Source organism: Heloderma suspectum, chromosome 2 (assembly GCF_057233095.1).
Source record: "Heloderma suspectum isolate Gila_16-S chromosome 2, 16-S_ref, whole genome shotgun sequence".
Classification (NCBI taxonomy): Eukaryota; Metazoa; Chordata; class Lepidosauria; order Squamata; family Helodermatidae; genus Heloderma; species Heloderma suspectum.
The window spans coordinates 285,672,379-285,796,089 of record NC_139459.1 but is presented as its reverse complement, the minus strand read 5'-3'; the positions used below and the strand labels follow the sequence as shown (position 1 = coordinate 285,796,089).

The window sequence follows — 123,711 nt, the reverse complement described above, 5'->3', positions numbered from 1 at the left end:
CTCCCCTACACAATGGCCCTGGCCCAAGCTAAGAACATAAGAGGAACCATGATGGATCAGACCGAGGGTCCACCTAATCTAGCATTCTGTTCACACAGTGACCAACCAGCTGCCTGTGGGAAACCCACAAGGAGGACATGAGTGCAATAGCACCCTTCCATTCAAGGGAGCCTCCCCATGGCTGCTTTTAGAAAAGGGAAGACGTTGGGAGAGCCAGTTAGGATATTGGCATTAGAATGTTGTGGGAGGACATTTCAGTGTCCCAGAACACTCCGCAGTTGACCTCAAAGTCACCATACTACTGTTTCATTCAAAAGGAGATTCTACTGTAAAATTGTTGAATCAGAAGTTACCCGCAAGTTAGGTTCTATTACTTTAGGACTAAATCAAGACCAGGATTTTCTTCCCACTACAGGTGTTAAATGAGTATAGCAAAGCTAAGAAGATTGTGTTGTCGCAATTAGTGCTATTGTGAATGGTCACTCTGCTTACCTTGTATAAATTTGACCTTTGCATAGAAAAGTCAGAGTGTAGTTCTTCCATTCGCAGCCTGGTGATCCCTGGTTTGGTTTTGTTTTCCTCTGCACCAATGTGTATCTATTAGATTTGCCAACTGAGGAAAGCACTGATTTTTCTGTTGAAGTAAGCGCTAGCCCAGGTATGGGGAATGTGTGGCCCTCCAGATGTTTTTGGACTGCAAATCCCATCAGCCCTAGCCAGTTGATGGGAGTTGCAGTCCAACAACATCTGGAGGGCCACACATTCCCCATCCCTGTTCATCCATGAAAACATTTACCACAATAAATCTGTTGGTCTTTAAGGTGCCACAAGACTCTTTTGTTTTTGCTGTAGCAGTTTAAACTGGCTACTCTTCTAGAATAGGATTCAAATAGCAGGGGCTTTCCAGTGCTGCAGGAGCAGAAGGCAAGCTTGTGTATCAGATCTTTCTTTTCCCATCCTCCTCCACAGGGCCTCCCGAGGGTAAGGGGAACCTACCAGACATTATGGGGTGTGCCTTATTGGGCTGCAGTGGGATGGAGAATTCACCAAAATCGTGAACCTTGTGTGAGTCTTATCGGGCTGCAGTGGGAGGGGAGAACCCATTTAGGCAATTCCCCTCTCCCGCTGCAACCCCATAAGACAATACCCACAATGTTTGGTAGCCCCACCCCCTGGAGAGGCTTTTCAGGGGTGCAGGGAGCAGCAGGGGGGAGGAGGAAAGGGAAACTTCAATTGCACAAGCTCCCCTCCTGCTCCCACAATGTTAGATTGCACCCAGTGTACTGAATATGTCTATACATCTATTTAAGTAGCTGAAATAAGTATGTGATAGTGAACTATTTAAGGTTCTGTAGTATTGACTTTGTAACCAGAGGAGGTGAGGAACCGGTGGCAGGAGGTAAGTTGTAACTGCTCATGAGACTAAGGACGCAATCCTATGCATGTTTAGACAGAAAAAAAGTCCTATAACTCCCAGCATTCTCCAGCCAGTATGACTGGCTGGGGAATGCTGGCAATTTTAGGACTTTTTCTGTCTAAATCTGGATAGGATTGCACCATTAAAGCAGCTTTTTCTTCTATCAGGTGTGTAAACTGAATGTAAAACTTAAATAAACCAAAATGTTCATTTGCATTACAAATGCTCCACCTCTGCTTTCACTTCCACATTAGCAAAGTTCTGCAGTGAATGTAAACAGTATCCTGTGGGAGAGGTTCAAAAGCAATTTAAGCCTTGAAAAGGAAAAGGAGACATAAAGTAACCTCTATTAAGATAAAATGAAAAGTATTGACAGTTATACGCATCCTGATCCTGTGCAGAAGTAAATCTCACTTCTGCAGTATCAATAGGGCTTATTTACTCTCAGTTATGGGATTACAGTCTCAGTTTATTTTGCCCTGTTTATTTTTACCCTTCTTGTCAGTTCAGGGAGTGTGTTTTTCTCTGTGCTGATAGTTTCACTTCCTAGTTCTGCCTCTCAACTGTTATTTTAGGATTAGAACATTGAAGTGGTAGCCACCTTGTCGGTTCCACAGATGCAGAGGCATATAGATTCAGTGAGATAACCTACTTTATTGGGCCAACCAGTAATTTAAAGATTATGGAAGTTTTAAAATTGCACCAAGCCCTTCGTCAAATAAACTTGGCATTCACAGCCATCAAAAATAAAGAAAGAGAAAATAAGTCTGTACATGTCTATCACGCAACTCTGTGCAGAGTCCAGACTCATTTAGGGATTAGATGGTGCTACAGCCTGAAACAAACATTAAAAAACAAAGTAAAAGTTTCTCACCAAATCAAATCCCTAAGCAAACATGACAGAAAAACTCAAACTCCACCTGATTTCAGCGTGTGGGAATTCAGTAAAAAAGGAGTCCTGTCTCTGTGAGTGAGTGAGAGAGAGAGAGAAAGAAAGAAAGGGGACAAAGGGGTAAAAGAGAGCTGGGAGGCTTTTATGCCCCCATCCCACACCCTATAAACTTTCATTATCAGAGAACATAATGTAGACCCAGGCATGTACAGGTGGTTGAGCTGACAAAATATTTTTTGAACCGGCTATCCCAAATTGTTTTTGACTTATCAAAGAGGTTGTTATAGAATCTCATATATTATTAATGCAATGGTATTGATCATAATTTCACATAGTGAGCAGTGCAGCTGTGTCCCTAAAGGCATACAGTCAGGGCCAGAAAGATTGGAACAAGGATAACTGTTTTGGCAGTTGGCCTCTGTATGCCACCACACTGAAGTTGAAAGGAAACACACCCAGATGGGAGCGAAGTCAGGACTTCCAGCTGTAATTCAAGGGGTTTGACAAAAGTGAGGCATTAACCATTCAGGAAGGACAGCCAGTGGCACACACACACGCACACCCATCATTGGTGGCTCATAAGTAATGGAACAAACCAACATCATTTCAAACTGAAGGATTGCCTTTAATACCTGGATGAAAAGCCTTTGCATTCAATGACTGCCTGAAGTCTGGAACCCATGGACACGACCAAATGCTAAGTTTCCTCCCTCGAGATGCTTTGCCAGGCCTTTACTGCAGCTGCCTTCAGCTGCTGCTTGTTTGTGGATCTTTCTGCCTTCAGTCTTGTCTTCAGTAAGTGAAAAGCATGCTCTATTGGGTTGAGATCAGGTGACTGACTTGGCCATTGAAGAACATCCCACTTCTTTGCCTGGAGAAACTCTGGGGTAGCTTTTGCTGTAGGTTTTGGGTCATTATCCATCCGCAATATGAAGCGGCGTCCTATCAGTTTGGCAGCATTCAGCTGAATCTGAGCAGAAAGTATAGCCCTATACACTTCAGAATTCATCTTGCTGCTTTTCTCAGCAGTCAGGTCATCAACAAGCACCAGTGACCCGGCTCCATTGGCAGCCATACATGCCCATGACGTAACACTGCCTCCACCATGCTTGACAGATGATGTGCTGTGCTTTGGATCATGAGCTCTTCCTTTCCTTCTCCATACTTTTCTCTTCCCATCATTCGGGTACAAGTTAATCTTGGTTTCATCAGTCCAAAGAATCTTATTCCCGAACTGGGCAGGCTTTTTAGGTGTTTGCTGGCAAAGGCTAATCTGGCCTGTCTGTTCTTGAGCATTACCAGTGGTTTGCACTTTGTTGTGAAGCCTCTGTATTTACATTCATGAAGACGTCTCTTGACTGTTGATGTTGACAATGACATGCCTACGTCCGCAACAGCATTCTTGACTTGGCTAGATGTTGTGAAAGGGTTCCTCTTCACCATGAGCAGAATTCTGCGGTCATCCCCTTTAGTTGTCTTCCGTGGTCTTCCAGGCCTTTTGCTGTTGCTGAGCTTGTCAGTTAATTCCTTCTTTTTCAGGATGTTCCAAACTGTTGTGTTGGCCACTCCCAATGTTTTTGCCATCTCTCTGATGGGTTTGTTTTCTCAGCCTAATGATGGCCTCCTTCACTTACATGGACACCTCTCTGGACCTCACGTTGGGAGTTCCAATGAACAGCTACTAAATGCAAATGTAACACTCAGAACCATCTCCAGGCCTTTGATCTGCTTGATTGGTCATGGGGTACCCAGGAAACAGGCCACACCTGGCCATGCAGCTGCTTGTCAGCCATTCATTCCATTACTTATGAGCCACCAATGATGGGTATGTGGGCATGCCACTGGCTGTTCTTCCTGAATGGTTAGTGCCCCACTTTTGTCAACCCCCTCGAATTACAGCTGAAAGTCCTGACTTTGCTCCTATCGGGGTGTTTTTCCTTTCAACTTCAATGTGGTGGTGTACAGAGGCCAACTGCCAAAACAGTTATCCTTGTTCCAATATTTCTGGCCCTGACTGTATATTCTTGGTTCAGATAGAAAGCTGGTTGTGGAGTTGGCTCCAGTCACTTTGGTTTGTAGTAGTAGTAGTAGTAATAATACCCTGAGCCTCTTGATATTAATTAGTATTGTAGGAGGCTAAGCACCTGGAAAGGAACTTGAAGGAAATGGGATAGTACACAGGCCTTCAAGAAGATAATCAACTGCAGAGTCATGCCCAGGTTTTCACTATGCTTAGTTATGAAAGAGCACATCTAGCAGTAGCAAGTATCCAGCCTGAAATGAATGAGCATTTGTGACACATGGCACTAGTGCAAAATCCATTGTGCATCAGGAAATTTGCTGGTAAGGCACTGATCATCTCCTTTGCCTGGCAAGGCAAAGGAGATGAGCAGCCAAGCAGGATGTCTTAAGTCTTTCTATGGCAGCCCTCTTGGTCTCTCCTGCACTAAGGTTGCCAGCTGTTCATAGTTACTAGGAACGCTATTGAATAGAATGGGACTCCCTTCTGAATAAACATGCACAGAATTGTACTGTAAATTGTTCTATAGTATCCCTTTCACTTTTAACTACTTTAAGAGATGGCAGGAAAAAATAAATGGATAACATTGATACTTATTGGAGAGGAGGCAGGAGAAACACTGAGGGAAATGTTCACATTGGAATAATAACTGTAGTAAAATCCTTGTGCTGTACCAGCTGTTTGCTATTCTATAATTTGTTTCTTTTATATGAAATTATTGCTTGATCTGCATCTTTAAACTACTTTCTCTGAACTCTGTTTCTCTCTGCAAACACACAAAGCTTCACTTCTAGATTTATCACTAATCAGTAGTTCTGCCTAGATTACTGTGAAAAGCCCCGATCATGTCATTTGCATCTTGAGTCATTGTTGCCCTGGGACCAGTTGATTAGTGTTTACTAATCTACCCTGTGCATTGTGAGCTCACTTACTCCTGCACAATTGATGTGCATGCAGTAAACTTCCTTTCTGCTTTGCATTAAAAACTCCAGGCCACAGCAGTTGCGTCAAGGCATCCTTACTTGAAGGGCATCTTTCTTTTTTCCCCTGTACTTCTGCAGAACAAAAAATGGAAATCAGGTGATTCATGGAGGGCGGATAATTCAATTTCCATGTGGGGACAATACAGAATGTTTGCGTAATTATTTATTTAAAATCTATGTCCCATCTTGCAATACATCAGGCTCCATAAAAGGTAATATAAAAATAACAAATAAATAACAATAAAACAGCAAGAAGCAGCAATAAAATGGAATTATTAAGGGAAATAACTAATTACTCCAGATGCCCTCAGATATAGTAGCCTTTTAATTTGAACCCAGCAAAGAGGGAGCCGGGTGTCCCACGCACCTCAAATTGGGAGAGAGTTCCACAGTCTGGAGCTCGTAACTAAGAAGGTGCACTGCATACCCACCCACTACACTTCAGATGGTGGGGAGACATGGAGTAGGATCAGTAGTGTAGTGGCAAATTCAAAAGTACAGGGTCCCTTCGTGACAGTCACAGTCACGCCCCCTTCTAAGATTGTACAATCTTGTAAGATATACAACCTTCAACTGGGATCCAAAAACAGTGCAGCTGAGAGTAAGGCAATGATATTTCAACTGGACATCTGAGAAAAAATGCAGGGGTGTTAAAATCTTTTTCACTCACTCACTCATGAACATTTGAGGTTTTCAAAATATGACACTCTGTGGAAGCTGCACCTCTCAACTCAGCCCTCATGGACAGATCCCTTCTCACTTAAGCAGCACCCTTGCACACTCCCTTAGTACCACATTACCCACTAGCCTTCCCTAAGCTCCTTCATTATATCTCCCCCCCTCCCGCCACTCCAACAGAAACATCCACACAGCCAGCTGGATTGAACCACACACACACACACACACACACACACACCCCTTCTGTCTCACCTCCCTGCAACTGATTTTTTTTCCTGTTTCCTTCCCCTCCACCAAGGTTTGTTTGCCCAGGTACATGCCAGCCTTGTACCAAAAAGTGTAGCTGACAGAGCAGGTTGCATTTGGCAATTCCGTTTAGTGTAGAAATTAATATTCAAGAATTAACAGTGCAATCCAATGTGTGTTTATTTTGAATTAAATTTGCAGATATCTTGGGAAGGAAGCTAAGGCCGCAATCCTATGCATGCTTACCTGGGAGAAAGCTCAATTGGCAATTGAACATAGTGGGACTGACTTCCGAGTAAACACACATAGGATTGTGTGATAAATCCTAAAAACTGGCACAAACCAACTCTTACAATGAATATTAATAATTCAATAGCTGAACAAGACATCATCTTGCTTCTCATTTGCACCACCCATCTGCCTCCCTCTTTTTCATGTCCATTAAGATGTGAAAGAAACTTTTCCACAACATTTGTCCAGTCCCCCCCACCATTGTAAAGCACAAAAAGGCACCAATCCTAAACACACTTACTAAGGGAGCTGGTGTATTGCTGTGGCCCTATTCTCCTTTCCTGCCCTGGGACTGTGGGAGTGGGATAGGATGGTGCTCTGGCTGCTGGTACTGGGGTATAGTTTGGAGAACTGCCAAGAACAAGTTTAAGCATCAGGAGTTTTAAGGGTGATGCAGTAATGAGGTCCCCCACCATAAACAAACCTCAGTTAAGGATATGTAAATCAACTGTGTGTGTGTGTGTGTGTGTGTGTGTGTGTGTGTGTGTGTTTAATAAAAGGTACAAAGCAACGGGAGCATATTTTCAAGAGGAGGACAAAGGTCCAGGCCATTCACATCTCCACACCCTTACTTCCTAATGGCACATTCTACCTAAATGGTATGGGGAAAAAGGAGAACATAATAACGATGATAATGATAATAGCTTGTATAATCAAAAATTAAGGTTCAAACAGCTATGTAACTTTAGATTACAAATTAAATTTAGATTTAGATTCTAAGCTTCTAAGAGCATAGACCTGACTTTTTTTATGATTCTCTGTAAAGTACCACATATATTGTAAACACCATGGTCTGTGCATCTTCTGGAAGCAGCTGAAGACATGTTTTATTCAAACTGCCTTAGTGACCAGCAACAAGGAAAGATAAAGCAGATTGATTAGCATATTGTTATCAGCCCTGAGCCTTTGGGATGAAGTAGACTATACATCCAATCAATTAAATAAATAAATAATACATCAGATATGGACAACAGTGATGATGTATTTTCTTCTACCTCAGATAAAATAGTGACCCCATCATATGGATAGAATAAAGCCTCATGGCCATGGGGCTTACTCTCAAGTAAGCGCAAAGCAAATATATGGAGGAAATGTGTGTGTGTGTAGAGGGAGGACAAGAGAAAAGCTACTTTACTTAACAAATTTATTTAAAGACCATGCTGGTAATGTGCACTTTAAGCCCTCACCCTCTGCAGGAACAGCCAAGAAGAAATGCAGCAGGCTGCAGCCTTGCCCAAATTGGTGCCCTCCAGATTTGCAGGACAACAACTCCCACTGGGTCAAGGCAGCATATTGGCTATGCTGGCTGGGAGGGGGGAAGATAGGATTTGCAGTCCAACACATCTAGAGGGCGCTAGGTTGGGAAAGGCTGGGTGAGAGATGCGATGGAGAAGTTCTGTGGCCCTGACCAGAGCTGTGCGGAGGCAGGCAAGGTGGCCACTGCGTCGGGGCTCCCAATATCCACATACATGTCTTCTCAGAAGTAAGCATATAGATTTCAATGGGGTTTATTCCCAGGTATTTATTTTAATTTTAAAAATTTCATTTATTTTTCACTCGTATAGACTTCCTCCTTCTTCTCTCTGCCCTCCCCATGCCCAACCTGCTGTCTTTTTTGGCTGCTGCCACCACCCAACAAACTGAGCTGACCTATCTGAGTCTGATGTTGGCCAGCGTGTTCTCGGGCACGTTGTGTCTGCATGCTGGGTTGCCAACGCTCTACAACTGGCTGGGCTTGCTGGGGGCACAGGACTGACGATCAGGATCAGTGTCTCCAGCAAGCAACCTAGCCTGGCCCACATGCTCCTGACCTTCCCTGAAACTGGATGGCCACGGCGCAGTCTCAGGTGCAGGCGTGGTGGCAGCTCCTCCATCTCTCCCTCTTGGAGCAGGAGAAGGCGGGCTGTAAGAGAGGGTAAATTAACCCTTTGCCAGGTGAGGCTGCCTTGCCCATGCGGCCTCTCAGGACAGGGGAGGGGGGAATTCGCCCTTCTTCCTGCCCCATGCCTGGAGCTTTGGGGAGAGTAGCTGCTATAGCAGCAGCAGCACCCGCTCACAACAGCATCTCAGGCTCTTCCAGCCGCCTGCCCCACAGCAGTAGGCTGGGAGTGGGAGGGACCCGGCTGAGACCCAGCTCTAAAAAAAGTCCCACCACTGCTGCACCCCTGAGTAGGATGATGACCTGATTGAACAAGCAGGTTTCTGTGGGAAGAGACAGTCCTTGGTATACCCTGGCCCCAGACTATTTAGGGCTTTAAAGGTCAAAACCAGCACTTTGAATTGGAAACCAGCAGGGAACCAACTACATCTGTCTGTCTGTCTATCATTGATCATCTAAAATTAAATTAATTCTAGGCTGCCTTTAAGGGTGGAACCTTCTCAAGGCAGTCTTGTTGGACCAGACCTTGTTGGACCAGGCATAAGAGCTGCCAAGGCCCATCTAATGCAGTATTGCCTCCAAATGTAGCCACCCAGACACCTTCGAAAACTCAAAAGCCAGGCAAGATGGTGATAATCACCCTGGCTTTGACCACACCATCTAGTCTTCAGAGGTACACAGATCATGGAACTGACCAGATGGTAAGCAACTTTGGACTGAATTCTAAGTGGTGGCAAGGACCTGGTGTGAGACTTGTGTTGTTGTACAGCGACCACGGTGTTGTAAAATTCAATTTATATGTAAATGGACAATTGCCAAGAAAGTCCAACCCAGACACATTTTACTTCAAAAGAGGAGACTTCTAAAAAATGAGTGGATTGGTAGAAAGGAAGTTGGGAGGGAAAGTGGAGAAGTCAGAGTTCTCCAGGGCCCCGTCTACTTGAGCCATTTGCCCTGGTGCTGCTTCAAAGGGAAGATCTTTGAGACAGATGACGCAGTCCCCACTTCGCAGCCCAATCATGGTTTTCATGGAGAAATCTGGGTTTTCTCAGAGACCATTTGCTGCAAAGTTTTCACTTGCTTTGGGTTCACTGCAGGGGGTTGAGCTGTCTGTCCCTTCCTCGGATTGACATCGCAGTGTTGTTACTGATGCCCCTCCCCATTCCTCCTTCGCAGCTCCGCGGTTACAGAGGCATGAAGAAGCGGGCTGGTGGAAGCCACACCAATTGGTAGAAGGGAAAGTAGGCGGGGCGGGGGGAGAGCAGAGGGGCAAACATCATGCCTACCAGGAAGTAACTCACTGCCTTCAGTTCCATGTTGCTGCCACTCTCACTTAAGTATCGAGCTTGAGAGTGGAGATGTTCAGCTACAAAGGAACATAGCTGAGAAACGCTGGGTGCCTGTGGATTCACAGCTGTGCAGCTGAGAAAGGGTGGGTGCCCGGGCGGATGATTTTCATAAACATGTACTCAGAAGCACTTCATTGAGCCTATGTTTGTGTGTGTGTGGGGGGGGCTGTTGACGGGCAATTAATGGACTATGTGCTACTCGCTTTCTCCTCTTCCTAAGCTCCGCGCTCTCTGCTCTCAGTGTAGGCTCAATCTCCCAAGGCAGTGGAATGAACAATGAAATCAGTGCCATGTAAATGCGGCCCAGAATGCTAGGAGATTATTCAAAACCAGAATAACAGACACCCTGTAGAATGTATACCACAAATCAGGAGAAGTACCACCAAGTCCAAAAGGATGTCAGCAAGGTTAAGAGGCGGAGTCAAGGAAGCTATCAGATCAGAGGAAAGATGGTTTCCTTCAGAAAATGGAAATCTTGCCCAAATGAGGGGAATAAAAGGGAGCATGAAGGGAATAAAATGAGGGGAATAAAAAGGAACATAAACTTTGGCAAAAGAAATGTAAGCAGACAAAAAGGATGCAAAAAACAATTTGAGAAACATATCATTAAAAATGTTAAGACAAATAAACAAATTTTAAAATAGAAGCAGGTAAGCAGACAGCCAGCTAGCTAGGGAAACAATTGACTGGACTATTGGATGACAAGAAAGTTAAAAATGTGCTAAAGAAGGATGAGATTGCAGAGAAGCTGAATAGAATGCTTCTGTCTTTACTGCAGAAGATGAATATACAAGAGAGGGCCTTTTCAGCAGTGGCCCCACACCTCTGGAATAAGTTATCAGGGGTCCACCAGGCCTCATCACTGCAGGCTTTTAAGAAGGCCCAGAAGACTTTTTTTTTTTTTTTACTCTGGCCTTCCCCTGATTATGTTTTATCAGATTGGGTTACAGCTACAATTACGTTGTCGCTTCTGTCTTATGCTGATGTTTGTTGTTTTGTGGAACTTTTGCTCCTTTTATTATGACATCACTTTATTTTGAATTTTATTATATGCATCTTAATGTTGTATGCTGCCTTGGGAGGGCTCCTGCCCTGAAAGGCAGCCTATATATATATATATATAGAGAGAGAGAGAGAGAGAGAGAGAGATTGCAAAGAACACAAAAACTGGGGGAATAGGCATTAAATGCAGTTCAATGTAAGTGTAAAGGGATGAGTATTAGGGCAAAAAATCCTAACTTCCCATTTATACTGATGAGATCTGAGTTCTTGGTGACTGGACAGGAAAAGGAACTTGGGGTCATGGTGGATAGCTCAATGAAAATGTTGTCACTGTGCCACAACTATGAAATAGGCAAATTTGGAAAATAGGCAAGGGGGGGGCGGGGGAATGTCAGTTGTATATAAAAGTAAGTATGGTATGGTGGAAGTGGATAGAGAATTTTCCTCCCTCTCATAGTACTATAACCTGGGGTCATTTCATGAAGCTGAACGGTGGGAAATTCAGGACAGACAAAAGGAAATACTTCCTTACATAGTGAAACTATCAAATTTGCTACCACAACATGTAGCGATGGATACATATTTTCGCTGCTTTAAAGGCAGATAAGAAGCATGCCTTAGAATGCCAGTTGCTGGGGAACACTGTTTGTAATCCACCCAAAGAATATTACTTATTGGGTGGATTAGAAATGTAATAAATACGAGTAGGAGGCTGCTATTGCCCTCACACCCTGCTTGTAGGCTTCCCGGGGCATGTGGTTGGCTGCTATGAGAAATAGGGTGCTAGGCTGGGTAGGACTGATCCAGCGGGGCTGATCTTACCTGTCCAGCAACCAGTGGTGTAGTTAGGTGCCCTGCTACGTTTGGGGGCCTGCCTGCTCATTCTGCTGCATAGGCCCCTGGATTTCTGCCCCAAAGTCCTCTCCTGACGGCACCACTGACAACAACAGAGGAACAGTGAGCTGGTCAGCAATGTGCTCCTGAGGAACATGAGGTCTGAAACGGACGCCCTGATCTCTCTAAATCAGCCTTCCCATACCTGGTGCCCTCTAGATGTTTTGGACTCCTGCATTGAGCAGGGGGTTGGACTCTATGGCCTTGTAGGCACCTTCCAACCCTACTATTCTATGGTCCTATGGACTACAACTCCCAGCCTTGCTGGCTGGGGCCGATGGGAGTTGAGGCCCAAAACGTCTGGAGGCCGCCAGGTTGCGCAAGGCGGCCCCAGGTAGCGGTTTTAGGAGCTCCCGAGTTCCGCCTCCCTTTACAAAGGCAGGCGCGCCTGCCGGCACGGAGCTTAAAGAGAAGCAGCCCCGACAACCGTGAGCAACGTCGTGCATTGCCAGCGCTTGCGTAGCGGCCCCTTCCGGCCTGCAGTGGCGCAACCGGCTTGCAGCGCGCTCGTGAGTTACCCGCGCCGAGGCCTCGGCGCCGGCGCCTCGCGCTCCCACTTCCCCTCCCCTCCCCTCCCCTCCCCTCCCGCCGCAGCGCTGTCTCCGGGCTGCTCGGGTGCTCGGCTCTGCAGTTGCCGGGAGGCAGGACGGGGAGCGGGCGGAGGGGCGGCTGCTGTGGTGGCCCTCAGGGACTCTGTTTCATGTCTTCGGACTGGTTTAAGAGGCGCTTCTTGAGCAGCGGGAGGCGAGGCGAAGACGCTCCGCAGCAGCAGCTGCAAGGAGGCGAGGGGGGGGTTCAGAACCTGCCGCAGCAGCCCCCCCTCTTGTACAGACGGCCCAAATTCCTGCGTGGAGCTTCTGGCACCGAGGAGAGGCAGCCTGGCAAGCGGCCCGTCTGTTGTCCGTCCCGAGACAGGCCTCTCCAGTGGAACACGGGCTATGCCGAGTGAGTAAGGGCCCACCTGCCGCGGGTGGCCAAGGGAAAAGGCTCGTTGGAAACAAGCCGCCGGTGGCGGTCGGGGGGCGTCCGAATTAGGAGCCTTATTCCGGCTGCCTCACTGCTTGGTGGCTCCTCTTGGATAGCAGCTGCTTTCTTTTCTTTTCTATCCCTTCAAAACAAAACACCCCTTGAGGGATGTAGTTCCACTTCGTTAGTGGCTAGAGATCAAGCCTGGCGGTAAAGCGAAAACAACAAGGGGTGTTTCCTAGCGCTACCGAGGGTGCTTCCCTCCCGTGTTTTCCCACAGCGGTTCTGTCATTCTCCGCAGATAATCCGTTAAAGAAAAGGGAATAGCTGGAAACACCAGTCAGTGATGGCATGATAAAAGCCCTGTCTGTAAGCACCCCCAAAAGCCTTGTTGTGTCTTAAAATACTAACACAATATTATTATAGCAGCCTACCCCAAACTTGGTACCCCCCAGATGTTTTGGACTACAACTTCCAGGATTCCTCACCACTGGCTATGCTGGCTGGGGCTTATGGGAGTTGAAGTGGAAAACATCTGGAGGTCACAGGATGGAAAAGGCTGTATTACGGCATAACCCTCCTTGTTTTTTTGCAGCAAAACAAACGAACATGGCTACCACTTTACAAATTGTTACCATGGGGGTAAGTTTAGTGAGGCTCTGCTGGGGGTATTGCAGTCTACCCCTGGTATAGTTTAGCTCATTTATACAAATTACATGTGGACAGCAAGCCCAAGCACACTGACTTAAGAGTAAGGCCTGGTCCGCACATGCGTGTCTGATTGCAATATCAAGGGATGATTGGTGTCTTGAAATTTTAAAATATTTTTACTAGTGCTAGATCTGGGACACCTGGTTCAAGTTGACTCACTGGCTGGTGGTTGGCTGGCTTTGGTTAAATCACAATTTCTCATCAGTTTGCTGCAACATTAAAATATGAATGTTATTATGAAGTATTGCTTGTAAATGACATCACACATTATATTGCGCTGTTAAAGATATTGGTGATAGGAAAATATAGCAACTACCCCAGAATAACATTCATTTGTCCTGCAGTAAATGCTACCAAAAATATTTTTAAATGCACAAGTGGTTAGAAAGATACTGTAACCACAATGCCATTATGACAGCAACTGTCATAATAATGCTGGCATAGCTTTGGTGTTAAAAACTGCTCTTAGGCATTACGGGGGAACACACCACGGCAGTTATTGCCGGTGGTACAGCGTAGGACTGCTCAATATATATTGTCTTAGACACAAAACTATTACGGGGAGAATTTCCTAGATGTCAGTTGTGGGGAAAGGGGATTTCATAGCAACTACTTATGAAAATGACTGCTAACTCTTCCAGATCATGTTAGTACTATCAGTAATGTTTCCTGACAGTGTGTTTGGGATTGCTTACTTCTGCACTGAGAGAACATGTGTGCTTTTAATAGCTGCGCTGATGAGAACATGTGTGGCTTCCCTTGCCACAGTGGTGCTGTGATGACAGGAGCTATGTCCTTCCTGTCACACAGCTTTCAAGACTATGCATTGCCAACCCTCAGTCTGCTGTGGGTTTCTCACCTGCAGAGTGGAGGCAAATATGAGAACTGGTAAAAAGGCAGCCAAGTGGGAAATGAGAGTCTCCACTTCCTTCTTTTTATTCATATATATTAATACCACAATCCACAATAGGGAGAAGAAACCTAAAAGGCATGACTAAGAGTATACAAGCATCTATCATCCTTACTTTAATTCTTGAACTTTAGGGGTATTATCCAGCCAAAGTTAAGTGCTTGAGAGTCTGTTGATTTGAGTAGAAGAGAATTAAGCACCCACTTAACTCCCTATTGAAATCAATTGGACATAAGTTTGCTTAATTTTGGTTGTATCATCCTCTGTGTTTTACGGTGTAGTTTGTCCTGAGTGCTGGCTAAGTCAGTCTGTTTCTATTTCTTGAATACTTAGCAAACTTAGGGAGCGATCCTATTGAGATAGGTGGGCACCTCCGAACTTGGAGGCGACTGCCTTTCCAAAGCAGGGCAGGAGCAGCACAGAGGGGATCGTTCCCTCCGCGCTCTTCCTGCCCCGCTTTTTTGGCTAGACAGCCGATTGTGGCTGCCGCAGGAGCACGGAGCAGGGAAGGAGGCTGCTGTACGACACATAGGATGTGTCATACAGGCAGCTACGCTCTCCCGCCCCGAAACATCTCCAGCCACGCCCCTTTCCGGCTGCTCTGCACTCCTCTTGTGAGCGCAGAAGACGGGGCTGTTCCATACTGCCTTCGAGGCAGTGCAGAAGTTGGGGGAAGTCAGTTCCCGAAAAACACCATATTCTATGGCCATCTAGCCGCTGTCTAGCATCCATAGGATTGCTCCCTCTGAGGTGAAACATTGCTGGTCAGTGTTTTTTTTATGACAGTGCTTACACACTGCAGGTGAAACAGGAGTAGGCCCAGTAAGGAGCATACATACAACTAGTCAGATTTATTTACTGCTGGTAATAACTATTGCAGTGACAGTTTTTAATGAACACTGCTAGCTATGATTTATGAAAGAATAGCAGTTTAGAGTATAATCTGCCAAGAAAACTTAAAAGTTCATGATATTTAATTATGTTTAGCACCCATGATAATTGAGTTCTTTTCATAGTGTAACAATTTATAATTGTTAATATTTCTTTTCTAGCTGTGGTATGTAAACACCATTGGTTATGGAAATGGTCTTCCATGCAGCACAGGAATAGTTAGCTCACCTTCACTTGTTGTGCTGCTTGTGTAGATTCCCAACAGGAGTTGTTAACAACAGTGGTATGCCAGTAGTGCTATAACAACTCTCCAGAACTGTAACAATTTCCAGAGGGTAGCTGGGTTAGTATATTGCAGCAAAAAACAACAGAGTCTTGTGGCACCTTAAAAGATGAACCCATTCATTCCGGTATACGTTTTGGTGGACTAATAGCCTACTTCGTCAGATACAAGGAGTGTTATAGAGAGTTTCAGGTTTATGTACGTATTACTTGTCTAGGACCTAAAGACTAATCTTTCTGTCTTCCCTGACTAAACAGTAGCGAAGACTAAGCAATTGCAAATGTCAAGCAAACCCCCTATTCCTTGTAGCTTCTTCCCTGTTGATAAAATAAGATCAACAGGAGGATATAGACTTTTTAAAGTGATAGTATTAAATATGTTTAAGCTTGCAAACAACCTTGGGTGCTTTTTTGAGGACCAAAAGGCAGTATATAAATATTTTTATAAATAAATAAAGATGGGTTGGGGGACCCACCGGATGAGATTTGGAGGTTGTGCCTGGTGGTGGTTGTGGAGGGGGCTGTAGGGGAAGGAGGAGAGGACACAGAAGCCCGGTTCTGCCGGTAGTAGTCTTCCACACGTGTTGTGAGGTTTCTGAATCCAGCACACTAACTTCAAAAGACCAAGGGAAATGTAATTTCACTGGGCTCCAGCAAACTTGATGAACTTCTGTAAAAGAACTCCAAGTTGGGTATCATGATGCCAATAACACTTGGGATAGTCAGGGTCTGCCACCATCAAACTGTAAGATGCTTGTCATTGATAGCAAAAGTGCTTTGGATAGTCTCCATAGAGACATTGTGTCAGATTGATGTGTGGAAAGAAACTGAAGTCACAATGCAGGAATTTGGTTTTGACACAATAAATTAAATTAAGAAATTCCTGAAAGCTTGCAATACCCGGATAGCATCTGATACACAGAGCTCAGTGGAGATAGGTTTATGGAACCATTTTTGTTGTTTTAACTTTGAGTTTAGGATGTTAATATGGGGAATTGGTAAATTTTTAAGTATTAAGCATCGATTCTTGCACTGTCATCTTCTACAATAAGCAGATCCCCTGTTTGTAGTTTATATTTAATATAAAATACAAATCAGTAATAATGTAATGAAACAAATGATGACAAAATGAGACTCACAGAAAAACATATCCTTATTGAAGATAATTTTAGAATAGCACTTAGCAACTCCTATTGCTAAATAAAGCAAATTCAAATAGTATTATTCAAAGAATCCCTTTTAATAATTAAAAAATAACATCTGTAGCAGTATCAAATTGCATCCCTCCAAATTTCCTTTTGAAAAGGGAGACCATTTAATACTAAAGACTTGTGACCTGTTTTGACATTTTCATTCTTTCATACCTTTTTTTTCAAAACCATGGTAAACAATTACCTTTCAAGTGTTTAACAACCTAGCTACAGTTAGTAATGAATCCAGATATATATCAGGCAAAATAAGCAACATAAGTAATAAAGTGTTCAAATATGTATGGGCATTCCTCTTAAAATCAGGAACTCTAGAGGAGGTGGGGTATAGTTTTACTGCCCACCATGCTATAAAACTATATAGTATTCTGTTGCATATGTAGAATTTTGTATTCACAATGATCAAACTCTTTCCCCAGAGATTTTATCAAGGGTGGCAAATTTGAGAGAGTGCCATGTTTTACTTTACTTTTCTTTTATTAGGCCTATTATGTAATTCTGCTTTCTAATTTGGCAAAGCATCAGCAATTACATCATAAAAATGAAGCACTATTGCTGAGGGAAACAAACTTCAAAGATCTTTGAGGGGGGTGAGATTAAAAAATACTTATTAAAACGGCAGAAGTGGAGGAGTACTTTTAACTTCTCATGCCCTTTTAACAAGAACAAATCATAAAATGTGCTGCACGATTTTCATTATTGTGCTTGTGAGCTGTGTTTTGGAACAGAAGGGGAAGAACTTAACCTTTCAGTGGAGGAAGAGGAGGGACCAGATTTTCTCTGATGGCTCCTAGGGCTAACAATCAAAAGGCACTGTGCAGCTATTCCGTCTTTCCTTCCTAAGTGGATTTTATCTGGTAAGAAAAAAAGACAAAAGAAGCAGTGGGAAAACACAGGAAGGCTGCACATTGAAGACGATATCATCTGGACTCCCCATAAAATTCCATTAATCAGGTAGTGAGATTGTATAACAAAAGCCTGCAAACACCCCTAGCTAAGGGATGGCTTTGCATAATCTGAAGTGCAACATTCTGTAGCAAGACAAATGTTCTGTACTGCTATAAGGCTTCACAAAATTCCATTCGTGTTTTGTTATGCACTCATAGAACTGCCTCTGAGGTCTCCATCCAAAGGTCTCCACTCATAGAACTGCCTTTGAGGTCTCCATTATCTAGGCAGGCCAGTTGTTAACTGATCTAGTTTTGGTTTCTTGAACAAGGGCCTCACCTCTGCTTCTTTCAAAGCCGAGGTATCCTCACCATCCCTCAAGGAGGTAATAATCACCTTGGAGGTCCCGGTACTCAGCCCAGCTCTGGCAGATTTCACAAACTAGGATGCACAAGGATCTAAAGAACAAGTAGTAGGCCTCGGTACTCCAAGCAGATTGTCCATGCTGTCAGGTTGCACAAGCCAAAAGATAGTCATAACATGACTAGATGGTGCACTAGCCACATCCATCTCAGACTTTATCAAAACAGTGGCATCTAAGCTAAAACAAATACGAGCCACTTTATCAGTAAAATATCTAGCAAATTGTTCACAGCAGGCCTCTGAGGGTTTGAGTTGTTGTGTTCTGAGGCCTACACCCAAGAGGCCTTTAACCACCTGAGAAGGTTCCACTGGACAACACTGAGCAGATGCAATGGTGGCGGAGAAGTAAGATTTCTTCGTCGCCATCACTGCCACAGAATAAGATTGCAAGTGGATTTTTACATATGGAATAAAGGTGATTCCACGACACTATTCTTTAAAATCATAGCGTAGTGGAATCAAACTTTATTTGAAGTTTGCATCTTGCCGCTACTTTAAAACATGGTTAGGGGGATACATCAGTTTAGCAGGATGGTAGTTCTGGAGTTGTATGGGGAAGTCTTCTCAGGGATCAGATCACGTATACAGGCATAGCAACATCAGATTAGCACATTTTATACACTACCATTCTTCTATTCACTGCAGAGTGTTTTTGAACACATACATTCCTTTGCCATGATCTTGCGCAGGTGGAAACGTACACTGAAGTTCTGCCTGAAACTGGAAATTTCGCCATTGTATCAAGTGCCACTTTCCTTACCCTTTGTCTTGATGCTTTGTTTGCATTACAGGAAATCTATTTTTACCCTGTGGAAGTCTTAAACCTGCCCTCAACCTGAACTCTTCAGATCAGTAACATTCAATGAGGTCAATGAGTCCTGAAAACAAGCCAAAGGGATCAGCCATGCTAACCCCATGAATATAAACTTTTTGAGAAAAATAAATAAGCCATGCCATGTGACAGCCAAAAGTTGCTTTACAGCAAAAGAAAGAAGGCAAATTGAGAATGTCAAGCTTAGTATAGTGCATCAGGCCCTCTAAAGCCTTAAGCTAGACAGCTGGCTCACTTGTGCGAATAAGACTGTGATATGGGAGCAAATCAGCCAATTGTATAAAGAGGACAGAAGTGAAGAGAACAGAAGCAGACAGATTCCAAAGATGACAAGTTTGACAGCACTCACCATCCATCCTATCTTGCTAGTTCTCCATTTCTCCTGTTGTTGCTTGTTCACAGAGTGAACATAAAACTCCTTTTTGCTATCTGTTGGGAGTCCGCCATTGTCATCCCACCAGAAGACAGGCAACCAATGGTTGGGAAAAGCCCCCCAGTAACCACAAACAAACCTCCTTTGCTTCCGTAGGCCAACAACAGTGTCTAGCAGTGAGCAGAGGGTTTGGCCAGAAATGGCCAAGCCAGGAAGAGACAAAGCGGGAAGTAACAAGCGGTTGCTGAGGTGATGGGGATGCTAACTCCCCGCGGAGCAGGCTCTAGCTGCCTTGCTCAACTTGGGAGATGGACTAGATTCCAGAGTTGCGAGGAGCTATTTAAAATGTGGGGTGGGTGTATAGAGGGCCAAGGAGGCTACTTTCCTAGTGCCCAGGGAGATTAAGGATGAGTGCAGGAGAGAGGAAGAGGAATATGGGTTAAGAACCCCTTCCCCTCTTTGTCTGGGCCTTGGAGGGTAAGGTGGATGCTGATCTGAGGGTTTCAGCATCTTGACCTGCTACACTATCACTTGTGAAGGAAACAATCTTAAATGAGTCAGCAAATAGGATGCAGAATTGGAAGTTCTGGAATCTATTTTCTTCTCCAGCCAAAGATCACCTAGGTCTAAGCCTTAAAAATTATGGCTCATTTTGTGATCCCCCCTACAAGTCCCATGATCCCTCACCATTGGCTATGCTGGCTAGGACTGATAGAAGTTGTAGGCCAAATCAGCTGGAGGGCAATTTGCCCATGCTTATAGGGGCTTGGCATCAGACTTGGTACTTCTTCTTGAGGAACATCCACCAGAGTGTTTGGTTTCTGGTATGTTCAGTGATTTTCTTTGAAATGCCATTCCTTGGGTCCTTTGTTATTTCCCCTTTTTGTTCCACGGAAATGACGATTAACAGCACAATCCTATGCGTGTCTGTTCAGAAGTAAGTCCCCTTGAGTTCACTGGGACTTACTCCCAGGTAAGGGTGGGTAGGATTGCAGCCTAAGAGGTGGCTAATGTTTGTAAGGCACATGAGGATGACAGATGTTTCAGCATTCTATACAGTGCTTATAGCATGTAACAGTGAGTCAGTATATTATGGATCAGCGTTCATGAGTTACCCTTTATGCAAATTCATTGGACCTAGTAAAATGGAAAGTGCTTGTTCTATCCTTGTGATTATTTCTAACTAGACTTATCTGTGCCATCAGAACCATCAATGCAGAAAAATCAGAATTCAATGAAGACCAAGCTACATGCTGTCAGATCTCCATCAGGAAGCGGGAATATGGCAAAGAGGAGGATCAGGAATGGCTGATTTTGTGCTCTGCTGAGGTAAGTTCAAATATGATGCCTTGATCTATCGATAGCAGGGATTAATTACAGCCATGACTTCCCCACGTATCCAGTTTTCATCGGATATTGGGGTGTTGCCATGTGTTTATTATAGATATTTTTATATATTTAAAAAAATCACAGAGCAGTTTATGTAAGAATAAAATACAAAAAAAATTAGAATACAAATCTGTCAAGAATAAAATACAAGAGATAAAGGGCAGCAAGATCTCAAAAGCCAGATAAAAACAATTGTTGTTGTTGTTGTTCAGTCGTGTCCGACTCTTCGTGACCCCATGGACCATAGCACGCCAGGCCTTCCTGTCCTGCGCTCTCTCCCGGACTAAAATTAGGTCTCAAAGGCCTGGGACAATAGAATGGTCTTTGGCTGGTGCTGAAAGGACAACAAAGTAGGTTCCAGGCAGGACTCACTGAGGACCATGTTTTATAATCAGGGTGCCAGTACTGAGGACATCTCCCACTTTGCTCGGATGCTGAAGATGCCTGCAGAAGGCTCCCTGCTGAAGATCTTAATGTCCATATGTGCATATGGAGAGGCTTCTTTTCGTCTGCCCCCCTCCCACTGTCGGCACTGGGGTGGTCAGTTGCTTGGCTGATGTTCCTCCTTCCCTTCTTCCCCAGGACAGCCAGTTCTTTCACTGGCCAAGAGAAAAGGGGGAGCAGCCAAATGCAGCAGCCATGACTAGTTGTGACTTTGAATACCGAGCTCCCAAGATCCTTTCCTTACATGGCTTTCACTAACTATTTTGCAAGGCTCAAATTCCCACTTACCACTGCCAGGCTTCTTTTCAATGGGCTGTTCATTTCTGCGTTGTAATCACATGGAGGTGGGAGAGCATTCATGCTCGATACAGGCTAACCACACATCTCTCTAAACAGTGCTTCTTCATCCTTCTTTTGTGGCCTAGTTTCATATATCAAATATGAATGGCTTGGATTGTGCTTAAGCTTGCTAGTAAAAAATGCCGAATGTCCCATGAAAGGCATGAGCTGGAGATTTATATTGGTCTGGTGAATCTCTTGTACGTAGAGGAAAATAAAGCAACAATGCTCAGAAGAAAACTTGAAGCATGGGGGAAGTTTGTATGTCAGAGGGCGGGCAGCGGATGCCTTTGTGAAGCCAACAGAGCCCCCAGTATTGGATTCTGTGGTATGCTCTGGATTATTTTGGCAGTTTACTGTAAAGGAGAGAATGCCTGTCCTTGTTGTGTGAATTAATTGATGTCAAAAGTGCCTAACAACCATGTGTGAGGTTTTCTGTATGACTGCACAGCACAGAGGCAGAGACAACTGCTGCCCCTCCAGGATCTCCTCATCACTGCTTTTGTCTTTGTCTGTTCACACCTTTGCCAAAAGGTATATGCTGAATACAGAGTGGGAGTTGGGATTCCTCACACTGAGTCCATCTTTACTTTCCTATGTTTGATGTGTAACTGGCCTGTGCTTGCTATATGCAAAAGACTGCCCATGTTGGGTGCCGATGGGTAGTGGGGATGCACATGTGGATGCTCCTAGGCTTTGGGACTCCCTGCCACACTTTCAGAGTACAAAGTGCTTTACAGTTCTAATCCTCACAACAATGCGGTGAAGTAAGGTGAGGCTGAGAGATTAGTGACCTGCCCAAGACCACCTATTGAGCTTCATGCCTAAATAGAAATTTGAGTTGGGGCTCCCACACACAAATCAAACATGCAGTTTGCTGCACTCCAAAATGTCCTTGCGGTAACATGAAAGAAGGTTCCCTAAGGTGGTAACTCTCACAATGCTTTGGCTTTCAGTATCTGATGGGCTATTACTGGGCTCTGTTTGATGGTCATGGTGGCCCAGAAGCATCAATTATGGCCTCCAACTACCTGCATTATTGCATCAAGCAGAAACTAGAGGATGTGGTAGAAGGCATTACTGAAAACAGTCCCCCGATGCACCTCAATGGACAGTGTGTTTGCCAAAGTGATCCACAGTTTGTACAAGAAAAGCAAATTCGGCAAGAAGATGTGGTGATCGGAGCATTGGAGAATGCCTTCCAGGAATGTGTGAGTGACTTTGCTTTCCCCTTCAGTGTTCCCCAAATAATTGTGATGTTGCTTATGTCCTGTTGTTGTTTTCAGCCTGGCAAGACAGCTTTCTAGGTCCTTGCTCTTTGTAGGTCCTTGTTAGGTCTTTTGTAGGTCCTTGTTCATGCAACTCTCTGCCAGGGGTATGTTTGTTGTATGATTCAGTGCCAACTGCTGTGCCAGTCTAGAATTTGGTGTCAGGTGCAGATTTAGTATTTTGAGCATTTCTGTTTATGTTTTTCTGTTTTTTATATATATATATATATATAAAATATATATTTAGTGTGATGTGTCTGTCCGCACGTAAGCTACCAATTCACACTAACATTTCTTGAAAATGACCATGTACATGAAAATAATTGCATGAAAAAATAAAAATAAGTGGCACTTCTTTGTTTGAACTGACCTTCAGTGGGTGCCCAGGTGATTGAGACCTAACTATGGTGATGACGTTAGGCATGAGCCTTGGCTGGGAAATCTGAAACATGCCTTGTATAATCAAATAATGTTTTTCCAACAGGATGAGGTGATTGGTCAAGAGATGGAAAGTGCCAGCCAGTCAGGAGGTTGCACTGCACTAGCCGCACTTTATCTGCAGGGAAAGCTCTATGTGGCAAATGCAGGCGATAGTAGGTGAGTTCAGGTCTCAGTACAACCTAGGATGGGATCCATCACTGCCCTCTTAAGAGTGGTATAGCAGGATTCTTAGTGTCTCTTGGGTTAAAACACAAGTAAGGCACTCAGTTACAAGAAAAGGCAGCTGCATGGGGCCCTGATCTAGATTGGGAACATGGCATGTGGGAAGGAGGGATTAGCCCTTTCTTCCCTGTCTTAGTTTCCTGCTGAAAATCCTCCCTCCCTAGCTGCTGATTGCAGTAAAAGGCACCTTCAGGGCAAGTAGCAGTGGGGGATGGGAAACCGGTGTGGGGAGTAAAGGGTTAAACTCTTCCTTCCTGCAGTCCCAATCTGGATGGGGGCTCTGCATGGCTGCTTTTGTTTGAAAAAGAAAGTCCTTGAAAAATCAAGGACGCTTTTTTTTTTTTTTTAAAGCATGCTTAATATAATGTGTAGTTGGACTCTTAGTTCACCTTCATCAGTAGAATCTTAGGCCTCAGGTAGTATACATATAGCTGTGCCACAGATTAACATCTTGTCACTCTTAGCGCATTGCATGTGGACAGATGTTCTTTTTGATTGGGGTTGGCAACTTGTGGCTCTCCAGATGTTTTTGCCTACAACTCCCATCAGCCCTCACCATTAGTTATGCTGGCTAGGACTGATAGGAGTTGTAGGCCAAATCATCTGGAGAGCCACAAGTCGCCCACCGGTATTTTTGATGCTGTCTTTCTTTGAATATTCATAGAAAGAGGTGCTTGAAATGTACCCTTGTATGTAAGATGGGGAGCAACATGCATGCTACAGACCAGCACAGTGACACATACGTCTGAAGACAACTTGTCTTTTGAGCTGACTTAGTTCTTAGACTGGCCAAAAAAGGGTCTTCTCTATTTGAGAAGCCAGTTTTGGGTAGTACAAATAAGTATATTGTATTATCATAGACATTTAACATTTATGGCTCTTATTCCCATGTCTCAAAAAAGTAATAAAACAAACCCACTTGAAAGTGATAAGAACCTTGGTTCTTTTTTATTCAGAGCGCTCCTTGTTAGAAGACAAAGCATTGTTCCCTTGAGTACTGAATTCACCCCTGAGTCAGAAAGGCAGAGAATTCAGCACCTGGTAAGGAAAGTCTTTTTTGGAAAAATACCTAGATTTTTCTGCATATTTTGTAATGGTAACATGCTTGTGCTTTGCATTGTCCATTCTTAATGAGTATTTGGGTGTCTCTGAACACTACAGAGTAGATCCATTCTGTAATATTACTACTTCTCTTGCATTATACTTTAGTGCTAGTCTAAAAAGAGTGCTGAGAGGTTCTGAAGTACTAATTCCTATGTATCTACATTCTGCCACTCAGAATATTCTGCCACCAATATCAAGTTGGTTGCATTGCCCAGATGACTTATTGGAATTATATCCCCATCCAGTGAGGAGCAATCTGTATAAGGAAATGGGGTTTATTATTTATTTATGGTGCAATTTATGGTTGCTATTCAGCCATAGGATAGGTCTGTTCCCCGAGAACCGACGTCCACCCCCTCCCATGCTGTCTCATAGGCACTCTGTGCTTGGAAGAGCAGTACGGAGCAGCGAAAACATTCCTGGGGACAGGCCAGGGCAGGGAGGGCAGAAGTGCCTTTCCAACATTTCCTATGCATCGTCTGGGGTCCACCCCCCGCTCTGACTTCCTGCGGCTAGATAGCTGAAATCGGCTGTCTAGCTGCAAATGCAAGGCGGCTGAAGCACGGAGGAGAAGATCCCCTCTGTGCTGCTCCTGCCCTGCATTGGATAGGCGGCTGCCTATCCTGAACAGATTGCATCCTTAAGCTACTTACATACTGCTTGACATCATAAGATTTCTAATCGGTTTACATAAGATCCCCACGAAGACTGCACACTCAAGGGGCAGTGCTTGATGGTCTATGGATTGGAATCCTTGTTTTCATTTTTGAAATTAGAGTTCTGATTTATGATGATTTTAAGGATTTTCGTTCTCCACCCAATTCTGTCCCCAGCTCCTACTGCAGAGGGCCCACCACCATCCTCTGAAAATGATTCTTCCATTTTGAATCTTTCTGAATGTTCATTTTCTTCCTCAGGCTTTCATTTACCCAAAGCTCCTAGCAGGTGAATTCACACGGTTTGAGTTTCCCAGGAGATTGAAAGGCGATGATGTGGGCCAGAAGGTCTTATACCGGGATTACTCGATGGAAGGCTGGTGAGTCACTCAGGCCTATTGACTGGGTATGAGGACGCCCTAGATCTTTTGACACAGTCCCCATTTGGTGAAGCGGCCTCTCCTTGCCTTTCTAGTTGTCCTACATTCCTTCTCAACAGTCCTCTCCAAAGTATGGTTTAGATCCTCTGTGCCCCACATGCAACCTTTTTGCTCTTCTCCTCCATTAGGCAGCTACCATCTTTACCCATTTTTGCCCTTTTCTTGGACTGGGAAAAATCAAAGTAGCAGGACTGCAGTTGCTTATCAGCTGCAGCCATGTTATTTCCCCAGCTTGGCAAGATGGCTGACGCTGGAGTGAAAAAGTCATCTTGGCTTCAGGAAGAGTTAACAGCAAAGGCTGAGGTACACAGTAGTTGGCCGTTTGCTCTATTCCCCCCCACAGATAAATATGACATGCAGAGCAAAAGCCCATATATCAGTCTAATCCTTCTTCCAAGGACTCACAGGTAGTGCATTTCTTTAACTGTTTCTGCAAAAAAGAATGTGAGACTGAGAACTGTCTTCTAGCCTTCTTTTGATTTATATTGGGCCAAGCTGCTCAGTTGTGGTGTTAACAGTGGTGTAATTGGAGATGATGGAAGGACAATGAGAGAGGCCTCATAATAAAATACTAAGAACTGGAAATCTGAGCCACAGTTCTGAGTCCACCCACTCAGGAGACCTGTTGACTAAAATGACTTTAGAACTGCCACCCTGATCACATTTTTAGGTGTGCTACATGTCCTTGTGTAGGTAATGTTCTCTTTGTAAATGGCTGTTACCCATTACACAGAGAAGTGAATAGGACTCTGCTTTAAAGGGGCATTATATAAATTCTCTGTAAGACACTAGCCACAGTCCAACACAGAATTAGGTGTGTTTTGTGAATCCATTGAAATCAGTTGGTTTAAGCGTGCTTAGCTCTATGTTGTCTTGTAACCAGTGTTGTAGAAAGGCCACCAGAGTTAAGACTTGCATGTCTTGTTTGCTTTAGGGGATACAAGACAGTGGTGAAAGATGACCTCAAGTACCCCCTTATCCACGGACATGGAAAACAGGTATGTTTGCAGCTTCCTTGCAAGCATGGAAGAGCATGCCCTGCATTATGTATAATAATTTCCATAGCGGTAGAATCTCCTTTCTTGTCTGTCCTCCAGAACACTTTCCTAGTTGGAGTTGCCCAAAAATACACACCCCTTCCCCACCCATGAAGTGCAAGGCTCTCACAAATCCAATACATTTGTACTGACTGGTGGGAGGTAATGACCTTACCAACCTGGTGATGTGAACATTTGTGTTTAAAACTGACTCTTGTACTTTTGCCCTTGCTCAGGCCTGCTCCTTTATGCTTGTCATGACCTATTCTTAGAGCTCCCTACACTAGGCATGCATTTTGCACTTGTTATTCCTCAGTCATGGTTGTTCATGGGTTCTGTAGACAATGTTGTGACCTTCCAGTTTTTAAGAGCACTTTTGTGGTGGGTTTTAGAGTAGAGAAAATACAGTATTGTGAAAGTGAAACAAAACACATTTCCCCAGTTGTTCAATTGTTATACCACATCACTACCTAGAGATTATGTAGCAGGAAAGGAAAAGCTCTTTCTGCAAAGAAACTGAAAGTAGATACAGCAGATTAACAGCCTTGTGTAGAAAAGCTCCCAGTCTCAAACTGCATCAGAAGGCTAATTTTTTGAAGAGCTTCAGTCTTAGAATTTCATTTTTATTACAAATTTGATGGAAAAAATAACCCCAATCCACAAGCAGCAGCATAGTGTTATTTACTACACAGGCAACAACCAGGTTAGATTACTTTAATGTGCTATTCAAGGGGCTGCCTTTGAAGACTTTTGCAAGATGGTTTGATTGGTACATCTGAAACTGTACATATCTTCCCAGTACTTAAAAAGAGCTTCACTGACTACGAGCTTGTTTCTGAGCACAATGAAAAGTTCTGGTTTTAACTTTAATTTTAGGCTGCCGTCTTATATGAGCTTACCTGGGAATAAACTCTACTGAACTCCGTGGGACATATAAGTCTGTATGTAGGTGTGCACTGTCAAAGCCCGAAATGGCTTAGAAGTAGGGTAGCAGAAGGACTACTTGCTCCTATTAAGTGCCTGCCCACTCATTATCACAGGGCTGATGCTAGGTATCCCCACCTGCTCAGGTGGGATGGTTGGCTGTTGGGATAGGGGCTACCTTGGTAGTGGCACCTCAGTTATGGAACTAACCCTCCACATTCATCAGTTTACCTGGTGCCAGATGTTTAGGGGCCAGAGAAAAGCAATCTTGTTTTCCCAGGCTCTTGGTGTTTATTTAATGGCTATTAGCTGGGTCTGGAGGCATGTGCTTCCAGAAAATACGTCTCTTTTATCTATTTAATGGTATTGTTGGTTGAGTTTAAACATATGTTATAAGCTGCTGTGATAATTTAAATACTTGAAATTGCAGTTGGTGACACTGTGCCCATCAACATCATATGCTGCTGGCACATCCTTGACACAAGGCTTTCCTCATCTCTTTCAGGCTCGCTTGCTTGGCACCCTGGCTGTGTCTCGAGGCCTGGGGGATCATCAGTTAAAAGTAATTGAAACAGATGTTGAAGTCAAGCCTTTCCTCTCCTGCATTCCAAAGGTAGGAAAGTGATACAATACAGCAGTTGCAGCCACCTTAGATGTATTGTAGTTCAGTTTCCTTCTCCTTCCTGGATCCCTTGCGTATCTCCTCTGACTCAGCATTTAGCCTAGACACTATTCTAACAAGTTGGCCCTGATTCAGATAAACTGAGAAGACTTGCTGCAATCCTAAACACACTTACTAGAGAGCTTCCATACAGAGGATTTCTAGTGCTACCAATCAAAAGACACTGTGCAACTATTCCATCTTTTCCTCCTTAACCAATTAATAAAAAGATGGAAGTGCTTGGAAAACATGGGAAGGCTATATGTGGGAGTGATGCTGTCTGTCCCCGACCCCTGTAAAATTCCACGACTGAGGCAGGGTGATTGCATGATAAAAGCCTTGTCCTGAAGCACGCCAGGCCTCCAGGAACACAATTGGACTTAGTTCTGAGTAGGTGTGCTTCACATTGGTCTGTTACTAGGATCATAGTGCATGTCTGTGCTGCTGATTTTGAGGTTCTGTTGATTTGTCAACTAGAGAAAAGGGGGGTTGTTGCCTTCATACCCCGTGTGTAAGTTTCTCAGAAGCTTAGGGTGACCCTGTTAGGAAAAGAATGATGAGCCTTTGGTCTGATCTAGCAGGGCTTGTAGGCTATGTCCTATTGTGCCAATAAGTATGTGAACTCTGCTCAGGAAGCTATAAACATCTAGATAAGTGGGAAGAGCAATTAAGAAACCTTGCATCTTTTCATTAATTCTTACTAGGTGGAAGTATATGACTTAACCACACAAAATATTAAGGAAGATGATGTCCTCATCATGGCAACTGACGGACTTTGGGATGTTATGTCCAACGAAGATGTGGCCCGGATTGTCAGGAATTTTTTCCAGGACAAGGCAGCTGACCCATACAGGTACAGTTAGCAGTTCCAGCCAAATGGAGTCTTCATCTCTTTAAGGAAGGTGCTTACTAGTAGTAGTTCATATCATGTAGTAGTAGGAATAGTCCCCAAGTTCTATTTTCTACAGATGTCTAATTTCTAACATCTTGGTAGCTTGCACTCTGCCTGCTGGTGCCAATTCTAATCACATTTTCTTACCATTAACAATACCAATTCTGTAGAAATCCCAAGAATCTCAAATTTAAAAAGGCTTAATGCTAAAAGAAATGTCTGTTGTGTAGTTACAGTCCTGCCCTTGCTTATGGTAGGTGTTCTAGCATGTAAAACCTATTCCTTAAAACCAGCAACACTATGCTGCAATGGCACCTTGCAAGGGAAAACAGTTGCTGCCCTTTCCACCTTTGCAGTGCTCATGGAGCCACTGCAACACCAGTCAGCATACTTGCAGTGGCTGAAGTCCAGTGGCATAGAGGAAGGCACAGAATTCTCTTTGCCTGGGCTTAGTGTCTGAATGCATCTTAAGGGGACCATGAGGCCGAGTGTCAAAATTGCCCCCTCTTGTGTGGCAACTTATGCATCATCATCTCATCACAGAGCAGCTTAATCATCTATCAGGTGGAGAATGTGTGGGCCTTCAGATGTTGTTGGACTGCAACTCCCATCAGCCCTACCCAGCATAGCCAGTGGTGAGGTATGATGGGAGTTGCTGCAGTCCAAGAGCAGCTGAAGGGCCACATATTTCCCATCCCTGATCTATATCATCCCATCAAACAGTGGAGGATTTTTATAAGACATCAAGGTCCAGTTGTGTGGTAGAGTGGCCCCCTGTATGTACTTAGCCTGTACTTCTCCCATACCTTACTAATTCTTGGAACTAGTGCACAACTATCTTTTCCCCCCAAGGATTCCTGCTTTTGCTTCCATCAGGATTCCTTATATTGGCCTACCCCAGCATGGTGTCCTCCAGATGTGTTGGACTACAACTCCCACCATCCCCAGCCAGCATGGCTGCCTTATTCTAAGAAATGTAATGCTGGCTGCTATTTTGAATGTTGAAGCAGACGTTCTTGGGGCAAAGGCAACTTTCAGCATGAAAAAGCTCCCCCCGCCCCCTCAAGATAGCACTTAAACATATGCTTGCTTTCCGTTCATGCTTCCTTCGAGAGAATATAGAAAAGGGATTAACCTACAAGGGCTTTTGGCAGTGCTCTGGGCCATGTGTGGTGCAGCCACATCAAACAAGCTGAAGGTGTTAGCTTTCTTAGGAGTATGTAGGGAGGCTGCACCTGAACACGGGACTAAACTTCCAAGACTTCGCCTAGTACCTAACCTATTGAGTCTATCTTATGTTTCCTTCTTTAGAATTGCTAATCATGGGTGTGTAGGAAGACAAAGTAACACTTTCTTTCTATAGGTTTTCAGAACTAGCCAAATGCCTGGTGCAGAAAGCAAGGGGGAAGAAGGATGGATACTATTGGACTATGGACAGTAACATTCCTGCTTCCTATGATGATATTTCTGTGTTTGCAATTCCACTGTACAACAAGGAGTACTAAGTGTTCTCTTATTACTAAGCAGTGTGGACATTGTTTTACATCTTCATCCTTTGAAAGCAACCTCAGAAAAGGCAGTATCTGGTACCCTTACTTTAGACCAGCTGCATGTGCCCATTGCATAAACACTCATCTAGAAGAAGGTTCTGGTCTAAAATGGCATACCAATCGCACTTACGCAAGCAGTCTATATGCTCTGGACTTAAGTCTTTGCAATATTTAATATTAAAGGAATGGCACAGAGCCAGTAATATGAATTGCATGTGGGGTATTCATTTTAGTTTTATGGTTGGGATTAACATTTCAGCAGCTCATATTTTATAAGTTTAGTTTTGCATCTTGGCTGAAGCCAAGAAACTAAAAGTAAAATGACAAGAGATGCTATACAGACACTTCTAGATTATTTTTATACAATTGAACAGGCCTAATTTACAGGAAACTTGTAGTTACTGGAGGAAACTGGTGTAATATTTTGTAATGTTGGTACCTTGGCTGTAAAATATCAAGCTGAATCTGCCAATGCAAGTGTAATGCCTAATAGAGTGGGTGACATTTGATATTTGTACTTTTGAAAATATTTTATCTCATCTTTGTACTATAATATATGTATTACTTGTTTGTATATTAAATTGTTGTGGCTTATGCATGGTCATGATTACAGAAAACCAGGAAGATGATTAAGGTTACTACTGTGACTTAAAATATATACCTTTATTGAAGACAAAGATATATCCTGCAGTAAAGCTCCCATTAGTATAGCAGAACCAACTACTCTGCAAATGTCTAATCATAGTACGTACTTTTGAATTCTGTTTTAGCTGTGCATCCATTATCAGAACCAGCACCTGTCTCATGCTGTAGCCAGACAACCACTATTCCACCTTTTCATAGAATCATAGAATAGTAGGGCTAGAAGGGGCCTACAAGGCCATCGAGTCAACCCCCTGCTCTTTTGCCTCTATTCAAAACAGGCATACCTTCAGAAACAGCCCAACACAAAGCAGCCAGAACTAATCAGGGTTATATAACAGTGTTTCTTCTAAAAGTATCCCCACTATTAAAAGGGGGCCCACACTTCAATAGCAACATGTTTTGAGGCACACTGGGAACCCAATACAAACACTTTAGGTGCAGTTTCTACTTGTTCCCTCATATCAAGTTCAGGTGATTGTCTGATGAAAGTACTGGAACTAATATGGAGCCACTGAGAAACTTCAGCATGCTTAGATGAATCTCAAAGCATACAGCTGTATAACATTTCTTTAAGAAAGTCCAGCACAAGCCAGTGAGGACTGAACATGATTAGTAGTTTTGAGGACCAAGAATGCCGAGTACCAACAGTTAGAAAATGGGGGTGGAGGGAAAAAATAGTCTACTTGAGCCTGTTAAAGTATCTGGGAAGAGGGCATGGCACACCATCTGAATAGGGGCGCTCCTTGTGTTAGGGGGTGAGAATTGGAACATTTTGTTTCAGCCTGTTACTTACATCATTAAATTGGAATACATTTTGCAGCGCTTGTTCTTTGATACAAAGGATCACTTCAAGAAAACTTACTCTAATCTCCTACCCGCAACATACCATCACTCCCTGCAAACAGCATACAGGGTTTTAACACTATCAAAACAGTCTACAAAATATTTTATTTACATGTACAACTACAATACTTAGCTTTCCATATGCCATGACAACTTGACAATTCATTTTCAAGCAAGGGGAGCCACCAGCTTTCAGCCCAATCTTACGGGCATTTACTCAGCAGCAAGTCTCAGTGCGCTTAATGGAACTTGCTCCCATGACAGTGTGCATAAGACAACAGCCTTGAGCCACACTCCCAATGAAGTTCTGTCTCTGAGGATGTATTGGCAATTATAGTTTTCATGGTTAACCTCTTTTTCAAATGGCCAAAACAAACTTAAGTGCCTCACACAGTTATGGCCCTGGGAGTTATTAAAGTGCAATTTGTCATTAACAATATGGGCCTTTTCCCTTGGGGCTGCTTCTGCTCTAGGATACCTAAAATTAACTAACCAAGGTCAGAGGTGAGAATAAGCAGGCAGCTATACATGTCATTAAAAGTGAACACAAGCTTTTATAGGATGAGTGCACATGCAAAAGTCTGAAAACAGATTAATATTTATTTTTATACATTAAAAGCAGAAAAGCCAATGTTAGTCCAATATTGTTTGACCCAACTCTGCCCCAATTTCTCTAATGACTATTTAAAAACACTTAGGGTCTAAAAAATTTTATGTCCACAAATGTTAGATACAAGAGATAACACATGCTAGCCTAAAGATGGCACTGTGTTTCCAACATCCAAATGTTATAAATTTGCAGCCCAGATCTTTATAAAAACATTTGTTAATCTTTCTGTCTAGCAACTACTTCAGAGACCACATCTATTTTTGCTCCTTAAACAGTGGGAAAATAGAGAACTAGTCCACTTTGATGGAAGACTATGCCCAAGAGTGAATACAATCACAGCATAAAATCCAGTATGTGGGGACAATACACTATAAATTTTGTTCAAGACAGCAGTACTGCCTTCCATCTAATACTGTAATTTATTCTTAAGTATTTGAAAGGTAATGTTCCAGCTGAAATACATGTTTACAACTTAGAATGCATAATACTCCTTTAAGAAATCTGAGTACATTTGCAAGCAATGCATTTCTAAAGAAATTGTTTCATCAAAACCGGCTCCCAGCAAAATGGTAAATGGAGAGCATAAATTTATTGTTTATGGAGAACCAGCTCTCAGTAAGTCTACTGTCAGTCTACTAAAGGTAAAAAATAAAGCTTCCATTGACTCCTCATTTAGAAAAGAAGCTAAAACCAGAAACAGCCACAAACATAGCAAAGTGATAAAGAGACTTGCATTGAAAAAAATGAAATGAGGTGAATAGAAAAGGACAGCTTGGTGCAGCACCATATAATGCAATATTGCTAAGAATGCAACTAATATAACAACCCTGCCCAGGGTCTCAATGTTGTACCCAACTAGCTTGTCACTGCTGCTGTTCTGTGAATTAGTACAGCAGAAGCTAGGTGGTGGGATGTTGATGTAATTGAGACAAGTCCCTGAGCTGGACAGAAACTTCGGGACATAAACACAAAAACCGTTTTAAGGATGAGTACAATATAGTTAGCATAGAGGCAGCTAGGAAGTGTCTCTCCCTCCACCCTGCCTGATTCTGACCAACCCAAACTTACAATATTACATTCCTCAGTCTGGCTCATTCACAGTAGCTCTTTGGAAGTGCAGAGAACACTTGTACTTTCAGAGTAGTACAACATGTACTAATAATGCAGAGAAAGTATCCCTATAGCATTAGATTAATGCTAAGCAAAGCCAGGACAAAGCTGGGCACCTTATCAAAATGGCTTGGTGGCTGAAGACAGAAGAATTGTGGGGTTAAAGTGGGGGGCGAAAACTACTGGACCATGAAGCACTGAAACTGCTCACTTGAAATGTGAAGGCTGTCAGTACAAGGTGTTCAGCAGAGAAGATTAAGAAGCAGGAGAGCCAAGTAGTTCACACGGTGCCTTCATAAGCAGTGGAAACGTGGCATCAGTATCAAGACCTCCAAGGCTATCAAATGCAGCTAGAGAACTGCTGAGTTTAGTTACATTTCCTGTTGCTCTGAAATGGATGCCAGAGGACATGTTTACTACAGGCCCTGTCAATTCTTCTGCAAGAGGCCTATCAGGTCAAGAAAGAAAATAAGCACATCAACTGGAAATTCTACAGTTCCATCAAGTTGGCTGAGAAAAAAATCAAGATAACTAAATCTGTACTTACCAGAAGGACACAATACATAATGGATAACAACTGTGCATGGGAGTGGAGGGGTGGAGAGAGATGTACAACCGTTATCTAGTACCTTGGAAAAATGCAATGGAATTTGGAATGTTGTTTGAAAGGCAAGTACATGACCAAGACTCATTCCACAATACTGCATTGGTCCAAGTGTTGGTTTTTAATATCTAATAGTAAAAAAATACAATGCCCTTTCCAACCCCACCCCCAGCTATTTACACAATCAACTAGGATTACACTGAAGGAAGGTGTACAGGGAGCGCATTTCCATCCAGTCCGTTTGAGAGCCTTTTCCAACTGAAAAACTCCTGTATTGCTTAGGATTTCTTATCAGAACACTCCCAAGTACCTGCATGTCCCAGATGCTGTCCATATATGGCACAATATTGTATATAGCACAAAGAAACATTTGCCTAAGAGTGCACAGCATAGATACGTTTGATATTTCTGACTGGAAAGAAGAACATGCTGGAAAGTTCATTTTTAAACAAGCCCAGCATCCCAGGTGTTTTACAAGTGATTACTCTTTGTTACAAGCAAAAGGGACTGAAGTATCAATATGGATTAGATGTGGCAAAATTGAGCCAGAATATACTCCAGAGCAAAGCTGTTAACTTGAGCTCAGCTAGAATGAGTTCTGGAACTGTTGAGATGCTGGAAGATCTTCTTCTCAAGTTCCCAGACCAGGTACTGCACAGTCAAATGAAGAAATCCTTTTGAGGAAACGCAGCAAAGAGTCTGCAGCAAAACATACATAGGATGTGCTGGATGGGAACATTCAGTCGGAGTGATGCAATCCCAATACTTTCAGTGTGGACTTCTCAAGTCACACTGCTGTCAATACAGCATGAAAACTGGCCAATGGAAATGATGAATCCAGAACTAGTCATCTATAGTTGGTAACCAAAAGGCCTGAAAGAAAGAAAGAAAGAAAGAAAGACAGAGAAAGAAAGAAAGATGCATACGATGTGTATTAGCTGCTGATTTGCAACAATGATTAGTCTTGAGAGAATGGCAAAAATCTACTAGTCCCAGCACTTTAGAAATCCGACAGGCTCAGGAGGCTTATCTCAATGTCTTTTGATAGAGGTGATCAGACTAAAGAGAAATGCAAGAAGTTCACACCTTGTACCCAGTCTTTTAGACTGGCAGATACACAGCACATTCCAGGTAAGTGCTAATCTTCATTAGCAGTCCAGTTTTATTCATGACTTTGTTGTGACCCCCACCACTTCAAATAGTATTATGAATGAGCCCATCTTAATCCCAACTACCCCTTTATTTCTCCATCTGCCACCATTTCAGCAAGGCAGAGGATAGCTTGATGAAGTTGGATAGCTCGACCCAGTACAAGATGGCACCATTAATCAATACAGTGCAGGCTCTTGGGCCATATCAATTCAAATTAACAGGAGGGAAGATTTAATTCACTAGTTTAAATTGACTTAAGTTCGTTCTAAGTCTTCTAACAAGGTGCATACTAATGGGATGATTCTAGCATTAGAACATGCCATTTCATTACTTGAGAATTTGCACTACCTGTTCATGCATCCCATGTGTTTTGAAATACATTGTTCAGTGTGTCTAGAAATGGGGGTAGTCCACTGCAAGATTAACAGATTTCCATTTGACTCTCTGTACTTATGGCAAGGACACAAGAACTTATATGTAAGAGAAACTGTATTTTCCTTGAAAATACATGGATGTGGGTATTCAATACTTTCCTGTCTACCGTAGCCACTCCAACCCACTTATACATCAGCATTCAGGAAGTGATGGTTATCCTTCTCTTGCAAAATACGGATTCAAGCCCTCCCCAGCCTGGCTCATAGGAGGTTTACATATACTCTTCTGTTTCCATCCTCTATCACCTATATAGTGACAGCATTTCAGAAGTGTGATGTAAGCTGGGGGGCCTGTAGGAACTCAGCTTCTCCCCTGGAAAGGTGTGAAGGGGAGGAAAGTAGCGTTGGCTTCCAACCTGAATGTACAGCAAAGGGAGGTGTGATTTAAACTTCCCCCTCACACTACATTGCCAGTCCCAAACCTCAATGCTATAGATAAGTAGCACTATGGAGTAAGTCGTTAAATCCCTCCCCTACACTGTTAACAGAGTGCTATAGATCAGTAGTTTTGGGTCTGGCTACACCAAGGGTAGGCAACCTGGCACGCTCCAGATGTTTTGGGCTACAGCTCCCATCAGCACTAGCGAGAATGGCCAATAGTCAGGGATTATCAGTGTTGTAGTCCAAAATTTCTGAAGAGCACTGTGTTGCCTACCTCTGGGATCCACAGCCAGCCTCAAATCTGAGCAATACAGCAGGAAGAAGTGGTTAGATTACTGCAATGCATCCTATGTGGGGCTGCCCTTGAAGACGATTCAGCAACTGCAACTGTTACAGAACGCAGCAGCTAGAAAATGCCGCTTTTGTATCATTTACATTGGCTGCCTGTTAGTTTCCAGGTTTTAGCCTTGAAAGCCCTAAATCAGGGGTGCAAAAAGTGTGGCCAGTGTGCTGCATGTACCCTCAAAGGCTTTTTGGGCAACCCCACACAACCCTCTACTGTAAAAAACAACAACCCCAGAGTGCGGACATTTTTTTAAAAAATGAACAAGCTAACCATATCAGAGAGTTTTGCCACTTAAAACAGACTTTCTCTCCCCCACTCCACTGCTGTCACTAATAAAACTGTTTCTGCATTTATTAGGCATATTCTTATGTTCTCTGGAGCTCAGAGAATACTTCCTTATTTGTACTTTATTTACTTCTGGCAGCACTCTGGAATAACAGGGTTTCTATGGCAGGAACCACAGAGCCCTGGAGTAGCGTCTGCCAGTGTCACCTTGCAGCCTGTAAGTTAGATAGCTTGAATTCAGTACTCCTCCTGCTGCTTTCTCCAGGAAAAGTAAGCTGATGCTTTGAAGGGGAAACATTATAAGGAGGAAGGTATATTATACGAAGGAAGGGATGGGATAAACTGAATAAAAGGGGGTAACAGAAAATAAAATACATGAGACAAATTATATGGGATGTAATAGGGGGAGGATACATTATAAGAAGGATGGGATTAAATACCCCACTGAATAAAATGGGGTAACAGAAAACAATATACATATGTGTGCAAGCATGTGCATGAGTGAGTGTGTGTGGCATATGTGGCCCCCTGGCGCCACATGATGCAGCGCACAGGTCAAAAAGGTTGTGCACCCCTGCTCTAAATGATTTGGGATCACATTATTTGAAGGACTGCTTACATCTATATGAGCCTGCCCAAGCATTAAGATCAGTGTCAGAGGCCTTATGCTTTGGCCTACCAGCAACAGCCATTAGGCTGGTGGCTGCTAGCGACAGAGCTCTCTCAGTGGTGGCTCCACAGGGAGATACCTATGGCTTCATCACTGCTGACTTTAAAAAACAACAACCCGAAGATTCATTTTTTCCAGTCTGCACTGGTGTTTAAAAACCATTAGCTGCTAGTGGTGGTGTGTGTCTGTGTTTAATTGTAAGTTCATGTTTTTGTAGTATTACAGTCAGGGCCAGAAATATTGGAACAAGGATAACTGTTTTGGCAGTTGGCATCTGTACACCACCACACTGAAGTTGAAAGGAAACACACCCAGATGGGAGCAAAGTCAGGACTTTCAGCTGTAATTCAAGGGGCTGGACAAAAGTGGGGCGCTAACCATTCAGGAAGCATAGCCAGTGGCATACACACACGCCCATCGTTGGTGGCTCATAAGTAATGGAACAAACCAACATCATTTCAAACTTAAGGATCGCCTTTAATACCTGGATGAAAATCCTTTGCAGTCAATGACTGCCTGAAGTCTGGAACCCATGGACATGACCAAATGCTGAGTTTCCTCCCTCGAGATGCTTTGCCAGGCCTTTACTGTAGCTGCCTTCAGCTGCTGCTTGTTTTGTGGGTCTTTCTGCCTTCAGTCTTGTCTTCAGTAAGTGAGAAGCATGCTCTATTGGGTTGAGATCAGGTGACTGACTTGGCCATTGAAGAAAATCCCACTTCTTTGCCTGGAGAAACACTTGGGTAGCTTTTGCTGTATGTTTTGGGTCATTATCCATCTGCAATATGAAGCGGCGTCTATCATACTGGCAGCATTTGGCTGAATCTGAGCAGAAAGTATAGCCCTGTACACTTCAGAATTCATCCTGCTGCTTTTCTCAGCAGTCAGGTCATCAACAAGCACCAGTGACCCGGTTCCACTGGCAGCCATACATGCCCATGCCATAACACTGCCTCCACCATGTTTGACAGATGATGTGGTATGCTTTGGATCATGAGCTGTTCCTTTCCTTCTCCATACTTTTCTCTACCCATCATTCTGGTACAAGTTAATCTTGGTCTCATCAGTCCAAAGAATCTTATTCCAGAACTGGGCAGGCTTTTTTAGGTGTTTGCTGGCAAAGGCTAATCTGGCCTTTCTGTTCTTGAGCGTTACCAGTGGTTTGCACCTCATTGTGAAGCCTCTGTATTTACATTCATACAGCCGTCTCTTGACTGTAGATGTTGACAATGACATGCCTACCTCCATAAGAGCGTTCTTGACCTGGCTAGATGTTGTGAAAGGGTTCCTCTTCACCATGAGCAGAATTCTGCGGTCATCCCCTTTAGTTGTCTTCCATGGTCTTCCAGGCCTTTTGCTGTTGCTGAGCTTGCCAGTTAATTCCTTCCTTTTCAGGATGTTCCAAACTGTTGTGTTGGCCACTCCCACTGTTTTTGCTATCTCTCTGATGGGTTTATTTTGTTTTCTCAGCCTAATGATGGCCTCCTTCACTCGCATGGACACCTCTTTGGACCTCATGTTGGGAGTTCCAGTGAACAGAGACCAAATGCAAATGTAACACTCAGAACCACCTCCAGGCCTTTGATCTGCTTGATTGGTCATGGGGCACCCAGAAACAGGCCACACCTGGCCATGCAGCTGCTTGCCATTCGTTCCATTACTTATGAGCCACCAATGACGGGTGTGTGTGCATGCCACTGGCTGTACTTCCTGAATGGGTAGTGCCCCACTTTTGTCAAACCCCTTGAATTACAGCTGGAAGTCCTGACTTCGCTCCCACCTGGGTGTGTTTCCTTTCAACTTCAATGTGGTGTACAGAGGCCAACTGCCAAAACAGTTATCCTTGTTCCACTATTTCTGGCCCTGACTGTATATGCCACCCTGTGAGGCAGTGCACCCTGAAAGGAACAACAACAACGGTCCCGTCTCTCCCACTGCCCCATAACTGGTCTGGGAGAGAACTTTTTCCTTGTTGAAGGGGAGGGCCAAAGATATTTCAAAATTTTCCTGGATCATGTACAAACCCGCCTGAAGTTCAAAAACTTTGTAAGCAGTTGCTGCTTTCCATACTTTTCACTGGCTAATTGACAGCGCAAGTATATGCCCTTGCCTGCTCTTTTCAGGCTGTTCTCCCCAATTAGGTAATCCAACAGACTGCTCCTCTCTCTCCTCCCCTCAGAACAGAAGGGCTCTTCAGCAGCCCAGTGGTGGGGAGGGAGGCAGCACCTCAAATGTGACCATCAGGTGCTGGATAAGACAGTTCATCAGGCTCTTCCTGTCTTCTCCCTCCTTGCCTATCCTCAGGGCAAGATGGTTCTTCAGCAGCCTTCTTTCCATAATGATAGAGCTTATAACCATTTCTAAGGGAGGGCTTTGCATATGTACAGCCCCCATCAAGAAGGGGCTAATCTATTTTTTGTTTCTTACTCTCTTCTAATCAGCAACTTGCTTTTTGGCAAACCTAAGGCCTTGGCTGTGCCTATTTCCCTGCTTACAGGATGGCACAGGCCCATCAAGTTTACTTTTAGAAGCAGTGCTAGTATATAATCTATCATGTCATGTTATTAGTTGTCTGAACTCAAAAGGTAGGTATTTTTCTCATTGCTTCTTTTAAAAAAGGAACAGTACCCTTTAGCTCAGGGTATAGATGTTCATAAGTGGAGTCTTAAAGAAACTGTGGATGGACTTTAACATGGTTTTATTCAAAATAATTTATAGGCCCATTTTCCAACCATAATAAATGCAGATAGTACTTTACACCAGGTTTTTTTTAAGTACTATATTTTAAATATATTTAAAGTAAAATTTAAAAATCTTAATTTAAGAAAAAAGCTCACATATTTTTAAATAGGAAAGCGAAAACAGAAGACAAACCCCAGTCTTGTAATACTAGAAGCTGGGGTCATCCAGGGCTCTTCCTATGTTCTTTTATGCCTGTAGGCAGAGAGGTACACAACTACTTAGCCTGCAGTCTGTCCATTTAATAGGGGTAACTTTGAGAGTTAAAAAGGACTGAATCCTTGTCATTGCCTGAGAATGAAGATTATTATTTGAAACTAATGACAACCCTTGACCTCTTTTCAACTAAAGGATAGCCAACCAATGAAGGATGCAATTTGCCTAGAATTCTGCAAACGCACAGGTCTCCTTACCATATTAGAGCATGCACTGGCAAAGGTCATAAACTTGGGGTTGAATTGCAAACAGGTAATGGGGCCTGTGTGTTTCCCATCCAGCACTGCTACCTTCATTCCAGTCTCTCCATTCCAGACATGGATCTTCCCATCTTCTGATCCTGCAAGTTGGATTATGCAATATCAGTATCAACTACCATCAGAAGACCATCAAGCAACCCAGGTAAACTGCAGTGACTGGACACCAAACAGATCATCACACAAAATCAAGCAGGCACACCCAAGAAGGGCAGAAATCTTTTCAGGGCCAGAGGTTTTATGGAAGTGACCGTGAAATTGCTTTACAAAATTGGTGTCCGGCAGTTATACAGAGAGGAAAACTGGCTTTCTTACCAATCATTATAAACTGGGAATCTGGGGTGAATGAAGCCTCCAGTGTGACAGCTTTACTGTTGTTATATCCCTGAAAAAGGAGTAAGATTGGTGGCTATAATGAAGCGAGAACAGAAAAGTCAAATCATGCCACAAGCTGAGACAGGGATCCCCTAGAGCATGGGAAGGCAACCTTGGACCTTCCAGATGTTTTGGACTACAACTCCCATCAGCCCCAGCCAGATTACTTGGAATTGTAGTCCAAAATATCTGGAAGGCACCAGGTAGCCTGCTCCTGCCCTAGAGCACACGTGGGCATCTTGCAGCCTGCTGTATAGCAAAGACTGCAGCTGACGACCTAAGAGCAGCACGGGGGCAGCAAGCTTGTTTGCATCAGGAGTGCTGGGTGAGGGGGGTTAAAGCTACCCCTGTTGGGATGGAGATGGTGCTGCCCTTCTTCACCCTAGTATGGAGAGCCTCTGAAAGCCAGGATCGCGCTGGCTGTCACCAGCATGATTCCCGTTTTCAAAAGGATCTCCGCTTACAGGGAGGGGAGGTTTAAACCCCCCCATTCCAGCGGGGGCGGGGGGGGAGTGTGTGTGTGTGTGTGTGTGTTTGTGCATGGCTGGGGGTGGAGGAAAAGTCCATGTCTGGATGTGTTCTGAAGTGAGGGGAAGGCTGTGCGTGTGAGCCCCCAACACGTTGCACATCACCAAAGGGTCCTCAGTCGCAAAAAGGCTACCCACCGTAGCCCTACAGTATGGTGCACGTGAAATCTTTGGTGAAAAGGGGAGGTATATAAAGGGCAATTAGACAAACACTGTATATATTTGAAGTGCACTTGAAATGAAACGAACTGTTGTGCTCTCAATCGAGCCCTGTCAGACCCAGAGATCTACTGGGTTCAACAAACCCTGGTTTTGGCCATGATGGACAACAACAGCTTGGCTCTACATAAGCTTCATCATACAGAGAAGCTGCATATGTGGAACCTTGAGCCCATAAGGGCATGGGGAAGGCATAATTTGGCGGCTCAGCAGATGAAGCCAGAACAAGGCAGAGAAAAATGCTGAGATGGCATTACAGGGACATCCATTTTTCCCCTGGGAAAAACTGGGTAAACAAAGAGGGTGGAAAAATTCTGATCAATTTAAAAACCCAAGGAGGAGAGGAATAGGGCAGTGTTGCTTTCTCTCCCTCTCTCGACAGATGAAGGAGGAAGTACCTCTGGACAAATTGGTGGTCCCTCTTACTGTTTCAGCCTTACCCACTGGGGTGCAATGCCAAACTCTAATTTTCACCCAATACTAAGAGGTTAGCAGAAGTGGCATCTGGTCGCCTTAATGCCCTCAACATTTTCACAGGGCAAGAGGGAGAATAAACATAGAAAGATGAACAACTGAGAAAGCTTCCTCTAAAACAGTACTAGCTGATCTGGGTCACACATCTCACCCTAATCCTGAGGGAAGTCCAAAGCAAAGAGCTCCCAGGAAAGTAAGGAAAGCAGCCCTCACCGTAAATGTATGAAGAACAGCTCCTTTAAAAGCATCAATGAGTCGGATGAACCCTCCATTGGTTGATATAAGAACAAGTTTACCATCATTGCTGAACTTCAAACCAGTCCACTCACAGGTTCGGTCATACTGCATCTTAAAGGTAGCAAATGGACCCTTCAAGAAAGGAAGCCAAATGAGGGCATGTAGCAGAACTATCCCAGTCATTCTGCTTATGGAAGTCAGCATGAATCTGCACAAAATACTCATGGTTTGAATTAACTATGTTTTTCCAAGAAGATTTAGCTTATCTAAGCCAGGAGTGAGCATAAGGTAAGTTGTAGTCTACTGGTGAACCAGCTAGTGCCCACTGGTTGCTATGATTCTTGCAAAGAAAAGTGGTCTAGTTGGACCTTGTCTGATCCAGCAAGGCACTTTTCACTTTAAGCAAGAGGGCACACTCTAGATCATTTAACAAAAATTAGTTATGCCTTAACTTGTAAGAGACCCTGACCATGACTTTTTGCTTTATACATTTAAATACACAATCAGTGAACCACAGATTCTACTCCTGGTACAGTCATCATGTTTAGAATTCTCTTTTGGGAATCTATGTAACCCAAGAGCCACCTGAGCATTACATACCTTATCAAAAGAGCGAAGATCATAAAGTTTCACCATTTCAGAATTGACGCCAGCTGCAAAAATCAACCCCTCTGGATCAAACGAACACACAGGCTTCCCTTGAGGATGCATCAAACCCTAGAATGGGGGGGGGGGAGAGTTCAAAGGAATGATTCCACATACTTGTTTTCAGAAAACAAGGTGCTACTTTTATCACTATCAATGTACCTTCATAATTCAACATCCTTAGTTAGGCATGAGACACATATAGGGTGTTTTTTGTGTGCATTTCTACTACTATATTTTAGTGGAATTAAGGACTACATTTATAATTTATTCCACATTTGAAACAGTCCTCTAGCATACCTTACAAGGACTATCTGATATTTTACCTGGCAATTTGGAGACCGAAGATCCCAAAGCCTGATGGTCTTATCAAGCGACCCAGAAATAAAGGTATCATCCAGTGGAGACATAGATAGAGCAACAACTCTGAAACAAAGAAACAGAAATAAAACACACAAAGCAATTTGCACCATATTTAATCTTTCATTCTTGCAAGTTTAAGAAAACATGGAACATTTAGGCAAGAGAGGTAAAGATTCAAAAAATCTTCTGTGGCTTAACTTTATTAACCATTCCTTTGTTTTGTAGTTGTTTCCACACCACAAAGATCATAACCTCTGCACTACTCTTCTTACCTCTTGTTGTGTCCTGGGAAGTATCTGATGTATTTATTGTCATGCAGAGAGAGATATCTGATTGTATCTGCAAGAAAACATCAACAAAGCAAATATTATACAGCAACCCTGCAACACCTGGTGTAGTAATAACTTATTTCAATAAAACAAACACACACATAAATCTGAGACAAACTGCTAGGCTCTCTAAGTAGAAAAAGTAGGTAGGAAGCATCTTCTTTTAGCTGATAATGCTCTGCCCCAGGCAAGGCAGTGGCCTGTACAGTTATCTCCTGTACCGGGTGGTATCATAGACCCTCAAACTGTACAAACTACTACCTCAGCCTGGAATCAGGCAGTGTATGGGTAGGTGGAATCAGGCTTGAAACTTGTGAAGAATTCTTCATAAAGGAATACATCTGCAGAGTTCACTCAAGCAGCAAATCAGGAGAAACTTAACATTAATTCATACACACCCATTGTGGCAAGTGTCCTGGAGGAAAAAGAAAATTGATTCACTTGTCTAGCTCTGAAACTCTCATTCTGAATGATGCCAAATATCTCAACATCTTATTTCAGGTTATGACTGTTGAATTTGGCAAAAGCTTTACTACTACAAAGAGACAAAGCACAAATAGGTATGAAATGAATTCTTTGTACAGCTTAAACTGACAGGACTTAAACAGCCAGATTTAGAAGAGCAAGTTAGAAAACCAACTGACAAATTTAGGGAGCAATCCTATGGCCGCTAATCAGCGGCTAGACGGCCATAGGATATGTGGTTTTCCAGGAACCGCCCCCCGCCCCCCCCCCCGTTGCCTCATAGGCAGTGTGGAACGGCCCCGTGCTCCGTGCTCACAAGAGGAGTGTGGAGCAGCCAAAACAGGGCATTCCAGGCGGAAATGCCAGTACAACATATCCTACGTGTTGTCCGGCAGCCTCCTCTCCCGCTCCGCTTTCCTATGGCTAGACAGCCAAAATTGGCTGTCTAGCTGCAAATGCAAGGCAAGAGAAGTGCAGAGGGAACAATCCGCTCCGTGCTTCCCCTGCCCTGCATTGGATAGGTGGTGGCCTCCGAGTTCAGAGGCAGCCACCTATCTCCATAGGATTGCACCCTAAATCTCTTAGCCAAGCCTAGGTTAGTCAAATACTTTCGTCAGCCTTCTGCAACCTGGTGCCCTTCAGATGTGTTGGATTACAACTGCCACCATCCCCAGCCAGAATGGCCTAGAGACATGTCCTTATATTAGAACTGCACAGATCAGAAACTGATTATTCCCACCAGACAGATGGCAGATGAAAAAGTTCAGCTGAGCAAGAATACGAACAACATATAGATGGAGTGAGTCAGGGCTGGGGATGAGAGGGTACCACTGTTGAGAAAATGGGGTAAACCTGTCAAGAGCTGTCGAGAGGGATGCAATGAAAGTGGAAACTGCAAGTCTATGCAGCAAGCAGAAACAGAAGACAAGGCAATGTTTTGGATAACTGGATGTTACCAAAGGAGCAGGAGAAAGCATGTGGGAAGGATGGACAGTGAGGAATGAAAAAGTAAACTAGACAAAAACTTTCAAAATTTAAACTCGCATCATCTTTCAGACTCACATTTCTGTTGCAAAACAAGCTCAGACATTCAAAAGTTTAGGATAAGGTAGATAAGTAAAATGCAGGGAAAACTAGACAAGAGGCAAAGTTAAGAGACAATCTCATGCCTTTCTAGCCGGTATCTAATCACTGTTGCATGCTTGCACTTTACCCTGATTTACTGCTCAGTCAAAAAACCATCAGATAACTTCCTTGAAAGCAATGCTTTAAAATTAGACCCCAAGAGCAGGAAAACAGTCATTTACCATCTAAAGACTGGGGACAATGAATAATCACTTACCATCTATTTTATTGGAACTGTACACCACAGTGTTGGCAGCATGTGTGTACCTGATGAGATCTACTCCATATTTTTTACTATATAGTGTTCTCTTTGGTCTGCCAGAAAGAAATATTTTTTAGTATTAAAACAATTAGACTTGTTTCAACACTTAAGATTTCTGCTCAACCATAACAGTCTTTTAAAAAGCAATCACACACTGTAACTGAAAGAATCCAGTTGTCTTTATAAGAATGTTCTTTTTCTCTTTGCTTTCATTACCAGAAAAATGACATGCAGGTAACCTAATAGACCTAAGGTAGACTATCTTTTCGCCACGCAAGCACTTTTCTCATTTCTTGGAGGTCTTGAGGGACTTCTGCTCTGAAGTCATTTGGGACTGTGGGCATTTAATTTCTGGATTCTCTTTTCTTGTCCCCATTTCTCTCTCTTTTACTGCCCTCACTTACTTGGATTGTCTCTTATTGCCCTCCTTTGCTTGTATTCTCTCCTTTCTTGCCCGCCTTGCTTCCCCACCCCGGAAAAACAGACTTTCTTGCTGCTGGCACAACTCTTTTCCCCTGCTGCAGCCTCGCTCATCTCCTCTCCTCCCTTGGTACAAATAAACTTTCCTACTGCTAGCACAACCCTTTCCCCCTCCCTCACTGATTTCCTCCTCCATCCTTCCCCCTGCACAAACAGACCTTCCTGCCACCGCACACATCTCCCTCCACCCTAGATGTCCTCCTTCATCCCACTTTCTCAATGTCACAGAGAGAGGAAAGGGTATGGAGGGTGCACAGGGGGGTCATGGTGGTGGTATGTGCACCCGTGGATGCCGCATTGCCAACCCCTATAATAGAATATCAAATGATTAAATCCTAGCTCACACCATTAAATTAAAGAAAGAAACAGCTCCCAATGAACAATAAGAACATCCAGAAGATACATGGAACTGCGGGCAGAGATGCAAATCCCACCCAGCCACCCCTGCTCTTTTGTCCTCAAGAACTTTTTTGTTTTTTCTGAGAATTGGAAAAAACGGATTATGAAAGACTATGATGAATAAAATGTTTAAAACAAGGTGTTTATATATTACTACCCAGTGTTTACTTCCAACATGATTTCTAATAACTACATAATAGGCAGACTTCCTTAAACCTTTGTACAATATCAGATCATTGCAATGCCTGCAAACTGAGGACAAGCAGTAGAGTTGTTGTTCAGTCGTTAAGTTGTGTCTGACTCTTCGTGACCCCATGGACCATAGCACGCCAGGCCTTCCTGTCCTCCACTCTCTCCCGGAACATGCTCAAGTTCATATTCATTGCATCGTTGACGCTATCTAGCCATCTCATCCTCTGCCGTCCCCTTCTCCTTTTGCCTTCAGTCTTTCCCAGCATCAGGGTCTTTTCCAGGGAGTTTTCTCTTCGCATTAGGTGGCCTAAATATTTGAGCTTCAGCATCTGTCCTTCCAATGAGCACTCAGGGTTGATTTCCTTTAGGATGGACTGATTTGACCTCCTTGCAGTCCAGGGACTCGTAAGAGTCTTCTCCAGCACCACAGTTCGAAAGCATCAATTCTTTGGTGCTCAGCCTTCCTTATAGCCCAGCTCTCACAGCCATACGTTACTACTGGGAAAACCATAGCTTTGATTAGACGGACCTTTGTCGGCAAGGTGATGTCTCTGCTTCTTACTATGCTGTCTAGGTGTGCCATAGCTTTCCTCCCAAGGAGCAAGCGTCTTTTAATTTCATGGCTACAATCACCATCTGCGGTGATCTTGGAGCCCAAGAAAATAAGATCTGTTACTGCTTCCATTTCTTCCCCTTCTATATGCCAGGAAGTGATGGGGCCAGAGGCCATGATCTTAGTTTTTTTAATGTTGAGTTTCAAACCAGCTTTTGCACTCTCCTCTTTCACCCTCAACAAGAGGCTCTTGAGATCCTCTTCGCTTTCTGCCATTAGGGTGGTATCGTCTGCATATCGGAGGTTGTTGATAATTCTCCCAGCAATCTTAATTCCGACCTGTGATTCATCCAACCTAGCGTTTCTCATGATGTACTCTGCATATAAGTTAAATAAGCAGGGCGACAATATGCAGTCTTGTCGTACTCCTTTCCCAATTCTGAACCAATCGGTTGTTCCATGTCCGGTTCTTACTGTTGCTTCTTGACCCTCGTACAGGTTTCTCAGGAGACAGGTAAGGTGGTCTGGTACTCCCATCACTTTCAGAATTTGCCAGTTTGTTGTGATCCACACAATCAAAGGCTTTAGCGTAGTCAATGAAGCAGAAATAGTCGTTTTTCTGGAATTCTCTTGCTTTCTCCATGATCCAGTGAATATTAGTGATTTGATCTCTAGTTCCTCTGCCTCTTCGAAACCCAGCTTGTACTTCCGGTAGTTCTCGGTTCAAATACTGCTGAAGCCTAGCTTGTAGGATTTTGAGCATCACCTTGCTGGCATGTGAAATGAGCACAATTGTGCAGTAGTTTGAACACTCTTTGGCATTGCCCTGCTTTGGAATTGGAATGTAAACTGACCTATTCCAGTCTTGTGGCCACTGTTGAGTGTTCCAAATTTGTTGGCATATTGAGTGCAGCACTTTAACAGCATCATCTTTTAGGATTTTAAATAGCTCAGCTGGAATACTGTCATCTCCGCTAGCTTTGTTGTTACTAATGCTTCCTAAGGCCCACTTGACTTCACTCTCGAGGATGTCCGGCTCAAGTTCAGTGACCGCACTATCATGGCTATCAGGGACATTCAGATCTTTCCTGTATAGTTCTTCTGTGTATTCTTGCCACCTCTTCGTAATCTCATCTGCTTCTGTTAGGTCCCTGCCTTCTTTGTCCTTTATCATGCCCGTCTTTGCACAAAACGTTCCCTTGAGATCTCCAATTTTCTTGAAGAGATCTCTAGTCTTTCCCATTCTGTTGTTTTCCTCGATTTCTTTGCATTGTTCATTTAAGAAGGCCTTCTTGTCTCTCCTTGCTATTCTCTGGAACTCTGCATTCAGTTGGGTATATCTTCCCCTTTCTCCCTTGCTTTTCGCTTCCCTTCTTTCGTGAGCTACTTGTAAAGCCTCATCAGACAGCCACTTGGCTTTCTTGCATTTCTTTTTCTTTGGGATGGATTTAGTTGCTGCTTCCTGAACAATGTTACAGACCTCTGTCCATAGTTCCTCAGGTACTCTGTCTATCAAGTCTAATCCCTTAAATCTATTCATCACCTCCACTGTATATTTATAAGGGACATGATTTGGGTCATACCTGAATGGTTCAGTAGTTTTCCCCACGTTCTTCAATTTAAGCCAAAAACAGTAGAGTACAACTCTCAAATGCAAGACCAAGATGCATTTCTGCCTCCAGGGTGCACTGCCATTTTCACAAGACAAGGAAGGAGAATTCAGTGCTTCAGTTCTTTGCTTGTGGGCTTCTTGTTGATATCCAAACTAGTACTTGGTGGATCTGTTCCTGTCCTCTGAGAAGGCCTCAAAGGGCTGGGAGTGAAGGACACTGGCAGCAGCATTCATTTGTTCTCGTAAAGATTAGGAACAAGAAGCTTAGTGCCTTGCTTGCTCAAAAGGCTCTGGAGAAGAGCAAGAGCAAGTCTAATGTTTATGGAGTTGGAAAGAGCTGAACTCCTCGTGGCCTTGAGATCCACAAGACTACAGAGCAACACAAGGGAGCTGAAAGAAAGTATACTTCTTCATTGAAAGGTAAGAGTTTAAATGTATCTTAATACAGAAAACTAAACAATATTTTACCTGCATTGGTTGATCTTCATAACCCCTATGTAGTAACTGAATTCCTACTGATCTGATGATTTCTGGAAAAATCACTCATCAACCTTAGCAGTGAAGTGAGGCCTGTATGGCAGGAAAGTTGTTTACAGTTGACTCAGGGAAAAGAGGCCTCTCCTCCATCCATTCCTAAATTTATGCATGCTGTACAGTAGTATTTACATGCAAGCTAGCCTCTAAATTAAGTGTTTCTTTCCCCCCCTCAACAAAATAGTGAGACCAACTTCTAGCATATGGAAGCGTTTCCATACTGCAAGTTATTCTAAAGGGAAAATGTGATTTTCAAGTACTGTTAAATGAAGTATGTATTTCCAAACGCTACTAGGATGACCAATCGCATCCTCTTACGTAAGACTTGTCCTGTAGATGTTAAAAAATCCTTCATGACTGAGAACCGAAAGTGGCTCTCAACCCAGAAGATTGCCTTCTGCTGCTGCTTCTGTAAGATCAGCAAACTCAAATAACCAAACATTGAAAACCACCATTTTACAAGACTCTCCATTTGGAGACAAGATGATACCTGAAGTTCAGGAAAAAATTGTCCAAGCTTTTGGAAGAGCAATATATTCTTCTGGACATCATTGTCATTAACTGAAAATGCATAATGGCAGGAAACATTTAAATTACTAAAACCATTTGCCCAGCAGACATTATCTGAGCAAGTCTCTTTTTAGAGTTGGAATATGAAGAGGCAATGGAATCTATGCAAGGAAAAATCAGCAAAGCACTGTGTCTTGCAGTAGTTTATAGATGGATGGCCAAATGTGATGGGAGAAGTAACCATAAACTTTGATATCACAACCATTTCTTTTACAGAAGCACTGGAACAAGAGTAGACATCCTGCAGAGTATACCAGCTGTAAAATATGTGAAGTCCTACAGAACGTTGGGAATGGAATAATATTTGCTTTGCTGACTGGCAATGCAAGTAACATGGGAGATCCCATGCTGCTCCCATGAGAGCAGCATGGGAGATCATAATGCATAAATATCCCTATATTAATGCAATAGGATGTGCAGCCCAGAAGCTAAACTTGCTTCTAAATGACATTATGAAGCTGAACACTGTCCAAAAGATTGACAGAAGACCAAAAGTTATGAAATACGCAAAAGCTACTCATACTGTAGCTGCAGTATGGGGTGCTTAATGGGGTGAAGTGATGAACTCTTTTGAAAGTTTTCTAACAAACCAAAAAGCTCTTCAAGACATAGTAAAAGATGAGGATCAAAGTACCCAGAAGTGTAATGGATGTCTTCTGGGTACAGCTGCAGGACTCCCTGAAGATTCTAAAGCCAGATTTTTCAGCACTCACTGTATCTAAATCAGACAGTACTCTTTTGACAGACATTCCTTACCAAATGACCAAGAAAAAATCAACTGATTTTGAGAATCTAAGTGTATCTCTGCTTACAAGTACATAATAATGTAAAGTGAAAGACTTCATTAAGAAATGGGAAGAATTTTGTTGCCAGTCAATTCATGCTGCTGCAAATGCTTTGGATCCATATTTCAAAGGCAAAAATGTAAGTGATGATAGCACTGTTAGTGCATTTGACTGGATTACAAAACAAGCAGCTCACAGGACGATGTTGGAAAGGTACTTTCAAATCTTGCAGAATACAGAACGTCTTCAGGTATTTGTTCTAGGGATGTAGTCTGGGATTATGCCAAGCATATCCTTCTCACAACATAAGTGACAAGGTCTTTACACGACACAGCCTCTGACTCTTCTCACCTGCCATTTTCCCCCCACAGCGTCAGAATTTCTGGAAATTTTACATATCTAGGTATGCACTAGCTTTCCTGTCCACAGACCACAGCTAATATGTCCAAGAAAACACAGTATTTTCCATAACGCAGTTAGGACCAGCCACAGCTGCTATTAGTGCCAATCTGAGTAAATTATTGTTTGCTCATCACATTTCTGCTGAATTTGGACAAGACAAGGTTATTCTGCAGACTTGAATGTGTGTGACAATTCTGAGCCCCCTTTCTATCCCCAAGCAAGATCACAGCAACTTTGCTTTGTTTCCAGAACAAAAATAAAAAGGAGCTGGGCTACCTATGAAATATATCCATGGATGAGTTGCATATTTTACTTCATACAGTTCAAAATTTTACTTTACTTTTATGATAATAAGAGTGGCTGGGTGACCAGCCAGATGGGCGATTCATAAATTTAATAAATAAAATAAATAAATGATAATGTCAGATAGTAGACAATTCATCACAATTAGCGAACGTACAGTATTCTCATTCTTGGGACACTTTCCTGCAACAGAAGCACAACCTTAAAATGCCACAATGAACGCAGTTGCACAACACAATAATGAGCCCATCGCTTCTGCTTGACTCCTCCTGCAAGCAGGAGTGGCTAAACAAAACACGGAACTTCCTGCCATGGTTTATCATGATGTGTGAACCAGGAACTCTGGCTTGTCTCTCCCAAGACATGCACATCGCCCAAAATAAGCCATGGATAGAAGGTCTGAGGTTTGTTTAGCCACTCCTGCTTGCAGCAGGAGCAATTTCTCACAGTAAGCCAGTAACGTGGGAATACAGCCAATATCTTAAGACTTGAATCTAACTTATCACTGCAGTAATAAGTTCCCTCACATTGCCCAATTGCTGTTGTAAATGCAGAGGTAGCTGTCTCTCACATCACACTTACCTTTGGGCCAGACAGAAGTGGCACAACAACTCAGCACTGCTCCTACCTGGCCCCAAACACAACACAACATAGAGACCTCTCCTCCCCCAAGTTCTCTAGCACATGGAGAAGATTTGGGGGAAGGGAAGGGTCAGAGGAAGCCACAAAAACGTTTGACTACTGAGTCAAGCCAGTATATTTAAATCAGCCAAGAAATTTACAAGGAAAAGTTGTGGTCTCTACAACAACCTGAAGAAGTTCATTTTATTATAACCTCCCTTAAAAGCTCAAGGGGACTTCCAGGGTTTTTATCATCATAACAACTCTGTGGCAGGTTGGGCAAGAAATTATGAACTTTGTGTTTGAGCAGACATTTCAACTTAAACCCATCATTCTAAACACTAAGGGCACAATCCTATAGATGTTTAGACAAAGACCTACAACTCCCAGCATTCCCCAGCCAGCATGGCTGCCTGGGGAATGCTGGGAGTTGTAGACCTTTTCTCTGTCTAAACATGCATAGGATCGTGCCCTAAACCTCACAAGCAATAAGCTGGTTTGGATGCTAAGCTAAACAAAGGTTTAATGCTATAGGTAATGTTTTATGCAAGCCTTGGCCTCATACTCCCACTCCAGGTGCATGCCAGAAGGGGAGATCAGAAGCATCCATTCTTGATTCTAAACTAATGATAGTTTTCCATTACAACTAAACTGGGGAAAGTCTGGCTAGTTTAAAGTTTAAATTAAGTAGAGTCTCCTCAGTTTGGATTAACAGAAAACTACAATAAATTAAAAATGAAAAGAAGCTTTAAATCGCTTCCTCTTGGGTGCAAAGGGAGGTGGGAAGAGTGCATTAACCCATGGCTTGCTTTGTTCCAAAACTAAACTATGGTTTACTGTTATGTGCAAACCAGCACAGTATCTCATATGATACTGGTAGGTTATCGTATTTAATCAATGAATGCTCCAAATGTATGATTTCCAAACATTTTGGTAATATATTGTAAGGTGCCAAATGAAAGGACATGCTGGGTCACTTCTGCTACACCTAGAAAGCAAATATTACTCTCTCTGGTACATCATGCTCCTATCAAACTGTTGCAGACAATAGCAAAAGCTGGGTGAACTGGGGACACTCGATGACAACTCTGCGCTGCTATGTCTGTGTGTAGTCAGAGAAATCACTAGAGGAACAAACAGGCAAAAGAGCTTGCAAGCTGTGACCCACCGACAGGTGGCAAAAATCCATCCCACATAATTGCCAGTGAGAGGGTAAGGAACTTGTAGGCTTGACAACCACTTGTCTTGGTAAAAGAAATGTGATGAACAGTATGTTACTACAAATGTTAAAGTGCAAGATCATAGGATTGCCATAAAATCAAACTATTATTTCAAAAAAGCTCATTTGGCCTAAGTTCTCCTTCAAACAAGCAGAAAATAAAACATTACTTCTTAGAGTTACAAAATAATGCAGTCTCACTACAAGGGAGTGCCTTTTCATGTATGTAGCTCTGGTTGCTATTGCCAGGGCATTCTAATTAACTAACTATACAATGTCTTCGTTTGCTATAGCATTTTAAAAAATTATTTTAAAGAGTTACATAGGCACAGGAATAATCTGGAAAAGTTTCCTACAAATTGCATTGAATTAAAGAACTGTAACTAGAGAACACAAATCTGTGTTGAAGAGGGAAGACAAAAACTTAACCTAAGCCTTGGATTAAACAAGCATAATGAATGATGCACGGAAAAGTATGACTATAAACAAAAATTCCAGAAGAGAAAGGGGAAGCCAGCCACCCCAGGAACACAAAATGGCCACTGAAGATGCAGAATGTAACTTATGTAAGTAAAAAAATATTTCATATCTTAACTGGGAAAAACTATGAAACCCTGACACACACTTTTTCAAGTAGACAGACAATTTACTTAAAGTTTATTAAAGGAATGCAAATAGTATGTAACTTTCAGCCAGGATTCATTCCAGTACGCTAATCCACAAGAATCAAATAGAGGTCAAAGCATTCGTCAATTTTATGTCACTAATCAATTTCAGTAGGAGATATTTTGTAGCAAAAATGGATTCATTCTTGCAGATAGCTCACTAACCTCATGGATGACGATGGAAGATCATTTTCAAATTCTCTATGATATGCACAGAATGAGAACAAATTCAAGGTGTCCCAGTGACCCCTATACAGTAGTATAATTACTCATAGATTGGGAATGTTTTTGCCAGGATTACAGCCTCGTAATTTCAGTATGGGCAAATAATGGTACTAAGGAATGAAGAAAGTTGGAATCTACATATTTTACAATACAAGGAAGCTTCTGTATGAACTCACTTGAAAAATAAAGCTGTTAATATAGGGATTATGTCCACAAAAGAGAAGGAAAAAATACCTATTTGCGGGGACCTATCCTAATAAGTATTAGCAATGTAGTACTATTTTTTTTAAAGTACTGGCAATTTAGTTTCTCGTGATTTTAAAGGTATTTCAGAACTAATGTGAAACCAAGATAAAGTTGGTTTCATTTCCTATCTAGAACATACTCAAGAAACTGAAAGAACCTAACCATCATGTTCAAAATCTTATTAAGAACCCATCACAAATGTGAAAAGAAAAACACTGTGCTCATAGGTAAATATGAAATTCTGTATTTGTGACATTACAACAGGGAACAAGAGTTAAAAACTTCAAGTTACAAACTGTATAACAGCACAGTACAAAAGACTTGCGCCCTCCCTCACTGCCCCCCCCCACACCCCAGGTACGATGCTGCCTAGGAACTTTCACACCTGCACAATCCCTTTTCCTGCATGCAGATCACACACAATTCTTGATTCCCAACATCTGGTGTATGCACACATGGTGCGGGGAATGCACACAAACTTTGTGCTTGGTCCACAAGACTTGAGTACATTGAATGAACATGCCAAAGAGCCAAAATAAAATTTTGAAATCCACAGGGAAGAAAGTTGATAGTAGCTGATGAAGACACCCAGCAGGGCTTCTTATTTGCACATTAGTTAAGCAAACTACATTTCAGAAGATTTAGTGTACCAGACTCTTAGCAGGCAAGCTAAAGGAAAATCTGTTACAGGTGTGATGCTGAATCTAGTAATCATTTATATTGTCTCACTGTTCTTGGCTTCACATTTAGCAACAAGGAAACAGTTCAGAGAAAAATGGTTTCTAGATTAACCTTAACAAGACACTGAGTAAGAACAAAAAGAATCTGAATTAAAACAGAAGCCTTTACATTACACTCCATTTCATTCAAATCCACTAACAGCCGCAAACTCCATGCACAAAAATACTTATAATCACCAAATCATTTGACTTCCAGATGCAGGGCAAGACAAATACAGAGGAGTATTTGACATAACTGGAGAAGGAAATGGCAACCCACTCCAGTATTCTTGCCAAGAAAACCCCATGGAACCTATCACAAGGCTAAAAGATATGACGCCGGAAGATGAGACCCTCAGGTCGGAAGGTGTCGATAAGTACGACAAGGCTGCATATTGTCACCCTGCTTATTTAACTTATATGCAGAGTACATCATGAGAAACGCCAGGCTGGATGAATCAGAGGTCAGAATTAAGATTGCCGGGAGAACTATCAACAACCTCCGATATGCAGACGATACCACCCTAATGGCAGAAAGCGAAGAGGATCTCAAGAGCCTCTTGTTGAGGGTGAAAGAGGAGAGTGCAAAAGCTGGTTTGAAACTCGACATTACAAAAACTAAGATATGGCATCTGGCCCTATCACTTCCTGGCATATAGAAGGGGAAGAAATGGAAGCAGTGACAGATTTTACTTTCTTGGGCTCCAAGATCACCGCAGACGGTGACTGTAGCCATGAAATTAAAAGACGCTTGCTCCTGGGGAGGAGCCAATCTATGGCCAATCTAGACAGCATAGTAAGAAGCAGAGACATCACCTTGCCGACAAAGGTCCATCTAATCAAAGCTATGGTTTTCCCAGTATGGCTGTGAGAGCTGGACTACAAGGAAGGCTGAGCGCCAAAGAATTGATGCTTTCGAACTGTGGTGCTGGAGAAGACGCTTACGAGTCCCCTGGACTGCAAGGAGGTCAAATCAGTCCATCCTAAAGGAAATCAACCCTGAGTGCTCATTGGAAGGACAGATACTGAAGCTGAAGCTCAAATATTTTGGCCACCTAATGCGAAGAGAAAACTCTCTGGAAAAGACCCTGATGCTGGGAAAGACTGAAGGCAAAAGGAGAAGGGGACGGCAGAGGATGAGATGGCTAGATAGCATCACCGATGCAATGAATATGGACTTGAGCACGCTCCAGGAGAGAGCGCAGGACAGGAAGGCCTGGCGTGCTATGGTCCATGGGGTCACGAAGAGTCGGACACGACTGAACAACAACAACATTTGACATAATCACAGCTATAATTTCAGCTTCATTTGTTTGCAAGTGATGAAAGTGTGGCTAGTTTGCTGTAATCTACAGTATTATATACTGCTATTGACAGACTGGTTAGATTCACTTCATGTTCCACTGCTGACCCAAGCCTATTCCATGCAGGGTACCATTTCTGGACCCACAAAACCTATCTCCCTCAGCTTCGGTTTACACACATCCCTGCACACATATATTCTAAAGGTCCCCCAATAATATTACTGTTATGCACATCCCACTTTTGCAAGTGGTGAGAGAGTTCAGGTGTGCAGTGCTTTCCCAGGTTTGGTTTCCTTTAGAATGAGATCACTTGGGGGCGAGTGAATATTGGTGTTGTGCAATATTTGGTTTATTTACAAATAAGCAGAACATAGGTGGGCACATAGCTTAAACACAGCCCCCATCTGAGATCTCTAGGGAGCCAGGCAGCACCTCAAAATACTGTTCCTGAGTCTTAAAACTTAGCTCTCTGTGCCACTCCAGTTTGCACGATCACTGTATTCCACCATGGCTTAAGCCACTGTGGATTGTGGCACATGTTGGCTTGAACAACCCACCCTCACCAGGTTCAGACATCATGATAAGCCACAGCAACTGCCCACTATGGCTTGAATATTCAAAATTACCACTGGCACATGCCACCACCCACCACGGCTTAAATAAACCATGGTATCCTGCAGTGATTGTGCAAACTGGGCCTTCATCTCTGTCAGCTGTAGCCTTCCTTTTGCTTTCTTTCATCTAGATTACAACATCCTTAAACTGGCATGGGGGGAGGAAGGCATGCCCCCTCCTCTGATTGTTTTTTCCTATTCAGAACATCCAGCAAATTATCCTGTATCAAGACGCAATCGGCTATTTTGTGCTCATAACAACTTCTCCTTATTACCGTCAACACCCTTTTGTTAAAGCTGGGCAGATATTGCCCTAGACCAATCTACACTGATGGCCCTACTCACATAAATCTGATAGGCTTACAATATCATCTTGTTAAAGCATAAGGCAGCCTTCCCCGACTTGGTACCCTCCAGATATTTTGAACTTCAACTCCCATCAGCACCAGCCAGCACAGGCAACGGTCAGGAATGCTGGGAGTTGCAGTCCAAAAAATCTAGAGGGCATCGAAGAAAACTGGTGTAAAGCAAATATCTTGAAAAGTACAATTATCCAAGAATCTTTAGCACCTACTCAGTTCAGAAATGAAACACGTCAGCTACCAAATGGTTTCAGCTCTCTTGCATCTTTAAATGCAAAAATAAGCTTCAGATCAGAAGGGCTAACACTGCAGTTTACACCTCTTTGTAAAAGCACGCCATAATAAATTTGTTAAGTCTTTTAGGTGCCACAAGACTCGTTGTCGCCTTAGCTGCAACACAGCTATGCCTTTGGAAACTTTGGAAACGAAAAATATGGACTGCCTTCCTTCAAGGCAAAAAATAAGTTGTTCCGAACTCCTCACGCCCAAACGCTCCCTTCCTTGAAAGGCAGATGTTTCCTCCTATCCCTGACCTAGTCCAACCAACACCATCCTTCCCACCGACGCTTAAACCCGGTTTCTTTTAAAGAGCTGCTCTTTATCCCACAACCACGAGCTCTGCTCCTTGAGTAAGCCCCGCTTCCCGCGGGAAGCTGCCAGAGGGTCTCCCCGTTACGCAGGGGCTTCCGCCCCCTCCCGGGGGGCCCCCACGCGCCGACCTTCCCGGCCGCTGCCCGCACTCACTTGCCCTCCTGGCAGTCGTAGAGAACGATGGAGTCATCGTCGCTGCTGGAGATGACGGTCTCGCCGTTGGGGCTGAAGTCGAAGCAGTTGATCTTGTCCGAGTTCTCGCGGAACACCTTGGCCACGCGGAAGCTCCGCAACACGTTGTCCGTTAGCTTCATACCGCCTCCGCCGTCCGGGGAGCCGGCGGGGCCTGCACGCCGGGAACAGCGAGGGGAAGCGGGAACAGCCTGCCCCGGAGGGGAGGGAACGGGAACGGCGCGGAGGGCCGGGCAGGCGGGCGAGCTGACGGACTGCGCCCTCAGGCGGGCTTCTTTCAAGCTGCGGGAAGGAGGCGGCGGCGGCCGCTCATTGTGTCCGCCATCTTGCGGCTCCAGGGGGCCCTGAGCAGAGGGCGGGGCGGGGAGAAGGGAGGCCTGCGCGCCCGGAATTGTGGGGCTTCGGAGGAAATGGGAGGGAGGGTGGGAGGGGAGAAGACCGGCGGCCCTGGCGGCGCAGTGCATGGTGGGATACTAGGGTAAGTTGGAGGCGAGCGAGGCCGCCAGGCTGGGGGAAGCAAGCAAGGGCTTGTGGGAGACAAGGAGGCTATGGCAGTCGTAGGCATAGCTGTTGCAGTGCCGCGTTCTGGGAGTGGGAATTCTAGGAGCGTTATCTCGCTCGTGCTCGCTTTTGTCCAATCGCCCAGCTGGCGCGGGCGACGCCTCCCTCGGCTGAGGAGCCATCGAACTGTCGCGCGGGAATGCTCGTCTCAGTCTAGAGGCAGCCAATCCCTGTCGAGTGCAGAGCTTTGCCCCGCCCCTTTTTCTTCCGGGATTTCGAACGTCTGCAGGGGTAATCAAGTCTCGCGGCTGTTTAAACGAGACTCAAAGAGATACCAGAGGAGGGGGAGATAAGAGAGAACGTGTCTGTGTCTCCCTCTCCCTCTCTTGTTGCAAAAGGCCACTTTTGTTGTTGCTCTTGTTAAACTGGGAATAAAGAATCCTTGTTGATCTGCTGCAGATTACCCAGAGATCCCGATGCCCCTTCTGCCCAACCTTGACTTACAGGATTGGGCTGCATGTGAAGGCATGATGGCTATACACTACCCCCAGTATGCTGCGGAACCCGAGTGGCAGGGTGCTGTTGATCTCATGTCCTGCTTGCAGGCTCCCACAGGCATCTGGTTGGCCACTGTGAAGAAAATGCTGGACTAGATGAGCCCTTGAACTAATCCACCATGCCTCTTACCTTCTTATCCCCTCAGCAAGAAAACTTCCTTATAAGGAGAGAACTGGACAAATATTGCATGTAATTGTCACTATTTGGGGTTAGGTTCATAGAATCATAGAATAGTAGGGTTGGAAGGGGCCTACAAGACCATCTCAATGCAGGAATCCAAGTCAGAGCATCCCTGACAAGTGGCTGTCCAGTTGCATCCTGAACGCCTCCAGTGTGGGAGAGCCCACCACCTCCCTAAGGAATTGGTTCCATTGTCGTATTGCTCTAACAGGATGTTTTTCCTGATGTTCAGCCGGAATCTGGCTTCCTGTAACTTGAGCCCATTATTCTGTGTCCTGCAGTCTCGGATGATCAAGAAGAGAGCCTGGCCTTCCTCTCTGTGACAACCTTTCAAGTACTTGAACAGTGCTATCCTATCTCCCCTCAGTCTTCTCAAGGCTAAACATGCCCAGTTCTCTCAGTTCTCATAGGGCTTTGTTTCCAGTCCCCTGATCATCTTCGTTGCCCTCCTCCGAAGTATGGTGCCCAGAACTGGACACAGTACTCCAGATGAGGCCTAACCAGTGCTGAGTAGAGGTGAACTAGTACTTCATGGGATTTGGAAGCTGTACTTCTATTAATGCAGCCCCAAATAGAATTTGCGTTTCTTGCAGCCACATCACATGGTTGACTCATATTCGCCTCATGATCTACAACAATTCCAAGATCCTTCTCGCTTGTAGTGTTGTCGAGCCATGTATTCCCCATCTTGTAACTGTGCATTTGGTTTCTTTTTCCTAGGTGGGGAACTTGGCATTTATCCCTATTAAATGTCATTCTGTTGTTTTCTGCCCAGCACTCCAGCCTATCCAGATCACTTTTAATTTTGTTTCTGTCTTCCAGGATATTAGCTATCCCACCCAATTTTGTGTCCTCTGCAAATCTGATAAGCATTGCCTGCACCACCTCCTCCAAGTCATTAATAAAAATGTTGAAGAGCACTGGGCCCAGGACTACCCCGTTCGCCACCTCTCCCCAGTTTGAGAAGATCCCATTGATAAGCACTCTTTGAATGTAGCCAACTGTGGATCCATCTGATAGTTGTTTCGTCTAGCCCACTTTTGGCTAGTTTGCTCATCAGGATATCATGGGGCACTGTGTTGAAAGCTTTGCTGAAGTCGAGGTATATGATGTCCACAGCATTCCCACAGTCCACAAGGGAGGTTACTTGATCAAAAGAGATCAGATTTGTCTGGCAGGATTTGTTCTTGACACATCCATGTTGGCTTTGAGTAATCACTGCATTGTTTTCAAGGTGCTTTCAGATGGATTGCTTTATCATTTGCTCCAGAATTTTCCCAGAGATTGATGTCAGACTGACTGGTCTGTAGTTTCCAGGTTCCTCCTTTTTACCCCTTTTGAAGATAGGGACAACATTAGCTCTCCTCCAGTCATCTGGCACTTCCCCCGTCCTCCATGATTTCTCAAAGAGAATAGACAACGGTTCTGAGAGTTCTGCCAGTTCCTTTATTACTCTAGGATGCAGTTCATCAGGCCCTGGAGATTTGAACTCATTCAAAGTAATGAGGTGTTCCTTGACCATATGCCTATCGATCTCAAGCTGCAATCCTGCCCCTTCAGCCTGTACTTCGCCTTTGCCAGGGGGCTCATAGACCCTCTTTTGGGAGAAGACTGACGCAAAGTAGGAATTGATCACTTCTGCCTTTTCTTCGTCATCTGTTTTCATTTTGCCATCCTTATTTAGTAGTTGAACCACCATTTCTTTCCTCTGTCTTTTACTAGGCACGTATCTGTATTTTTTGTCATGGATTGCCTCTTATGGAGAAGTTTTCACACCCCAAGTATTTAAATCAGGGGTGCAAAAAGTGTAGCCCAAGCCATTTCTGGCACCTTGCCAGACTCCCTTGCATCTGCTGCTGTGACAGCACTTCCTACCTTGTCTCCATCCTCTCATCAGGGATCGGAGATTATTTATTTATTTATTTATTTCTATACTGCCCAATAGCTGAAGCTCTCTGGGCGATTCACAAAAATTAAAACCAAACAGCGCACAATAAAACAATTTAAAAAATATAGAACATCAAAACCACAATATAACAATACAACCACAGTAAAACCTAGCAGCAGTGCAGGAGTTTAAAATACACATTTAAAACAGCAAAGCTAAAAGTTTAGAAAGCTAAAATGTCTGGGAAAATAAAAAGGTCTTTACCTGGCACCGAAATGAATACAATGTAGGTGCCAGGCGAACCTCACTAGGGAGCTCGTTCCAGAGCCGGGGTGCCACAGGAGAAAAAGCCCTCCTCCTAGTAGCCACCCGCCTCACTTCCTTTGGCAGGGGCTCACGGAGAAGGGCCGCTGAGGATGATCTTAAGGTCCGGGCAGGCACATATGGGAGGAGGCGATCCTTCAGGTAACCTGGCCCCAAGCCGTTAAGGGCTTTAAATGTTAATACCAGCACTTTGAATTGGGCCCGGAAATGGACTGGCAGCCAGTGCAGCTGAAAAAGTACTGGCATAATATGCGCTCGCAGGTCAGTCCCTGTTAACAATCTTGCTGCCCTAGTTTGGACCAGCTGAAGTTTCCGGACCATTTTCAAAGGCAGCCCCACGTATAATGCATTGCAGTAATCCAGACGAGAAGTTATCAGAGCAAGGGATAAGCAAGCGCTAGCAAGGGGATCCCTTCCCTTATCTCCAATTTCTGATGAGTCATTGGAGATAAGCAGCGACTGTGCTGGGGTGGGGAGGAGGCTGCAGCCTTCTTTCCCCAGCGACCCTGAAGCAGCCTAGACTGCAGCAGTAAAGCAGTGATCAGGTTGCCAAGGAAATAGCTTCTTCCTTTCCCCAGCGACCCTGAAGCAGTCCTGACTGCAGCTTTACCGCTGCTAATGGCAGCTGTAAAGCAGTGATTGGGTTGCTGGAGAAGGGAAGAAGCCAGAGACCCTGAAGAAGATGCACATATACCAAGGTGGAAGGTGGGAGACACATGTACTGGGGTGGGAGACAAGCACACATGCACCTGCTTCATGGTCACTGAAGGAGCACCCCCACACCTTGGTATATGTGTGTGTCTCCCCGCCACCCAATGTGTGCTCGCATGCACAGTGTGTATGAGTGGCCCCCAGGAAAAAAACAGATTTGGCCCTCGGAGCCAAAGAAGTTGTGCACACTTGATTTAAATCATCTCTAGGTTGCTCACATAAGTAGGCAATGTAAAATCTCCCAGGAATGTATTATTTGTTATTTTATTTACAGCATTTAAGTATCAGGTTGCAACCTAGAAATAATATTTATTTCCTTCCTCTGAATTTTAAATAGATCATATTTAAGTTTCCTTCTTTTAAAGTGCAATCCTATGTATGTTTAGACAGAAGTAAGTCCTACAACTCCCAGCATCCATGGCTGGCTGGGGGATGCTGGGAGTTGTAGGACTTATTTCTGTCTAAACATGCATGGGATTACACCCTTAGTGTCTCTACATATGTCTGTCTTTTAGTGTCTCTCATTAGCTTCTTTCTTCATAAAGATCTTCGGTTACTAAAGGCGCAATCCTATGCATTTTTAGGCAAAAAATTGGTATAGCATTCCCCAGCTAGTCATGCTGGCAGTTGTACGATTTTTGTCTTTCTAAACATGCATAGGATTGCGCTCTAACGCAATCCTTCTGCTTGTCCTTCTGCTAACTCCATTCTTATCAAAGCATTGTTTGAGATTAATCCTACTAGAGAGATACTGATATACAGGTGAGCAGCACCTTAATCCTTTGTGCTGAGAGCAAGAGAATCAAAGATTAGAAAGCTAAGAAAGTAACTAGAGATTAAAAGAACAAGAATTTACTAGAGCGAAGTTGAACTTGGCAAAAAGATGAATCGAACCAAGGTAAAAAGCTGAACCAAATGTATATTTTTCACCAGTTATCCACTATGTTTTGAATCAGATGTCACCCCCTCGTTGACATAATGCCAACTATTCGTTTACTTATACAAAGAAACTTTTTTTTTCTCTTCCCCCATAAGCCTTGGCATGATACCTCAAGACTAAACAGCTAATTACTTCTACCTTAAGAAGAAGAATGAGATATGCAGAAACATTTTAGGTGGACAGTGGCCACCAGAATATTTGTGCCAGGACTTAAGAATTCTGTTTCACAGCAATCAGCATAGCCATCAATGATGCAAACAGGACAAAATGTTTGTACATCATAGAGAATTGTCATGTAAATCTAGTGAAATACTGAAGCATGTCAGTTTCTAATGAATTAGCTTCCTTGCAGTTTTTCTCACCCCACCCCGCTCAGTCTCCTAAAATCTCCGGTGAGATACCCCAACTGTACAGTGCTTGTAAATTGTCTTCTGTCAAATTTACCTGGATGGGCCGCGGTGGCTTAGTGGTTAAGATGCTGAACTGCAGACCGGAAGGTCGGCAGGACAGCAGTTCGAGACCCAAGTGCCACGTGATGGAATGAGCTCCCGTCTTCAGTCCCAGCTCCTGCCAACCTAGCAGTTTGAAAGCAAGACATTGCAAGTAGATAAATAGGTACCGCCTCGGCGGGAAAGGTAACAGCGTTCCGTGCACCTCGGTGTTCAGTCATGCCGGCCACATGACCACGGAAGCGTCTTCGGACAGTGCTGGCTCTTCGGCTTAGAAACGGGGATGAGCACCGCACCCTAGAGTCGGACACGACTGGTTGGGGACACCTTTACCTTTTTATCCCTTTCTAATATGAAAATTGGTCTGGATAGAAGTATCATGTATGGTTTGAAATGGTTGTAAGCTGCTGCGAGCACCCTCTTTGGGTGAAAGATGCAAGCTAAAAGTGATTTTACAAACAAATAAATTGTAAAGTGCACTGCTATGCTGCATTGTTGCTATAAGAAATAACATGGGAATATTTGAAACCTGAAGATCAGACCAAGGTTTGGTCCAGTCTCTGGTTCCCAGTAGTGGCTTCCAGGCTACCAGGGATCTGAAAGCAGAGCTGGAAGGCAATAGCCCTCTCCCATTGTTGCTCCCCAGCAGCTGGTTTCCAGTGCTGCCCTGCCTCTGAATCTGGACGCTCCACATAGCCTTTCTGACTAATAGCCGATCCTCCATGAATGAGTCCAATCCCCTTTTAAAGCCAGCGGCCATCACCACAAATGTGTGGCAGCAGATTCCATAAAGGTGCAATCCTTTGCACGTTTAAACAGACAACTGGCTGAGGCATGCTGGGAATTATATGACTGTTTTATGTCTAAACATGCATAGGATTGCACCTTAAGTAAGTTAAGTGTTGTTCAAAAAAGTACTTTCTTGCATCTGTCTTGAATCCGAGCTAGCGGTGACTGACCAAGAAAGAGATCTTGGGGTTGTGGGGGACAGCTCGATGAAAATGTCAACCCAGTGTGTGGCTGCTGTAAGAAAGGCAAACTCCATATTAGGCATAATTAGGAAGGGAATTGAGAATAAGGGTGAAATCCTATGGGGTAGTTGGCCGCCTCCAAACTTGGAGGCGGCCGACTATCCAATGTAGGGCAGGCAGAGCACAGAGGAGATCTTTGCAGTCTGGCCACCCTGCATTTGTGCCTAGGCAGCTGATTTTGGCTGCCTAGCTGGGGACGCCAGAGCAGGGGGAGGAGGAGGCCAGACGGTGAATAAGAATTGTCGTAATGATGCTTCCTTAATCCCCTCCCCTCCCTGTCCCCTCCCAGGAACGTTCCCTTTTTGCCTGCTCTGTGCTGCGATTACGAGCATAGAGACAGGGACGAGCCATGCTGCCTACAAGGCGGAGGGGGAGGGGAGTGAGATTTCTGGGAACCAAGCTTGGGGCCCTGGTTCCAAGCTTGGTTCCCAGAAACCAAAAACATCTTATGGCCTTGTAAACACTGTCTTGCAGCCATAGGATAACTCCCTAAAACTTCAATATTATACTGCCCTTATACAAATCTATGGTGCAACCACACTTAGAATACTGTGTACGGTTCTGGTCACACCTAAAAAAGGATATTGTTGAGCTGGAAAAAGTGCAGAGAAGGGCAACTAAAATGATCAGGGGGCTGGAGCAACTCCCCTATGAGGGAAGGTTACAACAGCTGGGATTGTTAAGCTTGGGGAAAAAGGAGGGTTAAGATGATGTTGCAGAAATCAGAGTCAGAGAGACCACGGAGTGAGGGAAGAAGAGTTTTTCTTTATTAACGCGCGGGCTTTATGGCTGGAATAACTTCCAAAGTGCCAAAAGCCCCGAAGTACATCAGCAAATTGTTTTTGTAGATATTGTGACACATAGGCAAAATCTCTCCCGCCCCTTTCCATGTGGTTTTGCAGTATTCGGCATTTCCTCTTCTAGCACAATTGTTTATAGTCCAGGAAATGGGTTATAGGGCATGATAAGCAGAGAACATGATAAACAACTCTGACCTTAGCCTTGTTGACAAGATAAGAAATTCCTGCGTCTCTTTAGCTTGCAAAATGTATTCGAAAGAGAAAGAGCTCAGCAAAAACATGAGGCATGAGGCTACTTAGTCTGACCCTCTACATTGCTACTACAATGAGACATGACAGAGGTGTACAAAATTATGCATGGTGTGGAGAATGTGGACAGGGAGACATTTTCTCTCATAATACTAGAATCCAGGGTTATCCCATGAAGCTGATTGGTGGGAGATTCCAGACAGATAGAAGGAAATACTTCTTCACAAACACACAAACTATGGAATTCGCTACCACAAGATGTAGCGATGGCCACCAATTTGGATGGCTTTAAAAGGGGGTTAGACAAATTCCTGGAGGAGAAGGCTATCAGTGGCTACTAGGCTTGATGGCTATGTGCTACCTCCAGTACCAGAGGCAGTAAGCCTATGTGCACCATTTGCTGGGGAACATGGATGGGAGGGTGCTGTTGCACTCATGTCCTGTTTGTGGGTTTCCTGTCAACAGCTGGTTGGCCACCATGTGAACAGAATGCTGAACTAGATGGACACTTGGTTTGATCCAGCATGGCTCTTCTCATGTTCTTATGTCCCACCTCCAATTGGCTTTGGCCCAACTGACTTTTCATAAGAAAACATTCTGCAGCCCTATTATAAAGGATAGTTTTCCAGTGGTATGGATTGTACAGTGTCCTAAAATCTGGTTTTGGAGATAGTGTTGACTAAATCCCTGTTCCTTATTGAGTTTGTTATTTCCTTGATTTCTTGTGCCTTTGATTTTGTATCTGCTATTTCAGGTACAGTGAATGCTACTGGTTAATATATGCTTGTACATTGTTCTGGTTATTTACAATGCTCTCTTTACCCACCCACCCCGGTGGATTTAATAAGGAACTAGGAACCATCTCATATATTGGAGCTCAAGCCAGATTCACAAGGAACCTTCAGAAGAGGAACATATTATGATGATTTATTCAAATTAATATGCAGATTAAGGCCAGTATTCATTAATGGCAGCTTATGAAGTTTTCATTTAAAGGAGATTAATCTAAGCCGTTCACAATCCCTGAGCAATCCTGCCATGGAAGAAACAATTCTCAGCAGATCCCGGCGAAGATTAATGAGGGCTTCTGGACCCCTTTCCAAATGAAGGCTTCCAAGTTAAAAATGAACAAACAAAAAAACAAGAAAACTTCTTTTGTATCCTGCGCTGGCCATAGTCCTTGCCAAAAGTCAAAAATCTGCTCCAAGAAGACTTAAATTCAGTCTTGAGCGCATTTTTGGACTTGCTGCAGTGCCTTCTTCGTTGCTCAAGAGGAAAAGGGAGAAACTGAAGCAGAGAGAACAGCTGCTGCTCTGAGAAGTTAAGAGTCCTCCCTTACAGCTGCACAGGCATTCACATGTGTAGCTGATGGACCTGGAGATGCCAAGATCTTGGGTACAGTGCTGACATGGCCGATTATGTATTTATTGCATTTATATCCTACATTTCTTCTTGCAAGGAACCCAAGGCAGCGTACATAATCCTCCTCCTATCCATTTTATCCTCACAACAACAACCCTGTGAGGTAGGCTGGGCTGAGAATCTGTGACTGGCCCAAAGTCACCCAGTGAGCTTCCTTGGCCGAGTGGGGACTAGAACCCAGATCTCCCGGCTCCCAGTCCATCGCTCTAGCGACTACACCACACTGACTCTCATTATGCACTGTGCTAGAGTAAGATAGAGAAATTAGTTCAAGAACTCCAACAAAGCTTTAGCTTGCCACAAAGGGGTGTTATGCTGCCACAAATATTTACGAAAGAAAGATTGATTAGTATACCACTTCTGAAGAAATCCTCCCTAGACTCAGAAAACCTTAATAATTATAGGCTGGTTGCAAATGTTCCATTCCTGGGCAAGGTCCTTGAGTGGGTGGTTGCAGGCCAGCTCCAGACACTCTTGTTGTTGTTGTTCAGTCGTTCAGTCGTGTCCGACTCTTCGTGACCCCATGGACCATAGCACGCCAGGCCTTCCTGTCCTGCGCTCTCTCCCGGAGCGTGCTCAAGTTCATATTCATTGCATCCGTGATGCTATCTAGCCATCTCATCCTCTGCCGTCCCCTTCTCCTTTTGCCTTCAGTCTTTCCCAGCATCAGGGTCTTTCCCAGGGAGTTTTCTCTTCGCATTCGGTGGCCAAAATATTGGAGCTTCAGCTTCATTATCTGTCCTTCCAATGAGCAGTCAGGGTTGATTTCCTTTAGGATGGACTGATTTGACCTCCTTGCAGTCCAGGGGACTCGTAAGAGTCTTCTCCAGCACCACAGTTCGAAAGCATCAATTCTTCGGCGCTCAGCCTTCCTTATAGTCCAGCTCTCACAGCCATACATTACTACTGGGAAAACCATAGCTTTGATTAGACGGACCTTTGTTGGCAAGGTGATGTCTCTGCTTCTTACTATGCTGTCTAGGTTGGCCATAGCTTTCCTCCCCAGGAGCAAGCGTCTTTTAATTTCATGGCTACAGTCACCGTCTGCGGTGATCTTGGAGCCCAAGAAAGTAAAATCTGTCACTGCTTCCATTTCTTCCCCTTCTATATGCCAGGAAGTGATGGGGTCAGAGGCCATGATCTTAGTTTTTTTAATGTTGAGTTTCAAACCAGCTTTTGCACTCTCCTCTTTCACCCTCAACAAGAGGCTCTTGAGATCCTCTTCGCTTTCTGCCATTAGGGTGGTATCGTCTGCATATCGGAGGTTATTGATCATTCTCCCGGCAATCTTAATTCCGACCTCTGATTCATCCAACCCGGCATTTCTCATGATGTACTCTGCATATAAGTTAAATAAGCAGGGTGACAATATGCAGCCTTGTCGTACTCCTTTCCCAATTTTGAACCAATCGGTTGTTCCATGTCTGGTTCTTACTGTTGCTTCTTGACCCTCGTACAGGTTTCTCAGGAGACAGGTAAGGTGGTCTGGTACTCCCATCACTTTAAGAATTTGCCACAGTTTGTTGTGATCCACACAATCAAAGGCTTTAGCTAGTCAATGAAGCAGAAATAGACGTTTTTCTGGAATTCTCTTGCTTTCTCCATGATCCAGCGAATGTTGGCGATTTGATCTCTAGTTCCCCTGCCTCTTCTAAACCCCGCTTGTACTTCCGGTAGTTCTCGGTTCGCATACTGCTGAAGCCTAGCTTGTAGGATTTTGAGCATCACCTTGCTGGCATGTGAAATGAGCGCAATTGTGCGGTAGTTTGAACACTCTTTGGCATTGCCCTGCTTTGGAATTGGAATGTAAACTGACCTTTTCCAGTCTTGTGGCCACTGTTGAGTGTTCCAGATTTGTTGGCATATTGAATGCAGCACTTTAACAGCATCATCTTTTAGGATTTTAAATAGCTCGGCTGGAATACTGTCATCTCCGCTAGCTTTGTTGTTACTAATGCTTCCTAAGGCCCACTTGACTTCACTCTCTAGGATGTCCGGCTCAAGTTCAGTGACCGCACTATCATGGCTATCAGGGACATTCAGATCTTTCCTGTATAGTTCTTCTGTGTATTCTTGCCACCTCTTCTTAATCTCATCTGCTTCTGTTAGGTCCCTGCCTTCTTTGTCCTTTATCATGCCCGTCTTTGCACAAAACGTTCCCTTGAGATCTCCAATTTTCTTGAAGAGATCTCTAGTCTTTCCCATTCTGTTGTTTTCCTCGATTTCTTTGCATTGTTCATTTAAGAAGGCCTTCTTGTCTCTCCTTGCTATTCTCTAGAACTCTGCATTCAGTTGGATATATCTTCCCCTTTCTCCCTTGCTTTTCGCTTCCCTTCTTTCGTGAGCTACTTGTAAAGCCTCATCAGACAGCCACTTGGCTTTCTTGCATTTCTTTTTCTTTGGGATGGATTTCCTTGCTGCCTCCTGAACAATGTTACGGACCTCCGTCCATAGTTCCTCAGGCACTCTGTCTATCAGGTCTAATCCCTGAAATCTATTCCTCACCTCCACTGTATATTCATCAGGGATATGATTTAGGTCATACCTGAACGGTTTAGTGGTTTTCCCGACGTTCTTCAATTTAAGCCGAAATTTTGCAAGAAGCAGCTCATGATCTGAGCCACAGTCAGCTCCAGGTCTTGTTTTGACTGACTGTATGGAGCTTCTCCATCTTTGGCTGCAAAGGACATAATCAATCTGATTTCGATATTGACCATCTGGTGACGTCCATGTGTAGAGTCGCCTCTTGTGCTGTTGGAAAAGAGTGTTTGCTATTATCAGCATGTTCTCTTGGCAAAACTCCAATGTCCTTGATCTCTCAGTGGCTTTCAGTACAATTGACCATGGTATCCTTTTGGGATGACTGTCTGAGCTGGGAGTGGGAGGGACTGCGTTGCATTGGTTACACTCCTCCTACTTGGAGGTTTGGCTCCAGAAGGTGGTGCTTGGGGAACACTGCTCGCCCCATGGATTCTCCAATATGGATTCCACAGGGGTCAGTTTTGTCCCCCATGCTGTTCAACATCTACTTGGAACTGTTGAGTGCAGTCATCTGGAGTTTTGGAGTGCATTGTCATCAGCTATATTTCTCCTTTTCATCTTCAATAGGTGAGGCTGTGGATGTGCTAAATCAGTGTCTGGCTGCGACAGTGGACTGGGTGAGGGCTAATAAACTGGAGCTCAATCCAGACAAGACTGAGATGCTGTTGGTGGGTGGTTTTGCTGGCCAGATGGAGGGTGCTCAACCTGTTCTGGATGGGGTTGCACTCCCCCTAAAAGAGCAGGTCTGTAGCTTGGAGCTCCTGCTGGAGCCATCTTTGTCACTTGAGGCTCAGGTGGCCTCAGTGGCACAGAGCGCCTTCAACCAACTGGTTGGTGGCCCAGCTGTGCCTCTATCTGGGCAGGGATAGCCTGGCTTCAGTTGTCTATGCTCTGGTAACCTCTAAATTAGATTACTGCAATGCACTCTTTGTGGGGCTGCCTTTGAAGACGGTTCAGAAGCTGCAGCCTGTGCAAAATGCAGTGGCCAGGTTGATAACTGGGACTAGAAGGTCTGCACATATAAGACCGACTCTGGCCTGCTTGCACTGGCTGCCTATAGGCTTCCGAGCTCAATTCAAGGTGCTGGTTTTAACCTATAAAATCCTACATAGCTTGGGACTGTAATACCTGATGGCACGCCTCTCCCAAAATGAACCTAACCATACTCTACGTTCAGCATAGAAGGTCCTCCTCCAGGTGCCTCCTCCAAGGGAAGCTTGGAAGGTGGCAATGAGGGAGAGGGCCTTCTCAGTGGTGCCCCCCATCTGTGGAATGAGCTCCCCAATGAGATCCACCTGGTGCCAGGTTAAGACCTATCTCTTTTCCCAGGCATTTGGCAGCACATGATAAGTTTGAATCGGCCCTGGATGTGTCTTTAGTCATGACTGACTGTTCAAAGTTGTTTTTAGTTATATGTTGTTTGTGTATATTGTCTATGTGCTTTTATGTAAATGTCTTTTAAAGTTTGTATTCTAATGTTTTAACTTCTGTAAACTGCCCAGAGAGCTTTGGCTATGGGGTGGTATAGAAATATAATAATAAATAATAATAATAATAATACCACCCCCTAGCACTAGACCAGCAGACTATTCCTAATAACAGTGGTAGCATGAGAAAAGACTGAGGTGGGAAGTTGTATTGCCCTGGCTGTGGGCGTTGAACTCTGAGGTTAGAGGTGCCAAGATAGTGATAAATCAGACTCGAAGGTTTACTTACAAGGAGACTTTATTGGGTGACTTACAGCACACAGGCGTGCCCAGTGGTTGGATCAGACAGCTTCTCTGAACCACGAGCCATTGGGTCCAATGGGTTTTATACCATACATGTCAGCAATGAGGCAGCACGACACTCGCAAGCGCCCCTCGCGTCCGTTCCCAGCACAGCCTAGGAGTGTTTGGTTCTCAGCACAGCCGCCTGCCGCTCAGCATAAACACACAGCTTCACTTCTCAGGCCCGGCCCGGTAAGGCTTTCTACTCATTAGTAAGGGATGCGCTGAGAAGGCTGTTATCGGCCCTCTGAATCATCCGCACATGCTCAGAGGCTTACTAGCAAGGGAACTGCACCAGTAATGAACTTACGGATCTCTAGGCCTCTCTGACACTATAAATGACTTGGCTACTCTCCTGGGGCCAGTGCAGAAGTATGACGGAGACGCAATCCAGCCAAGTAATCCCTAACTAGCTCTCTTTTTTCCACCCCTTAGCAAGTCACTGGGGCTTCTAATTTTGTAACTCTAGCCTCCCGGAGTATCTCCTTTTGGAGCCTTGCTGTTTTACAATCTAATATTGGGCTTATACCCCTATGATTTTTGTGTGGGGTGTGGAGGAAGAAGACAGTTTGGCATACTGTGCTTTCCTGGAGATTGTTTTGCTTAACCTGCAGCTTCTGGTTTGTCTAGTTCCCTAATGGAAGGCAGATGATTTGCAAGCAAGCCCTGGTCCATAAATTATTAACCTCTTCATTTGAACCTTCCAATTGGTTGGACAGGAAGACCTCTGGACTTTCCCAGGAGAGCAACGAGGCTGTACCGCAGTTGCTGGATGCTGAGACTGGGTTGCAGGCAAAGTTCCTGTGAGGCAGGTATGCTGGGAGTGGAAAGAACCCCACCATGTGCCCCCAGTCTCTTTCCCACCCATGCATTTCAGAGTGTGGCGCTACATGATTTGTCTTTCCTATTCTGTGTTCTAGGTGTACTATGCTCTGCTAGCAACTCCGGCCATGGTCTCTGTCCTCAAATGCTTGCCTCTCATTGGCAGAGCTGGCTGGTGGCCTGCCTCTCGCTCCGCTAGCGAAGCCTCTTCTCCCAATATGGCCCTCAAGGAACATGGGCTGCATCTCTTCCGTAGTGCTGTCGGCACAGTCCTGCCGGGGCCCATGCTGAAAAGGGCCGTGGTGCTGGAGACGGGTGGATGCCCCAGACTTGTGTTGCATGGCCGGTCGTTTGAATTCAGGGGCAGCTTGTATCTGGTTGGCTTTGGGAAGGCTGTTCTGGGCATGGCAGCTGTGGCAGAGGACATCCTTGGGGACCACCTTGTTCGAGGAGTAATTAGTGTTCCTCAAGGCATCCAGGAAACTCTACAGCACACAGGAATGAGGTAAGGAAGCCAGGCCCTGTTAGTGGGTGTAGAGCAGCCTCAAGGATCCCCCCCTTGGCTCCTTTATTCACAATCCAAGTTCCCCCATGACTTCTTTTTGACTTGACATAACTTGGATCTCACTCGTGATCCTATGCTGCAGAAGCCAGACTTACTTTTCTGTCAGACGGTTCTGCCATCTAAACCCAAGCCTACAGAGATGCTTTTTAACCTTACTTTGTGCAAGCAGAGAACTGTCCCTCTTGGAAATATAAGCAACAAGCTGGGCTGCTGGTTTGGTTGCTTGTTTTAAGTCTTTTGGAGCAAAATCCTAAGCCAGAAATGTTTAGGTCAAATCTACTATTCTAGGAGCTAGTCTCTAGTATATATGGTCAATTGACCTTGCTTCAACTTCTGGCTGGTTTTCCTGTTCAAGGGGTTTTGAAAATAATGTAATCTTGCTCCATGGGGTTCACAGAGTACAGAGTTCACCTTGAGCACCCTTCCCCAACTTGGTGCCCTCCAGATGTTTTGGACTTCAACTCCTGCCAGCATGCCCAATGGTCAAGAATGCTGGGAGCTGTAGTTCAAAACATCTGGAGGGCACCAGGTTGGGGAAGGGTGCCCTAGAGAAACAGTGATCTATGATGGATCAATGAAGAAAGCAGCAAGATCTGGCTGAAATGCTTTGGAGTTCTTTGTCCCTGTATCCATAATGGCTATGCCAGGATAACAGCATCTGGGTGTGCTTTTTTTATTGTGATATCTCCTAGGTCTGGAGTTAATGCTTTTGTCCTAGTTTTAATCGTCGTTGTTCAGCTGGAAACAAGCTGTATTTCCATTCATAAGTGTTGCGCAGTTCTTGTGGGATGTGACTGTGTCCGCCCTCAGAGCCAAACAGCGTCAGCCTACCAGGCAGTGGAGCATAGGCCTGTAAAAGTTCCTGGAACCTGTGCCTCCTCATTGAGCAGTTGGGGGCAGGGCAGAATTGCCTCTACTGTCCTGTGCATCATCATTCATAGGGGTGATTAAAGATAGGCCTAAGTGTGGTTCAAAAGATAAACCTGTTCATCTTTTTTAACCCTGCAGGGAGATGTTGCTGAAGCCCCAGAGCCGCATCCAAGTCATGGAGGGAGCCAAGCACAATCTTCCTGATGGAGAAGCCCTGAAAGCAGCCAGCACCATCAGGGATTTGGCCAAGGGCCTGACAGCAGAGGACCTTCTCTTGGTGCTGATCTCCGGTAATGCCTGGGATCCCAGAACAGGGGACTGGGTTTTGCCAAGAAATATCCTGCTTTCTCTTCTTCCTTTTGCATTCTTGTCATCCTTCTTTCCCCCTTTTCTAATCTTGTCATCCTTCTTGTCATCCTTCTTTCCCCCTTTTCTAATCTGGTTTATATTTTCTCCTGCTTGTGCATGGGAGGAGCCATCCATAAACATGCCTGGCAAACTAGGTCAAGTTGTTTGTTGCAATGAAAGCAGGACTGGAGGGTAAAGTGGCTCAGAGTAGTTCCCAGTGCACCTCCCATGCTGGTGGCAGCTTCACAGTACGTGTGCGGGAATGCACTCTCCTAGCTGCAGGACAGTGGCAGTGCCCCAGCCCCGGAAACATGCTTGTTGCTCTCTTCTACCAGCTTGTTTTGGAAATGATGTCATTGCTGACCCAGCTAGCCCTGTCTGTCGCTGTTTCTCCATTTCTGGTGTTCTTCCATCCTGGGGAGAGCTGTATTTTGGGAATCCTTGTGTATGGTGATGTCTGCTGGGATGAAAGGAAATGGAATGTGCAATGCTAATGTTTAGTTTAATACCTCTGCATCAAACATTTTATTTAGCTTGCTGAAATAGATTTTGCCATGCAATAGCCCAGCCTTCCTCGGCCTGTGTTGGACTCTAACTCCCATCATCCCCAGACAGCATGGCCATTGGCTGGGTGTGTGATGGGACTTGTAGTCCAACACATCTGGAAGGTGCCAAGTTGGGGAAGGCTGGTAGTCAGTTGTTTCCTTTCTTTCTCTCTCTGGCTCGGTTTTCCTGCCTCACTTTTCTTGTAGTTTGAGATCTGTGGATCTCACAGTCTAATTAATCTCCAAATTAATGTTCCACATCCCCAGGTTTCTCCAAATTAATCTCCAAATTTCTGAACTTGCATTGCAGTTTCCACAGGCTCACATGGCACTGCACTTGCTTTTATTTCTTGGAGCACTTGTGTGTATTTTGAAGCAGCAAGACGCGCTTTCTCCAGGGGGTGGCAGTCTTGAATCAAAAAACGCAAAAGCTGTGCTCTTTGAAATGCTGGGGATCAGGGAGGCGGGTTTGGGGAACTATGGCTACCTGGGGTCGGGTTCAAGGAACATGTTTTCAGTTTGCTTTGGATGGGCTGGGAAGGAATTGAATGGGACGTTCTGCATTTTCTTGCTTTGGGCGTGTAATGATGAAATCTATCTTTTGACAAGGAGTCTCTGATGTCGGAACAGAATGCTTGTAGCTTTTTATTTTATGGATTCTTGGACTGCTGCACTCACTGTTTGTGTCACTGCACTGCTGGTGCAACCTGGCCTAGGGTTTTCTACAGTCGCACCTTGAAGTGTCTGCTCCATTTTGGTTGCCAGATGTGTCATAAGGCAAAGCTGGTATGTGGTACAGAGATGCATGGACAAGCGTTGTGGCAGGGACAAAATATGGGTAGAACAAACAGCGGCTTACCTACATGTCATTCAGAAAATATTTCAGTTAAATTTGGCATGACTGTGCATGCTTGAAAATACTGCAGTAAGTTACTTTTAAGTATTGATGTCTATCACACACTATTACTTCGGCTTAGGACAGTATTATTTAATCTAGCAATTTAAAATGCATTAGACGTTCACACAAATCCCCCCACCCAATATCTCTGTAACTATCCACATCCACAGAAATAGCTTCAGAAAATGCACGAGCTTAGACTTTTGTGGGTCTGCAGAAAGAAGGAATTGCAACTAAGAATGCCTGCCTGGGTGCCATCACTGATCTTATTTTGGTGTATGGAGGTTGGACCAGAACACTTCTTACAGAACTTAGGGGGAGAGTACGTAAGGTTCGCACTGCTCAGGAAACATCCACTGATCCTTATCACGGACACACGTGCGCCCATGCGCGCATTCCACGTGTCATTGTTTTCATAGCCTGCTCACAAACAGCTGTTCCTGGGGGTTATTGTTCTCTGAAGTCCACTGTAGTCTAGTGAAGGTCCCCTGGCAGCTGTATCCCTCAGCTTTGTAGAATGCAAGCACTTTCCAAGACCAGGGAGAGAATTCTGCAGTATTATCCAAGCACAGATCTACCTGGATGAAAATGCTCTTTGATGGAATTTCTGGAGCTTCCTCTTGCTACTTGGATGCTTTTATCTTGAAAAGATTTCTAGCCCCTTAAAACATGCTGATGCATGTTCTCCTTTTTTGGAAGCCAGTTCAAAACTTCCCATATGAGAAAACTCACTCTCTGGCTACTGCTGTCTCTTAGCTGGATTCCTAGTGATTGATTAAATATCGTGCGTATTTCAGGTTTGTAGTATTTTACACATAGCGTGTCTCAAAACTCAGAGCATTTATCATTTAATGGTAGCTTTTGAGCTAACACCTGTGCAGAGATGCCCTCTACTCTTTTCACAGCTCTCTTGATCTTATCTCTCCATGGTCATCCTGTTAGTTGTGATCACACTTACGCATCACTCAGGCTGCAGATATGTCTGGTGCTCGAGCTATTTTTCTTTCCTTGGTTGGCCCTCTGTTTCACATCCATCTGTGGCACTTGCCATAAGCTTTTAGTGTCAGTTCATGTCATTTCTGTATTCTGCTTAGACTGGCACTGTTTTTTTTAAAAGTGCTGCTCATTATGAATGAGGTCAGTAAAACAGTAGACTGCAGTGTGTGTGCGCGTCCACACGCATGTGTTTCTCTCTCTCTCTCTCCCCTGGCATTCTGATGTTTTCTCTAAATCAGGGGTGGCAAACTCAGATGGGTTAGAGGGTACAAAAACAACCCATCCAGGAGATTCCCAGGAGCCATACGCATAATTTTTGATTGAAAAGTCACCAGTTTTGACAGCTGGTGAATAATAGCTCCAGTGGTTAACTTCTCTAAAAATGACCTTTCCCATCTTGTCCCAGTGTGCCACTCATCTCATCTTACATATCAAAATAGCTTTACTAGCACTGCCCTCAGTTGGAATTCCCCTACCCAGACCTGAGCACCCTGCAGCTCCCAATTCTCCACCAAGGTGTTCTCAAGCCAGTTCCTCACCTCCACCACCCTGCCTGATTCAATATTCCTGTTGCCACCCATCTCCTTTCTGCAGGTTTCTCTACAGGCTGCTACCACCTGTTGCACAGCCTTCTGTCTTGGCTCTAAATGCTGGCAAACTGTAAATTCTGCACTTGGCTCCTCTTTCTCTCCATGCACTGCACTCTCCTCTCCCCTCCAGACTCCTTGACATCTGAGTTGCTCACTTAAAGGGTGGGGGAAACAGTGGGAGAGGCTGCTGCTAAGGGCATACAGTAGCAACCACTTGCACTAGTAAAGGTGTTGCTCCTTAGCCCTGGAGTCTTGGATGAATAATTTGTGTGAAGTATGGTAGGGATGCCACAGGTCATGTTGGAGACGGCAGAGAGCCCCTCGCCCCAGGCCTTACATTTGACAACTGTGTTTTAGATCCTTCTTCTCTGCCCTTTATTTTTCTGTTCTTTATTCTTTGCTAAATCAGCCCTGAACTGTAATTGGTCTAGCTTGAAAGAGAAGCAAGGAGCAGGAATAGTGTGCAACCACATCTCTTTAGGGCAAATGTCTCCTCTCCTAGCTAGTGGTACATGGAACAAAATGGTGGCTTTCAGGCTTGTTAGTTAATTTGTTTGTTTTAGTTCATGTTTATCCTATCTCTCCTCCAAGAAGTTCAAGGTGGCATACATGGTTCTTCCTCCTCCCCTCTCATTTATCATCTCAACAACCCTGTGAAACAGGTTAGGTTGAGAGATGGTGACTGACCTAAGGCCACCCAGTAAGTTTCATAGCTGAGTGGGGATTTGAAACTGGGTCTCCCCAGTCCTAATCTGACATCATAGGAAGTTGGTAGTATCAAGCTCTGGAGAACTCAGGTGGTGGTGCCATGGCTGCCTGGGTTTTCAGGGCCAAAAGGGGAAGGAAGTGGTGGCAGAAGAGATGGGTGTTGCTCATGGCTCCAAAGTAGATTAGAGTTGTGGAAACTCTTACCATCCTGATTGCCATCTTTATGCTAATGCTCTCACTAGTAATTTAGCACACTGATATTCTTGAACACGTTTGCCCTTTGTGATTAGGCAAAGCTCAGTCCTTCACATGACTTCAGCCTCTGAGAACAGCGAAAGCAAACTGGAAATGCAAAGCATGTTCATTTACGATACTTTTGCAGCCTTCTATTCATCTCTAAAATTGGTCTGATCCATTCTAGGGCTATTCCCTCCACTGGGAAGGTTGACCAGGGCACTCCCTCCTCCCAAATCCTTTTGCATTATGTCCAGACTCCTATAGTTGTCCTTCCTCTTGTTTCCCACTCCCTCAGATGTATGCTTTTTGCCTATAGAGCAGAGAAGCAGTAGATAGTGGTCCATTGGTCGGAAGAACCTTTACAATCTCCAGGTAAACAGTGGGTTAAGCTGGTCAATGAAGTCCCTAAATAACCCCATAGCTCTCTTTCACCTGGGAGTGGCAAGGATCTGCCTTTTTCTGGTGTTGCTATAAATGTTAATATTTCTTTCCATTGGCTTTTTGTTGAAGATTTTATAGTTTTACAGTTACCAGTATCATCACCATTTTTACCTCACTCAGCTTTTTGATCCTTGATTTCTATAATTTCCCTCCTTCATTATACCATCTCTTTCTCTCTCCCCCCACCACTTTTTCTTCTTCCATTCATTTCCAATTTGTCCGTGTCTCTCCTTTATCCCTGAAAGCAGTCATTTTGTTTCTTGTTCAATTCCTCATCTTTTCTTTCCCTGCCTTTTCTGTACACTCGCACGTCTACCTGGACAACCTTTCTGCAGGTATCTATAAATCATGATTCACCATGGACATTCCTCTGTCCTTTGGACTAGATTGCCATCACCATCATTTCAAACCCACACTATGGAGCTGATTGTCTGACATTCATATATACTGTCCTTCAGTACATTGTAATGAACAAATCTGTTTTCTTGACGTCTACCGTTTCTATGTTAGTTGCTAGTCTTACTGGGTTGAGCTTTTATGGGCCTAGGACTGTACTGAGTCACTGTCAAAGATGAATGCGTTCAGAGGGAGTGAATCTCTCTACTTGGTATAAAAGCATTCCCAGTTGTCATTCCAAGAAACTGTGTATGCAGCTGAAAAAAATTAGGACAAAATCTGCTTCCAACACAAGGGGAAGGAACAAGGGAAATGCTGGCCTCAAAATGTCTCCTGTTGTACTTGGTATCTTGCCTGCATGATGTGAACCTAGCCTTTGGGCTGCAGGAAGGAATCCTGCTGCATAAAAATGTACTCATGGTTAAGTTCTCCTGCATTTTAGGAGGGGGGTCGGCACTTTTACCTGCGCCCATCCCTCCAGTCACCCTTGAAGAGAAGGGAACCATCACCAGGCTACTCGCTTCAAAAGGAGCTACCATTCAAGAACTGAATACAATTCGCAAGGCTCTCTCCTTGTTAAAAGGTGGGGGGCTGGCACGGGCAGCCTATCCTGCACAGGTGGGTATGAAAGGCTGTCTTTACTCAATGACGCTGTCAGTATTTTTAAAAGAATGTCGTGTATAACTCTAGGTCAAGTGTGGGTGAAATGGAAATAGAGTGAGGTGCAGAAGGGCTGGACATTTGAAAGTTCTTGTCCATGTCAATGAGTACAGATCTGTTTCAGTGATGCTGAAGACATTGTAAGTGATCACTTGAAAGATGAGTAACATCTATTTAGCACTCCTGAAACACCTTCTACCTCCAGGTTGTACTGTGTGTACAGTGTATGCAACAGTAATCCACACTTTACATTAATGAATTATGCAACAACAGCAAAAGCACTATTTTGATGGCAAATCATTGCAAAATGTGGCTGTTTTTCTTTGTTAGCAGGCATGAGGATGAAAGAGAGCATGGAGGGGAAGAACCTGGTGGGGAAATAGAAGGCCAAGTGGGCTTCAGGGAGCCATGCAAGGCACAGAAGTATGCCCCTCCGCAAGTTGATGGGAGCCCTGCCTTCATGTTTAGTTCCAGACATTCTATAATTCCAAAGCCCCTCCCAGTAATTCTTGCAGTTTTACTCTGAGGGCTCACAAAGTTGCTTTGTCAAAAATGAAAAGTGATAGAATCTAGTCTCTTTAACTGCACAGACCACATTAGCAGGGGAACTATAATTTGGGGGTAAAAAACCCTAAGCATGCAATCAAAAATCCTGATTTATAGAGTGGCAATGGAATATGCAAATTTGGTAAACAATATGCATAGTTACTTGCTTCATATTTTACACAACTTTTATATAGTAGGGTTTTTTTTTTCATATACCTGCATGGACTTTTGGCAAGTTTTAATAAACCGATTTTTGTTTTCAAGGACTGGGAAAGATGAGCTATTTCTCAGAAATGTGAAGGGCAGAAACCAGTTCTGTCAGAGTGGGACAGAAGGGATTGAACATGGATCCACACTTTATGTGGCAAACATTATTGCTGCCTATATACCAGTGGCACACTGTTGTTTTCTGCAGCAGACATACAACATTTAAAGACATGGCTCTGTCATTCACTTCTATTTTTGCAGAAGATGATGGAAAAATGAATGTGAATGATATAACCACGCCTTTAAATATGAGGTCCACCTGTCTTAGAACCCTGATCAAAAATCTTTTCATATACCTAGAATCTCTTCCCTTTGCTTTAAACAGCTTTCCTCAGAGCTGATTCAGATTTGCATAGACATCACCCAGTGCGTGATCTGAAGTAGTGCAATTAACCAATTAAGGGCGCAATTCAATGCAATTTAGAGAGAAAAAAGTCCTACAACTCCTAGCATTCCCCAGCCAGCCATGCATGCTGGGGAATGCTGGGAATTGTAGGATATATTTTTTTTGTCTAAACATGCATAGGATTGTACCCTAAGATTTCTTACATCTTAGTTGTTGTAAATTGTTTTCATTTTACTTAGTAATAAATAAATCTTTTTATTTGACATATGGGTGGAAACAGCTCTGAAGCATACTCTTCATTCTGAGACAATGTACAAAGGTTTGTAGTGAGCATCATCATATAAGAAGCCTTCTTCCCACTCAGAGAATATGGGGAATGTGCGCTACCTGCAGTTTTTATAAGTACTCATTAATGCAGCCTTCCCCAGCTTGGTGCTTTCCAGATGTGTTGGACTGCAACCTCCAGCATCCCCAGCCACCATGGCCAGTGCTAGGAATGAAAGGATTTGCAGTCCCCCACATTTGGAGGGCACCAGGCTGGGGAAGCCTGCATTAAACTATTAAATCTTGCAACCCTAATCTGAAGTGCGTTTTCTCAGAAGTAAATCCAGCTGAGTTCAACAGGAAAGGAAAGGTTCCTCCTGTGCAAGCACCAGGTCATTACTGACCCCTAGAGGGACGCTGCTTGCGCTGGCGTTTTCATGGCAGACTGTAGCGGGGTGGTTTGCCATTGCCTTCCCCAGTCGTGACTACCTTTCCCCCAGCAAGCTGGGTACTTATTTTACAGACCCGAGGCTACCCGAGACCCAGCTTCTGCTGGGATCGAACTCAGGTCGTGGGGAGTTTTGGTTGCAGTACTGCCGCCTACCACTCTGCACCACACGAGGCTCTGAGTTCAACAGGGCTTACTCCCTAACGAAGTTGATTAGGACTGCAGCCTCTATGATTTATAGGTGAACATAGACAGTGCCTCCATTGAAACACCTTGTTTCTGAGGTAGTATGAGGGGACACGAAAGCACTCCCTGTGGTGTCTGCCCTCTGATGGCTTCTTCATCCATGCAAACCATCACTTGATCTCGCAGTCACCAAGTGATCAACAGCCGTGCATGAACTCGCCCTCAGTTGCAATTAATGCCCAAAATCTGAGCAGGCAGGGCTGAACTTTGATGAGCCCTTGTGCTGCATGAATTACGTTTATCCGCTGCCTTCTTTGCTTCTAGGTGTTGAGCCTCATCCTCTCTGATGTCATTGGGGATCCATTGGACATTATAGCGAGTGGCCCCACTGTGGCCAGTTCTCACAGTGTCCAGGACTGTCTTCGGATATTGGCCAAATACAATCTGCTGAACAACGTGCCAGAGTCTGTGCAGACAGTGCTCTCTAGTTCCGTCATGGAGCAGAGCGCTCCCAAAGACTATCCCCATGTCTACAATGTTGTCATTGGCTCTAACAGATTAGCTTTAGAGGAGGCCAAACATCAGGCGGAAGAACTGGGTTATCTGACTGTGTTCCTGAGTGATGCCATATGTGGCGAGGTCAGCACTGTTGCCCACCTCTACAGCCTGCTCATTCAGCTCATTTGCTTGAGCACTGTGAGAATTTCCGGGAATTCCCCTTTAAAAGACAAGGTGAAAGGAGCCCTCTCAAACCTTGCAGCAGAACTGGAGATCCCAGGCTTGGACCTTTCAGATGCCTTCAAGCCTTTGCAAGAATCCCAAGGTGAAAAACCCATTTGTCTTTTGGCGGGCGGTGAAACCACTGTGCAGCTTCAAGGAAATGGGAATGGGGGAAGGAATCAGGAATTAGCTCTGCGAGTGGCCTTGGCTCTGCATAGAGTGAAATCCACTGCAGATGGCAGCTTTCTTGAGAAATATGAAGTCATATTCCTGAGCGGCGGAACTGATGGACAAGATGGGCCCACAGAGGCTGCTGGGGCCCTCTGTAGCCAGGAGCTGGTGGATGAGGCTGAGCAGGAAGGTTTTAATGTGGAAGCTTTTTTGAGCAATAATGATTCATACACATTCTTCACCAAGTTCCAAAACGGGCGGCACCTTTTGATGACAGGCCTGACAGGCACAAATGTCATGGACATTCATGCTGTTTTAATCAGAGCCAGGGGAAGCTTGTGATGTGCCAGACATTCAGATTCTTTTACTCAAGGAAGAACATCAAACTTTGGGCAACTCTAGGCTACATAAATTGGGGAGTGTTGCTAACTGGACCGTTAACATGAAGGGCATAATGGAAGGTTACAATTAGACACATGGTAGATTTTTTTTTAAGTAAGGCCAAGGCAAGGGTAACCAAAATACCAACAACCTGGATATCAAGGAGGCCCGTTTGCTGGGCACTTGTGAAAGGTCTTTCTCCTGTGTTGCTCCCAAACTGTGGAATGTGCTCCCTCAACAACTATGATTGGCCCCCACTCTTTTGGCCTTTAGAGAGGGTGTGAAGACATTTCTGTTCAATTTAGCCTTTTAAGCTATGTTGTTTTGTTGTTTTAATGCTTTACTGTTTTTAATGTTCTTGTTCTTAATTGTTTTAAGGTTTTATTGTTTTAAATCATACACTGCCTTGATGGCTTTTTAGCAAATAAGTCGGCAAATGTTAATAATAAATTATATAAATAAATTCGTGCCTTCTTACTTGAAACTACTAACATAATCCATTTTTTATAACAGAAATGTATCTCCTTTTTATTATCTCCTTATTGATTTTCATGTGTATCAGTAATAGGGCTAAATACACTTAAAGGCCTGTAAGCACACAAAGGGAACAATTATATAACAAAGACAACAATGAGGGCACAAGTACAGCAACAGAACTAGTTAAGGTCCAGTAGGTAGAAAAATAGTTAATCCTGTACCGAAGCAGCCGTGAAATTATATGAAGAAAGAACACCTGACTAGAACGACTGAACAAGATTTAGCAGTATTTAAACAAGTTGAGTGTTGGATGGTATAAGCTATGAGTGGATACCAGTTGGCAACAGATATTTCTATGCTTTCAGGCTATAATGACCAGTTTTTTTCAGTTGGAATGCTTTTTTATATTAACATTGCCCTGTAGTCACTGGCTTGGCCTGACAGCAAAATAAGTGATGTTGCTGCAGAGGTGGACTCTGTTGTTGTGCCATGAGCTTTTGTAGGCAGCAGTCTACTTCAGCAGATGCATGAATTCAATGCTCACTTCCAGGAGTCTGCAGCCATGGAGCTTCAAGATCTTAAGTGACGAAGACAAGCCTTCTCTTTGATGATGTACTCATTCCAGTGTGATGTTAGTAGCCATATATGTTTATTCAATACTTGGCTTTCTGCTCTTCTATGTATCTATAAAGGCAACTAAGACTCATAGGATCATAGACCAGTAGGGTTGGAAGGGGCCTACAAGACCGTCGAGTCCAACCCCCTGCTCAGTGCAGGAATCCAAGTCAGAGCATCCCTGACAGATGGCTGTCCAGCCTCGTCTTGAACGCCTCCAGTGTGGGAGAGCCCACCACCTCCCGAGGTCATTGGTTCCATTGTCATATTGCTCTAACAGTCGGGAAGTTTTTCATCTTTCATATTGACTCCAGTAAGAATAGTGAGACATTTTGAGGTAGCCAGACTTCTGTCGCTGTGCTGTTGAGTGATATGCTTTCAATCAGCCTTCCCCAACCTGGTGCCCTGCAGATATGTTGAACTGCAACTGGTTGGGGAGGATAAGGGTTGTAGTCCAACACATGTAGATGGCACCAGGCTCAGGAAGTCTGCTTTAAATGTTTGTGATTTGTGAAGTCAGGAGCATCAAAATGTTCACGTTTGTCAGAGAAGCAAATTAGGGTGATTATAATGTTAAGTGCAAGTATGGACAGTCCAGTGGGAGTTAGATGCCAGACACCATTGGACTTTAGAACTCCTAGTCTGAGGGTGGAATGAATACAAAGCCCCCATTAAAGAGATCCCTCTCCCCCATTAAAGTGAAGTCTGCATTCTATCACACCCATATGTATTGGTACTATAAAGATTATTGCACAGCTCCTTCATTGTCTGCATTAGGCTTTTGTGAAGGTATAGGGGAGAAATGATCAGGGTATCAGATCAGACCATCTTGTGTTCCCTCCCTATATATACATAGGTTCCACATCTGTTTAAGTCTTCTGTAGGGTAAATGTCCTCTCCAGACACTCGCTCCTAAGTGTTAATCATTCTGTGCTGCAGAAATAGTTTTCTTCAGATTCGAAATCACATGGGTTATGAGGTTGTTGTTCACAGCATCTCCTTTTTTCATAAAAAGATCTATCTTTAGGTTTTTGTCTTCACTCTTGCTTCCTGAGCAACTCTAACAACGGACCAGTCTTATGAAAACTCTTTGTGGAAGCGTTTCAGTTCAAACATATACTGGTAACATTCTAACCTCTTAATGCCATGTATTGGCCCGGATTATGGTGTTTACCTTCACTAAATCAATATAGCTGTGGTGGAGTGCATTCTGTGTTATTTTCTAGCATGCTTGACTTTGTCTTGTATTTCCTAAATAAGCATTTCTCCTTTTGAAAAATGTGTATGCTGCCATGGGACTTCAGAGGTTCTGGCCTTTGATCCTGGAGTCATCGGTTCACGCTGAAGCGGGGTGGGTGTTCTCACCTGTTATGGGGAGAATGGTGTGACAAATAATCCAGGTGTACTGGCACTGATGCAATCTGGCCCTCCGACCTTTTGCTCTCCCTTGCAATGGCATTTTCTTGCGGGTTGGTATTTCATGGGGGAATGCACTTCCCCCATGTGTAACGCGGTGCTCCAAGCACTCCGTGTATTGTTTTGCAAGCCGGCCCGAAAGCTTGTGACATTTTTAACTGTATAAAGTCAGAAGTCACTGTCACTCTGATTAACTCCTCCGATCCCACAGAACAAAAGCAAAAAAAGGAGGAAAGCCTTCAGTCGCAACAGTCTTGACCCCAGTTTGCTGCACTGCAAAATATAGGCCATTATTTGAGCATCACCAGCCAAGTTGCCTCTTCACTGGAACAAAACTGAACAAAACCCGTCTTTGCTCATATTTTGTCACATAAAACCCGTCTTTGCTCATATTTTGTCACATAATGGGTTATGTGAACAGGTCATCAGTCATCACAGATCTGGACTTTAAGAAGCACATACTACTCTTTTTGCTCCAGTATGTTCTCTCCTCCCAGCATGACTGATGAATTAGAGTGAGACTAACAACCTTTAGTTGGAAGCTGTCATGACCCCCAGCCCTTGGACCTTCCAGTGTGCAGTAGATGATTCTGATGAGTTCAAGACACAGGCTGTTTCCTTGGGGGTGGGACAGCCCTCCTGGCTGGAGGACATAGCCTTGCCATTGTCCTTTGGCTCAGATGATACGTCTCTGGCAGAAATGCCATCTCCCCAACCTTGTAGAAGTCTCAGGCTACAAAATCAGGTAAGGGCCCTTTGGTCAAGTCAGGTCCTTGAGGCATGATGATACTGGCCTCACTACATGTCTTGTCCGCCTACATTATGGCTGGGCGGCAGGCGCTGGCGGAGCGCTAGGGACAGGCCATGCCAGGTAAGGGGAACAAGGGAGAGATGTATAATATCTGTCCCCTGCTCCGGGCCTGTCCAGAGCCAAAGGATGGCTGAGGGAGGCGTGACCCCATCTTCTGGCCTTCGTTTGCTGCTCTGCAATGCCAGGTCTGTTACCCAGAAAACCTCCCTCATCCATGATATGATTCTGGATGAGGGTGCAGACCTGGCATGTATTACGGAGACCTGGCTGGCCGAGGCTGCTGCTCCAACCCTTGCAGCCATGTATCCAGCTGGATTTTTGTATGCACAGCAGCCGAGGGCTGGGGATTGGGGAGGGGGAGTGGCTGTTATCTACCGAGAGTCCTTGGTCTTAACCAGGCCCCCTCTCCGGGAGACCAAGGTTGCTGAGTGCATGTACTGGAGGTTGGGCCCGAAGGGCAGTCTGGGGATTCTGCTCGTGTACCGTCCACCCCGCTGCATGACTGACTCCCTGGCCAAGGTGCTGGAGGTGGTCTCTGATGTGCGTGTACAGTCCCCTAACTTATTGGTGTGGGGGACTTCAACGTACATTCGGAGGCCATCCTCACAGGAGCACCTCGGGCCTTCATGGAGACCATGGCCTCCTGGGAGCTGCACCATATTCTAACTGGGCCCACCCATGTAGCCGGTCATGCACTAGACCTTGTGTTTGTTTCTGGAGAAGCGGGGAGTGATCTGGAAGTCGGGGGTATATCCACCACCTCCTTGTCATGGTCAGATCACTATCTGGTGATGTTGGACTTCTCGGTTCCACAACCCCTCCGCAGGGGTGGAGGACCCATTAAAATGGTCCGCCCCAGGCGTCTTATGGATCCAAATGGATTCCTGAACGCGCTTGGGGATTCTCTGGGGCACGCCAACGGCCACTCGGTCGAGACCCTGGTGGGTAGCTGGAATGCCGCAATCACTGGGGCATTAGATCAGGTGGCTCCGAAACGCCCTCTCCCCCTGAACAGGGCTCGGACTGCACCATGGTTCAATCCGCGGTTACGAGCTCTGAAACAGGAGGTGAGACGGCTAGAGCGCCAGTGGCGGAAGTCTCACTCCAAAGACGATCAGACACGGGCTAGAGCTGTATCTTCAGCCTATCACGTGGCGGTGAAGGCAGCAAAAAAGGAATATTATGCTGCCTCCATCGCGTCTGCAGAGTGCTGTCCCAGGAGGCTGTTCCAAGTGGTCCGGAGCCTGGTCGGTCCTGTGGCTCCGGAACCACTGGAGCATTCTAAGGCCTCCTGTGAGGCCTTGGCAAGGCACTTTGCAGATAAAATTGACCAGATTAGGTGTGTTACTCTGCATGCTGTGGATACAGTTAGTGAGCAAGAGGCGGCCTGTGGCAAACCGGTTTTGTGGGATCGGTTCCAGCTTCTTCCTCCTGATGAAGCGGACAAGGTGCTTTCATCTGTAAGGCTGACCACCTGCTTACTTGATCCTTGCCCATCGTGGCTCATTATGGGCTGCAGAGAGAGACTGGGTGAGAGGATCAGGGCGGTGGTGAAAGCCTCCCTTGAGGAGGGAGTGATGCCATCAGCCCTCAAGGAGGCAGTGATAAGACCGCTCTTAAAGAAGCCCTCCTTGGATCCTCAAGTTCTGAACAACTTTCGCCCAGTCTCAAATCTGCCATTTTTGGGCAAGGTGATTGAGCGGGTGGTGGCGGTGCAGTTGAAGGCACACTTGGAAGAAACTGATTATCTAGACCCATTTCAGTCGGGCTTCAGACTTGGGCATGGGACAGAAACGGCCTTGGTCGCCTTGGTAGATGATATGAGGAGGGCTCTGGATAGGGGTGAATGCTCCTTCCTTGTTCTCCTCGACCTCTCAGTGGCTTTTGATACCGTTGACCACGGTATCCTCCTGGACCGCCTGGAGGGGTTGGGCATTGGAGACACCGTATTGCGGTGGTTCCGGTCCTTCCTTTCCGGCAGGTACCAGAGGGTAGCACTGGGAGAGGAGGTTTCGGACCCGTGGCCACGTACTTGTGGGGTGCCACAGGGTTCCATCCTCTCCCCGATGCTATTTAACATCTATGTGAAGCTGCTGGGGGCTATCATCAGGAGGTTTGGGGTGCAGTGTCATCAATATGCGGATGACACGCAGCTCTACCTCTCATTCAAATCTTCACCAAGGTTGGCCGTAGAATCCCTGTCCAAATGTCTGGAGACGGTGAGTGGCTGGATGGGGAGGAATAGGCTAAAGCTGAACCCTGACAAGACTGAGGTACTTTTGGTGGGAGACAAGAGGAGGCTGGGGGATGTTGACCTGGTGTTGAATGGGGTACGGCTACCCTTGAAAGACCAGGTCCGCAGCCTGGGGGTCATTTTGGACTCCCAGCTGTCCATGAAGGCTCAGGTGTCAGCTGTGAGCCGGACAGCGCTGTATCAACTCCATCTGATACGGCGGCTGCGCCCCTTCCTTCCCGACCATCTGCTCCCATCGGTAGTACATGCCCTGGTCTCCTCTCGTTTAGACTACTGTAATGCGCTCTACGTGGGTTTTACCCTTGAAGACGGTTCGGAAGCTGCAGCTGGTACAGAATGCGGCGGCTCGCCTGATTAAAGGCAGCCGCCGGCGAGATCACATCACTCCAGTGCTGAAGGAGTTGCACTGGTTACCAGTTGTTTTCCGGGCCAAATTCAAGGTGTTGGTTTTGACCTTTAAAACCCTATATGGTTCCGGCCCAGCCTATCTTAACGAGCACCTCCAGCAGCACCAGACAGGCTGCTTAACAAGATCAGCCTCAGATGGCCTTCTCTCTGTCCCATCAGCCAGGACAGCTAGACTGGTGGGGACGAGGGAGAGGGCCTTTTCTGTAGTGGTCCCCACTCTGTGGAACTCCCTCCCTAGGGAACTCCGTCATGCCCCCTCTTTAATGAGCTTCCGCCGTGCATTAAAAACGTGGCTGTTCAGGCAGGCATTTGGGGTGGGTTAGGGTATTTTAGAAAATGTTTTTATTGTAGAATTTTGTTTTATTGTATGTTGTACATCGCCCAGAGTGGCTGGGTGACCAGCCAGATGGGCGATTAATAAATTAAATAATAAATGATAATAAATAAATACATACATTATGGCTTCAGTTTGTTTTAGCTCCCCGGTCTCTCCTACTACTATTGCTGTAGTAGGAGAGCGTGCCAACCAATAGGACTTACTTAGAGCTATCCAAAGTCCTATTTTATTTTTACCTTGTTCTGACTGCCGTCGGATGCTACCAGCTTCACCTCAAGGGATCACAGAAGCAAGCCCTACTGATTTCATTGTAGCCTAGTCCAAGGTGGAAAATGTTTAAGCTCACAGCTGTGGTTACTTTGACTTTACTACTTATTCCAAAGCACATTCAAAGCACTGTTTTCCACTACATGTTGAATTATGTATTTACCACATCTGAGAAACAGGACTCAAAAGTTTATTGAGCAGTAATAGCTACTCTAGATTAGAGATCATTACTCTGGTGCACTTTCGATTTTCTCCCAGCCACATGGAAGCCACTCATTGGATAGCAACTCCTGTACAGCTGGGAAAGTATTTAAATTACCCAACTGCATGGGAAAGGGTCTAATCATCTGGATCTTTTCCCATGGAGGCAGCTGATCCCATAGCAAAGGCCAACGGGATAAAGTGTTGCCCATATGGTTGTGTGGTTAAAACCATTCTCAGCTATATGGGACTTCATGAAAAAGTGGCTTCCACACAGCCTGGATACGTGTTTAAAGTGTACCCCATTCTATACTGTACTGTCTCATACAGTTGGGTAATTTAACATGACAGACTCCAAACAGATCAGAACATCTATTTAAAATGAAGAAGGTATTTATTGGTTACAGTATTGAAGAGAACATATGTTTGCATTCTAATCAAGAAATAAAAGTAAACCATTTATATCTAACTAGTAATATTCATAACATAGCATTAAAGCAGGAAGCATCCCTTGTGTCTGTTACAGAAAATCCAAGGTTTATAAACAGGTTTACTCAGTTCCTGAGTTTACAAAGCAATTCCATTGACTCCCTGCCAGAAATGCAAATTGTATTGCAGCAGCCCTCCCCAACCTAGTGTCCTCCAGATGTTTTGGACTACTGCTCCCAGCATTCCTGACCATTGGCCATACTGGCTGGGGCTGACAGGGGTTGAAGTCCAAAACATCTGGAGGGCACTAAGTTGACGAAGGCATGGATAGAAAGTCTACAGCAGAATCAACTTAAGAGGGCTTTTTAAACAGAAAAGCATTACCTTTATGGGAATACTTTTAGATGTGCAGATAGTTGTCTGTCTCACTTGGGAGGCTGTCTCTGGCTTAACACATGAAAGGACAAGATGTAAGAGGCCGTCCCAAGAGAACTTGGAGCACCCTTGTAAGGGTGGGGGAGTCCCCCGAGGGGTTATGTTTTGCCATACATATTCCATATGGACAGAATACAGGGAAAGGGCCATCAGGCTTTCTTATAAGAAATACATACTGGGTCATCTCACAGGAAATCTTGGTAAGTAGGAAGGGGAGCAACTTACTCTTTGACGTTCCAATCTCAGAAAATGGCAGTTGGGAGAAGAAACGTATGTACCAGCATTGCCTCTACCAGTGGAGTAACTTTTTTTCCATATGGTGGGGGAGCCTTAACCCGTGCTTACATGTATTGGTAATCCTAAATAACAGTAATGTTTTCAAAGGTGCTTCGTACCCCTACCCCTCCTTGAAAAACACTGTAAAAAATTGTTCTGGGTGGCCACATACTTGTGAATAGTGCTGTGCCAAAAATTACTTTCACTTTTTTTAAACCATTCTCATTCAATTCGATAGATGAGAAACAGCTTTTGAAAAGAAATATAAAGGAGTAGAAAATTTTGGAGAAATTCTCATGGGCTGGTTTTGGGCTTCTTGTGCTCACCTTAAGAGGTGGCTGAGGAGTGTGCATGAGTGCCCTGTCTTTCACTGCACAATCATCTCTCTGGCAGCCATAACCACCTCAGCTTCCCGCACTTTCATATTTACTTAATTAAATTTCTTAATCGCCCATCTGGCCAGTCAGCCGGCCACTCTGGGCAATGTACAATGGTACAATTTAAAACAGTAAAATTATACATTAAAACATTATTTAAAAATATCCTAACCCACCCCAAATGCCTGAATAGTAGGGTTGGAAGGGGCCTACAAGGCTATCGACTACAACTTTAATTAAAGCCCAAGGGAAAACATCATGAGGACATTCCTCCCATAGGGCTTTTTCTGAACAGGAAGTGCAGACAGCCTGGGTGGCTGCAGAGCAATGGAGAAATGTGTAATAGAAAGAAAAAACAGTGCCTTTGTGGTCACCTCTCAGTGAGATCTAAAACACCACCAAAATAAATTTAAAATAAATTATAAAACACCCTTAGATTGAGGCAGAAAAGTGGAAACCTCTTTCATGGGCGAATAAAACTTTCAGGAAATTGGAGGACAGAGTTTGACACAGCATTAGCCCCACCTCTTCCCTGGAGCTAGACACAATACTGCTCCTTCTTACGGGGCTTTCAGGGAAGTAGCGTTATTATAAACATCTGCATTAGACAAGATGAATCCACAATTATCTCTCATAAATTTAACGTTTGGAGGACCCTGGAAGACCCTGGGGAAGGTGCTGAAGCTTGAAGAATAACTTGAGCTGAGCCAAAATTTCTCAAAAACATCTCAGAAACCTTTTGAGATTTTTTTCTTATACACACACACAATCCACAGATATAGAAGGCCACTTTGCATAATTTTCTCCAAATTATCTTCACCATGGGGGGTGGAGTGGCCGCCTTCTCTCCCCTACACCAGTAATCCGTGTGGCATGCGGAACACTGCATTCTTCACTTGGTATCTCAACAGGTTATTTTCCTGGGAGAACTCGTACTATTATTAATAGATACCTATTTCCTCATTATACTTGGAATGTTTTTGGAGTACAAGGACAAGTGTGTGTCCCCCTTCTTGGTGCTAGCTGTAGAGTAGGTGTGGTTCATTTAAAGCAGTGGCCGGGAACATCTTTCAGCCCAAGGGCCAAATTCAGTTTTGGAGAAGCTCTCAGAGGCCATATTCGTGTTGGGCAGGGCTGAAAACAAAGGCAAAAGGGTAGGATAATTTTTATTTTTATTATAAAAAATATTTACAAATCAGCATGTTTTAGTTTAAAGCTCTTCCTGCCAGTAGCTAAGCCTTAGGAGAGGTATTTCAACCTTTTAGAATGGGGAAAAAATTGCAGAAAAGTGGGGAAACGGGCCAATGATTGGTGGTTGGGGGAAAGGGGATGAGGCCAGAGGAAGGGGGTGTGGCCATCTGGGGAGTCCAGGAGGGCCAGATTTGGCCCCAAGCATGAGGTTCTTCACCCCTGATTTAGATCATGCAGTATCACACAAGCGACTGATGGCCAAGAAAATGTGTTCGGGGAGGGGATGAAAAGGCTTTATTAAAATCACTCTTAAGAATTGCTAATTTACCTAACTCTGCCTTGCTGCAAAGAAGAGTCTATTTGTACTGATTGTCTGTCCCTGCGTTTTTCACAACCCCCACACAACCTCAGAAAAAAAAATTCTTTTATCTTGGCAGAGTTCTGCAGTAATCCTTGGAGATGCTGCTCGCGCGTGTTCTCAGACAGGTTCACAAAGCCTTTGCAGTATCCACTTCTTGAGGGTAATCCCTGAGCTGTTAAACTGCGAACGTCTCTCTAACAACATCCCTGCATTTTGTGTGTGTGTGTTTAAATTGGAGCATTTCACTGATGATTAAAATAAATTCCTCTTGTAAAGGGAAAAGGCTGCTTAAAAAAGGTTAGATGAAAGGATGCTGCTGTTTGAAGCACACTTCACATCAATGTTCACTTGGCTTCTCCTGAATATTTTAATATTCCAATCGCCTTTCCTTTAATGAGGAATGGGGGAGGTTGGTCAAGGACAACGAGACTGTAAGAACACTTTTACTTTTCAAACATGCCATACGTATGTACGGCTCCTCTCACTGGAGGGCTGTGAATGACAGAGGAAAGAAAATGAATAGGAGGAAAACAAATATCCACTAGGATATTGCCTTGCTGTCACAGTTCTCACATAGCAAATCAAGGATTTGTTGGGGGGCAGGGGTATAGGAAGTAGGCTTCTGAATAGATGCTGCCCCTGCCATCACATGCAAAGACCATTTTTGTGAGAAATGGTCAGGGTTTTGTGTACTACATGATTAAAAAATAAGGTGCTATTGCACAGAAATCCTGCTTGTGGGCTTCCCACAGGCAGCTGGTTGACCATGGTGCGAACAGAATGCTGAACAAGATGGACCCTTGGTCTGATCCAGCATGGCTCTTATGTTCTTAAAATCTTGTGCCCAGGCAATTCAGAGGAAAGCTGAATGCTGAGCACATAGCTCAGTGGAATAATTTCACTTGCTTTGCATAATCAGTACTGCAATTTCTACTTTTTGTATAATTGTGGCTCGCTAATTCGGGGGAAGCACTGAAGCCTTGCTTCAAGCAACTGGAAATCTTACTCAGCTCCTTTCTGGTTTCTGAGATTTCAGCAGGTTTTGTCCACTCAAGTTGTGCCAAATTTTCATGTGACATGAAAAGGGTCCCCCTGAAATGTTCACTGAAGCACACACCAACACCACCCCCCACACACAAAGCTTGCCTGTTCACTGCTGTTTATTTTCTTTATTGGCAACTGCTTTGGGGCAGTTTAAAACACAAAATGGTGTTCTCTAAGCTTGTTGCATGATCCCAACCTCTCAGCATTAATGTAGAAGGGTGGTGGTATCACAGCACCATGCAACCAGTCATACAGCCCTCACTTCAAAGGGGTGAGCAGAAGAAATGTGTTTGCTTTGCAGAGACAATTGTGCTGATGCTTGCAATCGTGCACTAGCATTTTCATTGCCTACCAGTGCAGTGTGGCAAGACAGTAGCATCAGCCTGCTTGCCTTGGCAATGGGAACATATTCCCTCTTTCCACTCAGTTCCTATCCATCCGTGTCCCCCCAGCCCCATAATGACCAAACACTTTTGCAGCACCCTGTGAAAAATCACTACAGAGGGGCACATATTGCAGCAGGTGAAAGGGCTCTCAAAAAACTACGGTGCTCCGTCTCCTTAACCATGATTGTACCTAGCAAGCCAGGCCAGTCTTCTGGTAACTAAACTTCCGCCTACAGTGAGGGCTACATCACATAGGGCGCTTGTCCTGCAAAAACATAACGCCCATGTAAAATGTTTACACCTGAGTAGCCCATCACAGTACATTCCCATTTTGTCAGAATTATGTTCAAGATATACCACGTAAGGATGTTTGTGGTACATCCTGCCTACAGAGGAAAGGAGAAGTTACCTCTTAGTGGCCACCATGCAGCGCAGGTGCTGCAGCCCATGAGGCCACCGGTTCACACTCGCCAGAAGACTCGGCACCAGCACCATGCATTGGCATTCAGCGGTGGTAGGCAGGAGGTGAAGCATACATGTGCAGCCACTGGTTTTGTTATGGCGCAGCACGCACACAAGTCATTTCCACACCTGACATCTACCTAGACATACCTGATGTTGTTTTTACACCAAAGGAAAATATCAGATATGAGAAGCAGTATAGCCTGAAGAGAGGAGTAGAAGAAAACAAGTTACATTCTTGAGTGGGAATAATGTCTTTGCTAGGGACTGGCTGTCCAGCCACAGTCAGCGCCACAGGGGTGGTTGGCATATTAATCCAAGAGTGAAGTGTCAGTAGTTGAAGTTTTCATTTGCTTTCTGTGTGATAGGGACTAATAGCACTTTTATGGGGCTCCTGCGAAGAGGAGAATAATATTAAAAATGGCAAAATGTGCAAATGTCACAGCAAGAGAGAGCTTAAATATAGCACAGAGAGATTATAGTAATGCCCACCATTCTTGTGCTGATGGCCATGTAAATGGAACAGGTCATATTTCCTACCTTAGGTCTAAATAGATGAAACTTCCATGGATAGTTATGTACTTTAGAATACAATTACGTTGCAATACTATGCATGTTTAGACAGAAAAAAAAGTCCTACAACACTCGGCATTCCCCACCCAGCCATGCTATCTAAACATGCATAGGATTGCATAGGATTTTTTTCTGTCTAAATAAGCATAGGATTGTGCCCTTAATTTCTTACAAAATAGCCCAGCAAGGGAGAAGGGTGTGCAGACCTCTATGGCAAGTTTCATTGTGTGTTTCCACAAAATAGCCCAGCAAGGGAGAAGGGTGTGCAGACCTCTATGGCAAGTTTCATTGTGTGTTTCCCCATTAAGTGTGGAAGGAAGATGGCAAACAGGCGGTAGGCTGGAATTGGCTCCTGGCTTTCTGAAGCAGCCACCCATGCAGCATTTCCCCCCGTTCTTTTTCAGTGAGTGGAAAGTGGCCTGATACAGTTATCACTGCTTGTGAGGTGCACACACGCAACGCATGATCATTCAAACAAGTTTTGCGGGGTTTTGTAGACCCTCAAAATCCTGCGAAACCACCTGTTGACAGTCATCACCTTTTAAAAAGTATGGTCAGTCTCCAGCCAAAACCTTCACACTGTTAAAGAAGCCCCAGGAACAAGGAGACACCTTGCTGCACCTCTCTGAAGCCGGTTTTGCAGCATGGAAATACAGAAGTGTTTCTTTATAGCTTTTCAGGCTGTTGGGTGTGTGTGTCACTTTGATAGCAGTCGATGAGAAGGGTCAGCCGTGTGTACCACAGGGAGCCATAGCTGACATTCTAAAAGTATTTTCTATGCGGGGGATGGATGCTGTAATACCTATAAATCTAGGCCAAACAAGAAAGCAAAGGCCTGAATGGGGCGGCCCGCTGGGTAGACAGCAGTAGGTACACATTCCACTTCGGGCAGGATACAGTCCGATGGGCAGCGGATCAGCAGCACAACAGCTGGCCAAGCACTTTCTGGGGGCTGAGCTCATTTTTGTAAGTGGAGCACTTGTATCCAAACAGTGCTAACGGTTGGGGATAAGTAACTACCTTATTAACAGTGGAAGCTTTTGGCACTAAATTAAACATCTTGGCTTCTAGCCTTTCCACCGCTCTGGCCTCTTAGGAGACATTAATATCCCTGCTCCACAGCATTCCTATTATCGCTTCATTAAGGATCAGATAATGATATGTATGGATAGTTTATTCTGTGCAGATGCTGATTAATGGCTAATATTTCACACCGTGTTAATGGGGGCCTTCTTTTATGAAGTGAGCAGAACAGCTTCTCCTATAATCCCTTCCACAAATGGTATAATTTTACCCATTTTCGCTAACATGACAGATTTAACACATACTTTAAAAAAGCCCCTGACGCCCCCTTGAGAAACTTGGAGGAAGACTGTAAAACAACAGTAATAATAACCCTGCTGCAACATCATATTCTGCAGCATAATACTGCCTAAAACTACATGAAGGCTCTAGCCTGCAGCACAGGTACAAACATTTCTCACCCACCTTTTTGTCAAAAAGGACCCTGCATTGGGACATGCTGCCCACGTGATGTTTTAGAAAGAAGAATTTTTCCTTGGCAGAGTTGGTTTTGACCTTAAAACTTCAGCTAGGGAGCAACTTAACCTACTATATAACAAAGGCAGACAACAACAAAGACGGCAGGAGTGTGAGAGTTTAACTCTTTCTTCATGCACCTGAAGGTGTTGCCTCTCTTCCATTGTTTCTGCAATATCAGGATGCTTCTCTGTTCCAGTGATGACGGAGAACTACTTCAGAAAACCGCCTGGACGCAGGTGCTTGAACATAACTGCTCCAGACATGTTTTCTGTAGTTACAGGCAAGCTTCTTAAGGTACTTCGGTGTAGATGAGCACCTGTAAGAGAATCTAACTAGAAGGGAGTCTGCATAGAAACACATTTTCTTCTCAAAGCCTAACAGATAAAACAGAAGGTTCACTATTCTCACCAGCCCTGGACAATTATCTTAGGGTAAGTTGCCCAGTTTCCTCTTCACCCGAAATGACTGGGCCAGGTAGCGGCCAGGCACCTTACCCTGAATCAGAATGTTTTTTGATTCAGGGTAAGATGTCTAATTTCTACTCACCCCAGTCATTTTGGATGAGGTAATGCTCCCAGTGAGGAGCTACTGCTCAGTCAAACTGAACTGAGTTCTAACAATAATCTCAGATTCGTCCATTTATTTTAAGAACTGCTGCAGCAGAAGATACAGAACTCTGAAGCATATTTTATGCATAGTACTTCTTATGGAGAAAACTAGGGAAGCCATGAATGTTCCCTATGGACGCTGAAGGACATGTTGCACTTTGGGATTCCATACGTATCAGCCCAGTTTATCTCATTTTTGCACAGCAGTTGAATTTTTTTGAAGGTATCAAGGACTCAGATGGCGTCCCTTATCTCTTACCAAATGCATCTGAGAGGGAATCTCCCTCCTTCATTCTCTCCATTCTGGACAGTACTACTAGGTGCCAGTACTGCATCACTTCTTCTACACATATAGTGGAATGGTATGTGCTGCATACATGCATAATCCAATAATCCACACAAAACAAAAACCAAGGTTATTGCCACCTATATTCATGCTTATCACTTCCAGCTTGTTATCTGAAGAGGAAGGCCTTACGAGAAACAAATGCTACATGTACCCAGGCCTAGCACCCTAGCCCAGACAACCTACACGGGGCTTTACTTACTATGAGAAAGCAGCTGCAGGAACAGAAGAGAGGAAGAGGAGGAATGGTCACTGGTGAATGGTTGGGTTAGGGGAATGGAGCAGTGCATAGCAGCAACTTCTAGCAAATAAATACCCACAGAGGCAGCTCTCCCCGTTTACAGATGACCCTGAGCTCTCCAGCAACACTCGACTGAACAAGGCTTTCTAAGGTGAGAATCCTCTGCTGCAAATCCCCAACGTATTGCACGGCTTCAATCCCTATATGAAATTAGCAATATAATCACATAGGAATAAAAAGCCATAGAAAACAGTGGGGCAAACAGCTTATCTTCTACTGAAACTGAAAGTCTTTTTAGCCTGCTCTTCCACTGAAAAAGGCTCCCAGAGTAGCTTACAGAGATCAATAATAAGATCGTCCTTGCCCTCAGGCTTAATCTAAAGACACAATACAAAAGGAAAAAGGATAGGGAGGGAAGAGGGCAGAAAAGCAAACTCAGGCCCTATCTGTAGTGTCTGTCTGTAATACCACTTAGTAGATGGGCCTCTGGGAAGAAATCCATCACTGCTGCTCCCTCTCTCTCCATCATGGAAGTTGTCACTCTGCATCCTTTATCTTCAGCACTCACCATGGATTTCACAACAGAACTGACCAGAGAAGCAGAGAAACAGGTTTCGTCTGGATTGAAGCTGCCCCGTCAATCATCATCAAGGACCCCTTAGGGCAGTCTTCAGACTTCTGGGCCAGCGGGAGCGCTTTTGCTCCTTTTATATGTGCTCAATGTGACATGATCAGAATGCATGCAATTCTGGTCTACTCAATTTTGGTTCTAAGATAAACTGCACTCTCTCTTTTTCTAAGAACTACATGTTCATAGGTGGGTACCCATTCTTGCATATCCTAAACTAGTTCCTAAAATGCTCAGTGTGAGGATAGGAAGAATAATGGGTGCCCAGAGCAGTCACGTATCTATTGCAGGAGTTCTGGTCACCCTTCTGGGACTTGTTTTGGCTTGTTCATAATATAACCTGCGGCCCTACAAGAAACAGCAAAGCTGGTTTGGCCAGCAGGTACTATGGTGGGACACAGTGAATACATGAGCAGGATCCAAAGGTGCCCTACCATGGCCAGTGAACACCACCAGGTCCTGGTGCATGCGCGGCCTCTACCACTGCCAGTGGCGATGCCCCCAGAAGCACTACATTGCTGCCACTGGCGGTAGGGGCCACTCATGTGCCAAGGACCGACTGTGCTCAACGCCCATGATAGGGTGCTGTCAGGCCCTACCCCATGTGCCACAGGACACAAATAATGAATACAGGCGCCACAGGCCGTTTCACAATACGACATCCAAGTCTTTGAAACGCTGTCTTCTGCACACAGCCTATGATTCAGTGTGAGATGCCTCTGCTCCATGAGAAGTGGAAGGATCAAATTAACCAATAAGCAAAACAATACGCTTCCCTACAACTGGATCCAAATATTAGTTAGCTTAAACTGCTTTTTACAAAATTAAACCACTCGCTAGTATTTCCAGTGCCAGCAAAGCCACAGTGACTTGCATAATCTTGATCCACTTTCTTGCTCCCTCATATATGCATATTTTCCATGCTTATGTTGTTGTCTATAGCTCCTGAAGGGAACTTTATCTGGTATTGATCCATGAAGAACAATTCCCTGGAAAGAAAAAGAAAAAGGAGCAGGAGAAGTGGGAGGGAGGATGCAAAAGACTGCAGTTCAGCTTCAGGTTTATGTGGTCTTATTTGAGCCCTCCTAACACTTGATTTGATTGCAGCCTGAAGTGGTGATTTTCTTGGCTTTATAAAAAATGAGAGACAAAGGCAACCAAAGGATGTGTTGTCTGCCCTTCAGAGATATTCTACAAGGACATTAAAGCAAACAAATGCATATTCATTCTTGCAAAGAAAATGTGTGAATAACAGGAATAATGGAATTTGCCAGCCTCTCAGACACTCAGCCCCACACTCCAAGATGCCATTTTATTCCGATCTAAAAGGGCAACACCCTTGTCAGCAGCCTTGAAAAGTCAAAACGTTACTAGCTCACACAAACTTTTACTAGCATCATTACCAACCCGTGTGAGTCATTTGTGACACATGAACATCTTAAAAGGATAGATAAGTAAATAGAACCTACTGTCTTTCATTCCTTCCTAGCCACCTGGTAATGATTCTTATCAAAGAGGGGCAAACCAGTGAGTAGCTCTTTACAAGGCTGCTTGTGAATAAGGCTGTTTTAGCGTTATTCAATAGATAAATGTTAATTAAATATGCATGTATTTAAAAATTAAATTACCACTTGTAAAGGAGGTAGGGAGAGACTTTTTTCTGTTGCGCAAGCTGACAACAATACTTGTCAGACACATTTGAATTTTACATCTGAAAATGTTGACATCTCTCTCTCACACACACACACACACACACGCACATATACAGCTACTGGAGCTTTTTTAAATGGCAGAGATAGAGAATGGATGCAGGAAAATGGCACCTGCTGCCAAAAGAGGGCCTGCTTCATGTGGCTTGATGATAAGGCTAGCTTCAGAGCCTACCCCTTCTATGACAGGAGCCAAGGCAGCGGACGAGACACGCTTGAGCAAATCATCCCCAGACAGAAAAAGCTGCCCATGCCCCCACCTCACACAGCAGTGGAAATCTACAGAAAGAAGAGAGCATCCCTGCTCATCCCTCTGCTATCTCCCCGCTATGACAGGGTGAAAATGAGAGACCAATTTCCAATCATGCTACTAGAGCTAGCTGTTCCAGCAAGCTGTCAGCACCTGGTACACACTCGTATCGGGCTAAATCCCCTGGCAGCCCATTAGAAGCTGCTCTAGGCTGGCTGCAGGATATCTTGACAGGAAGCCAGACAACAGAGTGAACAAACAGAGATATTCTGTTAAGAAGGTGTGTGTGGGAGGAACGAAATCTGGGATCTATTACTCTGTTAGCGTCTGTTTGATGACTACTTACAGGGCTGCCTATTTTGAGGAGCAGAACGGAGTGGGGGGAAATCCCATGTGAGCATGGATGTTTGTGCATATACCCATATGTGTGTGTGTGTGTGCATGCGTGCATGAACACACACACACAGTCTGAAATGTACAAACACACCATTTTTCCCTTCCCTAATTTGAGCCTGGGTTTCTCATTAGCAGAAGCAGGGAAAACAGGTCATTTTCCCTCCACTTATTAAGGGAGGCCTACAGGGGACTCTCTCTGGCCTGTTTGAAAGAGCAATCACTCAAAAGCAGCTGTGAGAGGATTCCAGTTTGCTGGGCTAACAAAGATGCTGCTGGAGACTTGGAAGAATTTTGCAGCTTGATTTGTACAGGCAAGCCCCCCATCTCCCTGATCAAGAATGTAAATGTCCACAGGCATTTAACGTCTCTTGAGTTGTTTTAACCATTTCCTTCCCCGCATGCCCATAGCTGTGAGAAGAAGTACCAGTGTTTACGCTGGTGTTTTCTGCAGGAAACACAAAAAATGCGGAAGTAATCCCTGCATATACATGGGCCTCTGAACAATGACATCCACATGTCTGGGAAACTAGGGTGTGTAAATACCAGTGTTTTCCACATCAGTGATAATGTGTAGTGCTGCCTTATGGTTCACACTTCTGCTGACATTACTGACATACTTGTCTAGCTCAAAGTGTTAGTGTAGTGCTAATGCAGGGAGTTTCTTTTTATTACTCAGAGACGCACCTACCCCACTCCCAAGTCTGAAGCAGTGCAGTCCCCTGTAACCACCTCAGGATTCTACTCCCTCATTCAGCTGTGTATGTAGACCAGGCCTTAGTCTCTTCCAAGGAAGGGCCAGACTGTGAAGAGAAGATGCCAGAATGTGCAAGTTCCACCACTGGGTTTAGTGCATTCAAAGAGGGGAAGCTGAAATAAACATGTCCTTTTCATATGGGGGAAAAATAACAATAGTATAATTTTAAGAACCCGCTGTTCAAAATCTTAAAGAAGTAATGTTGCAGCTGTAATGGCAAGGCATAAGTGTTTTTTAATGACATCTGCTCTTTGTGATAAACAGCAACAAAATATTCCACTCTGTATACAAAAAATGTTTCAGCTCACATGTTGTCTCCTTCGTTTCCTGGTTATTTGTGACCTCTGTAGAAATACAAGGAAATATCCTTAGGCAAAAATTGCCTCCTCCTTCAGTAGGATGTATCAAAGACATGGCCCATGAATCCTGGGAATCGATGGGGAGTCTCTAGTGCTGCTGTGCCCAGTCTCTCCGGAAAGCATCTTCTCCTCTATTCTCACCCAAATCTACTTGTCTCACAGCACCTGAATCCAAAAAGACATCCCCCATACAATCCAAACTAATCCACAGGACACCTGGACTGCACAATAAATGTTACATGCCTTGGCTGGAATTAACGACCCCCCCCCCAAGCTTTAGGAGGCGTAGTCACCTTAATAGGAGGCAATTAATAATCATCATGCTTAACATTTGTGCAGAGCTTTCAAGTGCTCAAAGGGCTTTGTATATATGATCTAGATGTAATCCTTACAACAGCCTTGTAAGGCAAGTCAGCATTATTATTCTTGATATCACAGCTGTGGGCAGGGCGGAGAGAGAGTGGCGTGCCTTAGGTCACCTAGTGGGTTCATGGCAGAGGCAAGATTTGAACCAGGGACATCCTGATTTGCAGCTCAGTCTCTTAGCAGCATGCTATACCAGCTCTCAGTTCTTTCCAAACAATGGGCAGGAAGGCACAAAGCCACAACAAGAATTTGCCACACTACCTCTGCATAGATAACAGAGGTAACAAAGCTCGTTGCTGACAGATGGCAGTGATGACCCTGAAACACACGGGAAGCAGAGCTTACCAGGAGAAAAGTGTCACTTCGATACAGTGGCTTTTCTGGCTTTAACTGCACTCTCAGAGTTTATTTAGAATGAACATGATATGTCTCCAACATGCTGGCCTGCTGCCTTGAGAAGGTGAAGGCAGTGAAACACGGTGGACCTGCTGCAGTCCAGACAACCTGCTGTTTCTTTGATGTCTCTGGACATGTTGCCCTGGCTCAGACTCAATCCACTCTTGAAGGTGGGGGGTGGGGGTGAAGGGTGGGAGAGACATTTGGAGAAGGGGGGCAAAAAACTTCCTCTGCAGTCATGCTTCTCTCTGCAGACCAATAAAACAGAGAAAATAACTGTTTCAAAAGGAAGGAGCAGGGAGGCTTGCCAAACTTCTCTTTGAAGAGAAGCCTTAACACTAAGCACCACCCATTTCAAAGATGCATCAAAGGCCCAGGAGTTCAGGTATAGGCAGGAGGCCCCACAGGTAGGCCAGGCTCTCTGAGACTCTGGAACTTCAGGAAACAGTGGGTGGAACTCGACGTTACCAAAAACAGAGGGCTGCTGCCAAAAAGAGCAACCCCATATCTAGTTTCTATTCTTTTTCACCTGTGTAACATGCGGCAATGAAGCATGTGACATGACACCGTCATCTCATGAATTCTGCCTCCATGGCTGCCAGCAATGTGGAGAGGGGCCAGGGAAATATATTGTGTGATGATGTGTCATTAGACGTTTTTAATTATTACACTTTTAAATATTATGCCACACTACAGGGAAGACAATGAGCTGTTGTTTTGGGTGTTTTTGGTAACATCCATCACTGGGCGGGTTCACATGTAATGCTAAGCCACTCTGCAAATAAGCCATGGTGGTTTGGTTGTTCACGGAACAACCCATGGTTTGCCTGACATGATTGGGCTTGCTGTGGCTTAATAACATAAGAACCTTGCTGGATCAGACCAAGAGTCCACTAGTCGGTCCACACAGTAGCCAATCACCTGTTGACGGGAAACTCACAAGCAGGACATGAGTGCAACAGCACCCTCCTGCCCAAGTTCCCCAGCAACTGGTGTACATAGGCGTGCAGCCTCTAATACTGGAAGTAGCATATAGCCATCAGGACTAGTAGCCACCAATAGCCTTCTCCTCCAGGAATTTGTCTAACCCCCTTTTAAAGCCATCCAAATTGGTGGCCATCGCTACATCTTGTGGTAGCAAATTCCATAGTTTAACTACGTGCTGTGTGAAGAAGTACTTGCTTTTATCTGTCCTGAATCTCCCATCAATCAGCTTCATGGGATGACCCTGGGTTCTAGTATTATGAGAGAGGGAGAAAAATGTCTCCCTATCCACATTCTCCACACCATGCATAGTTTTGTACCCCTTTACCATGTCTCCCTTTACCCTCCGTTTTTCCAAGCTGTAGTAACCTTCCCTCATAGGGGAGTTGCTCCAGGCTTGCTCTCCCCCTCCTTCTTTCTCAGTTCTCCAGCTGGCTCTGTCACATATCCCAGGGGACTTTGCAGCAAAACCCATCTCATCTCCCCCTCCCCACTCTGATCACTACCCCATTTCATTCCCTGTCTTTAAAAAAATATTTTTCAATGCCTTAAAAATGCACAAAGGGGGGGTCACAATTTTTAAAAATTATTATTTTTGTTGGTCTTTCGCAGGTGCACAAGTACATTCTTACGGCTATCCGATATGTGGAGTCTTGCCTGGTCAATTTCCTTATCTGTTTCAGCTGTCAAAGGGAGCCCTGAAGAAATAGATAGGAATAGATAATATACACGGAAATTGACAAGACACCGTTGCCAGTTGGCTAATTTGCACACAACTGTGAAGGACCGCAGGAGAAATAACACTAAGACCCAATGCCACAATTCACAAGCACATATTTTTTGAGGCACCGAACAATAAAAAAAACAAAAAAACAGGAAATGACTGATGGTCCTTCCAAGGTGCCGTTTCGGCAGTCACTGGTGAGGTCACGGAAAGTGAGCAGCACAGGAGTTTTTGCCACTCTTGCTGAGCAGCTCTGTAGTTGATTTCTGCGATCCACAATAAAATTGGTTTCCTGGGTTCAGATTACACGAAAATCCATAGTGTGCAAGAGCAACCCTACAACAAGCCATGAGTTCTTGGTGTGGCTTGTTCCTGAAAAATAAGCCACCCTGCGGAAAACGCTCTGGGTTTGGACGACATGACAACTCAGCATGGCTGCCTGCCCATGGTGGGTTGTCATGTCACACGAAGCAGGTCACTATTTCAATGGGGAATTCAGCCTGCAAGTTAAAATAAAAAAGTACTGGACTATCTAAAGCAGACCTTTGCTGAAATGAAATAATGGTCAGGGCAGATCCTCTCTCTGGTTATTGCTTCCCATCAATCTAATTCCTTGAACTTACGCATGCCTATTGCCTATCAGTTGTATGTAATGGGATTACAGGGGTTGGATCCAGATTCAGGCACATGCAACTTCCCTACCCCCTCCTCCTCATGGCAGCCCCATGAAAATGCTACACGGAAGGTCAGAGGACCCTGGTGAATGGGGTGAGCTGTGGTGCGAGGGGGGGCATCCATGAAAATCAAGCAGAGGCACCTTCCATGAGTGGAGTCCTTTCTTCAGCTGAAGGCAGATCCTTCATCCAGCCCCTTGAACAGAAGAAAGTGGTCCCAGCAAAAAGCTGCCAACATGCCACAGTTACAGAACAGCCAGGAGAAGGAGTATGAGCTCTCTCACGGTGGGGGCCTACTCAGCATTGAGCTTTCATGTGCACTTGACTTTGGCTCCATGGCTGCTCCGATGCATCAGGAAAAGGTGTTAACAGCCATACATGATAATGCATCTGCCTATCAGAAAAAAGGGAGAAGTGCCTGGCATGCCAACAAACATAGATATGGCACAGAACTCTCCTTTGTGACTTACTGCTGCAACAACAGTTTGTCAGATCAAACTAAAACACCGTTTTTGCACAGGTTTTCAGTGGTTTGTAGGAATAAGGTTACCTTACAAAAAAGCAAATCTGAATCAACCAGGAAACAATATAAAAGCAACAGACTTTTCCAGGTGCAGGCTGAGAGTCAGACTATCAATATTTCACCACAAGCATAAAATTAAAACTTCAAAAGACAAGGCATTGAAGCAGGTCCACTGAGACCAGCCTTGCCCAGAATTGGGGAAAGCTACACAAACAACAGTTCAGAGCAGGGTTTCATGTATTGTCACATGTCAAGCAGGCAAACAGCTTGAACAAACCTTGGAATAAAATTAAAGCTATCAGGCTTGAATCTGCCAGAGCACAAATACCAAGAAACTAACATCATATGGCAGCATGGTTAACCTGGGAGATTTTTGGATGGGAGTAGAAATATACAGTCTGATCCTATGTACTGCAATTGAATGCAATAGAATTTACTCCCAGGTGAGTATGCACCAGATTGCAGCCAAAGTTTATATAGTGGCTAGATGGAGTCAGAGAGGACATATGGCGAGTGAAGAATATAGGAGCCCTGAAATAGAAAGAGTACATTTAGAGACAGATAAGATGAGATAAAGGATGCTTTGTATATTACACAATTTCTACACAGACATCATTTCCATATAGAAAACACATTTTGCTAACAGCTGGCATGCAACATGAGAATTACAAAGGGAGTAGTAAGACAAAATGTACATTTGCACAATGCATGGGACGTGCCAAAATATTTGAACAATAAAAGGCCTTGATAACAGCATAATTGCTGATGTAGATAGTAACTAAACAACAGTAGAAAGAACTATGCTATCCTCTGCTTTTCAGCCATGCCACTTGCCTTACAGTAGGAGTGCAAAACCACTGGCCTGTGGGCCTAATCTGGCACACCAGGTTCCCCATCTGGCCTGTGGAATCCCCTGGAGGACCCCCACCCACCCCGCCTGAGGGAATCTCCACTGTTATCTCCTAATCTGAGGTAGGAGATAACTGGAGTTGGCAGGGGCTGGCTGAGTTGCTTCACATGGCACACAGTGTCCATGGTGGCGCCGGGCACTGCGTGAAGCCAGGGACTCTGCTTGTGTTAGGAAGAGCTACTGTTCTTCCCGGCAGCAGCTGAGTCACTTCGTGTGCAGTGTCCACAGGGATGCTGAGCACCATGCAAAGCCAGAGACTTGGCTTGAGGAAAAGCATTTACTGTTCCCGGCACCTGCCAGGTCAGTTTGTGTAGCACAGGATGGGTCCATGGAACTGGGAGACCCTGCGCAAAGCCAGGGACTTGGGTGCCATCAGAAAGAGCAGCTGCTCCTCCCAGTGCTGGCTGAGCACCGCTCTCCACTCTGAGAGAGGCACAGAACTCTGTGCCTCCCTCACCACAAAGAAAAGCTAAAATGGGGCCAGGGAGAAAAGACATCACTGGGCGTAGCTACACCCACTGACGTCATCCAGGCCATGGAGGGCTCAGGGGGCAATCCAGCCCCCCACCCCAACCTAAGTCTGCACCCCTGCTCTACAGGATAACGAGTGAGGAGACTAAGCCAGAACCAATTGATGCTGAGAGGAGATATGTTACTAAGATGAGGCCTGGGAAAGCCACGAGGATGTATAGTAGTCGACTAGAAGAATTATTGAATCAATTTGAGGCTACAGCGTTGAACGAATTTGTGTTGCGGAAATTATGAAATATTAGCCTGATACATGAAAAGAGAAAGCAGAGGTAATCCTCAAAGCACTAAACTGGCAGAAGCCCTATTTCATTAGCAGTGCTCAGGCTGGAAATTACTTTGGTATTGCACATGGCCAAAGAAAATCAAGATAATCCAAGAGCAAAGGAAGGCAACCTTTCTGAGCCCATGGGCATATTTGGCAATTTGAGAATCTCTTCTGGGCCCCATCATGGGAGGCTTGGCTAGTCACAAAGGACAGGTAACCTGCCAAAAATACTGGGGGGCTTGATCAGGATCAGGGCTACAGCACACAGGGTTCTAACTTTCTTCCTGCACTATGGTTCTGATGAAAATCTCTCCCCGTCCCTGGAAGCTGCTGTTAGCCCTAGGATGGACATTCTCTCCCAGAACTAAGAGCAGCTCCAGAATAGCACAGGAAAAAAGGGTTAAACTACCCTCCCCACAATACCCTGGTCCTGATCACCCCCCCCCCCACACACACACACACACAGGCTGCTATTTATACTTTAAAAAAAAATTCAGACAACTACAGGTGACACATTTAACAAATGCAATTGGGCTTTCATTTCTTTAGATTAGGATTTCACCCCAAATGTTACAATTTTGGATGAGTTTAATGGACTAGATTTTATAGTAATGGATGTGGTTCCACCATTGTTCTTAAGATGTTGGCTGAATAGGAAAAGCAGCCAAAACAGATTTTCCTTTATTACTTGATTTTTTAAAAAAATCAGCAGCCACCATTTTTGCATCACAACCTCAGATTTTCTTTGGCGCATTATTTGAGCCATATTTCTGAATAACCATGCTTGATATGGGACCCATTAGGTATAATTAATGCATTGATGGTTTTCAGAAATGTCACAGAGTGAATAAAAGAACAAGTCAGGCTGCTGTACTAAGGGAGTAGGGTTGATTAAAAGAAAAGATAGGTTGGAATAGGAAAGGGAGATTAGGTCTTTAAAAACCAAAACATGATTAGTGTGTGATGCTATTGCATTAATCCCCATGAGGTGGCTGCCTTTTGAGAGGTATAGGCAGCAGTTTGGACAAGAAGTCAGTGAACCTTTAAAAAAAAGCCTGTTATGATTTTGCTGGGTGAAAAGTATTATATAAATGTATGATTAGTGTTATTATCCAGGGTTAGGTACAAGAATAGGCATTAGCAATAATTGCACCACTGCAGGTTTAAGAGACCTGTATGACATTTGCTCTATACTTTCAAGCTGTTTCCTGGTGCTGTTCAGTTTCTCAGAGCACAATTTGTGTAGTGAATTTTCAATTACAGGAAACATATCAGGAGTGTATGTGTGAGAGAAGCACTGCTTTCTGTGCCTGGTTGGTGCCAGAGCACAAAAAGCAAGGACTGAACCCGTTCATTGGGCAAATATTTCAAAATGGGTTCTGCCTAAAGAAAGTAACTTCTCACAGCTTGCAAGGGAGGGGGTGGACAAAGAAAACAATTTCTTGTTGTAGCAGTGTGGGGACAAAACAGCTCCAAATTCTCTCAAGTCACTTCTATGGATAGCAAATGTCTGGCCTCCATTCTTTTCCTTTTCGATATCACTAAAAACAGCAGCATTGATTTGGCTCATGAGACCTGTGGATGAAGGATATATTACTAAAACTGCCCCACCTGCATAGTCTGTGTAAGGCCAGATCTAGCTCTAAGAAGGCAGAAAGGCCACTAGACTTAAGCTATGTTTTAACGAGTGGAAATCTGCAGATTCAGTGCTTATCTAATATACATTTGACTTGCATCACACACTTGCTCTGCATGCGCTTTACATTGAAGACAAGAGCAATCTGAATAACAGTGCAATATTCTGTGCCAACAGTGTTGCAGAAGCAGTGTCACTGTGGGGTTGTCCCATGTCATAAATATAAGCTACTTGTTATCAACGGCTTCTAGATATGATGGCTGTATATTACCTCCAGTATCAGACGCCACTCAGTGCTCTTTGGCCTGCTGGGCAACATGAGCAGGAGGGTGCTATTGCATTCATGTCTTGCTTCCACACTTCCCACAGGCATCTTGCTGGCCACTTTGGGAACAGAATGCTAGACTAGATAGGCCTTTGGTCTGATCAAGCATGGCTCTTCTTATGTTCATATCCATCCCGCTTAAGTCAAACTGGATGTGACACATTACCTTATCTTCCCATTGTCAATGATGGTGTGTGTTGAGTCTGTGTATAACTAGTGGCATATCCATCCACATCAGGGTGACCTAACAGATCCTTTCACCTGTTACTCACATGAAGGGGTCCATGTGTAGAAAAGTGCATTGGGGCCACACATCATGCTAGCCCCTATGTGCTAGAGAACCCTATAGCCTTACCTGGGAGCTGTGTAGGCTTTCCCGGGAGCTGTGTGATCAGGGTTCCAGCTCCCAGGGAAATCTACATGCACAGGTTTCTCTGGTTCAGACATCCACACCTAATGTGTGGACATTTAGGGCTGGACTGTGGGAAGCCCTGACATGTTGTGGGTGGGGCCAGCGGCACAGCCCCATTGGCCCTTTCTACCTGCAGACTCCCTCCACATGAGTAAGGCACGAAAGGGGCCAATGTCTATCCATGTGTTTTCTCTACATTTGAGCACACTCATAACTTGTCTACATACAGCCACCTTCAAGAAGCAAAATGGTTTGAGATTAAATATGAAGATATTTAATCTCATATTTAAATTTTAAAAATTACATTGTAATTTAATATTTAATTTAATTTAATTGGAATACCTATAATTCAGCTTGTGGTTTTGTGCACACTTTAATAAATGTAGCTTTCATAAGATTCATATATTGTACATCAGCAAAGCTTCTAGGGTGGCTTACAAAAACAAGGCTGAAATATAACAACAAAATATAGCAACAGTCCAATTGAAGTCAGTGAGATGTCTTTAATGATGTCTCGGTAAATGAATCTCTGAACTGCCCTGAAAGTTCAGCATCATCTTGAATACTGAAGTGAAAGGAGAGGGGATCCTTACTGTGCTGTTTGCAGAGCTCTGAATTCAGGTAACTGAGAGTAGCAACCAGGAGGGAGGTGCACCACGAAGCTCTGAAGGGTCTGACGGAAGCATCCCTGAGAAGTGGAATCTGCATGGAGAAGAACATTAGAGTGAGAAGAATGTCAATGTTTATCACACTGTGAGAAGCCAGCCCACCAGGCCTGCAGCACAGAAGAGGGATGTTTGTAACTCCACAGTTGAAAGAGATAGGCAAAGATGAATAATACATTGGCTATCACTAACCCCATGTTAAACAACCGGCACCTCAGCTGAGACCAGAGTGTGTATATTCCTCAGTACATCACACTCGAACATACAGTAAGAAGAAAAATGTCTGAGCCATGCACTCTTGATTTGAGGGAAAATTGCCTGCAGCAAAATCTGTCTCCTACTGAAAAGCCAAGGGAAAAAAATTGAGGACACTAATTTGGAATTTTGGAGCCAGCTCTGTAAAGGATCACCACTAGAAAAGTGTGGAAATGGTTTGAAACTTGTTGGGAGTTTCTTTTCTAACCTTTAAAGAATGAATGGGAAAATAACTGCAAACAAAAATGCAATTCAACTTTTGGGTGACCACCTCCCTCACCTCCACCCCGCTAAATAAACCAGCAAAAGGTGGGGAGGAACAGTCCACTCAACAGTCCACTCAAAGTTTTGCTACCCAAGAGTGACCACCAGTCACATCACAGTGAGGACTATACACTGGGCTAGTCTGAAGTTGCCCTCTGATTCTCAGCAGTTTGCAGTTCAGAGATAGATAGATAGATAGATAGATAGATAGATAGATAGATAGATAGCCAACTTCTTCAAGTAATGCGAGTATCAGTGCTTGGTGAAGAGTGCAGTAGAGTCGGGAAGACCATTGCATGCATGTTCAGTTTTTGCATGAGCAATGTCTGCAGAGTGACTTTCCCATTTACCACAAACACCTGGAAAGTGTTAGCATGACAGTGTGCTAAACTGATGAGGAAGATTTCAGGGATTTACATTGTAATTATATAGATGTCTACTCAGGAGTAAGCCCCATTGAATTCAATGCATAAATGAGTATAGGATTGCAACCTAAGGCTAAATCCTGAACACACAACCTGGGGAGTAAGTACCATCGAACCTAATGGAGCTTATTTCTGAATAAACAGACTTAGGATTGCACTGCCAGAGATACATTGTTCAATGGATCATGCTGAAATGGATGTTGTTCTACGTATTGCTCCAGTGGATTTCTGAACTGCATACTTCCTTGTGCAACAATGGCTCTGTAGTGAAGATAACCAGGCATGATGCATACATTTGGAAAAATGTGTATGAAAATGTGCACAAATGTTCATGCACACACAGCTTGCAATGTGATACGGTTCCAAGTTGGAACAAACTTTGAGGTGGAAATTGGAGAACTTTGATGAAGTTGAGTGGTGCTGACTTGCACATCCCTGTGCTCACTGGATTGGGACAAGGCAAGTACGAACTTAATTGTCTAAGCAAGAGGCAGAAACAACAAAAATCAAATTTAACCAGGAATCCAGAAGAGATATTCTGATTTCCTTTCCAGGGTTCAGCTACCACACCTACATTATTGTGTCTCAAACTGTGAAGACGTGTCCAACAATCCTACGAGGCTGGTGGACACAGTAACCTGGTTCACACGACATGACAACCCACCATGGACAACCCACCAGTGGACCAATTGCAGGAAGGGTGCTGACATAGGGACTGAGGAAATGAGGAGTTCTGCTAAAAAGGTGCCTGGGATACATGCCAGGAGCCAGTGGGAGGACTGAAGGGGGAAACAAGCCATGGAAAGCCTCAGAGCACCCAATCATCTGTAGGGTTAGTGAGCAAACGAACAATATGGTGGCTTATTCTCAGGGTGGCTTGGTGTGATGTGCAAACCGGCCCAGTGTCTTTGCTTTAAATTATTTAAATTGCCATCCTGCAGTCCGTCCGTCCCCACCTTCTAAGGTGCAGGCAATCAGCCTATGGGATATTAGCTGGGAGGAGGGCACTGCCCACTGAAGTCCAAATAGTGCTGGGTGAGCATCAGCCTTTTCCCCCTTATTCTCCCCTGGATTGATGCGCATAGCATAAATCAAGCAACTTGGCAAGTGGGAAATTACTCCTTGGGGTGCTTAAAGTAAGCAATCGATCCTAGAATCCAATTTAGTAAGATTTTATTACTAAGGGGAAAGGGATCAGAGAGAAATAAAGTACAGCACAAGACAAACAAAAAGTAGCTTCTACATAGTTTGTACAAGATAACTAACAAGCTAGGCTCCAAAATTTACATGCTAACCACACAGGTCTGCACAGATGGTGCAATTGAAAACAAAACATAATAAAACCCACCCCGCCTTTATTCTGTGTAGCCAATGGATTAGGGATTGACAGATGGAGGGCATTCTCCCAGTCAGGGCTAACCAAAGAGGTTTGGTGTTAAGGTCTGATAGTCAGGGATGCTTCAGGAGATGGCCTATGATTGCTAGTCATTAACCACCCCAACAAGCCACTCTTGCCAAGTTAGGATGACATGAGAAGTTGCAGTGGCAGGGGTTTGGATTGGCAACTTGGCATGCTAATAAGCCATGGTGGGCTGTGGTGATCGTGCAAACCAGGTCAGGGGCTGATTCACACATCATGATAAGCCACGCTGAAAACAAGCCACGGTTATTTGCATGCTAAACCATGCTGCTGCCGTCAGACAATCAGGTGCTCACCAGCTTGCCATGGTTTATCTCCTCCTCTGTCCTCCCAGCCACTCCTAGCATGTATCCCAGGGTCCTCTGCAGCACAGCTCATCTATACTCCTGCTGTGATGAAATTCTCCCCTACACACACACACACACACACACACACACACACTTTCTTGCCTTACAAAGCACCTGTGTTGACATATATATGGCGTATCGTTGGAGTGGAGAGGGTGGGAGCTTACCTTACTTTTTAGGATGAGGTGACTGGGGGTTTTATTTCATTTCTTTAATACTTAAAAAAAAAACCCTCCTTGGGTGCTCTTCACAGCCCATTCCTCCTCCTAGCACAGCTATACCTGTATGCATGACTGACCATGGCAATTCGAGAGGGGATCAATTCAGGACCATGGTGATTCGGGAGGGGAGGATTTAAGCTTTCCTGTTTTCATGATGAAATCCTCACACACAGGGAATGGTTAAAAGGGGGGGGGGATTGAGACACCCACACACACTCTTGCCAGGTAGCTGTGTAGCTCTTTCTGACAAAACATGCACAAGCCACTCTGCTGGGTTTGGCCATCATGACAAGCCATCCTGAACAATCAAACAACAAGCCATGGGTTCTCAGGGTGGCTTGTGTGTGGTTAACAAACCATGCTGAGGAAACCAGGCTGGTTTTGGATGTCATGACAAGCCACCCTGAAACAAACAAGGGTGACAACCCACCATGAGTTATCGTGTCATGTGAACTAGGCCATTGACTGGGTTTGGGCAATCAACAGATGAAAAGAAGCCACCATGGCTTTTTTCCCCCGCCCTGCACATGCTGCTCATGCCCTGCCATTTTCCTAATTACCCCTGCTATGGTGTGAGTTGCCATGTCATCCGAACTCAGTAAGGTGCACAGCGGGGGTGGCTTCCCAACCACCCCACAACGCCTACAAGCCAGAGGCTGCAGGGTGGTTTGGAAGCCATCCCCACCGTGGACTTTATTTGGTTTGGATGACAAGAGTAATTAGGGAAATAGTGGGTGCACAAGCTGCATGCGCAGGGTGGGGAAAAGAAACCACCATGGCTTCTTTTCCCCACTGATAATCCAATCCCAGCCATTGTGTCGTAAGCTATCCTCCCCACAAGTTCTGTGTCTCAGTCACCTACATTTTTTTTTTGCCATATTGCTTATTATTCACGCTCAACTTAATATTCTACAGCAAATGTTTCTGGTGCAAAAAAAGGATCTTTCAAATGTCCCAAATTCTCCCCCACCAAGCCTCTTTTTTGTGCTGCTTTGCTGTTGTTTGTAGTCCCAATCGACTTCAAAGCTCTTTTTTCATTTGAAAAATAGCACTTCTTCCAAGGAACAGTGATGTAATAATCATGCAACTAACCAGATTTTGTTATGTGAAAACATAATTGTGGGGAATTGATGTGGCTAGGGTAACACACCATTGTTTCTAGGAAGAAGAAAGACTATTTGAAAAATGGTGCCAGGGTTGCAGCCAATTGGGACTATGAAGAGCCTCACAATGGAGTATTGCTCCCACCAGAATGGCAGGTATGATGCATGTCGCTACCTCAATGTGTCAGGAGTTGGTCCTTCTTTCTGGAGTGTCCCTGTGAAAAAAAATGCCAAAAATGGGCCTCCCAGAAGATTGTCAAACAGGGGAGTACATTCCATTGGAGGGATGTTTATTAGGGGTGTGCCTCAAATCTGGCTGAATCCTGAACTGCATTCCGCTGATTCAGAAAGATTCAGGGGCTCTCTGAATTGAAGTGGAGATCCTCCAAAGTAGCCCAAATCTGAACCCCACTGAGCTTTCCTTAAAGAAAGAGGGGGGTGTAGTTTTGTGACTGGCAGCTCTAGCTTCTCATTAGAGTGGATGGTTTTTACCAGGGCTCTCCAATCCCAATGTTTTGGGAGAGGGATGCTGTAATAATATATCACAGGACTGATCCTGTGTTCAGTGCTCTTTGCTAGTCCTCTTCCAGAAACAGGAACATTAAAAGTTTTGGTGGAGTCTATGGGGCCTGAGCGAGAGTGTAGCATTGCGTTTTTGCTTGAGAAATGCTGGATGTTCAAGTTTTTCTGCTTCTGCCACTGCATCCTCCACATCCATCATCCACTCCTATCCTAGTACACTTTCTGTGACTTTGGTGCCAATTGAGACTGGGCAAGAAAAAAGCCTTAAACTGTTTTTCATTCATCATAGTTCACTAACCCCTGCACCTATTCTTCTGAGATTTTGCTGGTTAATTGCCTAGGGACACTTCTATGATAATATACCATTTTCATACAATGGCCACGAAAAAACAAAAAGGGGGATGGTAAACTCAAAATTTTTTTTTGAGGAGTCCTCTTCCACAAAAAATGCTGCACGCATCCTTCCAAACGTGCAGATTTCTTAGCTGGGGCCACTTCTATGCTGTATGCCATTTTCATAATAATTGCCTACAAAGATCGCAGGGGGATAAGCACATACTTTTTTGGAAACCCCCAAACTCTGAAAGTTCTTGCACGAAAACCTCTGAACCTAAGGGGAAGTAAAGACATCTAGAAATCCCCTGCCTCTATTCGTCTGAAACATGGAAGGTTTCATCTCCTCACAAGGGGTTACTGTGCCTGTGAATTGCATCCAGTTCTATCAAACAGCAAAAAAAGTTATAGTCCTTTGTTGATTTCCAATGATGGGAGGCATAAAGTTTTGAATTTCAGAATCAAGATTTGAATTCAGCCCTAAGTCGAATCGCACAGCCCCTGAATCAGTCCAAGGCATATCAGGTTGTTTTCTGAATTGCCAGATTAAGGACTGAACTGAATCTTGTGATCGGTGCTCATCCTTGATGTTTACTACACGCACATCCCTGTTTCAGCTCAGCACTAGTTATAGCAATAAGTATGTTCTTTCCTATTGCTTGGAAAAAAAGACAAAGCCAATGCATTATAATAGGGCCTTTGGCACATCTGTGCATTTGGTAGAGTATTTGTGCAATTGAGAGAGAGAAATCAAACATGAAATTAACCTTCCCCGTCTGTTTCAGAATCTGCCAACACTGGTTCTAAAAGAACATATGATCTTGTTTTTCCTCACCCCAGCCCTGTCTGCTCAGGCCAAAAAGGGCAAAGGCTAGACATTCAAAAGAATAATTATTTCAGAAGTAGTGGCTAGCTAAACAAGTGATTAAATGCTTGAGGACAAAGAAAAGGGAGGAAACTGTGCAATTATACTAATATAGTTCATGTTGTTGCATCAGAATCAGTGAAAAAGTGATTTCCGACTGTTTCTGCTGTTCATTTTGCTTTAATATGCTAGCTGGCACAAGGTTGGAAGGAAAAAACACTGTAACCATTATTGGCAAGTTATACAAAATGACCATTCAGGTAGATGTGTGATAAGAGCAGAGGAAGATATAATTGCGAAGTACAACATATTTCGTGGCAACCATCCTCCATCACATCCAAATGCCTTGTATTCAAAAGCTTGTTCAATTTGAAATCATCCCTAGAAGAAGGAACGTCATTATGTTTCCCATTTCATAATTCTTCTCATTTCATAATTCAAGCTTTTGTGCTTCCATAAATCAGTGGACCACTTTGGCCATCAACAAATACGAGGTCATAATTTGCATTATCAATCTGCAACCTCTTGAAAAAGTGGCTATTTTGTAAATGCAAGTGAACTCTCTATTTGCTGTGAAATTGCATGTAGTTAAAAACTATGATTGCCTAAATGCTTCTTCGCTATAAATATTAAACTCCAAACTGTGAAAAATCCTTACTCATGCTGATGATCACATGAGAACACCCACTTAGACAACTCATCCCAAGTTACTCCTGAGCAACGCAAGGGCTTCAAAGTCTACTTCAAAGAAATATGTTAAGACATGAATTTAGATCTTAAGGTGCAATCAATTTTGTGAACCGCCCAGAGAGCTTCGGCTATTGGGCGGTATAGAAATGAAATAAATAAATAAATAAATAAAATCAATGATGCATCTGCTTTCTTGCTACCTACTTTCATTTTAGTTTCAGCAGGGTGGTGGTGGCGCAGTGTAAATGAGTGAGAACTGTATTAAGCACTCTATGCAAGCCCCAGTTACATGCATAGAAGTTTAACTGATGCCAGTTGGCTCTGATCCAGAAAGGGTAAGCAAGAAGAAGTTAGACCATACACACATCCCCAACAGGATTGGGAAGTATGCTGCACGCATAGCTCCTGGGCTGGATCTCTGCATCCAGTACTCTGGGCTGCACTATGTATCTGATTCAAAACATCACTAGGAAGATGGAAGGAGGATCTTGATTCAGGCCCCCTTGATTCCTCCAATGGCCCCTGTAAAACACCTTCTGAAATAATCTTCAAGAAAAAGGGACGCAATGTAAAAAAAAAAAAGGCTGCTTCTGGGGGAAAATATTGTCCCTGGTACCCTAATTAGAGCTAGAGAAATCTAGGAGGAACCCCTCCCCCAATCAATCCATATTCAAGTGATCACTGTTTGACTATCTGTAATCTGCCTAAAAAGCCCTGGGAGATCAGCAAAAGTGCGGAACGAGAGATCTTTAGAAGCCATATCCGAAGTATTCTCTTGTCAGTGCCCTGGAAAACAAATCTATACAACATAAAATGTACAGCTTGACTATGTTCCTACACAGACTGTTGAAAGCAAAACTGACTGACAGAATAACTAATGAAGAGGTCATAGAGTGGGCACAGCTATTGACAGCAATACATGAAGCACAGGAGACAAGATGGTCATATTTAGGACATCTTTTATGAATGCCCAACAATAACCTCTTTTCCTCGTGGAAAAAAGCAGCTTCCTTCTTCAAGAGTGAGAGCTATTGCTTAAAAAAATAAAACCACAGCTCTAGCTGCCTGAGGTGTTCTTACTCACTCATAAACTACTTATTTGGACTGTGGCCCTGAACAGGATAAATAATGTAATGAACAGTCTGTGGCAATGTAAAAAGAAACAAATTAATAATACATTTGAATGTAAAAGACCATGAAATATGAACTACAGCTAATGATCTATTTATTTATTCATTCATTCATTCATTTCATTTCATTTCTATACTGTCCAATAGCTGAAGCTCTCTGGGTGGTTCACAAAAATTAAAACCAAAGAGCACACAATAAAACAATACAAAATATATAAAACATTAAAACCACAGTAAACAATACAACCAGAATACAACTAGAATACAACCTAGCAGCAGTGCAGGGATTTAAAATACAGATTTAAAACAGCAAAGCTAAAAGTCTAAAGAGCTAAAATGCTAAGATGCCTGGGAAAATAAAAAGGTCTTCACCTAGCGCAGGAAAGAATACAATGTTGGTGCCAGGCAAACCTCACTAGGGAGCTCATTCCATAGCTGGGGTGCCACAGCAGAAAAAGCCCTCCTCCTAGTTGCCACCCACCTCACTTCCTTTGGCAGGGGCTCACGGAGAAGGGTCTCTGAAGATGATCTTAAGGTCTGGGCAGGCACATATGGGAGGAAGTGATCCTTCAGATAACCTGGCCCCAAGCTGTTAAGGGCTTTGATTGTTAATACCAGCACTTTGAATCGGGCCCGGAAATGGACCGGCAGCCAGTGTAGCTGGAAAAGTACTGGCATAATATGAGCTCGTTGGCCAGTCCCTGTTAACAGTCTTGCTGCCCTATTTTGGACCAGCTGAAGTTTCCGGACCGTTTTCAAAGGCAGCCCCACGTATAACGCATTGCAGTAATCCAGACAAGAAGTTATCAGAGCATGGATAACTGTAGCTAGGCTATCTCTGTCCAGATAAGGGCATAGTTGGTATACCAGCCTGTTGTTGTTGTTCAGTCGTTCAGTCGTGTCCGACTCTTCGTGACCCCATGGACCATAGCACGCCAGGCCTTCCTGTCCTCCGCTCTCTCCCGGAGTGTGCTCAAGTTCATATTCATTGCATCGGTGATGCTATCTAGCCATCTCATCCTCTGCCATCCCCTTCTCCTTTTGCCGTCAATCTTTCCCAGCACCAGGGTCTTTTCCAGTGACTTTTCTCTTCGCATTAGGTGGCCAAAATATTTGAGCTTCAGCTTCAGTATCTGTCCTTCCAATGAGCACTCAGGGTTGATTTCCTTTAGGATTGATTGATTTGACCTCCTTGCAGTCCAGGGGACTCGTAAGAGTCTTCTCTAGCACCACAGTTCGAATGCATCAATTCTTTGGTGCTCAGCCTTCCTTATAGTCCAGCTCTCACAGCCATACGTTACTACTGGGAAAACCATAGCTTTGATGATACAAACCTTTGTCGGCAAGGTGATGTCTCTGCTTCTTACTATGCTGTCTAGGTTTGCCATAGCTTTCCTCCCAAGGAGCAAGCGTCTTTTAATTTCATGGCTACAGTCACCGTCTGCGGTGATCTTGGAGCCCAAGAAAATAAAATCTGTCACTGCTTCCATTTCTTCCCCTTCTATATTCCAGGAAGTGATGGGGCCAGATGCCATGATCTTAGTTTTGTTAATGTTGCATTTCAAACCAGCTTTTGCGCTCTCCTCTTTCACCCTCAGCAAGAGGCTCTTTAGATCCTCTTCGCTTTCTGCCATCAGGGTGGTATCGTCTGCGTATCTGAGGTTGTTGATAATTCTCCCGGCAATCTTAATTCTGACCTGTGATTCATCCAACTCTGATGTACTCTGCATATAAGTTAAATAAGCAGGGTGACAATATGCAGCCTTGTCGTACTCCTTTCCCAATTTTGAACCAATCAGTTGTTCCATGTCTGGTTCTTACTGTTGCTTCTTGACCCTCGTACAGGTTTCTCAGGAGACAGGTAAGGTGGTCTGGTACTCCCATCTCTTTCAGAATTTGCCACAGTTTGTTGTGATCCACACAATCAAAGGCTTTAGCATAGTCAATGAAGCAGAAATAGACGTTTTTCTGGAATTCTCTTGCTTTCTCCATGATCCAGCGAATGTTGGCGATTTGATCTGTAGTTCCTCTGCCTCTTCGAAACCCAGCTTGTACTTCCAGTAGTTCTCGGTTCACATACTGCTGAAGCCTATTTTGTAGGATTTTGAGCATCACCTTGCTGGCATGTGAAATGAGTGCAATTGTATGGTAGTTTGTGCTCCATGCCACTGAGTTCACCTGTGCCTCAAGTGACAGTTCTGGATCCAAGAGCACCCCCAAACTACGAACATGATCCTTTAGGGGGAGTGCAACCCCCTCCAGAACACGTTAAATATCACCTAGCTGGGCAGACGAACCACCCACTAACAGTACCTCCGTCTTGTCTGGATTGAGTTTCAGTTTATTGGCCCTCATCCAGTCCATTACCATGCCCAGGCCCTGATTCAGAGCAGCCACTGACTTACCTGGGTTTGATGAGAAAGAGAGGTAGAACTGGGTGTCATCTGCATATTGATGGCACCTCAGCCCACACCTCTGGATAACCTCCCCCAGCAGTTTCATGTAGATGTTAAACAGCATGGTGGATAAAATAGAGCCCTGTGGAACCCCATGGCATAATTGCCATGGCACTGAGCAATAATCCCCCAGCACCACCTTCTGGAGTCGGACATCCAAGTAGGAGCGGAACCACTGCAGTGCAGTGCCTCCAACTCCCAACCCAGACAACCTATCCAGAAGGATACCATGGTCGATGGTATCGAAAGCTGCTGAGAGGTCCAGAAGAATCAACAGGGTCGCACACCCCCTGTCTCTCCCCCGGAAGAGGTCATCTGGCAGGGCGACTAAGGCAGTTTCCATTCCAAAACCAGGCCTGAAGCCCGATTGGAATGGATCTAGATAATTCATTTCATCCAAGAGTGCCTAGAGCTGTCCTAGAACCACCCATTCAAGCACCTTGCCCAAGAAGGGGATGTTGGCCACTGGCCTATAATTGTTAACAATTATATATGATGTTTGATGATGTCCAACCCCTATGTTTCATGCATGAGACAAGTTCCCTTTCTCTTTAGCATTTTCTCTCCACTGTATGATGATTTTTGCAGTCACTGTATGTGGGAGCCAAATGGAATTGGGTTATATAAATAAGTCTGAAGTATTATAGATTCTAGGTCTATTGCAACCTGCAAAAACTTTGCTAGCTTAAAGTGTGGGTTCATCCACTTCAAATGATAAGAGATCTTTCCCCAGTGGGGTCAATCAATGAAGCTGAATGACTAAAGGTTCAGGACAGACAAAAGGCAGTACTTCTTCCTACAATGCATATATGAACTATGGAATTCATTACGAGAAGATGTGATGATGACCAGCAACCTAGATGGGATTAGACAAATTCATTGGGGATAAGGCTATCAATGGCTACTACTCATGATGCCATATATTACCATCAGTATTAGTGCCAGAATGCATCTGAATGCCAGTTGCAAGAGAACAGGAGAACAGGGCTATTGCACTCATGTTCTGCTTATGGGATTCCCATAGGCATCTGTTGGGCCACTGTGGGAAATGGGATGCTTGACTAGTTTAGCTTTTGGTCTGATCCAGCTCTCACGTTTTTTTAATGAATTCGAATTGGATTTCTCTGCATGATGGCTGCAAAAATCACTGCGGCAGATGGGTGTGAGTGTGTGTATCCAACTGCATCCAAGGGCTAGTGGCACAGGCTCCACTAGCGGAACCTATTTGCCCTCTCCCTGCATCTGCTCACCCCCAATCTCCTCCAGAAGGTTGAAGGAACCCCAAGAGTAGATTTGGGGGCATGTGATGGTGCAGAAGGGAGGAGAGGAAGGGGAAGTCTGATTGCACAAGAGGAAGTCTGCTCACATTGTGTTGGATGAAACCCACAGTTTTGCTTGGGCTACTGCTTCTTTATACAGAGAAATGTTAAAGGCAACATAAGCAGACACCATAAGGAGCAAAAGCTGTTCAGCTGCCGAACATAGATGTATCATTTGTTGAGGAATATGTAAACTCTTTCTCTAGTGATGGGAATTGAAGATCAACAACCACTCCTGTAGATCAGACAGTAGAGATTCATTCAGGAGGCCAAACATTCATCTGGGTTATAGGATTGATTATACTTTTTAAGCAGGCCTACTTTTCATAGCTGTAATGCTTGGCAATGGCCTATGTTAAAAGCCTGCTTGGAAGCATTAAAATTAACATACATATTTATGTAACTTAGCATATGCGAATTCAAAGTATGACCTACCATAAACATCCAAATAGACTATGTTGGCCAATGACTACTTATGTTTCTACCATTTACTTTATACATTTTCACAACAGCATGGATTTTCTCTGTTACCTTTTCTGTTACTAATACTCCCACATAACATTGTACCCAGGATTTGAAAGTGCAACGCAGATCCACAGAATTGGAGTATTTCACATGCAATTCATTGGGTGTGGAGTGCCTGCATCTTGGCAAGAGATGCCCAGTGTGTTAAATCAAGCCAAGTTGTGGTAGAACAGGATCACATGGATTGTGTTGTGTTGGTTAGGCTCTAAGCTAAGATTGAAGGATCTTTATGACAGCTCTTACATGAGCTGGTCTCAACAGATCCAGAGTTCACAGAAGCCAATGGAAAAACTCACATTAATTTTAGTGACCAGAGGAACAACTCAGTATATTTCAGGAAGAAACTATAGCAGAGTGCTAAAGGAGCTTGATTTATACTACAAAAAATAACTCCATCCAGCTATGTCTGTAGCCTACTGAGGAATGGCCTACAAAATCCAAGACATCAGCCTCAAACCCACATTTGTAAGCAGTCATTTACTGAACCTTGCACAGCCTTGCTCCTTTTGGGCTAGAATTTATGTCTTCTATCCTGTGATTAAGTCTATACTGTGTCCACAAAGTAATGGGATATACACACTGTATATAAACTCTCACTAAACCAAAGTTATGATAGGATAGCTGCTGTCTGTCTATTGGGAATCACTGCACAATCTTTTGAGAGAGTAATAGGTTTTATTCTTCACCCCTGAGAGTGAGTCACTGGGGAGTAATTGGATTTATACTGTAACCCTTAAGGACTATCCCTGCAGTCTCTTTGGGGAGTATAATAGAACTTAAGCCATGTCTCCTGATTTCAGGTTCACAATTACAGACCAGCTGAATTGATCCACAGTCTTCAGGTCAGTAGTATTGTACATATTTAGGTGCTACATAATTGATTAATTAAAGGATGGATCTAATGTTAGCCACCCCTTTCTTGTTAGCAGCTATGGAGTTTGCCTTGAAGAGAAGGAAAAATCACCCTTAAATCTTCTGTTGGTCAATCCAGTTTTCCTTAGAGCCCGTTCATTGACTTGAATAGACTATGAATCAAACCTTTAAAGAACTAGAGCATATTTATCTGTGATGTTTACTAGGGCTGTAGGAATGCACAGCATTGAT

At 44.3% G+C, this 123,711-nt stretch overlaps 3 protein-coding genes and 1 long non-coding RNA gene across 5 annotated transcripts; 2 read left to right on the top strand and 2 right to left on the bottom strand.

Moving 5' to 3' along the window:
* Positions 1–2,053: 2,053 nt before the first annotated feature.
* On the bottom strand, positions 2,054–12,198 carry LOC146354762 (uncharacterized). Its single transcript, XR_014788488.1, has 5 exons — positions 11,797–12,198; positions 11,580–11,694; positions 5,880–5,941; positions 5,262–5,384; positions 2,054–2,252 (listed from the first exon to the last, which is right to left on the bottom strand). It is a non-coding gene; the product is annotated as an uncharacterized LOC146354762 (long non-coding RNA).
* An 80-nt stretch (positions 12,199–12,278) lies between these two features.
* On the top strand, positions 12,279–31,806 carry PPM1M (protein phosphatase, Mg2+/Mn2+ dependent 1M). Its single transcript, XM_084839708.1, has 10 exons — positions 12,279–12,596; positions 20,341–20,464; positions 22,264–22,518; positions 23,060–23,172; positions 24,195–24,279; positions 25,260–25,378; positions 26,373–26,436; positions 27,905–28,012; positions 28,765–28,913; positions 30,316–31,806. The coding sequence occupies exons 1-10, from the start codon at positions 12,352–12,354 to the stop codon at positions 30,455–30,457; spliced, it is 1,404 nt and encodes a 467-aa protein (XP_084695834.1). The 5' UTR covers positions 12,279–12,351; the 3' UTR covers positions 30,458–31,806.
* Positions 31,807–34,420: 2,614 nt separating this feature from the next.
* Positions 34,421–58,744, bottom strand: WDR82 (WD repeat domain 82). Its single transcript, XM_084839709.1, has 9 exons — positions 58,362–58,744; positions 45,768–45,865; positions 43,904–43,970; positions 43,595–43,694; positions 43,224–43,340; positions 42,600–42,755; positions 41,107–41,176; positions 40,732–40,874; positions 34,421–35,187 (listed from the first exon to the last, which is right to left on the bottom strand). Exons 1-9 carry the CDS (start codon positions 58,520–58,522, stop codon positions 35,158–35,160), a joined length of 942 nt encoding a protein of 313 aa, XP_084695835.1. The 5' UTR covers positions 58,523–58,744; the 3' UTR covers positions 34,421–35,157.
* Positions 58,745–58,840: 96 nt separating this feature from the next.
* On the top strand, positions 58,841–83,656 carry GLYCTK (glycerate kinase). 2 transcript variants are annotated; one of them, XM_084839706.1, is made up of 6 exons: positions 58,841–58,878; positions 72,483–72,575; positions 72,684–73,090; positions 74,159–74,310; positions 79,622–79,797; positions 82,221–83,656. In XM_084839706.1, the coding sequence occupies exons 3-6, from the start codon at positions 72,714–72,716 to the stop codon at positions 83,127–83,129; spliced, it is 1,614 nt and encodes a 537-aa protein (XP_084695832.1). In that variant the 5' UTR covers positions 58,841–58,878; positions 72,483–72,575; positions 72,684–72,713; the 3' UTR covers positions 83,130–83,656. The 2 variants fall into 2 exon arrangements, with proteins under 2 accessions (XP_084695832.1, XP_084695833.1); XM_084839707.1 differs by having other exon boundaries at positions 72,394–72,575.
* The last annotated feature ends 40,055 nt before the right edge of the window (positions 83,657–123,711 follow it).

Coding starts and splice junctions, on each gene's coding strand:
- PPM1M (XM_084839708.1), top strand. CDS start 12,352: ATGTCTTCGGACTGGTTTAAGAGGCGCTTCTTGAGCAGCGGGAGGCGA. Junction 20,465..22,263: donor TGATTTTGTGCTCTGCTGAG/GTAAGTTCAAAT, acceptor TTTGGCTTTCAG/TATCTGATGGGCTATTACTG. Junction 28,914..30,315: donor AAGGCAGCTGACCCATACAG/GTACAGTTAGCA, acceptor TTCTTTCTATAG/GTTTTCAGAACTAGCCAAAT.
- WDR82 (XM_084839709.1), bottom strand. CDS start 58,522: ATGAAGCTAACGGACAACGTGTTGCGGAGCTTCCGCGTGGCCAAGGTG. Junction 42,756..43,223: donor ATCTTCGCTCTTTTGATAAG/GTATGTAATGCT, acceptor CCTTTCTTGAAG/GGTCCATTTGCTACCTTTAA. Junction 41,177..42,599: donor CTGTTCTTCATACATTTACG/GTGAGGGCTGCT, acceptor CTCCTTTTTCAG/GGATATAACAACAGTAAAGC.
- GLYCTK (XM_084839706.1), top strand. CDS start 72,714: ATGGTCTCTGTCCTCAAATGCTTGCCTCTCATTGGCAGAGCTGGCTGG. Junction 73,091..74,158: donor CTACAGCACACAGGAATGAG/GTAAGGAAGCCA, acceptor TTAACCCTGCAG/GGAGATGTTGCTGAAGCCCC. Junction 74,311..79,621: donor TCTCTTGGTGCTGATCTCCG/GTAATGCCTGGG, acceptor CCTGCATTTTAG/GAGGGGGGTCGGCACTTTTA.